Source organism: Vitis riparia, chromosome 2 (genome assembly GCF_004353265.1).
Source record: "Vitis riparia cultivar Riparia Gloire de Montpellier isolate 1030 chromosome 2, EGFV_Vit.rip_1.0, whole genome shotgun sequence".
Classification (NCBI taxonomy): Eukaryota; Viridiplantae; Streptophyta; class Magnoliopsida; order Vitales; family Vitaceae; genus Vitis; species Vitis riparia.
Genome location: NC_048432.1, coordinates 15,777,796 through 15,890,848, shown reverse-complemented (window position 1 = coordinate 15,890,848; position 113,053 = coordinate 15,777,796). Strand labels below are relative to the sequence as shown.

General features: G+C 33.4%; 14 protein-coding genes across 24 annotated transcripts; 7 read left to right on the top strand and 7 right to left on the bottom strand.

The window, feature by feature from the left end:
• The first annotated feature begins 14,278 nt into the window (after positions 1-14,278).
• On the top strand, positions 14,279-15,238 carry LOC117926665 (thaumatin-like protein 1). Its single transcript, XM_034845864.1, has one exon. It carries the CDS (start codon positions 14,356-14,358, stop codon positions 15,034-15,036), a length of 681 nt encoding a protein of 226 aa, XP_034701755.1. The 5' UTR covers positions 14,279-14,355; the 3' UTR covers positions 15,037-15,238.
• Positions 15,239-17,354: 2,116 nt separating this feature from the next.
• On the top strand, positions 17,355-18,428 carry LOC117933657 (protein P21-like). The gene has a single exon (XM_034855138.1). It carries the CDS (start codon positions 17,385-17,387, stop codon positions 18,126-18,128), a length of 744 nt encoding a protein of 247 aa, XP_034711029.1. The 5' UTR covers positions 17,355-17,384; the 3' UTR covers positions 18,129-18,428.
• Positions 18,429-22,728: 4,300 nt separating this feature from the next.
• On the top strand, positions 22,729-23,889 carry LOC117933652 (protein P21-like). Its single transcript, XM_034855129.1, has one exon. It carries the CDS (start codon positions 22,744-22,746, stop codon positions 23,530-23,532), a length of 789 nt encoding a protein of 262 aa, XP_034711020.1. The 5' UTR covers positions 22,729-22,743; the 3' UTR covers positions 23,533-23,889.
• Positions 23,890-26,068: 2,179 nt separating this feature from the next.
• Positions 26,069-28,727, top strand: LOC117927289 (elicitor-responsive protein 3). The gene is made up of 5 exons (XM_034846762.1): positions 26,069-26,228; positions 27,385-27,450; positions 27,553-27,679; positions 28,043-28,157; positions 28,438-28,727. Exons 1-5 carry the CDS (start codon positions 26,162-26,164, stop codon positions 28,504-28,506), a joined length of 444 nt encoding a protein of 147 aa, XP_034702653.1. The 5' UTR covers positions 26,069-26,161; the 3' UTR covers positions 28,507-28,727.
• Positions 28,728-29,896: 1,169 nt separating this feature from the next.
• On the bottom strand, positions 29,897-31,823 carry LOC117930692 (probable (S)-N-methylcoclaurine 3'-hydroxylase isozyme 2). The gene is made up of 2 exons (XM_034851333.1): positions 30,948-31,823; positions 29,897-30,650 (listed from the first exon to the last, which is right to left on the bottom strand). The coding sequence occupies exons 1-2, from the start codon at positions 31,821-31,823 to the stop codon at positions 30,027-30,029; spliced, it is 1,500 nt and encodes a 499-aa protein (XP_034707224.1). The 3' UTR covers positions 29,897-30,026.
• Positions 31,824-33,698: 1,875 nt separating this feature from the next.
• Positions 33,699-34,845, bottom strand: LOC117908039 ((S)-N-methylcoclaurine 3'-hydroxylase isozyme 1-like). 2 transcript variants are annotated; one of them, XM_034821702.1, is made up of 2 exons: positions 34,679-34,845; positions 33,699-34,446 (listed from the first exon to the last, which is right to left on the bottom strand). In XM_034821702.1, the coding sequence occupies exons 1-2, from the start codon at positions 34,715-34,717 to the stop codon at positions 33,841-33,843; spliced, it is 645 nt and encodes a 214-aa protein (XP_034677593.1). In that variant the 5' UTR covers positions 34,718-34,845; the 3' UTR covers positions 33,699-33,840. The 2 variants fall into 2 exon arrangements, with proteins under 2 accessions (XP_034677593.1, XP_034677594.1); XM_034821703.1 differs by having other exon boundaries at positions 34,769-34,844.
• An 88-nt stretch (positions 34,846-34,933) lies between these two features.
• LOC117930683 (corytuberine synthase-like) lies at positions 34,934-36,147 on the bottom strand. The gene is made up of 2 exons (XM_034851321.1): positions 35,948-36,147; positions 34,934-35,321 (listed from the first exon to the last, which is right to left on the bottom strand). The coding sequence occupies exons 1-2, from the start codon at positions 36,145-36,147 to the stop codon at positions 34,934-34,936; spliced, it is 588 nt and encodes a 195-aa protein (XP_034707212.1).
• A 15,427-nt stretch (positions 36,148-51,574) lies between these two features.
• On the top strand, positions 51,575-55,374 carry LOC117931123 (F-box protein PP2-A12). The gene is made up of 3 exons (XM_034852019.1): positions 51,575-52,171; positions 52,379-52,497; positions 53,923-55,374. The coding sequence occupies exons 1-3, from the start codon at positions 51,860-51,862 to the stop codon at positions 54,341-54,343; spliced, it is 852 nt and encodes a 283-aa protein (XP_034707910.1). The 5' UTR covers positions 51,575-51,859; the 3' UTR covers positions 54,344-55,374.
• Positions 55,375-55,770: 396 nt separating this feature from the next.
• Positions 55,771-67,985, bottom strand: LOC117931089 (probable transcriptional regulator SLK2). 7 transcript variants are annotated; one of them, XM_034851972.1, is made up of 11 exons: positions 67,873-67,930; positions 66,105-66,239; positions 65,280-65,941; positions 64,900-65,031; positions 63,692-63,740; positions 60,473-60,687; positions 60,283-60,351; positions 59,671-59,771; positions 57,624-57,717; positions 57,459-57,528; positions 55,771-56,811 (listed from the first exon to the last, which is right to left on the bottom strand). In XM_034851972.1, exons 2-11 carry the CDS (start codon positions 66,235-66,237, stop codon positions 56,006-56,008), a joined length of 2,331 nt encoding a protein of 776 aa, XP_034707863.1. In that variant the 5' UTR covers positions 66,238-66,239; positions 67,873-67,930; the 3' UTR covers positions 55,771-56,005. The 7 variants fall into 7 exon arrangements, with proteins under 7 accessions (XP_034707863.1, XP_034707855.1, XP_034707878.1 ...); XM_034851964.1 differs by lacking the exon at positions 67,873-67,930 and adding an exon at positions 67,346-67,862; XM_034851987.1 differs by lacking the exon at positions 66,105-66,239 and having other exon boundaries at positions 67,873-67,985.
• A 1,644-nt stretch (positions 67,986-69,629) lies between these two features.
• On the bottom strand, positions 69,630-74,971 carry LOC117926822 (ribosomal RNA processing protein 36 homolog). The gene is made up of 10 exons (XM_034846117.1): positions 74,858-74,971; positions 74,514-74,595; positions 74,291-74,421; positions 74,119-74,185; positions 73,557-73,609; positions 72,662-72,716; positions 72,481-72,555; positions 72,230-72,347; positions 70,595-70,641; positions 69,630-70,046 (listed from the first exon to the last, which is right to left on the bottom strand). Exons 2-10 carry the CDS (start codon positions 74,574-74,576, stop codon positions 69,945-69,947), a joined length of 711 nt encoding a protein of 236 aa, XP_034702008.1. The 5' UTR covers positions 74,577-74,595; positions 74,858-74,971; the 3' UTR covers positions 69,630-69,944.
• A 4,038-nt stretch (positions 74,972-79,009) lies between these two features.
• On the top strand, positions 79,010-84,010 carry LOC117904296 (lysophospholipid acyltransferase 1-like). Its single transcript, XM_034816828.1, has 8 exons — positions 79,010-79,421; positions 79,989-80,044; positions 80,965-81,185; positions 81,274-81,682; positions 82,576-82,661; positions 83,084-83,147; positions 83,227-83,339; positions 83,439-84,010. The coding sequence occupies exons 1-8, from the start codon at positions 79,120-79,122 to the stop codon at positions 83,577-83,579; spliced, it is 1,392 nt and encodes a 463-aa protein (XP_034672719.1). The 5' UTR covers positions 79,010-79,119; the 3' UTR covers positions 83,580-84,010.
• Positions 84,011-92,695: 8,685 nt separating this feature from the next.
• Positions 92,696-94,792, bottom strand: LOC117904800 (protein DETOXIFICATION 49-like). The gene has a single exon (XM_034817565.1). The coding sequence runs from the start codon at positions 94,620-94,622 to the stop codon at positions 93,030-93,032; it is 1,593 nt and encodes a 530-aa protein (XP_034673456.1). The 5' UTR covers positions 94,623-94,792; the 3' UTR covers positions 92,696-93,029.
• Positions 94,793-95,263: 471 nt separating this feature from the next.
• On the bottom strand, positions 95,264-98,975 carry LOC117904808. Of its 4 annotated transcripts, XR_004649628.1 has the most exons (4): positions 98,771-98,975; positions 97,544-97,868; positions 97,334-97,455; positions 95,264-95,532 (listed from the first exon to the last, which is right to left on the bottom strand). XR_004649628.1 is itself a non-coding variant. In XM_034817585.1 (3 exons), exons 1-3 carry the CDS (start codon positions 98,808-98,810, stop codon positions 95,454-95,456), a joined length of 444 nt encoding a protein of 147 aa, XP_034673476.1. In that variant the 5' UTR covers positions 98,811-98,975; the 3' UTR covers positions 95,264-95,453. The 4 variants fall into 4 exon arrangements, 3 of the variants coding, with proteins under 3 accessions (XP_034673476.1, XP_034673484.1, XP_034673467.1); XM_034817585.1 differs by lacking the exon at positions 97,334-97,455; XM_034817593.1 differs by lacking the exon at positions 95,264-95,532 and having other exon boundaries at positions 96,910-97,455.
• A 2,999-nt stretch (positions 98,976-101,974) lies between these two features.
• LOC117906876 (ethylene-responsive transcription factor ERF026) lies at positions 101,975-103,061 on the top strand. Its single transcript, XM_034820139.1, has one exon. It carries the CDS (start codon positions 102,142-102,144, stop codon positions 102,700-102,702), a length of 561 nt encoding a protein of 186 aa, XP_034676030.1. The 5' UTR covers positions 101,975-102,141; the 3' UTR covers positions 102,703-103,061.
• The last annotated feature ends 9,992 nt before the right edge of the window (positions 103,062-113,053 follow it).

The following is a 113,053-nucleotide window of genomic DNA, read 5'->3' as shown; positions in this document are numbered from 1 at the left end:
CAGTGATAGTGTCATAGTGCTCTAGCCCAAAAAATTTTAAAAATTAAAATAAATAAGAAAATTCTATGGTACCACTTCGGTGCTGTACCGAAAAAATATTATTGGCCATTGGATGAAGGTGGTTCAATCCGGATCGTCCGATTGATTTATGCATTAATAATTAAAAAAAAAAACTACAGGTTCCCGGTCTCACCTTGTTTTCTCGCTGTCTTGTCCAAAAGCTTGTAATCAAAGTGCTGAAGCTGTTGGAGCCACGTTTCAGCATGAGAGAATGAATGTAAACTGAGGGTCTACTGATTTTGTAGCTTTTAGAGTCACATTTCAGCATGAGAACCAATGTAAACTGATGAGCCTACTGATTTTCTAGGTTTTAGAGAGGTGAGCTTCAGAAAAATGTTTGAGTGTGTGGAGAGGGAGTTTTATGGTGAAAAGATAGTTTACAGAGAGAGTGAGTTGAGTGGAGATTTTGGAGGAGAAATCAGAGAAAACAAGAAAAGAAAGGAGCAGATTAGGGAAAATAACTCAGTTTAACGCCAAAACGGTTCGAATCGGCGATTCCGCGAGTATACTGAGGATTGATCTCGGAAGGAATAGCTCTCATTTCTAAATAAATAACATAATCAAACTTTGGCGGTTTGCTGTTGAATCCGAGTATCTGAAACCAATCGGATTGAATCATTGGTTCTGATTCTTTCCGTAGACACGATAGGCATTCGTATCGTTGTCTTTCACCTGAACTCGACACAGGAGACCGGGTGAGCTAGAGGGATTTTATTCAAACAATCCAATTATCCTAAAGTGCAAGAACATGCATATGAAGATGATCAACTTTAATTTCAATAAATTGTGGACTCGTGAAGAACACTAAATTGCATGTCGTTAACCTTGCCTGTCAGTAATTACCCAAAGGAATTAATTTTTTGTGCTCCCTTTGTTCCTATGGAAATTATGCCTTGGCAAAAATGTAAAATATAAAATTGTTTACAGTGGACCATTGTTTTAACAATCACATGTGTTTGCTCATATTGATCTTTTAGTTCTCCTTCCAAACCCAAGTACTTTCAATACTTTGCATTTTTACTTGTAATTGCACAACATTAATTTTTTGTTTTTTGTTTTTTTATTCCCTTTTTGTGTTTAAGCATGAAAGTTGTATTGCATTGTTTTTTCCCCTTTCTAATGCAGAATATCGCATCGATTTTGGATATGAGAATGTTAACTTTTGCCATAAATCAGGGTTTGATTCCTTCCATCCATGGATAAATAAGAGATCACTTATCCTATATATGAATGAGTAAACACCACATGGAATTATTTTTTGATCTATTTGTAATCTAAAATATTTGAAGTGATGTGTTGAATAATTAATGTATTTTTAAATGCTCATCACCTGTAATTTGAGTAATGAATGATTAATGAAAGTCTATCTAAAAACAACCTCTAAGGTCAAATCCTATAGTCTCTGGAGAAGTATGCTCTCAGAACTGATATGCTCATTGAAAATCAAGTATAGCTAGAACTTATTTTGGATGGCTATGCTTACATCTATGATATAAAAGACGTTCTTCATTTGTATTAAATACTAATTTATTAGCATGCCATACTTTTTATATCACTGCATTATTCTCATAGAAAGACTCCATTTTGTTACAAATATTTTCAAACTCATCGCTGTAAAATTCAGAACTTAATTTCTTATCAGTATGCTCACTATGTTGTAGATTAGACAATTGCTTAGTGTAAGAGGAGCATGTCTTATTTTGAACAGTCCTACTGCATCTTGACTTAGAAAGCCAAATATGTAAGATTTCATATTTGTCACTTAATTATTTGAGTGCAATACATAGTTTAAATTAGTTGTAAATTAAATTCATAATGTTATATTTTAAACAAGAGCAAACAATCATTTGAGGAGAATGATCCTCCTTCAAACCCAAAACGTCCTATGGTTTCATGGCTTTATTATTTGTATATATATAGTTAATTCATTTTGGATATTTATTCATATGTTGAAAATATAATCATTTTAGGTGATTTTTTATGCAATCAAGAACAAGTGCCTACTCACAAGAAAATGAGATAACAAGGAATTGATAATAAATCATGATGTAAGAAAAGAAATGGATATTTGCATAATATATTTTTTAGTCAACTTTTATACTCTATATGATAACTAACTAATTTAATAATAAAAAGAGATTGGGAAAAAGTGGCAATCCTTTTCAAATGAAGAAAAAAAAAAGTTTTTAGAGAAGTCGAAAAAATGCCCTAATGAATATATAAAACAAAAGGGTAGAAGTTCAAAAAATGCATCAAATGGAAGAAATTTGAAATTTATTTTTTAAAATGTTGATAATATTTTCTTTTAATTTTAAATATATATGCATATATACGCAGTGATGAAAAAATTGGAAAATATTATCGAAATATCGATGATATTTCAGATATCAAAGGTGGCCGAAATGAAATTGACCACCGATGATCGATTGAGGGATTTTTCAGCAAGAAATTGAAAATATCAGCGATATATTATCAATATTTCGATAAAAAACCGACATTTCATCAAAAAAATTGAAAGTGAGAAGCACGCGCATGTGGAAGAAATTTTCCTCAAAATATCAGCCATTTTTTTTCCAGTGTTTTTATTTTATTTTTTAATTATCAATTTTTAATTTATCTTTCATTTTAAATTTATATTATCATTTTATTTTATATTATCCTTTTATTTTTAACTACTTTTCATATTTATCTCATTAATCATAATTTTAAAAATGATCGCTTCACTCTTAATTTTTTTTTATATTTATCCTTTCAATTTTATTTAATTTTAAATATTTGTATTTTAAAATATTAAAAATATAATTTTACCAATATATATATATATATATATATATAAAATTTTACCCCAAAAAAAATTGCTACATTATAAAAAATTTAAGGAAGTTCTAATATTTTATAAATTAAAATTAATTTGATAAGATAAATTATTAATAATTTTAATTGTTTAAATAAATTAATGTTAATAGAAAAAGTTGTTACCACATATTTTTAATAAAATTTTAGAAATTAAATCTCAAATAGAATATTTTATATAAATTAATTTAATTTTTCATTTAAAATGTAATAAAATATATTTTAATAAAAGTATTTAAAAATTTTTTAAATAAATGAATATAAATATATTAAAAGAATTTAAGCTAATTTTTCATAAAAATTTGATAAATATTATCTTTAATCGTACTTATGTCAATTATACTTACAAAATAACTTTAATACGTGTATTATTTTTTATTTTATCATTTTTTTGAAAGTTTTCTAAGCATTTCCATTAATTTTGAATCATTTATGTTCAATGATATTTATGTAAAAATATCCACCAATATTTCTCCAATATTTCTGATATATTCGTAAAATTCAAGTATCGATATATCTATATTTACCGATATTTTAAACCTTGTGTAAATGTATGACTTGCAGTCGCATCTTCATACTTGTAGTTCACCTTATCAGGTGTATAAAGTATTTCAATACTTGCAACCTAATCAGAAGACGGTTATACAAGAAATAGGGTTTGAATGTATTTTAGGATTGCAATGTACTAAACTTGATCATAGTTTATGTCATTGGTTGGTAGAGAATTTTGACACTCTTTCATGCACATTAAGTGTGCATAACACTTCCATTAAAATATCCCCAATGGATGTTGAGTAATTTTGGGCTTGAAGGCTAAGGGATGAAGGTAGATATAGAGAGATGAACAAGTAAATGGATTGATTTATACAACATGTATTGTGATGAGAAGGGAAAATTGTCATTGTTAATGTTAGAAAACCAAATACAACAAGAAAAGGATTGTGGAGATGAATTTAAAATTCGTTTTGTATCATTTGTTTTGGATGCCTTGTTATGCCTAACGATGAAAGTTTGTGTCAAATGTTCCTTCATCCATTTCCTTAAAGACATTGCATCAATAAAGAAGATAAATTGGGCCGAAATAGTATTATTTTTCTTTGTACGAGGCATAAACGAGTTTAAATCCAAGAAATGAAACAGTGGGATTTCCATATGTTTATTTTTTCTAATGATAATACACTTTTAACAAATTTGAGATATTATAATATTTTTAATAATAATAATAAAGTTTGTGATATATTCAACTCAATAATTATTTTGGAATTTATTTCTTGCAAATATTCTACCTAGACCACATTTCCACAAAAAAGGGTATGAATTTATGTTGTAATGCATATGACCCTTGTATAAATGAGTGAGGAGATTATGAGGTTTCTAGGATGAAACGTCAAATCAAAAACCTTGGAGGTTATGATGATCCAAAGGTAAGATACATTTACTAACCCAAAAGCTTATTTGTTTATGTGATGTTGCAGTTATAATAAAGTTTATGGATAAATTATACGCAATGATATGGATTATAAAATATGGGCAAAGTGTTGAAATGAAGCAAAATAATGGTGCAGAAAATAAAAATGATGAAAAAATGAAGGTAGATCATAAAGATGATGATATGAGAAATGTAGAAGGTGGTGATAAACAAGATGTAAAGGTAGTTTGTGTCAAGCGTTCCTTTCTCCATTTCCTTGAAGACATTGCATCAATAAAGAAGATAAATTGGGCCGAAATAGTATTCTTCTTCTTTGTACGAGGCATAAACAAGTTTAAATCCAAGAAACGAAACAATGGGATTTTCATATGTTTATTCTTTCTAATAGTAATACACTTTTAACAAATTTGAGATATTATGATATTTTTAATAATAATAATAAAGTTTGTGATATATTCAACTCAATAATTATTTTGGAATTTATTTCTTGCAAATATTCTACCTAGACCACATTTCCACAAAGAAGGGTATGAATTTACGTTGTAATGCATATGGCCCTTGTATAAATGAGTGGGGAGATTATGAGGTTTTTAGGATGAAACGTCAAATCAAAAAACTTGGAGGTTATGATGATCCAAAGGTAAGATACATTTACTAACTCAAAAGCTTATTTTTTTTTATGTGATGTTGTAGTTATAATAAAGTTTATGGATAAATTATACGCTATGATATGGATTATAAAAAATGGGCAAAGTGTTGATATGAAGCAAAATAATGGTGCAAAAAATGAAAATGATGAAAAAATGAAGGTAGATCATAAAGATGATGATATGAGAAATGTAGAAGGTGTTGATAAACAATATGTAAAGGTTCATGAACAACAAGAAGAAGGGTAGAAGGTACTCTCTTATACCATATTTATATACATTCATCTCAAACTTTTTTTTTTGTCATGGTATTTGACATTTTTATTTGGTACTAGGTTGAAAAAAAAAATTTCATGGGTATCAAGAAAGCTTTTGAGAAGTTGAAATTTTTTTTTATGCAAACAAATGTTTCTCATATGGATGAAAGTTGTAAAGAACCAACTTTTAGCGAATTTGAAGAAAAATATATGGAATTGAAACATTTGTTTTTTCCTATGAGCAATGTTGTGGTAGAAGAGAGATTGAATGAGAATGACTCATGTGGTGGCATGGAGTTACATGTTTCTCCCATCTCAAACAATCGATGTAAAGATGAAAAGATATTTGCATTATATAAAGACCTAGTTTTTTACAAAGTTCTATATATACTAATGTCCAAATACATGATAGGTTAATGTTGATGTTCCATATGTTGAAAAACAAGAAGAACAACTAAGTTCAATGGTGGTGTTCCCAAGTCAATTGAAGAAAAAACAAACAACAATGGAACGCAAACCTAGTAAATTCAAGGTGTCACCGTACATTCATCAATCCAATAAGATGAGAAAGTCTAAGAGATTCCAAAGCAGAGTTGTTGGATCAAAAAGGTAGTAGAGGTAAAATGTTACTTCATTGATGTTTTTTTTTTTAAATACTTAAAAATATAGTGAACAATAGTTAATGCTTGTTAAAGATGTTTTCAATATAGACAATCTCCATGTCCATTTTGTCGAATGTGGAGGGTTCACAGTCCTTAAGTACACTTGAGTCTCTAATTGTTGCTTGTATGTTTGATGTTTCATTGGATAAAAAGTGTGTAAACTAATTATTTTGAATATACTTTATGTATGTCATGTTTTAAAAGTTATACTTATTATTTGCAGTGAACTTCTTGTTAATTTTCAATATGAGCATGCAAATTGAGAAGACTTCATGACTTTAGGGCCTAGACAAGAATTACTAGATGTAGTGAGTAATACAAGGATAAACCCACTTCTTATTAATTTTATTACATAATTAAGATTGTTAACTTTTTTGTATTTGCATGCAACCTCAGCACTTTTGAGAAGAAATTCAAAGGAATACGATCGACGAGATACTCCTTGCCCACCATATTTGTGGTATGTTCATCCATTATATTTCTTATTAAAGAAAAAAATGAAACCTAATAAATATTGTTATATATATTTTTTTTTTTTGCATAGCAAATGATCTTGCATAGTGGTAGAAAATTGTCATATTCTACCAAGATATTCACACATATTATCAAACACATGGATGAAATGAAGGATTGTGATAATGTACATATATGAAGTTGTATTCATATCATAGTTATAAATAATTATCAATACTAAAATGTGTGTTTTATTTAGATATACATCCCGATGCATGATACATGTCCAAATCATTAGTATTTGTGTGTTATAAATCTTGATCAATGCAATATTCATATTTTGGATTCATTGCCATCAAGAGAAAGGGATGACATGCAAACTACATGAGTGAGAACAGCGGTATGTCTTATATTTTAATCAATTTTATTACTTTTTAGTGTTAGTTGTTAACTAGCATGTTTTATTTTGTTAAAAAATATAACGATATGAATTAAGTTGAAGAGTATGCACATTTTTTAATCTCAATGGGCATGACAAGAATTTATCAAGTTTTCTCATTGAAAGACTTACATGGATACATGTGCAAGACAATGGGTAAGCAAACATAGCTATTTTGTCAAATATAATATGTACAAGATAATATTTTTATTTACTAACTAGATAGATTTTGTCTCATTTTTTTATGTTAGGTGAGATTGTGGAGTCTACGTCATTAATCATATGCGAAGATTTGAGTACATGGAATCAAGTTCAACCCCTCTCCATTGGGAGTCTACACTTACAAAGCACAAATTGGCAATTGAATTAGTATTTGATGATGAAAATAGTGAGAAAGCCATAATACAAGATAAAGTTCACAATTATGCAAAAAGCAAGAGAAGAAGAGTATAGAATACAATCAAGAGTTGATTTTTTGTATTGTAGTACTACTCATTGGTTTTGATTTTGATATGAAGAACTCAATCCCGAAATTTCGAATGTAAAGTGGTTCATGGTGACCTACATTGAAAATATTTACAATTATACATAATATTTTGAAAGAAAATCCACATGACTAAATACTAAATGCTTAGGAACTTCATTCAATATATAGATAAACGATATGTGGTGTACATAAGTTGTAATATGACTCTTACTTGGTTTGTGAAGTAATTTGGTGGATGTAACCTAAGCCATGAATCATATAAGCTTGTTTGTAGACCATTCTGAAATGTGTCAAGTGTTGTCTATAATATGATTTGATTTTTCAATTACTCTCATAAATAATATTTTGCACATCATAATAAAACTTACTAAAAAAAATGTTAAACTTACATTTGAGAAAATTCATTTGTCTCATGTCTTGATCTACCTTCTATGTTGTGATTTAGTAATGAAGGCATATCCCCCCTGTATTAACATAAAGAAATCATTTTTTTTCTTTCAACCAATTTAACCAAATAAAAATAACTATAAAGTGAATAATTAATGAATTTAGTGAATGTGTGTTTGACCATACCATTTCTTCAATTGAATCTTCAATGTGGATGAATGCATTGTGAGTGCTAATGAACTCTGGGCATTTTTGAACAATACGTCTTACTTTCTTACATTTCCCACAATGCCTTGGTTTCTTAATTTTTTTCTTTTTTAAGGTACTCGGATTACCTTTGGTTTTCATAATGTTAAGATCTCGAGCATGGTGCTTTGTAGCTTTCAAATCTTCCCATTCACCTTCTTCCTCTGAATTTTTACAAAGTTCTTCCACTTGACAAGTGAGTCTTTGAATTTCACATATAGCCTCTTTAAAATATTTTTTCGACTGAGATGCAAAATAAGACATCTATGAGCACATAAAACTGAGTGCACCATATCATATGATGTTAGTTTCATCACCTTAACTTTCATTGTCATGATGAACTTGGACTATATCTTTGCTAACTTAGACCATTTTTTCATAATACAACTCTCAAGTATTTCTTCAAGGTGTTCTATCTTCATCATAACAATCATGTGGGGATATGGAAAACCAACTGACTCAAACACAATACAAGTACATTTCATAGATTGATCACCATTACCATAACATACTTTCCAGAACTTGTCAAGGCTTCTAAACTTGGTCAATGTATGGACATGATAACCTCCATGATTTTATGTACTGACAAGGAAAAACAGTTTCTCATTCTTTATCTCATCCTTAACTTTGAGAAAATATTGTCTTGTGAAACAATCTTTGCATGTTTCTCAAGTGCATAGAGTTTGGTTGTTAGAAGGTGTGTCTCAAACTTTGCATTTGCCTCATTATGACGAATATGTGAGAGTCCTCTATCAAAATGTTTCACAAACTCAAATAGCTTTAAACGAGTTTTAAGGAAATGATTCAAGTATGCATTAATTCACACCTTTGTGTGCTTCTCACACCTGCAGAAAAATGTCCCCTTACATAAGCCTCTACCCATCTAGAAAGCTTAGCATATATATCTGTCACTCACTTATGTTCATGAAGATTAAACATTTCCAACATGTCATTCCATGCACATTCAAATTCTTCAACGGTGTCTTCCATGAACATGCACTTAGAAAAATGATTAGTAAAATCTTTGACATGGACATTAGTAAATGCATTGCGCTGAATATGTCAAGCACATAATCAATTATAAGAGTCTAGAAATATCCTCTTAATGGCTTTACGCATTGGTTTATCCCCATCAGTAATAACAGAAAAAGACTTCTTATTATTCATTGCATCCAGAAAAGTCTGAAGACCCATGTGTAAGTGCTAACACTCTCATCTACCAATAATGCGCATCCAAACACTATAGTTTGATGGTGATGATTAATGTTAACTAGTATGACCAACGGTTTTTTTTAAGCATTAGTCTAATAAGTTGTATCAAATGCTAACACATCTCCAAAACAGGTTTGCTAGATGGTTGTCTTCATTAACATTGTACTTGTAATAAAATGATGGATCCATTTCAGACTTTCCACACAAGTAAGCCAAAGCACCCTCTATATCACCATCTCTCATTTGAACTCTATGATCAGTATCAACATGGTTATATAGATTTTTTTTTTTTTTTTTTTTTTTTTTGTGAAGCCAACATTGTTATATCCACTTGATTGTGGTACCATGTAATCCATAATTTGGCTAGTTCTCATGCCAACACCTTGCATTACATTCAATTGAGCATAATCTGCGTTTTGCATGACCCTATAGGATCGAAAGAATTGAATATTTTTTTGTTCCACCAAAATATGATTATGATCGGCCATAAACTCCTTCACAATTCACTTGTTAATTTGTTTGTTAAACCCAATTCAAAATGTTGCCTTACAACCAACTCTGGTTATTACATTAGGTTCTCGTTTTTTATTTTCATTCTCCAAACACACTCTTTGTCAATATCCTTTTTTTGAGCAAACCCACTTACAATCGGATACCCAGCAATAGTCTATACCGCTCGTGCGCTATGTAAAGGTTGACGATAGCTTGAACAGCGCGATGGAAGCCTCTCCTGGGGTCTTTCAGTGGATCAAAGCTCTTCTGGGCCTAGCCCGCTTTCTTAATTTGAATGAAAAACGGATGGATTACACTCCAATAATATTATAAAAGATTTGAAATGACACTTGATCTTGGGTTGTTTTTAGGTACCCACTATTTATCTAACAAAAAATTTAGATAAGTTAATGAAACTTGAACAAAAATAGGTATAATTCTAATAGATATCATATTTGACTATTTTTCATATTAGTTGGTGGAGAGAGAATGGAAGAACAGGTGATCATATTTTTTTTTATTTACTTTTTATAATATTTTTAAAGTTATTTTTTTTTTCATTTCTTCATATTTTCCCTTTTAGAAAAAATCATGTTAAAATGACTTTATTGGTACACAACCAACAATGTCCTTTTCAACTAGCTTCCTCTGAGCTAATGACAAACGTACCTACAACAAAGTGCGTTTGAATGGGCTTTTTTAGGCATGTTCCTTAGAAACTTAAGTTAAATTTTTGGAAAAGACAAATAATAATTTTTTTTAGGGGTTTTTTTTTTTCCTACCTAAATTTGATATCTGGTGATTTTTTTTATTTTGACAGAGTTGTACATAATGTTTTATATGTTTCTTTAATGTTTTAAATGTTCATAATCAGTGTTGTGAATAATGATTTTTGCTTAAAATGAGACATTTATGCTTGTAAAGATACCTAATGTAATGGTTTGAAATATTTATTACTTTTGTAGTGAATAATAAATATTTATTATTTCATTTTATTTTAAAAAAACAATTATTAAATAATTTTATAAACAAAAAAATGTTTTCAAATGACATCGTCAAATGGGCTATTAGTATTCATCATTTTTAATTCAACCTCTTGCGTTGTATGGAAACTCAGAAAATCTAAAGGTCTGTTTAGTTGCTGCTTTTTAAAACTGTTATGGAAAACAGTTTTTGAGAATAGTTTTTAAGAATAGTTTGTGTTTTCCAAAAAAAAATTGTGTTTGGGAACTGAATCTGTAAAACAGTTTTTGTTCTCAAAAAAAAAAAACATGATTGGTTAAGTTAATAAAAAAGTTTTTTAGAATAAGTAAAACAAAAAACATATTTGAAAGTTATTTTTTTAATTAATAAAGTGTTTTCTTCCATTAACTTGATCTTATAAATATATAAATTAATTTTCATATGCACAATTCATTTAAATTAAAAAAATTATTCTATTTTGAAATTTTTACATCAATTATAATTTTCTTAAACAAATGATGATTTTGTAACTATGTATAAGTATATTAATTTCAACAATTTAAGAAAGAAGAAAAGGTTTGCGGGTGGGGATGTAGTAGTTGGATGGAGCTCATTTTTGTGGAAACATAAAAAACAGTTAGAAAAAGATAAAAAGAAGAAAGAGAAAACACAAAAAATAATTTATTCTTTGAATAGTGAAAAAATAATGAAAACATATTTTTATTGTTTTAAAAAAAGTGGTTTTTGAGAACACGAAAAACACAATAAATAAAAACATACCCCTTCTCCAAACAAATTTTTTATGTTTTTTGTTTTTAATAATAGAAAATAGTTTTTGAAAATATGAACCAAACATGCCCTACAGTATTATCATAAAATTTTTGACGAAAACGACCATTTCAAACCTTTTATAATATTATTATATTTTCTTGTTACTGTGGGTAGTATCAAACGGAAAATGGAAGAAAAGGAGGGGTGGCGTTTGTACATCAAAGCTTTAATTGCCATGAGTTATATTCGAATCCCGTAGGATATAAAAAATAAAAATAAAAAAATGATTTTCTAGATTTGTTTTACTATAAAAAATATAAAAAAATAAAATAAAATAAAATATTATATTTTTTAAATTTATTTAATATTAATATATAAAAGTTAAAATAAATAAAATAAATTTAAAATAGTATATAAAAATAATATGTTGATTTTATTTTATTTTTTTATTTTTCTATCTGTCCTCTGTATTTTCTTTCCACAAATTTTCATGAACTAAACACGAAACAACACCTTGGTTTGCGGAGAAAATCCGTCGGCTAGAGGTTCACTGTAAGTCAAAACTTAGGTTTCGTTGAAAAATGACACTTTGGCAGCCCACGAAGTTGCTGTGCTAAGGCAAACATTGGAAAAGTCTAAAGAGACCCTATCCACCATAACAACCCCCAAACGTCATATCTTTTTATCATCTAATACTTGGATTCTAGAAAAGTCCACTTTATCTCTTAAAATTCTAATAATTTTATTAATTATCACTTCTTTCAAGGGTATTTTTACAAGCCTACTCTACCATCATCTTAGGTGCTTGCAAAATGTAAGAAAAAAAATATATAAAAAAAATATTATGTCAATAAATTATTTTAATTATATGAGTTGGTAATTAATTTTAATTATTTTTATTTTTTATTTTTTTATAATATAGTCAAATATATAATAGAAAAAATCAATTTTATTATTATTATTATTATTATTATTTCTTTTCTTCATTGATTTGCTTCTGACGAACGGCATAGATAATTTAAAACAACGGACAAGGGTCATCCAAAAAATTGAACATGATAGGTTGTCCAAATGCAAGTTTACAGGTTCCACGTCATGTTTCTAAGTCCTAGGTTCTAACAGCACTTCCGCATTCTGCAGGGCCATGATTAATGCCGTTCTCTTCGGGTCATTCCTATGTGTGTGGTCCTGTGGACGCGTGATGAATTAGAATCTAAGCACGAAAGATGCCATGTTCCACTCAAGTCGCGTTTTCTCATGGAAGGATTGTCTTGATTTCATTATGCGTGTATTCTCCTGACTGTGGCTTCGTTGCAAGATGACATTTTGGCAGCCAACGACTCAGGCACACACGGGAAAAGTCTAAAGAGACGTTGTCCGCCCTAACAGTCCACAAACCTCTTACCTTTTTATCATCTAATACTCGGATTCTAGAAAAGTCTACTGTATCTCTTAAGGCATGTTTGGTTCTGTTTTCAAAAACTCTTTTCTGTTCTTGAAAACAAAAAACACAAAAAAATTATTTGGGGAAAAGAGTGTGTTTTTATTTTTTATATTTTCTATGTTTTCAAAAACTACTTTTTGGAAAAGAATAAAAAGATGTTTTCATTATTTTTTTATTAGTCAAATAATATATTTTTTTTCGTATTTTCTCTTTCTTCTTTTTGTGTTTCCACAAATGTGAATTCCACCTAACCACCACACCCTCCATCCGCAAATCCTTTCTTCTTTCTTAAATTATTGAAATTAATATACTTATACATGGTGACAAAGTAAAAAAAAATTATAACTAATATAAAAATTTCAAAATTGAATAATTTTTTTTTAATTTAAATGAATCATACATATGAAAATTATTTATATATGTATAATATCAAGCTAATAGAAGAAAACACTTTACTAATTAAAAAAAATAACTTTCAAACAAATTTTTTGTTTTATTTATTCTAAAAAACTTTTTATTAGCTCAACCAAACATGTTTTTTTTTTTTAGAATAAAAACTGTTTTCCAAAATTCAGTTCTCAAACACAATTTTTTTTTTCTGAAAATACAAAAAACTATTTTTTAGAACAATTTTGAAAAACAGCAACCAAACTTACCCAAATTCTAATAATTTTATTTATTATTCTAATCATTCTAGAAAATTCCATCATTGAAAAATGCAAGAAAAAAATAAAATAAAATAATAAATTTAGGATGAATAAATTATTTTTATATATTATTTTAAACTTATTTTATTTATTTTAATTTTTCAATCTAAAAATTTAAAAATATAAAAATTGTATGAGCTTGTAATTAAATTTATTTTTTTAATTTTTTATAATATAGTCACACATATATAAAAAAAATCAATTTTATTAACATTTTTTTTCTTTTCTTCATTGATTTGCTTCGGACGCCATTCCATCTAGAATGGCATAGATAATTTAAAGCAACAGATAAGGGTCATCCAAAAAATTGAACATGATAGGTTGTTCAAATGCAAGTTTACCGGTTCCACGGATTCTTCTAATTTCTAAGTTCTGACAGCTTGACTTCACTTCCGCATTCTGCATGGGAGATATTAATGCCGTTCTCTTCGGGTCATTCCTATGTGTGTGGACGCGTGATGAAAAGATGCATGCTCCATTCAAGTCGCGTTTTCTCATGGAAGGATTGTCTTGATTTTATTATGCGTGTATTCTCCTCACTGTGGCCTTTTCTCAGTTCTACCATGGCCACTTGGCTTGCCAAGCCAAGTCTAGAGTAAAGCCATGAATGGGCAATTCCGTTTCTTTCATCATCTTTTTATCTGTAATCAATCATCCAATCAAGTCCAACAAAATGCTGAAATTTCTATTCGAATTAACCCACTTCTCACGTAATCTCCCAAACCATAGCCACCCTTCATCTATAAAAGCCCCTCCATGCATCCATCTCCAAGACACCGCATTAGCCCAAACCCATAAGAATTCTAAATACTTCGATTCTGATCATCTGATTCATTCAACATCAAAATGCGCTTCAACACCACCCTCCCAATTCTCATCCCTCTCCTCCTCACCCTCCTCTTTACCTCCACCCATGCAGCCACCTTCGACATCCTCAACAAATGCACCTACACCGTCTGGGCAGCCGCCTCCCCTGGCGGCGGACGGAGACTTGACTCCGGCCAGTCCTGGACAATCACCGTCAAGCCCGGCACCACCAATGCTCGCATCTGGGGCCGAACCTCATGCACCTTCGACGCCAATGGGCGTGGCAAATGCAAAACTGGTGACTGCAATGGCCTCCTCAATTGCCAGGGCTACGGTTCACCCCCAAACACCCTCGCCGAATTCGCTCTAAACCAGCCCAATAACCTTGACTACATCGACATCTCCCTTGTCGATGGCTTCAACATCCCCATGGGCTTCAGCCCCACCACCAGCGCCTGCCGCGGCATCCAGTGCTCCGCTAACATCAATGGGCAATGCCCCAGTGAGTTGAAGGCCCCCGATGGATGCAACAACCCGTGTACAGTGTTCAAGACCAATAATTACTGTTGCACTAATGGACCTGGAAGCTGTGGTCCGACCACATACTCCAAATTCTTCAAGGACAGGTGCCCAGATGCTTATAGCTATCCTCAGGATGATAAAACCAGCTTGTTCACCTGTCCTTCTGGTGTCAACTACAAGGTCACGTTTTGCCCTTGAAAGTTGGAACTCATTTTCCTTCACTTTCTTGGTGAATGAAAAGAGTACAAGACACCCAGGAAAGTTCTAGTTTTCAGCCTAAAGAATAATAAATTTGTGCACGTAATGATAGTATTGTGCGCATGTGATGTGATAATCAGTCTGTAATGTGATTCCAGTGAAAAATAAATGAAGAAGCCTAGTTACTCATTTTCACCTTGGATGAAACTTGTCAACCTATTTAACTTCTTTAACAAAAACATAGTTTTTGGGTTCAACCTCCATAATACAAAATCCTTCATTATTTTTTGGCCTCATTTATTTATTTATTTATTTATTTATTATAAAAATAACTCTTTCTTTTAAAATACACATGTAAATACTTGAAATAGTTAAGAACATTTATGTTAAAAATTGATTACTCTTCAAACAAAAACATGGAAGAGGTTAAATTCATAAATATGAGGACGATTTCATCCCTTTTAACTAATTAATTCTTAAATGAATTACATAATGTATTACTTGTTTAATAATTTGATAATATTTGAATTTATATTTTTAATATGATTATTATTCATATCAGGTTTAGATTAACTTATATAATAGAAAGCTTAGGCTTTAACACTATACTAATATAACCATCTTACACAAATTGCCACCCCATTTGTTGTTGGGACTGGTTGGAGGAACACACCTAACCCAGCCCACCAAATTTGCAACTGGATGGCTTGAAATTTATGCCCATGATGTCGGCCCAATTTATATTAATGAGCCCAAACCCATCAGCATACACTTTATGAAGGACACGAAATCCAAATAGGTTGATATGAAACGAACCCCTATAAAGAAAAAGCCAGCAAATCCCAAACTGAAATTCAGAATTGAATATGTGAGAATCTTTCAATTTCCAACAACACCCGACAGCGGCCCATACTGATATAGGCTGTCTTCAAGCAGAATAATTTTTTTTTTTACTACTGGATCTGAAATAAGTAGTGGATGCCTGAACAGGCCCAATAGATTCCTTCGACACCCGACAATAATCTACGAATCAAACAGGTTTCTAATTTGAGTACAGATCTAATAAAATAATTAATAATTCTTTTTTCTTTTCTGTAAAATAAAAAAGGAATTTTGAGCTTGAAAATTTTTTCATATTAAATCTAAGCAGTCAATAATATTTCAAAGAAATGTTTTTTTTTTTTTAATAATAAAGATTAATTTACTAGTTTAGGGATAATAAATAAACTATATTTATTGAAGCCCGATCCAAGCTTCAGTGACAAGGGTGATAAAACAATACTTTTATAAATCTAAAGAGTAATCATGAATACCTCTAAAATCATAATAAAATCAATTTAAAATTATTAATTAGATTTTATATTTTTAAAAAGAGTTAAATTTCTTATAAATTAATAAAGCTTAGTTTCAAGGACAAGTGTTAGGAGATGTGTGATAAAAAAAATTAAAAAAAAACCCAAGTGGGAATAAGATTTTTAATATTTTTTAAATGTTTTCATAAAATTATTATGAAAATCGTAATTATTGGATCTTTGATAGTCGTATTTGAGAGACTAAATTAAATCTTTTATAATATTCAATTATTATTATTTGAATGATTTATCCATTTTATTTAAAAGTAGTATATTGTTACACCCTAATAATAATTATAAAAATTAAATAATATTTTTAATAATTGAGAAATTATTTTCAAATTTATAATAATTTATGAAGTTTTAATTGAAAAAAAACATTTTTAATTAGATTTATCCGATTTGAAAGTAAATTTTAAGAGAATTTCTAAATTTTGTATTTGAATTGGAAGTTATTAAACTTCTCACCAATTAACATAAATTTAAAAGTAATTTTTTAACTATCATGTTTTATAAATCTTTGTGTAAAAGTTTTCCAATCAAACCTTTTGACTTTAGACCTGCGTGGGATTGAAAGATGTCCCACACACACCACGCGGCATCAAACTACTTGATATTAATCTTGATCTTATCCTCGCCAAATAGGAGGCTATGATTCCATATTTCCATTACACTCTGTCACGGACCACGGCCACCTTCCCAAATCCCCAGATCAACAAAAACCAGCACTCCATGCCTCGGTACCTGGGCACAAAAAGTCAAAGCAGCCGCCTCCATAAAATAAGTGGGAAACTGATCGACACATGGCATCCTGGCCTGGACTGCAGAGCAGAGGATCATCCCCAAACTTTTATCCTCACGAGGAGCCGCCTGTACTTTAATGAGACGTGCCTTTATTTGCACCAAGCCAAAACGCAGCGTTTCCTCTATATAAACCCCCTGGTCTCATTGATGAGGCACAAGCCAAAATACACCACACCTGACATCTATACTCCTATGTTCAGCTCCAAGCTTCCCAGTATGAGCGATTTGCGCATCCTCTTTATCTTCTTCCTCTGCTTCATCTCCTCCATCCATGCAGCCACCTTCCAAATCACCAACCAGTGTTCTTACACCGTCTGGGCAGCTGCCTCTCCCGGTGGTGGCCGCCGCCTGGACCGCGGCCAAAGCTGGACCCTCAACGTGCCCGCTGGCACCAAAATGGCCCGAATCTGGGGTCGAACCAACTGCCACTTCGATGCCAGTGGTCGTGGCCGGTGCGATACCGGTGACTGTGGCGGCGTCCTGAACTGTCAAGGCTGGGGTTCTCCACCAAACACACTAGCAGAATACGCCTTGAACCAATTTGGTAACAAGGATTTTTTCGATATATCCCTCGTTGACGGGTTCAACATCCCTATGGACTTCAGCCCCACCAGCGGCGGGTGCCGTGGAATCAAGTGCACGGCGAATATCAACGGGCAATGCCCGCAGGCGTTGAAAGCTCCGGGAGGGTGCAATAACCCGTGTACCGTGTTCAAGACTCCGCAGTACTGCTGCAACAATATTAAATGTGGACCGACAGATTATTCGAGATTTTTCAAGACCAGGTGCCCAGATGCGTACAGTTATCCTCAGGATGATCCCACAAGCACATTTACATGCCCTGGTGGAACCAACTATAGGGTTGTGTTCTGCCCTAGAGGCTCTTCCAACAATATTTTTCCTCTGGAGATGTATGGAAGTGATAGTGAGGAGTAAAGGGTCTTCAAAATCCGAGTGAAATAAAGCATGTGTGTCAACCCTCCTCAATTATCTATCAGTACTAGTAGGTTGTCCAGCATAATGTTACAGTTCTATGAACTTGTAGCTTTCTTTTCATCTGTAGCTTTCATGATCTCCATGAGATGGAAGGTGAAAAGACAATAACGGAAAATTAGTCGTATATCCTGTTTAGTGTCGTGTTTGTTTGTCTTGAATGAAAATAGGCGATGTGGGATAACGTTGTTTGACTTAATGATTGCCTGGTTCAACCTACTTACAGGTGGACCATTCCAGTAAGACGAGTTTGGCTGAATATTGAGGGCCCACAGAAAGAAAATTTGGAAAAATTAAATGAACACGTTCACCAAACATATATCTTTCCTCCACTACTTTTTTCTCATCGGATTCTGACAGCTCCACTTAGTCGCACAAAAAATCGCAAAATCCCTATTATGAAGCTCCATACTAGGGAATACCTTATACCATTTATTGCACCTTGTGATGATCATGTAAAACCATGGAATCTAGAACCCTGAACCCTGCCATCTACACCAATATTTCACGAAATCTAATCATCCTATCAAGGAGTTTGGGACTGCAAATTTGTAACCATGGTGAGATGTGACCCAGTCCAACTTAGTTGAATGGGCCGCATTTGGGTCGCAGTCTCATGCTTGAAGTTAAGGCCTCCTAGGGCCCAACTTATACATGGTATCAACTAATCCTCCTATCTTTTATTTATTTATTATTTTTTTCTCCCATAATTTTTTTTTAAAAAAATAGAAAATCATGTATGGATACACTTCTTATTTTTCACTTTTAAAATTAGAAAATAATAAAAACTTTTATATAAAATATAATGGCCCTTACATAAAAATATAAACAAACCTTGTCACCTTGATTTTTTTTTTTTTTAATATTTTTTAAAATCATTATCTTTTTAGGATAAGTCAAGAGCTCTTACATTTTATATATGGATTAATATCATTTTTTATTTTAAAAATAAAAAATAAAAAGTGTATATGATATCAAGTATCACATTTCCTTGATTAAGATATATTCTTTATAAAGACTTTCTTATTTTATTTATATTTCCTCCTTATATTTCTATATTATGATATGTTTTTTTTTAATTATTATTACTATGTATATGTATGTTTAATAATTAAACAATTGGCTTTTTATATGAAATATTGTTATATAATAAAAAAAATATTAATTCTTTCTCATTATTTTCTCTTATTAGAATATTGGGTAGGTTACGAAATCACTTAATTTTCTTACATTTTTTTGTCTTCTTTTTATTTGAATTTTTTTTTATAATTTTTATAAATAAGTGTTTTTCTTACTCCATAGGTTCTATTTACTAATATACAAAACTCCAAGTGTAATCTATGTCAACTTTCTCTGTTGGCATGATGTGTTGACTTTGACTTTTGATTTCTTTTAATGTAATAAAAGTGTTCATAGACTAATCGTCCAATATTATTATTATGTGATTGAGGGGGTGTCTCCATAATTTTATATTGTAAAGTAGATAAAGCTAAAGGGAATTATCGTAAATATGCATTATTTAAAAAATATAAATAAAAAGAAAATCAAATAAAAAAATATTTTTTTATGAAGAGTACATTTTAAAGAAAATAATTCTTATTTTATGTATTGGGATAATACCTATCTCACATTATTTAAAAATACTTTTACGTGTATTTTAGTCTTAAATAACATTATTTTGGATTTAAAGTATATTTGTTAGTAAAATAATATACGATCCTCATGTGAATTATGTTGGTATGAGTGACAATCCTTACACTTATAATTGTTTCGGTAAAATGAAAATTATTATTTTTAAATTCACTTAAAAGATAACTTTTTTGGGTTGTACTTTGATCATATTTTGTAAAGAGAGCATGTTTACCTAAATCGCCTTTTGAAGTCGTTGGATTAAAATATTCCTTAGCTTTAGCTCTCAGTCATTATTTTATAATTAGTAGCTATCATTTTCTCATTTAATATTGATTAATCATCACCTCAGTTTTTCAAAACACGTGCCACGTAACCAAAGAATTTATGGAAGCAACCGCGTATGATGGGTCGGCTCATTGAAGCAACCGCGTCCAACGTTTTCGGATTCGGATCCGAACCATAGTCCGGTTCGGTTCAATTCACAGCAGGTTGACTTCCACTTTTTTATACTGTTGAGATATTATAAATGCTTTCCTTATATCATTTTTTCCTTATATCATTTAGTGTTGAGATATTAGGAATGTTTAGATATTAGGAAAGTTGAGATATTAGGAAAATTGAAATATTAAGATATTAGTTGTTATTTCCTTATATTATTCTTTCTCATTCTTAGAATGGTAATTACCCTCTATATATACTCTGTACATTAACGAATGAAATAATAAATGAAAAAAACTACAATTTATCAATTTGAAGACATACGTGCTATAAATCTTATGTCGCACGTAATGATTGTATTGTGCGCATGTGATGTGATAATCAGTCCATAATGTGATTCTGATGAAAAATAAATGAAGAAGCCTAGTTACTCATTTTCACCTTGGATGAAACTTGTCAACCTATTTAACTTCTTTAACAAAAACATAGTTTTTGGGTTCAACCTCCATAATACAAAACCCTTCATTATTTTTTTGGCCTCATTTTGATAAAAATGGTCTCTTTTTTTTATTTATAAAAATAACTCTTTCTTTTAAAACACACATGTAAATACTTGAAATAATTAAAGCCATTTATGTCAAAAATTAATTACTCTTCAAACAAAAACATGGGAAAGGTTAAATTCATAAATATGGGGACTATTTCATCCCTTTTAACTAATTAATTCTTAAATGTATTACTTGTTTAATAATTTGATAATATTTGAATTTATATTTTTAATATGATTATTATTCATATCGGGATTAGATTAACTTATATAATAGAAAGCTTAGGCTTTACACTATACTAATATAACCATCTTACACAAATTGCCACCCCATTTGTTGTTGGGACTGGTTGGAGGAACACACCTAACCCATCCAGCCCACCAAATTTGCAACTGGATGGCTTGAAATTTAGGCCCATGATGTCGGCCCAATTTATATTAATGAGCCCAAACCCATCAGTATACACTTTATGAAGGACATGAAATCCAAATAGGCTGATATGAAACGAACCCCTATAAAGAAAAAGCCAGCAAATCCCAAACTGAAATTCAGAATTGAATATGTGAGAACCTTTCAATTTCCAACAACACCCGACAGCGGCCCATACTGATATAGGCTGTCTTCAAGCAGAATAATTTTTTTTTTTACTACTAGATCTGAAATAAGTAGTGGAAGCCTGAACAGGCCCAATAGATTCCTTCGACACCCGACAATAATCTACGAATCAAACAGGTTTCTAATTTGAGTACAGATCTAATAAACTAATTAATAATTCTTTTTTCTTTTCTGTAAAATAAAAAAGGACTTTTGAGCTTGAAATTTTTTTCAGATTAAATCTAAGCGGTCAATAATATTTCAAAGAAATGTTTTTTTTTTTAATAATAAAGATTAATTTACTAGTTTAGGGATCATAAATAAACTATATTTATTGAAGCCCGATCCAAGCTTCAGGGACAAGGGTGATAAAACAATACTTTTATAAATCTAAAGAGTAATCATGAATACCTCTAAAATCATAATAAAATCAATTTAAAATTATTATTTAGATTTTGTATTTTTAAAAAGAGTTAAATTTCTTATAAATTAATAAAGCTTGGTTTCAAGGACAAGTGTTAGGAGACCATGTGTGATAAATTAATAAAAAAATTCCAAGTGGAATAAGATTTTTAATATTCTTTTAAATGTTATCATAAAATTATTATGAAAATCGTAATTATTGGATCTTTGATAGTCGTAGATATAATTAAATCTTTTATAATATTCAATCATTATTATTTGAATGATTTATCCATTTTATTTAAGAGTCGTATAGTGTTACACCCTAATAATAATTATAAAAATTATTTAATATTTTTAATAATTGAGAAATTATTTTTAAATTTATAATAATTTGTGAAGTTTTAATTGAAAAAAAAAGCATTTTTAATTAGATTTATCCGATTTGAAAGTAAATTTTAAGAGAATTTCTAAATTTTGTATTTGAATTGGAAGTTGCCTATTTTAAAAACAAATTTTTATTAAACTTCTCACCAATTAACATAAATTTAAAAGTAATTTTTTAACTATCATGTTTTATAAATCTTTGTGTAAAAGTTTTCCAATCAAACTTTGACTTTAGACCTGAGTGGGATACACACCACGCGGCATCAAACTACTTAATATTAATCTTGATCTTATCCCCGCCACATAGGAGGCTATGATTCCATATTTCCATTACACTCTGTCATGGACCACGGCCACCTTCCCAAACCCCCAGATCAACAAAAACCAGCACTCCATGCCTCGGTACCGGGGCACAAAAAGTCAAAGTAGCCACCTCCATAAAATAAGTGGGAAACTGATCGACACATGGCATCCTCACGAGAAAAGTAGAGACGGGCCTTTATTTGCACCAAGCCAAAACGCAGCGTTTCCTCTATATAAACCCCCTAGTCTCATTGATGAGGCACAAGCCAAAATACACCACACCTGACATCTATACTCCTATGTTCAGCTCCAAGCTTCCCAGTATGAGCGACTTGCGCATCCTCTTTATCTTCTTCCTCTGCTTCATCTCCTCCATCCATGCAGCCACCTTCCAAATCACCAACCAGTGTTCTTACACCGTCTGGGCAGCTGCCTCTCCCGGTGGTGGCCGCCGCCTGGACCGCGGCCAAAGCTGGACCCTCAACGTGCCCGCTGGCACCAAAATGGCCCGAATCTGGGGTCGAACCAACTGCCACTTCGATGCCAGTGGTCGTGGCAGGTGCGATACCGGTGACTGTGGCGGCGTCCTGAACTGTCAAGGCTGGGGTTCTCCACCAAACACACTGGCAGAATACGCCTTGAACCAGTTTGGCAACAAGGATTTTTTCGATATATCTCTCGTTGATGGGTTCAACATCCCTATGGACTTCAGCCCCACCAGCGGCGGGTGCCGTGGAATCAAGTGCACGGCGAATATCAACGGGCAATGCCCGCAGGCGTTGAAAGCTTCGGGAGGGTGCAATAACCCGTGTACCGTGTTCAAGACTCCGCAGTACTGCTGCAACAATATTAAATGTGGACCGACAGATTATTCGAGATTTTTCAAGACCAGGTGCCCAGATGCGTACAGTTATCCTCAGGATGATCCCACAAGCACATTTACATGCCCTGGTGGAGCCAACTATAGAGTTGTGTTCTGCCCCACAGGCTCTTCCAACAATATTTTTCCTCTGGAGATGTATGGAAGTGATAGTGAGGAGTAAAGGGTCTTCAAAATCCGAGTGAAATAAGGCATGTGTGTGAGCCCTCCTCAATTATCTCAGTACTACTAGGTTTTCCAGCATAATGTTACAGTTCTATGGACTAGTAGCTTTCTTTTCATCTGTAGCTTTCATGATCTCCATGAGATGGAAGGTGAAAAGACAATAAAGGAAAAAAAAGTGGTGTAAAGATGACTGTTTAGTGTCGTGTTTGTTGGTCTTGAATGAAAATAGGCGACGTGGGATAACGTTGTTTGTTAATGAGTGCCTGGTTCAACCTATTTACAGGTGGACCATTCCAGTAAGACGAGTTTGGCTGAATATTGAGGGCCCACAGAAAGAAAATTTGGAAAAATTAAATGAACACGTTCAAAACACATCGATTAATTAATGTTTAGTCGGTGCAACTTTTTACCCAACCTTTTTAATTGGAAAAGTCTTCTTATCCATATATCTTTCCTCCACTACTTTTTTGAATTGAAAAAGTCTTCTTATCCATATATCTTTCCTCCCCTACTTTTTTTCTCATCGGATTCTTACAACTCTTTCGTTTTTTTTATTTTTTTTAAATAATTTATTTTCTGAGATGTCATGACTTATTATAAATTTTTTATTAAATAAAAAAATTAAAATAGATAATTTTTTTAAATAAAAAATAATATATTGATTTTTATTTTATTTTTTAATACTTAATTAAAATAAAACATTATAAAATAAATAATTTAATATTTAATATTATTAAGTATTAAAATTCTATTTAGAATTAAGTAAAAAAACAAATATCAGCACAAAAAATGGCAAAATCCCTATTATGAAACCCCATACTAAGGAATACCGTATACCATTTATTGCACCTTGTGATGATCACGTAAAACCATGGAATCTAGAACCCTGAACCCTGCCATCTACACCAATATTTCACAAAATCTAATCATCCTATCAAGGAGTTTAGAACTGCAAATTTGTAACCATGGTGAGATGTGGCCCAATCCAACTTTGCTGAATGGGCCGCATTTGGGTCGCAGGCTCATGGTTGGAGTTAAGGCCTCCTAGGGCCCAACTTATACATTTTATCAACTAATTCTCCTATCTTTTATTTATTTATTATTTTTTTCCCATAATTTTTTATAAAAAAAATAGAAAATCATGTATGGATACACTTCTTATTTTTCACTTTTAAAATTAGAAAATAATAAAAACTTTTATATAAAATATAATGACCCTTACATTAAAATATAAACAAACCTTGTCACCTTTATTTTTTTTTTTAATATTTTTTAAAACCGTTATCTTTTTAGGATAAGTCAAGAGCTCTGACATTTTATATATGGATTAATATCATTTTTTATTTTAAAAATAAAAGTGTATATGATATCAAGTATCACATTTCCTTAGTTAAGATATATTCTTTATAAAGACTTTCTTATTTTATTTATATTTCCTCCTTATATTTCTATATTATGATATGTTTTTTTAATTATTATTACTATGTATATGTATGTTTAATAATTAAACAATTGGCTTTTATATGAAATATTGTTATATAATAAAAAAATATTAATTCTTTCTCATTATTTTCTCTTATTAGAATATTGGGTAGATTACGATATCACTTAATTTTCTTACATTTTTTTTGTCTTCTTTTTATTTGAATTTTTTTATAATTCTTATAAATAAGTGTTTTTCTTACTCCATAACGTCTATTTACTAGTATACAAAACTCCAAGTGTAATTTTTAGCCTGATGTGTTGACTTTGACTTTTGATTTCTTTTAATGTAATAAAAGTGCTCATAGACTAATTGTCCAATATTATTATTGCGTGATTGAAAAGGTGTCTCCATAATTTTATTTGCAAAGTAGATAAAGCTAATGGGAAATGACGTAAACATGCACTATTTAAAAAATATAAATAAAAAAATAAAATATAAAAATCATTTTTATGAAAAATATATTTTTTTAAAAATAATTCTCGTTGGGATAATACCTACCTCATATTACCTTAAAATACTTTTATGTGTATTTTGGTCTTAAATAACATTATTTTGGATTTAAAGTACATTTATTAGTAAAATAATATACCATCCTCATGTGAAATCCTTGTACTTATAATCGTTTTAATGGGTAAAATGAAAATTACCTTTTTTTTAAATACACTTGAAAAATAACTTTTTTTGGGTTGTACTTTGATTCTTTGATCATATTTTGTAAAGATCGCATGTTTACCTAAATCGCCTTTTGAAGTCGTTGGATTAAAATATTCCTTAGCTTTAGCTCTCAGTCATTATTTTATAATTAGTAGCTATCATTTTCTCATTTAATATTGATTAATCATCACCTCAGTTTTTCAAAACACGTGCCACGTAACCAAAGAATTTATGGAAGCAACCGCGTATGATGGGTCGGCTCATTGAAGCAACCGCGTCCAACGTTTTCGGATTCGGATCCGAACCATAGTCCGGTTCGGTTCAATTCACAGCGGGTTGACTTCCACTTTTTCATACGTGCTATAAATCTTATGTCATGATCATCTTTCCCACACTTCAAACTTTTTCCAGGAAAACAGATTCGGGGGGGAGAAAAGGTTAGAATTTTGGTTTGCATTTGGAATCTGTTGCAATTCTCAATCAGAAAATGCCTCAAGGAACGCTTGAAGTCCTGCTTGTCAGTGCCAAGGGTCTCGAGAACACTGATTTTCTCTGTAAGTTTCTGCTGAAGTTTCACAGATTTTCTCGTTTTCTTTCTTCTTCTACTGGTTCACGTTGAGATTAATGTCGATGTATGTGAATTTATGTTGGTTTTTGGTCTTATGGATGTGGTGCTTTTCATATTGTTGTATGATCTTCTGATCAGGATCTAGGTTTTGACTCTGAGAGAGAGTTTTTGGCACTAGGATTTGATCTGGGTCTCGTACACAGATTTTAGCTTTTTGAGAACTGTTACTCTTTTATCATTTTTTTGAGGCAGGACCACGTTTGGCTGCTGAGAAAGCAGAGGATGGAAGGGAAAACTTTTTTTCAATTAATGAAAAATCCTTTTTTTTTTTTTTTTTGAAAGCGTTTCATTCTTGTTCTCCATTTCCCCACCAACCAAATAGATGGTTTTAAGTTCTTTTTTGTTCTTGTAAGCAGTAAGTCGGATAGAGGTTCCAGAAATCCCATTAATTCTTAGGGTCTTTGCAATTTGATTTGACTTTAATGATCTATCTTCTATATCTTCATGGATGGTGGCTATAGTTTTAACAGATCTTGATTTGTGCAATATTTATTTCTCAGCTTAGTATCATTCTTATTGGGATCTAAGTTGTAATTTTTTATTTTTTTTTCAGTTTAAATTCTGCTTCACACACTTCTTGTTGAATTGGTGGTTTTTGATCTTCTTCACAGAGAAGCTGGATTAAGAATTCACATTTAAGGTTAATTTATTAGATCAATTTGGTTGGGTTCAGGTCATACAATTTTTGTTTTCAATCATATCTATCAAGAGAATTATTAATTAAAGAAAAAGAAGTTTATTATCTCCTCGGAAATTTATTATCATCTCTGTTTGTATTCTTGTCTTGCTTAGATTTCTTTGAGTTAAATAAGCTACATTCATACTTAAAATATGAGATTTCCTTTGGATAGTTGAGAATTGACAAAGCCAAGTGTGTTTTTCTGATATAGAAAGTGGATTTTGGTAATATTTGTTTCTGTTTTCATCCTGTCCATTCATTTGAATCAGTCTTATCTGTCGAGTATGAAATTTTGGACTTATACTGAAGCAAATTGTTTCAATTGATCGCTCATGTGTTCTTTAGGCCATCTATTCTGTATCTCTGTGTTTCCTGATTGATGGTATTTAATTCTTTTGGGCAGGTGACATGGATCCTTATGTCGTTCTCACTTGCCGCACTCAGGAGCAGAAAAGCAGTGTTGCATCAGGTGTGCTCACTAATCCATTTGATTTGTAAGCAGAAAATATGCATAACAAAACATAAAAGATCTGTACCAGTTCTATATTCGTATTGGAAACTGTGGATGCAGGAAAAGGGTCTGACCCAGAATGGAATGAACATTTTGTATTCACCATATCTGAAGGCATCTCAGAACTCACGATTAAAATAATGGACAGTGATAGTGGTAGTGGTGATGATTTTGTGGGAGAAGCAAGGTGAGTACTAGTTCCTACCTATGAATATTTCCAGCCAGTAAAGTTCAATGTCCTATTTTTCATTTTGATAATGCTAAACTAAGAATTTACACAGTCTGTTTCTGCCTTGTCTAGTACCACCAATTCTAATTCAGTGCTACTTCTGTTAACCAAACATGGTTAGTGAAAATATGTATTTTGAAGATTCAGTTCTAGCTTCTAGGCATTGAGCAAAAACTTGTACAAATACTGCTAAGAGAAAGCAGGATGGCTTATTTTAATTCTCATGTAAAACACGATGGGACTGGTGAACCTGGTAAGTATTTATTTGTAGGCAGTGCCAAGGAAGCTTAATTTGATGCTTGCTTTGTTACACCCTTGCAGCATTCCACTAGAGGCACTCTTCACGGAAGGAAGCCTGGAGCCAGCACCGTACAATGTTGTTAAAGACCAGGAATATTGTGGAGAGATTAGAGTTGGCCTCACTTTCACTCAGAAGGTGATTTTCTATCTTTGTTAATTTGCATGAATTCATATGCATTAGCAGCGAAAAAGAAATGTGAAACCCTCCTAGAAACTTGTCTTTCATGACAAGGTAGCAGCAGCTCGATGAGTTGCCCTTGATTTGAGGCATTATCTCTAAATCTCACTGTGACATTCATAATCTCCACTATAATATATCGGATGAAGCTTCTTCCTTTTTTCCCCCCTTTGATAGAGTTGAGAAGGCACTACAAAAGTGCTGCTAAACTGACAATTTTTTACTTTCCTTGCCATAGGGAGAATGTGATGGGGAGTCCTGTGCGCCGGAGGGAAGCTATGGCGGATGGAAAGAGTCTTCTTATTGAGTATGAGGCAGTGCTTCTGAACTTGTGGTATTATGTGGTCTGAGGATGGAAATAATTAGACCATTTGGTTCAATATATTTCTGATGTTGAGACAGGTGGTTGAGGAATTTCAGTTTGATGTTAGTGTGTTGACTCATGAAATGTTCATCTAGTTTCATCTGTTACAATCAAGTGTTCTCCCATACTAGAAATTTTGAATTAAATGGTAGTGTTAACAACAACATAGTTTTGATGGATAATCAAATGGCGGTGATCAGCTGTTTGCGGACAAGTGTGCCTAGCAGTAAAGAACTTGGTTATATTACTGATTGGAATAATGGAAAGTACTGGCTTTGCTCAAGATCAAAGCCTGAGTGGAGAAGTGGAAGATTGAGGCTGAGACTGGCTTATTTAGTCAAATCTGTGGTGGTGGTAGGTTGTACACAGCTTGGGTCGTTGGGGCATGAGTGCTAAGCAACAGCTCCTAACCCAACACTTCCACCAAATAAAACATAATTTCATACCTACGGCTTTGTTTGGAATGGGGGAAAAAAGGGAAAAAAAAAAAAAAGACTTAAAATCAATAAATTTACTTTTATACATTATTTTAAATTTATTTAATCTATTTTAATTCTTTTATTTAAAAATATATGACTTTCCAATTAATTTTAATTATATTAATTTTAAAAGATTAATTAGTTGATGGGAATCTCAATTGGTAGAGGTACCAATCAACCGAAGACCTACTCCTTACCATGGTCGATTGTGTGGGTTGCCTAACGCTTACTTTAACGTGGAATAAGCTTTTGGAATTCAATTATATGGTGGGTAATCATTCAAATCTTTTGAAAAGGAACTTTTATTCAATTGACTGAGTGCATTCACACCTAAATTTGCATAATCTATTTTAGTGCCCATTCACATCAGCTATTCTGTGAATTATACTCTGGTTTAAGTTAGAGGTTGTATTCTTGAGAGACTACATTCTTATACTTTGAGAGAAAGGGGATTGATTTAGTGTGAAAGGATGCTTAGATGCTTGTAAAGAATTTTTGAAAGTTTGAATTCAAGTATACAAAGATTGAATGGATTTAGTTGAAAAACCTTTGTGAAATAAACATAGGCAATTCTTGAACCATAAAAAAAAATGGGCCAATACCCCATGCACCTCTAGAATTGTATTAGCCTAGACTTGTAATTCATATTAGATTTAGGCCTCTTATTTAAGATTTAATTGACTCCCCAACAATTCTATGCACAGTTAGTTGTCATGCTATTAAGAGATTGTTGTTTGCCTTTATCCTTTCTGGTAAGTGTAAATAGAAAAACAAAAGGAAAAGGGAAGTAATTTGTTAACTTTCAACCCTTGGGGAGAGGACCACTGGAAGCTCAATATCAGCATCAATGACTGTTTCCAAAATTCTCTCTCTTTCCCTTCTCTCTATTCTTCAAATGTCTCTCTGTTATTTGATACAACAGTACATAATATACTGAAAGGTTATACAGACTGTAAAATCTAAGCAGCAAATGCAGTACATGAATTAGGCACAAACTTGTGGCCATTTTCTAACTTTAGGAATGAGAAGTAGAGGATGTTCCTTCTGTATATTGGCACCAAACTTTTCCCTCATGTCTATCTCTTTAGGATCACCCCCATTCGGAAGAGACCAATCAAAGAAATGAATCCAGGAAACCAGAACCGGGGGAATCAGCTTTACAGCCATGGGAAGTCCAGGGCAGATTCTCCTTCCTGCGCCGAAGGGTATGAATTCAAAATTAGTCCCTTGAAAATCCACAATGGAGTTCAGGAAGCGCTCTGGTTTGAATACTAAAGGGTCTTCCCAACTCATGGGGTCTCTTCCAATGGCCCAGGCGTTTACCAGTACTTGAGCATCTTTTGGAATCGTATAGTTCATCACTTTGCATGCTTCGAGTGCACGGTGAGGAAGGAGAAATGGTCCAGGTGGATGCAGCCTCAGGGTTTCCTTGAGGCAAGCTTGAAGGTACGGTAGCTTCCGTAGATCGGAATCTTTCAGTGTGTTTTTGCTGATCTCTGTGGTGAGTTCTTCACGGATTTTCTTCATGGAGTCTGGACTTCTTATCAACTCTGCCATTGCCCACTCAGTGGTCACACTAGTAGATTCTGTACCAGCAATAAGTAGCTCCTGCCAAACATCATCTGATCTGAGCTTGAATAGAAAATCGGAACCAATTGGGCGACAATTCCTTTTCAAGTTAAGCAACGATTAAGTACAAAATGAAATGATGTTATAATGACTCAATTAATTTAATTTCTTTGCCAAAATCAAATAATCACGATCATAGTCTCTTTACTTATGAAGTGTTACCACCACATGAATAACATAATTAACCTCTTATAAAAGATTTATTATGGCAGTTCAATTATATCTATAAGTGCAAGAGTGGAGAGAGTGTGAGAGAGAGAGAGAGAGAGATCAAACCCCAAGTAAAAAGTTAATCCGATCATCTGTAAAACCATCGTTGATTAGAGCATCGAGAAAATCATGTTGGCTCCCTTTTCTTTCTCTTCTTTCTTTAACGATAGGCTGCCATAGACTAAACAACTCCACAAAGGAATCCCTGGATTTCTTCTGCAACCTCTGAAGATCTAACCCACGTAGAATTGGATAATAATCAGCTAAATTTGGAGTAGACATCACGTCCACGGTTTTCTTGACACATCCTAGCATCCTCGCAACTGCAGTCTCATCCTCCAAACTGACTAGATCTTTTGATAATAGAGCATTACTTATCATATTCAGTGCAGTAACAAAGGCTAGTTCTTTAAGTTTCACCACCCTACCCTCCATTGAGCTCAAGAATCCAACCACCTCCATCAGTTTTTTCTCTCGTAAACATGCTTGTGACTCGATGGCTTTGCCCGAGAAAAGTTGAGTTCGGCACATTGTACGCAAGTACTTCCATCTGTCATCACACTCAAGCGACCATACTATTGAGTTATTATAGAATTCTGAGCTCTTTTCTGGCATCACTCCCGGAACATATCGGGCACAGAAAATACGGTCATAAGAGCTGAGAATTTCTTTGGCGGCTGCCGCCGATGATCCCACGATCAGAGTTTGAGTTCCGAGTCGTAGTGAGAAGAGAGGACCATAGGATCGTGCAAAGTCGGCCATAGCTATATGACGCTGTTTCCCTATCTGGTGAACGTTGCCTATGATTGGCCATGGATATGGACCCGGTGGAAGTGATGGAGACTTTGATTTGAGATGCTTGAGGATGAGAAAGATGAGAGGCAGGAGAAGAAGGATCAAAGGAAAGAGATTGGTTCCTTCAGTTAAAGCTGCTTCATCCATTGATTTGATGAAACAAAGCTGGTTTTTGCCGTGCAAAAATTGTTTGTGCAGGAGCCTTCTTATAATGGAAGATGGAGTTAAAGGAGAATTCAGCCATTTACAATCCTATAATAGATTATAGATCTGTCGAATTCAACTGGTCCACACACTTTAAATTGTAGTTGCGGATATTGCTGATAAAAATCCTTGTAATGAAAGAGGGGCTAATAAAGAATCAATCATCCAGATCTCCTGTCAATGACGGTGTCATTTGAAAAGGCCCCTCTTTGATTTTTAGTGCTTGAATGGATTGAAAATCAATGCCATTCGTTGGCGTTTTAAAATTATTGTATTTCTATTATACCTCAAAATGATAGTAAGAAGATTTTTATGCAATGATAGGGATGACAACTATAATAAAAACCTCCCCTTCCTCCACTCAAGTAGTCTCTTCAATCCTATTGACTCTTAAGACTCACCAATTACTTTAAAATTTGGAGTAGGTTTTTTCAAAATAAATTTACGAAAATGTCCACTAAAAATATAAAAATCGAGTTCTACACTGATCAGTTCAGATATCCTATAATTTCGAGATGGGTCGACATTTAAATTTCACTTATAATTTTTGGTTTTTAATTTTCTGATATTTCTATATATCATAGCCATAACTGAAGTGTTGGATTCAATGCAATGATAGAACAGAAGAACCAACCTAATCTAATACATAAACAAATGGATTTAAAGGCGAGGAACCATTTTATCTACTTTGAAACTGATAATTCTTTAGTGCATTGTATAATAGGATTGTCTGTATTTGATTGTACATGAAATTGCAACTGGTGAATAGAGTATTGCTGCTGTAGGTCCTGCTTTCCTGCTATAAGGCCTTGATAGTATTTTATCCCTCGTTTTCTCCCTGGGATATTTGGCTGCTTCATAAGGAGACCAATCATACACCAGGAAAAAAAAAGGTCATATATTGGTGGGTAATGTGGGATGAATTATACTTAGGGGAATGTCTTGATTTCCATATCTCCAGAGAGCAATCTCTTAACTAGGTAGTAACATCCGATTAAACGATAATATGGGATTGTTGTTTGTTGCCTTGTCTGCTATGAAGACTGCATATTGAACAATTAATCATGGAGAGGAACTGTTGGAAGAAGTGAGTTGGTTAAGCTTGGATTTGTTAGGCTTACATCAGTGGGTGTCTAGGAAACTTGAGTACGGGAAATAGTACTGGAAAGCCTCCTTTACTGTAGTTTTACCGTACAACAATGGAGTGTATTCATTCTTATACAACAAATTTATATTCCTTCATTGCTATAGATATCTATAACTCTCCAATATCAATAGGTGTGGAGAATACAGAAATCAGTTTCCATCTGTCCCTTTCTTGACTCCATGCTGTAGGTTTGGGCAGAGAATGTTGTGTTTTAGAAATGATTCTCCCAATTCTTTTCCAACAGATTTCTGGGAAAAACATATCAATGATGTAGCTTGAAAAACATAGGCATGGTGTGCAATTTGTGCTCTCTGCTGAAAAAGCAAATCAATAGTGTAGTATAAGAAAATATAGCATCACTAAGTTGGCTTTTGCTTTTGATGATTATTTTTTGTCGAAGAAAAAGCAAAGGAAAAGCAAGCCCTTCTATATTCCCTTGGCATGCATAAACTGAATCATCCTGCACTTAATTCATGGAAAGAACAAGAGATCACAGGGTATGCGCAACTGTAACAATCTCTTGGGAATTTGCAAACTTATTGGAAGATTGAAAAATAAAATAAAGAGGTTAATAAGCATAAGCTCTTTCTCTTGATTCTCTCATTAAATGCCTTATGCTTCATGAAAATTGAGCAACTTAGTATCTGGATAGAAATCAATAATATTCCATTCGCTGCAAACATGAGTAAGCGAAGGCCATGTAGCTACAAACCATAATAGACTGAAATGTGATACAAAAGATTACATCTTTGCAACAGATCACAAGTTACATAGCCACACGCAGTACAAGAAGTTGGAAGAAACGTCTCTTGGTCATTTTCTGCCTTTAGGAATGAGAAGTAGAGGCTGTTCCTTCCGTATATTGGCACTACACTTTTCACTTATGTCTATATCTTTAGGATCACCCCCATTCGGAAGAGACCAATCGAAGAAATGAATCCAGGAAGCCAGAACCAAGGGAATCAGTTTTACCGCCATGGGAAGTCCAGGGCAGATTCTCCTTCCTGAACTAAAGGGTATAAATTCAAAATTATTCCCTTGAAAATCCACAGTTGAGTTCAAGAAACGCTCTGGTTTGAATACTAAAGGGTCTTCCCAACTCATGGGGTCTCTTCCAATGGCCCAGGCGTTTACTAGTACTTGAGCATCTTTTGGAATGGTATAGTTCATTACTTTGCATGATTCGACAGCGCGGTGAGGAAGGAGAAAAGGTCCAGGCGGGTGCAGCCTCAGGGTTTCCTTGAGGCAAGCTTGAAGGTATGGTAGCTTCCGTAGATCGGAATCTTTCAGCATGTTTTGGTTGATCTCTGTGGTGAGTTCTCCACGGATTTTCTTCAAGGATTCTGGACTTCCTATCAACTCTACCATTGTCCACTCAACCGTTACACTACTAGAGTCTGTACCAGCAACGAGTAGCTCCTGCCAAACATCATCAAACATCTGGGTGAAGTCAATATGATCTCAGCTTAAATCGAAAATGAATTTATATGAATAACACTGGAAACAAGTGGGGAGATGATTCTTTTCATGTTGAAGAAATAATTAGTACAAAATGAAATGACATCTACCATAATGATTTAGCATTGTTTACCAAAATCAAATGATCATCTTAACTATAAAGTGTTAATACCACATGAAAAACATAACTAACCTCTTCCACAAGTAATTTAGTATTGAATAGTTCAATCATATCTGTGTGTGCACAAGTGTGGCGAGAGAGAGAGAGGCAGAGAATTCAAACCACAAGTAAAATGTTGATCTGATCATCTGTAAAACCATCGCTTATCAGAGTATCAAGAAATTAATCTTGTTGGCTAGTAGCATGGCCCCCTTTTCTTTCTCTTCTTTCTTTAATGATAGGCTTCAGTATACTACAAAACTTCACAAAGGAAATGATGGACCTCTTCTACGGTCTTTGAAGATCCAACCCTCTAAGAATTGGATAGTAGTCAGATAAATTTGGAGTAGACGTTACCTCCAAGTTTGTTTTGAAAATTTCTCCCATCATTGCTAACGCTTTCTCATCCTCGAAAGTAACAAGATCTTTTGACAATAAAGCATTACTTATTATATTCAATGCAGCAACAAAGCCTACATCTTTAAGTTTCACCACCTTACCCTCCATTGTACTCAAAAACATAACCACCTTCATCAGCTTTTTCTCTCGCAAGCATGCTTGTGACTCTATTGCTTTGCCTGAGAAAAGTTGAGTTCGACACATTGTGCGCAAATACTTCCATCTGTCATCACACTCGGGAGACCACCCTACTGTGAACCCGTTCAAACCATTTATCCTGCATGGGATCACTCGAGGAACACATCGGGCACATAAAATGCGGTCATAGGAGTTGAGAATTTCTCTGGCAGCGGCAGCTAATGATCCCACGACCAAAGTTTGAGTTCCTAGTCTTAGTGAGAAGAGTGGAACATGTTAAGATATGGGCTCACACATATTTAACAATGGTATATGACTAAGCTATTCGCCTTTGATATTTATTTTATATCGGTTTTCCACAGTATGGGTCACCTTATGTGTAGAGCCCAAAGTCATCACGGGTCTTAGATGATGGTCCTAAGACTCGTGAAGCCCAATAATCAAAGGGTATGGTCCCTAAGGCAAGAGGGTATAAATCCATAGGGTGTGTCTATTCATTTAGATGACATCAGTTTTGGAATAAGAACAAACATCAATTTTGGAATAAATATAGACTTGTCTCTCTTCGGTTCTCATCGTCTGAGAGAATCCAGAAAGAGGTGGTGTCCTCCACAGTCTTAGAAGATCCATATCTTGTTCAAATGGAAACAAAATGGACTCAGGTATAATTCACTCAAAATGAAGACATATTTTTTCATATGATTTGGCATGAGATTCCTGTGTAGATGTTCTTGGATTTATGTTGGTTTTGTAAACAGAACATACGATCGTGCAAAGTCGGCCATAGCAATATGGCGTTGTTTCCTTATCTGGTCAATGTTGCCTATGAGTGGCCATGGAAATGGACCCGATGGAAGTGATGGAGACTTTGCTTTGAGATGCTTGAGGATGAGAAAGATGAGAGGCAGGAGAGGAAGGATCGAAGGAAGGAGACTGGCTCCTTCGGTTAAAGCGGTTTGAGCCATTGATTTGATCATGAAACAAAGCTGGTTTTCGCCGTGCAAAATTGGTCAGTGAATTGGCCTTTTTATGAGTGAAGATGGGCCAGTGGAGAATTCAGCCATTTAATTAATAGTGAAACCAATAATTTAATGGATGATGCATTGGGATCATAAGATATTCTCATTCTTTCTAATTTGCATTTACATCATGATACTACTAAAATGACAAGAAAGGTTAAATAATTAAAGTGTGGGAGAATGTTGACTTTATTTAAACAAAAGAAATTTTTTATGAACTCTAGCCTTTAGCCTTTATGTCAATAACACCATAGGTAAAATAGTCCGAAAAGGACGATTTCATGCATAAAATTAAAAAAAAAAAAAAAATGAGACTCTCAATCCCTATTTACGGAAAGCTTATAAAATTTTAATTATTTTTAAATAAATATGTTAAAATTAATTTTTTTTTTTAATTTGGATTTTATTTTGTGATTTTTTTAAAAATATGTATATAAAAAATAAATTTTTTTCCTAAAATTATTCTTTCAATAGATAAATAGTAATTAAATAAAAATTCTATAATTATCCTTATCTGAATGATTGATTTTTTAATTTTTTTCATGGGATAAGTTATTTACGAAAGTGCACATCTTTTTAGTAAAAAAATTATATCCTTTAACAGCCTTTTCTTTTTTCATTTTTTCATTTTTTCATTTTTTCTTTTTTTCATTTTTTCATTTTTCTCCCCGGTTTAGATATTTTTGCGTCACTACAATTTTTCTTCTAAAACCTCTCTAATTTTTTTTTTTAATGTTCATTGTTTCATATTTATTAATTTTAATCATTTTTTTATCACATTAAATACAAATTGATAATGCATAGTAGATAATCAATAAGAACAAATTAAATATAACATATATAAATACAATAAACAAAATATTTAATTTTTTTAATTTTAGATTTATAATTTTTATGAATAAAATTTTTTATAAAGAGCAAAAAGATAATTATTATTTTTAATTGAAAAACAAGTACTTCAATTGAAAAAATAAATAAATTCTTGAGCCTCCATGCCCACGATGGGGCCTAGGCTAGGAACTAAATTTCCAGTCCAATTAAAATATGTCCACGCGCTTAAGTAGAATCGTGCCTATTATACACCAATTGTGTCCCATGTCATAAAATTATGGATTAAATAAAATTACTTCAAGAATAAAAATTGATTCTATTATTATTTATAATGATATTATTTTCCCCTTAAGTATAATACAATTTGAAGGTAACAATCAATTATGTCAATCACACAAATATCCCATTTGAACACAAAAATATATCTTTTATTCAATTTCATCTCTTTATTGCCATGTGAGTGTCAAAGCACCCTCTAACTTTCAATTTTTTGATTTTACTCTCCATTTTAACTTTCCCAAATCATTATCCCATTGTTGGTGTGACATTCCACATCGAATAGAAGAGAAAATTCATAATGTTATATAAGTATAGACTTCTCTTAATTTATAAATAAGTCATGAGAATCATTTGGGCTCAAAGCAGATAATATTTATGTGGTCATTACAAATGGTATTGGACAACAATATCTATAAGACCACGAATCCGACCCTGACGTCGGCTCAGGTCAGTTCCTATTGCATTTGCAGGTCTGCAAATAAGGTATTTTTAATATTATTGTTTGTTTGGTTATTGGGAAAGTTTAGGGAAAGAAAAGATGTATTTTTTCTGGGGAAGTACAGGAAAAATTATAATTTTTTATGCGTCCAGTATTGTATTTTTTATGTTCTTGGCATGTTTGGCTGTTGGAAAAGTGCAGGAAAAGATGAAATCAATGATACTAAGTGGAAAATAGAAATATAAAAGAAAATACCTTTTAGATAGTTTTTCGATTGGAAAATAGTTACTAGGATCTTCACCAAAGAAAATCAAACCACAAGTGCAGAAACTAACATTCCACATGCCCAGAAAATAAATACAATTAAATGTTTTCCATATAATCTCCAATAATATGAAACTCTGAAATCAATATTTCTAAGAGCAGTTACAGTTTGGATGATCGATTACTTACCTTAGCAGCTTCATCACCCTTGATGTATTTTTTTCCCTAATTGGTTATTGGGGGTGTTTAATAAACTAACTTGAAAGTTGAAATTAAAATTAGGTTAATTAACAAATTAATTTATTAACTTAAATATATATATATATATATATATATATTCATTTAATTTCCTTCTATTTTATTTCTCACATTTTCCTCTAAAAGAAAATACTCTCAAACCTTTATTTTGATCAACGGTTGTCTTAAGTTCGTTATTGTCATGATAGAAATCAACAATGTTTCATTCTCTGCGAACATTGAGTACGAGAAAGCCATACGCCTACGAACCAAAACAGGCTGAAATGTGATACAAAACATTACATCTTTGCAACAGATCACGAGTTACATAGCCGCACCCGGTACAAGAAGTTGGAAGAAACGTCTCTTGGTCATTTTCTGACTTTAGGAATGAGAAGTAGAGGCTGTTCCGTCTGTATATTGGTACCCTACTTTTCACTTATGTTTATCCCCGTAGGATCACCTCCATTCGGAAGAGACCAATCAAAGAAATGAATCCAGGAAGCCAGAACCAAGGGAATCAGTTTTACAGCCATGGGAAGTCCAGGGCAGATTCTCCTTCCTGAACTATGGGTACGAATTCAAAATTATTCCCTTGAAAATCCACAGTTGAGGGAAGGAGAAGAGGTCCAGGCGGGTGCAGCCTCAGGGTTTTCTTGAGGCAAGCTTGAAGGTATGGTAGCTTCTGAAGATCGGAATCTTTCAGCGTGTTTTGGTTGATCTCTGTGGGGATTTCTTCACGGATTTTCTTCATGGACTCTCCCATTGCCCACTCAGCGGTTACTCTACTAGTGTCCGTACCAGCGACGACTAGCTCCTGCCAAACATCATCAAGCATCTGGGTGAAGATATGATCGAAACAATTAGTACAAAATGCTCATCTTAACCATTGAGTGTTATTACCACGTGAAAAAACATAATTAACCTCCTCCACATAATTTTGTAATGGATGGTTCAATCATATATATGGACGTGTGTGCACAAGTGAGGAGAGAGAGGCAAAGAGATCAAACCCAATATGGCTTGTGAAGGAGCCTTCTTATAAATTATAATGGACGATGGGGTTTGGATTATAAATCTGCGGAGTTCAACTGGTCCACATGCTTTGGATTGTAGTAGCGGATATTGTAATGAAAGAAAGGCTGATAGAGAGTCAATCATCCAGATTTCCTATCAATAATGCTGCCTTTGCAAAAGTACTGTTTGTTTTTTAGTGCTTTAATGGATTGAAAATCAATACCTTCCATTGAAGTTTTGAAATTATTGTATTTCTATTATCCCTCAAAATGATGGTAAGAAGTATTTTCTTGATCAATGATAGGGATGACAAGTATAATAGAAGCTTCTTCTTCCTCCACTCAAGTATGTAGGGACCCCTCCCCTTGATGACACATGGTACAAATTTCCCAATGACATGTGGCACGCATTCTTATCCGGATTAAACCTATCCGGATCTTCCCAAGAGTACACGTGGCGCGTTTCTCCTATCCGGACTTCCTCAGGGATAAGCACACTACACTCACAAACATAACATCCGGACAACCGCCACAATGCATCCGGACGACCAACATATACTATCCGGATATGTTTGTCCGGATCATTGACCAAAGTAAGCAAGTTTGCACGTCATCACAACAGCCTGCCATGACCCACATTCCGCCACCTGCAGAGTGAAAGGACAGGAATGAAGTGATGGCAAGTCACTTTCCACGATCTCTGACAATCATGGCGCCTCCCACGATCTCTATCAGCTGCCCGTAGGGTGATGATGGTCCTGCCACCACCTAGTGGCATCATGACAGGCCAAAATATCTCCCTACCATTAAAAAGGGAAACAGAGCTTTTGGTACTATATATATGAACCTTCGCACAAAGAGGAAGGTAAGCTTGCTATACCTAGTAAAAGGTCAACTGATTATTCTCTCTAACCATGGCTGACAAAACCATCGGAGGGTGTGTCCGGACACCCTGTCCGGACGCCTTTTACAGGAACGACTGAACCAGGAATCTATATTGGCTGAGATCGTGCGTCCATCTATTTGGCAACTACGTGGATCACCAGGGACGCGAGACCTCAACAAAGTAGGCGGTATTTAATTTGACAAAGCAACCTGTTCGATCCTATTGACTCTTAAGACTCACCAATTACTTTAAAATTTGGGGTAGGTTTTTACAAAATAATCATGGGCAGGGAACTCTTGGAAGAAGTACTAGATCCCAAGTTCTCACGATTACGATTCTCTGTACATCAAAGCCAAGCACTATTATTTTTCTCCTACTTGGTGTAACATTGTTGTGAGATGCTTGTCGAAAAGTTTTCAAATTCTTAATTAGTATGAACTTCTTCTTCTAAAGAATATTGTATAGAATACTTATTAAGTTGATATATACTTTTAATCTTAGGTTTTCTTATAAAATAAGAAAAGTTCTTAAGAATATTTTTATAAATATTTTAAATTATAAAGGGAAAAAGTTATGAAATGGAGATGAAGTTTTAAAAACTATATAAAATGGATACGGATACAAAAAAAAAAAAGGAGACATCCAATGGAGTGAAAAGCTCGTGGTTTAGGGTATTGGTACATAAATATAAGTACAAATATATGAAATATTTCGAGAACCGAATGGTTTTATATGGTTTATATCTCATTCATGGATGTGGACATGAGGTTGAACCATTTTAAAACATCGTGAATTATTTTATCTTTGTATTCTTAAATTAATATTATTTGTATTAAATTTTCCACGACACTTCTAAAACTAATTAGGAACATAAAAGCTTTCTGAGAGCCTCTCAAAGATGCCAATCTTTGTAGACACTACTGTAAATACTTCCATGATGAAAGAAAGCTGGATTTACAGTACTGCAAGTCAACAGCATGTTAAATAGGCTTTTAATGGTGGTACCAGTAATGAAAATATCCCCCACTCGCATCTTGTTGGGCCTCATTGTAGATCAACTACCAGATTGTGAAAAGAAAATTATTACAAATAACCAATTGTACTAATTCACAGCCATCAAATATTAATTGTAAGGCGCACCAACTGTGAAATCAATACTAAAGATTCTCTCAACCCTAATCTCATGTGCATCTTGCTGGGCCTCATAATAGGGTAATATTGACCCTAATCTCATGTGCGTCTTGGGCCTTGTAATAGGTTCATGTTGACCCTAATCCCATGTGCGCCTTGGGCCTTGTAATAGGATCATGTTGACGCTAATCTCATGTGCGCCTTGGGCCTCGTACTAGGAGAATATTGACCCTAATCTCATGTGCATCTTGTTGGGCGTTCGTAATAAGAAAATATTGACGAAGGACAAACGAATGAAAAATGATAAAATAGGATCGGTTCTACTGATATACTGCCATGAAACTTTGCCAAGGTAATCGCCTACATTAGAAGAACAATACACACAAAGATCTGCCAGGGGGAAATGGAGTTGGTGGGTATTTGAATATGGGATGAATCTCGTACACTACAGGAAATTCATGTCTTGACCAGTTTAGCATGCATTACATTAATTTTTGAATTGGTTCATTAAGTGGAAAATGAAATCTTGTCGGCTTGAAGCCTGTATTAATTCTTTCTTTCCTTTCTTTGATGATAGGATACAACAGACTGTCAGACTACACAGCTTCCCATACAACTCCATGGACTTCTTCTGTATCCCTTCAACATCCAGTCCACCAAAACATTTGGATAAAAGTCAGAAACATTTGGAGTATAAACCAACTCCACTACTTCTCTTCAGTCCTTCCAGCTACCCCCCTCTTCCTCCAGACTGATAAGATCACTTGATAATAAAACGTTACCCATCCCATTTAACCCAGAACCAAATACTACCTCCTCAATTTTCACCACCTTTCCCTCCATCTGACCCAAAAGTCTCACCATGTCCGTCACTTTTTTCCGTCGTAAAAATGCTTGTGACTCTATTGCTTTACCTGAGAAATGCTTGAATGCCTAGGGCTTGGAAGCCTGTTGTCGAGGAATTAACATATCTGCCAGATAAGCTGCGATCCAAAGCACATCAGGTTTGGGGCATAAATTTGGCCCAACCCTCCCAAGAATTTCGAGCCAAAGCCCATCAGGTCCTGTATCTAGGGTTGGGCTTATAATGATTTTATAAACCCATGCCCGGGCTAAGCACTCACGAGCCTGTAAGATTTCCCTAAAAAATGTCGTTCAAAATGTGGGTAATGTCAACAGTACATAAAACAAAACTTGTCACGTTATTACAAATTAAATAATAAAAATTTGTTGATGTCTTGGGCCTAAGATAGGGCCTAGGCTAGGAACTAAATTTCTAGTCCAATCCAAAAATCTGTCTGGACCAGAATATGGGCAGCCCAAACCCACGCCAAGATGTCCACGCCAAGATGTCCACGCCATTGGCTGCTTTAATACTATTTGTAATAACATTATTTTCCCTCGAATTTAGTATAACTTCAAAGATAATAATTGAGTTTAGTATAACTTCAAAGGTAATAATTGGTTATATTATTCACACGATAAAAAGAATGAAGCCCACTAAATATTGGTTGTTTCTTATGTCATAAGATTACGAGATTAAACAAAATCACTCGTATAATTAGATAAAAATTAACTTTAAAAACATTTGTAATAACCCATTTGATTTCATGTAATTATTGTATGAATAAGTTTTTTAAGCTGTGAAATCTCAATCTTAAAGCAAGAATATGCACACATCAAAAGTTCTACCCTCGACATGTTACAATTAAGCTCATCATCCGATTTCATGGGCTTCAATCCTTCGTACAAGATCTTCAAGGACACGTCACACTCCTTTAATCAACTAGGCCCTATTCGATATGCATTGTTGGGCCATTGAGGAAGAGTTAAATATCAGAGTAATGGTTTAGAGGTGTCCACGTCCAACCTTGCACTCCGTCAATTTCCGAACAACGCAAGTATTGAGAAAGTAACACAATGTCATAGGTACATCATACATGTGACAGCGCAGCTTGTCACCACGCCCAAACAAGGAACCAAGGACAACCAGCTTCGCATGCCCTGTCTGCCTCTTAATTGCTAATCCCATCATCAAAAAACTAACAACAAGATTAGGTCCGGAAGTGGTTGTTTTTTCAAAGCCCTTTGAAAAAAAATAAAAAGCAAAAAAGCAAAAGTCTGAAATGCATGGAGGCAGGAATGTCTGGTAAATGCAGACCCATAGAAATGAAGATTAGTGGAGAGCGGTCATGTCATCTTTTTGTAATTTTGATTTTGACAATGACTTAGCCTGCCCCAATGCAAGAGAGAGGGGCGGTTTATTCCAAAAGAATTCTTTGGATTTCACTTAGGCTTCAAACAAGAAGATTTTAACACTATTAGGCTGGCAACCTATAATTGACCTTTTGGAATCCTGAATGCTGTTTCCTATTGAAGAAAAATGGGATCTGATGTTTCAATTTTTTCCTTTCTTTTTTTTTTTTTTCTTTTTTTTTTTTGTGGGTCATTTTGAAAGGAGAATGATTCGATATTTCTGGCCCCGGAAGGGAAAAATATCTTCTAGTGTGAAAGATATATGGACACCATCTCTGAAAGGATGGGCCACTCTCCCATGGCTGAGGTTCAACCTCTCATCAAAAGTCTTTGGCTTTATTTATGGGGTAAGGATTTTTTTCAGAGAAATGAAATAAAAGAGAAGAAAAGGTTAGGGTATATTTGGTAACTATTTTTTAAAATAGTTTTTAAAAATAATTTTTTTAGAATAATATTTTAAAATTATTGTATAATGTTTTATAAAAATAAAAATCTTTTTAGAAATCTAAAATATTTTTAAATATTTTTAATATTTTTAAAAATAAAATTTACATTTAATGTTTTATTTTTAATTATTTTATATATTGATATAATTATTTTTTTAAATAATTCTAAAAAAAAGTGAAAACAACTTATAACTAAAAGGTATTTTTTTAAAATACTATATTTTATTTTCTTAAAAATAGAAAGCAGAAAACAGTTTTTTGTTTATCAAACATCTGGTTTTTTTATTTTATTAAATAGAAAATTATTCTAAAAAATAGTAGGTGTAAAAGTTTCAAATGTATAAATTTTTACTTTATTTTATTTCTTGTTTTTATACCAAATAAAAATACAAAATTTGAGTTTTTTTTTCTATTTTAAAAAATTCAATCAAAATGAAAAAAAAAATTAGTGTTGATCCGGATAAAGTTCTTACTTTCTATTTTTAAAATTAAAAAATAATTGTAATCTTTAGATTATTAAAAAATAATGACTTAAAAATTTATCTTAAAAAATTGAAATATTAAAAAAAAATTACAACCTCAAATTTTAACATTTTTCAAATTAATTTTTAAAGATATAAATTAAATTTAAACATCATTTTTTTCTTTTTTTTTGCATGAAATGATCTTCTTTTTATATAGAATTTTCTAATATTAAAAATCAAAAGCAAAAAATGTATCTAAAACTTTAAATTTGACTCATAATTGAGTTTTTATTTTCAAAAGTAAAAAAAAAATAGCAATAATGTTTATTTAAAATAATAACATGTTTAGATAAAATTATTTTATTCAAAAATATATATATTAAATTCAAAATAAACTAAAATAAAACAACATGATAGTCAATCCAAAAAAACAACTAGAAAACATTATCTTTTGTGTTCAACAATCAACCAAAAATATTAATTAATAATAAAATTTTAGGTAAACATGTTTAGTCCAAAGATGCATGTGAGATATTTTAATAAAAATCCAGATATGAAATAATTGGGAGTGGGAGGCTTGTCTTGCTCAGCCTACAGCTTTTCTTTTCGATAATAACGCATCGATGCAACGCTGGCCCATGCATTGATTCTGTCATTTCTATGACAAATGTACACCACGACCGAAAGCGCTTCTATAGAAAGCACAAGATTAATATTTTAAATTAATTAATTAATTAATTAATTAACAATATCCAACACCTATACGCACCCCCCTTTTCACTTTTTGTAGCATTATCACACGACGATTATTTATTGATACTAAATGATAATAAAGCTAAATACCATAAATTATTTGGCTAATATTTTTATCTCTCAATGGTCCACGTGTGGATGAAATCGGAGATGGCTTATTCCAAAGAATTGTTTCCTATAAATCTCGATTCCCACGTGGATATTAGAAATATTAAGATTCCAAAGTTTTGTTGGTTTCGATTACCGAATATTTCTTTAATAGGTATGTTGGTTTGTAAATGAATAAAAATAAAAAACAAAGATTCGAGTTCTATTGATTTAAATACAGAAATATTTCTTTTGAGTATAATTGGATTTGAATTAAATTCGTTTAACAAATAGATAATTTTTTTGTCAATCTACATAAGATAAATTTGACTCAAATTAATCAATTCAATAATTTTATTGATTAATTTAATTATAACTTTAAGTTATTTGATTTATTTTAAATTAGATTTTAAATAAATAAAAAAAGTTAGTTAACTCATAAATATATTTAATTAAAACATTAATCATATAGACTTATATAAGACATATCCAAGTTAATTATTAAAATGAGTTACTTGAATATTAAATATATTAAATGAGTTATACGATTTGGGTTTATGTTTTTTGACATTATTATTATTGGTATTGAGTTTTGATTGAACTATCTAGTAGACTAATTAGGTTTTAACACGATACAAACATGATTCATCGATACTGATGTTATCGCTATTTTTAAAACATAATTTATATATAAATACTAGAAAATAAGGATTTGAATTTTGTAAAACATATAAATATCTTTTTTAAAGAGTAAGTCGATTCATGTATGAGTGCTAAAAAAATTCAGAGTGTGGGTTTTACTAATTTAAACACGTAAATATCTCTAATTTTTACCCATAAATATTAATGTATTGAAAGATACCCTTAAAAGATATATTTATGCTTTTCAATTGGAATTTGAATTTTGTAAAACATATAAATATCTTTTTTAAAGAGTAAGTCGATTCATGTACGAGTGCTAAAAATTTCGTCATGTGGGTTTTACTAATTTAAACACATAAATATCTCTATTTTTTACCCATAAATATTCATGTATTGAAAGAAACCCTTAAAAGATATATTTATGCTTTACAATTGGCCTAGAGATATTTATGTATTGAAAGAAACCCTTAAAAGAGATATTTGTACATACAAACAAAGAAAATTTGGATACTTATTTTTTAATATTTATGTACAAATCAATCGTATTTTAGAAACTATTTTTTTTAAAGAAGCCATCCAATTACATCATTACTTTTCTAATGTATCTTACCATTTTATTATGATAATAAAATGTTAAAGTTATATTTTTAAAAAGAAATTATAAAATTTATTTTTTTTAATAATTAAACTTTTTAACCATTTTGAAATATAAATAATTTCCTCATTCCACTTATTAAACTTTGTGATGATACAATATTTACCATATATACATAGTTTGGCAAAAGGAAAAGTAGCAAAATTCTATTATAGGAAAATATTTCCAAAAATGGAAAAAGAAATAAAATAAAATAATACAAAAAAATATTTCACCTAAAATATAAGAAAATTGGAAAAAAAATTAATTTACATACCATCTTAGTTTTTTTGCTATCAATAATCTATCCAATAATTATGAGTCTATGCATGGAAATCCCCCCTTTCCTATTAATTATTATTATTTTTTCTCTACTTGATAGCACTCATTAGAAAAGTAATGATTACAAATATGGGTCCAAATCTTGTCTTGAAAATAAGTGAGTGAAAACCTTAGCCAATGATGGTGGGCACATTATGGAATGTGCACACATAAAATGAGACACTTTCTTTATTTGTCCACATCATATAAAAATTAAAATACATAAATATATTTTTATAAATGAAAGTATGTACATAAATGTATTTGATTATAATTAATAACCATTAACCACCAAACTATAAACCCCATTTAAAGAATTATTATGAGCCAATCATTTGTACAAATTCTGCCCCAATCATAACGCTAGGGCAATGCCTAGTCATCTTGAGTTTCTTGAATATTACATATTGTACCACTTAGATGTATTAATGTACAACCCATCATGAAGGGTATCCATTTCTAATCTCAATCTAGGCGTACACGTCAATCCATGTTATTTAATTAATCTTATATTTCAAACAAAAAAATATTGTAAAATTAATATGTGGAAATTCTTAACCTTAGGATTATGTAAAAAAATTCAAATGAAACGTGATGAAAAATATCATTTTACAGCTAATCGATAATGATAGAATCGACGAACTGTTAAAACATGTAGACAAGGATTGAACTCTGATTATAACGTCATTAGTTTTAATAGTAAAAGTAAAATTAAAAGATCGACAAGATATAAAATGACAAAAAGAAAGTTTTTACCTTAATAAATTTAAATACCAATTTGTGATATACAATAAGAATAGATTCGAGATAAAGATAAACAAATTAAGTTTGAGTATTACTTGTGTCATCCCGTTTTACTTTATTTATATGTGTAATTAAATAAAAGTTATTTTAATTTTTTTTTATTAATTCATAAAAATATCATAAAAATAAAATATAAAATTTTATAATATTTATTTATTTTACTTATTTTTAATGTAATTAAATTTTAAATTTTTTTAAAAATTAAATAATACAACTAGATACCTAATGTGAAATTTCCGTACCCATCACATTCTACTTATTTATTTATTTTTATAAAAAAAATTATTTAATTAAAACCATAGACAGCATCTACTACGCTGTTCACAAACCACATTCAATTGGCCATTAAATTAATCCAAAAGTTTTTAATGTTCCAAGTTTTTTTCCCTTGCTTTCCGAATACGTAGCCCTAAATCCAAGACAGTCGTAATCAGACAAATAAAAAACCGGGGCGGCTAAGATGATAAACTTCATCAGTCAACTTAGTAAATAATTAATCTTAATTAAGGTTCAGTCACAATTATTAAGGAAAAAAAAAGTAAATAATTTGAAAGGGCAACAGCCGCCCACGTGGCAGACGTCCAGGCCACGGTGTATTAATCCAAAACCTAGATGTATTAATGTACAACCCATCATGGGTATCCATTTCTAATCTCAATCTAGGCGTACACGTCAATCCATGTTATTTAATTAATCTTATATTTCAAACAAAAAAAATATTGTAAAATTAATATGTGGAAATTCTTAACCTTAGGATTATGTAAAAAAATTCAAATGAAATGTAATGAAAAATACCATTTTACAACTAATCGATAATGATAGAATTGACGAACTATTAAAACAGGTAGACAATGATTGAATTTTAATTATATAATATCATTACTTTTAATAATAAAAATAAAATTGAAAGACCAACAAGTTATAAAATGACAGGGAGAAAGTTTTTACGTTAATAAGTAATTCAAATACCAATTTGTTATATACAATAAGAGTAGACTTGAGATAAAAATAAACGAATTAGGTTCAAGTGTTACTTATGTTACCCCATTTTACCTTGTTTATATGTTTAATTAAATAAAAATTATTTTAATTTATTTTTTCTTAATTCAAAAAAATATCATAAAAATAAAGTATAAAATTTTATAATATTTATTTATTTTACTTATTTTTAATGTAATTAAATTTTAATTTTTTTAAAAAAATTAAATTTTAATTTTTTTAAAAAAATTAAATAATACAACTAGATACCTAATGCGAAAATCCCGTACCCATCACATTCTACTTATTTATTTATTTTTATAAAATAAAAAAATTATTTAAGTAAAACCATAGAAAACATCTACTACGATGTTCACAAACCACATTCAACTGGCCATTAAATTAATCCAAAAGTTTTTAATGTTCCAAGCTTTTTTCCCTTGCTTTCCGAATACGTAGCCCTAAATCCAAGACAGTCGCAATCAGACAAATAAAAAACCGGGGCGGCTAAGATGATAAACTTCATCAGTCAACTTTAGTAAATAATTAATCTTAATTAAGGTTCAGTCACAATTATCAAGGAAAAAAAAAAAGTAAATAGTTTGAAAGGGCAACAGCCGCCCACGTGGCAGACGTCCAGGCCACGGTGTACAGTGACATGTCATGCTAACTAGGGGCACCACGAGGAGATGGCTGGAGTGCTGGAGACAGTTCAGAACCCTGACCACTCATTTTTCTTCTTTGGAGGTGAGAATCGAGGAATAGACTTGGGAAGCTTCCTCTTCTATTATTATGGATATGGGTGTCTTAATTAAGTTGGTCTTAGTATTTGCTTAGTGGAGTCTGGTGAAACCGAGGAAAATGAGGAGAAAACTATGGGAGAAAGCGAGGGGAAAAAGTGAAGTGTTTGTGGGAAGTCAAGGATGGAATCTGATAAAATAAATAAATAAATTATTTTTATTATCACTTTATTGCAAAAAAATTGACTTGCTTGAAGGCATCTTTGCATGGGATTGGGGCCTCCTTTATTAATGTCATTGTCTTGGTAAACCCAATAAATAAAATGCATTAATTAAAGTTGAAGCATCTGCAAGATGCTAACAGGCTCTGTCTGGAACACATTAAAGGGTGGAAAAGTATTTGAAAAAAAGAAAATAAATAAATACATAGAAAATAATCCAAAATCTCATTTTTTTTTTCCTTTTTTCGAAGGAAAAAAAAGTAACAGAAAATGAAAAAAAAATGATAGGAATTGAAATTTAGGGATGTTAAGATTTTTAGGAATAAAATTTTATTTGAGAATTCAAATTGAAAAATAGTTTTATTTTTTGACTTATTCAATTTATGAAATTATTGTATATTTGTATATAATATACAAGTTTTTTGAAGTATTTTCTATATTTTTAATTTCTACTTCGAATGTAGAAAATAAATTAAACACTTCAAAATTTGTTTTAAAAAATAGTATATTTTGAACAATTTCTTTTATATTTTCAAGAATATTTATCAAATAAAATAGTATATGTTTCTAAATTTATTTTTTTATTTTTTATTTATCTTGTATCCACTTATTTCTTTCAAAAATTTCAAAATCCAATTGGAGTTAAAAGGAGTGGAAAATGAAAAATAACAAGGTGGGATAAAAGATTTTTGTTATTATTGTTTATATCTTATTTTTATAAAGAGAAAAATATATATATATTTGTATTGTTGCAAGAAATTGAAATTGAAATTGACATTATTTCTTATTGATAATTTTAGACCTTAATTATATTTAAACAAAGTCAACAAAGATTCATTCAAAGTCCAAAGTGTCAGTTAAAATTATAAAAGGAAGATAAGATTTCAATAAAAAATTGTAAATTCTATGTATAAATAAACATTCATGTGGGTGTGCACCCATATGATCCAAATAAACAAATTGTGAAAAGAAATAATGAATTTAAATTAAAAATATAAATATATTAATGTTTCGATTCCATATCCATCAAACAAAATGTTTTTACTCAAACGTGTTTTTAACCAAAGTATTTTTTTAAAAAGTTTTTTAGGAGAATTACATGTTAAGAGTCTATTTCACAGTAATTATAAGAAGGGTTTTTAGTTTTAAAAGTTTTTATTTTTTATTTTTTTTTAAAATAGATGTTTCAGTGAAATTTAGAAAACATTTTTAAAAATCTTAAAAATCATTCGTAATATTAAAAAATCACTTGTAGTATTTTATAGATAAATACTTTACAAGTGATTCTCTTAAAAACACTTTGAGATAAAATACTTGGAGTAAAATTATTGTCAAATACTCCCTAAAGTTTGTTTGACAATGATAGTAAGAAATGCTTTTAGTTTAATAAGTGTTTTTTTTTTAAAATTAGATGTTAGACAAAATTTAATAAATACTTTTAAAAATCTAAACAACCACTTATATCATTTTCTAAAAACACTTTAAGAGAAAATATTAATATAAAATACTTCAAGTGAAACTATCAAAACAACCTGAGTTTCTTTAGGAAACACTATAAGTAATTTTGCAATAAAATTTTCAAAATTTTAAAAGTTTTTTTCCTTTTTTTAATTATCCATTTGGTTTTTTAAATAAAACCTTATAAATCTGATAAAATATTTGTACATAGAATGAAATGGAATGATACTTTAGAGTGTGTTTAATAATAATTTTAAAAAAATATTTCTATTACTTATAATACTTTAAAATTTTTATTTTGAAGTATTACAAATATTAAAAACAATTCCTATAATCAATGTCAAAAGTTTAAGAAAGTAAAGCAGGTGGGGTGTTTTAGGGTTTATGTAAAATTTCTAAAATTTAGGTTGAGGTATGAAGAATGAAGAGGGGCAAGCTTATATAAAGAAATAAACCTCCAAATCCAAGCCAAACCCACAGGTTTGTATTGATGAGACTATTCCGCACTCCCAAATTCCAAAACAAGGAACACATTGCACAGTGTCGACCACAATTATTTTAATATACTCCACCTTCGTAGCCCATCAAAATCAATACCTCCCCCACTTTCTCTCTCATATTTTCCCAGGAAACAAACAAACTTTGCACCCTTTTCCCACATAAATCAAATGCAACCCACCTTCCCCCTCTCCCTTCCTCTTCATCTTCGTCTTCCAATCGCTCAAAAGCTTGATTCTAGGCTCTAGAGATTTTTGGGTTTTCGACATCTTCATGGGTACTGGTGTCTCCCTTCTTGCTTGTGAAAATGAAGGGTGTCCTTCTCGACCCAGGCTTGGAGATTTGCCTGAGGACTGTGTGGCTTTGGTACTGTCGTACTTGGATCCACCAGAAATTTGCAAATTGGCCAAGCTGAATCGGGCGTTTCGCGGGGCTTCTCGAGCTGATCTCGTTTGGGAGCCCAAGTTGCCCTCCAATTATTGTTTGGTTATCGAGAAAGTGTTTAAGGATTTTCCCAAAAATTTGTGTAAGAAAGAGATTTATGCCAGATTGTGTCAGCCTAACCCCTTTGATGGAGGCACAAAGGTACAAGTTCTTTTTCCTTTTATTTTCTCTTGTTGGGCTCTCAGAAAATATAAGGAAAAAAAAAAAAAAAAGGAATATCATTATCCTTGGATTTTTAAGTATTTGGGATTTCCTTTTATTTTCCTGGGTTTTCCCGGCAACCGAAGTGGGATGTGTTGTTTCCTATTTGATGATGACGAATTTGAGAATTTGGGTTTTCTTTTGCAGAAGGCTTGGCTGGATAAGAGAACAGGCGGTGTGTGTTTGTCAATCTCTTCAAAGGGATTAGCAATCACCGGAATCGATGATCGGAGATACTGGACCTACATTCCAACTGAAGAATCCAGGTGAGATTGATGGATTTCATTACGAATTCCTTGGAATAGAAATTTTTTATTGATTCGTTGAATTCCATTTCGTAAATGATTTTATCTGTTTGGATGCTAGTTTCTTTGATCTGCATAATAGTTGTTCTTCAACGTTGTTTGAACTTGTTATAAACCATTGCCAGATTCTATATCTTAGTTTTGGGTTCATTGACATGTTTAATATATCATTGATCCTGTTGAAGTGATTTCAAGAAATCAAAGAACACCTGCAATTGGGAAGGTTAAAAAATTTGGAATCTTGATGTTCATTTGTTTGTACTTGGATATCGAAAAAAATATCTTTCAGGTTTCTCACTTAAGAAAATAGACTTTTAGTTAGTTCCCATTGTGTACAGCCTGTAATCAACAAAAATAAATGAATTCAAGCAGTATCATTGATGTATGAAAACAAATAATAGATAAGAAAATAAAATGATGAGCAATTATTAAAAGAAGTAAATAATCTTTGGCACATTAATCAAGATGGAGCTTTTGAGTGGCTTGCATGTCTATGATGTCTATGTTTGATTTTGTCGATTGGTTAGGCTGCCAGTAAGGGGAGGGAGTACTTTTTCCTATCTCTTCTTGATGTTTATCTTTTTTTTGCTTTGAAGCGCACTTGAATACTTCCCGTGTACTTTGTGTGGCCTTTTTTGGCACTTATTAATTTATTGCTCTTTCGCCTATTCAAGAAAAACAAAGAGTGGCTTGCATTTGTTGATGATCATGCCATATGAACAACTTTAGCTTATGTCAAGTGTTGTGGAGAAGATTAGGGTTCATAATCAGTGTTGCTGCCTAATGCATTTAAGAAAGACTTGCAATAATTGATTGAAGATTGAAAAGAACAAAGCAGAAAAAGTGTATGGAAGAAAAGTTGTTGGTGTTTTAGCGTATGGTGATGGGAGTCCTAGATTCTGTTAATTGTTAAATAGAGATTAGAGGGCGACATAGCATTATTGGAAAGTTCGATTTGAAATGCAAATGTTTTTGGTTGAGAACATGTGAAAGCATATTAATAAATAAGAGGGCAATTTTATTCTTATGGCAATAGAAAGAGAACGGAAATTTTGAATCTTGAGAACCTTCTAATTTTCTTAATTTGTATTTAGTTTGCAAGACCTAAGTGTTCTAACTGCATGTTGGAATCAACCTACTAGGTGGATTTGAATTGTGATTTAGAAAGTTCTTGTTGATATCTGCCCATAAAGGAGCTTTAAATATGCAGTGTTTTGATGTTTGTTGAAATTATGCTTTCTGTTGCACATGTTCTTTTTCTCTATCAGTGGACTTGCTGTTGCAAGCATAGATCTTTCTTACCACTGCATTACAAGAAAAAATTTACTCCTGTTCACCTAGTGAAATGGGAGTACTTGAATTGATTTCTTCTCTCTGGGCATGTAGGTTCAACACTGTTGCATATGTTCAGCAAATCTGGTGGCTTGAGGTTGATGGGGAGGTCGATTTCCCATTTCCAGCAGGAACTTATAGCATATTCTTCAGGCTGCAGTTGGGGCGGGCTTCCAAGAGGCTTGGCCGTAGGATCTGTAACCCCGAGCACGTACATGGTTGGGACATAAAGCCAGTGCGTTTCCAGCTATGGACTTCAGATGGTCAACATGCCACATCTCAGTGTTTCTTGGATGAACCTGGAAGGTGGATTCAGTACCATGCAGCAGACTTTGTTGTTGATAACTCTAATGCACCAACAAAGATTAAATTCTCAATGACCCAGATCGATTGCACACACACCAAAGGTGGTCTTTGTGTAGACTCTGTTCTGATATACCCAAGAGAATTTAGGGAAAGGTTAAAGCATTTTTGAATCACACTTAACCTCTGTAGGTAGGAAGTTTTATGTTATAGAGGTAGGGCATTTCTAAAAGAAAACAGAATCAAATACTAGTTGGTTCTTTCTGGCCTTGAAATCATTTGTATGCACCAAAGGCTATTTGTAAATCTATATTTCTCTTAAGTAGCACCATCCTAGTTGTGTGTATTCCTTTTTCTCTCCATTGTCAATAGTTTCTTGTGAGGGACTTTGGGGAAGGGAGGCCAGTTGATATAAATTGAAGGAATCTGATTCTTTTCTTTTTAGGTTTTTTCTCCATGGTGCGAAGCAACAAAGTGCACCATCGGTTTTTTTAATTTTTTTTTTTCACAAATGTTGGCTTACCTCTCCCTAAAACTTGGTGCTTACCAAGTACGGCTCTAGGTGGATTATACATGTGAACCCACAATGCTACCCGGCTTTAGAGAGAAGAATAGGGAGAGAGCAGTAATATGCATGGGAAGCTGAGTGTTGGGAGCGGTCTAGGGAAATTGGTTGGTGGATTCTTCTTTTTAGGACAGTTTCGAGATTAGGAGCTCAAAGGAGATCTTTCTCTAGAAATTTCAAGCGTGCACAATTGAGAGAAAGGAGGATGATAGTTTGGTGTGGAATGCCGCCTGGCAAATTCTCCATCAAATCCTTCTACCTTCTACTCCAGGAAGAATTCATGGGTTACTTTGGAGGTGAGATTTTTTGCTTGGGAAGCTTCTTGGAAGAATTTTCAATACCAATCAGCTTAAAAGGAGGGAAAGGATTATGCCCAATAAATGTTATTTGTGTAAAAGAAATGGAGAATCTGGCATATTATCTGCTCCTTCGTTATCCTAAGCAAATGTATGCTATGACAGCTAATTTCTCTTTGTTTGATCTTTGATGTGACTTTAGGTTATGCATTCAATTAAGTTGGCATAGAAATCTTTTGGGTTAAGAAACGAAAAGGGTTTGGAGGGTCATTCCATTGTATGTGGTAGACTGTGTGGAAGGAGAGAAATTATAAATGTTAGTTCAAAGGAGAGTTTTTGTTTCTTTATCTTGCCTATTTCTTTGGGAATACACATTGGGTGTATTTTATTGAACCTTCTTGTAGGTGCAGGGAAAAAAAATACACACAATAATAGGCATCATTAGTATTATAAAATGCCGAATTGCCATTGGAATAGTGTTCGAGATGGAAATAGTTGTAATACTGGCTTCAAAAGATGATTCCGACAAACAAATGCATCGAAGTAGTAACTTGTAACTTGGTGGTCATGGTCGTACAATTTCTTCAGCAGCCCATTGCCTTGTTGAAATCACAAGCATCGCCCTGGTTCTGCAGCGTTTTGTTGCATCTACAAACAAAACCGATTCATGCTTCTGGGAAATACTGTGATTTTTTGATACACCTACAATAAATTCCTGGGCCTAAAATAAAATCAAAATTACAAGTGAAACTTCAAAGGTTGTATTGCTCATCAATATACCATTTATATTCCTGACATTGTTACATTTGCTTCTACAAGCCTACCAACAACTATTAGTCTATTATAACTAGAGCAGTATACCACCCTGAGACCCCATCAAAACTTCTTTAAGAAGATCCTGTACAAACTGTGTTGAGCCACCAGCCCAATATCGTAGACCACCCAAAAAACTAAAACCTCCAAAATGAACTACTTATGCCTTCCAGCCATATTCCATGCTCTCCTGGTCAGCATTGAAGACATCATTCTCATAGAGCCCGTGGGCCACATCCTGGACCGCTTCAGGCACTGGCAAATCTGGTTCCCTCTTTACGAGGCCATTGTTCTCACTAGTCCCAGAAGACTTGCTGCTTGACGCAGCTTTAAAGCTTTTGTCCCTCCCGACAAAACTGCCCAACACATTTGCTGGGGAGGCCACAGCTGCAGTGCTGTCTCTACAACCTAGCTCATTCCGAACGACACTAGTTCCCCTGGCCTTTTTAGGTAAGCCACCAATTGTACTTGTATTAATGCCGCATAAGACTTCTTCCTCACCCCCATTTGAATTGTGCAACCCTTTTGCTCTGTTGTTGTTCATCATCTCCTGAAGTAACTTCTGGATCATGCAATGCTGCGTATTTTGACTGCCTTGAGAAGAATGGACACTCGAGGAGGAATTAACTGGTGGGGGGATCTGGATGAGTCCAGGACTTGAGGATTTAGGGCGCTGAACAGGTAAAGAAGATGCACCTGGGATAGAACTGTTGAACAAACAAGGTTCCCGTTTCACTGTGCTTGAATTTGAGTTCAAGGAGCTTTGTCGCATCATTTTCTGGTACCGAGTGGTCAGTGCAAGTGCTCCCTCTTCTGAGCCTGTCATAAGCCCACTGGAGATATCCCTCAAATTAGAAGCCCTGTTGCTCAGGGAATCTTGACCACTCTCTGGCTGCTCCCCGTGATGCAGTTGTTTTTTCTTAATCTTGACTGTGGTTGCTTCCCGAGGATAATTTTTCAAGCTCTCTGAAAATGAGCATTGGCAACAGATATAACTTGTAAGAATCAATAACGCAATAACTTCACTGAATAACAAGGTCGATAGGCAAATTTTAATTAATTAATGAATTTAATTTTGTTCCTTGGTGTTGTACAATGTTATGCTCCATTTATATGCGGTAACACAAAGGGTAATAAATGAGAACACGCATGGTTGCCAAGCTACTCTAGGATTTAAATATTTTCCCCATTTTTTGTCTTCTTGAACACAAAAATGGTGCACCAGTTTCAAGTGATAGGAAGATCCAAGTGGATGTTATAGTCACCAACTTCATGTCCACAGCAATAAAACACAGATAGGATTATTCTTTTATGTGATTTTAGGAAGAAAAAAACACAAAACAAAATGTAGAAACCACATGTTACAAGATGGCATCAGGAGACAGGGAAGCGGTGAACCACATTCACAAAGCTATATAAACTAAAAAGCTATAATTTTCCTCTGATGCCAGCCAAATCACATCTAGAAAGTAAACAAGCAAAAAGTTGCATTACAAGAAGCCTGAAGTTGTATTTAATAAAAAGGCCCTTGAAGATGGGAAATTTAAGGGCAACCCTGAAGGCTAGATGAAATGAAAAGATATTTCCTAGTATTAACAAGCAGAATAAGTTACCGATTGGCCCAATGTTGCTATCCCTCACAAAAATCATCAAGTCTTTCATACTATCAACGACCTCAGCTATCTGTTAAGATTTACAATTGAAAAGTATAAAAACACAAAAGAGATATATATGAGAAAATGCTCCAGATTCAAACAAAAGGAACTGCTCAGGTTTACCTGCAAGCATCGAACATATCTTTTTGAAAATCCCAACTCATCTACCAACTGCAACTCCAAATTTCTTGCAAGTTGATGCCCAGCTCTCAGAAACCTACAACAAAATACTTGGTAAAAGTCCAGATCAAGTTTTAACTGTATTAATATGGTCTTGCCTTTTTCTCCTTAAGATAAAGTATGATATTAGCAAACTCTGACCCAATGTCACCAGCCCAGCCATACATTTTAGACAAGTCTTCCACTAAAAACTTGTATAATCCAAATTCAAACTAATTATAAATTCTGACTTTAAGAAGATTTCCTGCCATGATCTGTTGGCATAACCTTGTCTTTTCATGAGAACCAGGTGATCCAGTGACCACATAGAGACCCATAGACAAGGGAATCAAAGGAAAAAATTCAAGCAGATTGCATAGAGGGTTTATTCGTACATGTGGGAACATTTCAGACTACCTATGAAAATGAAATTATTCTATGGTATTTCACATGGCATTTTAAACGAGTCCTTCTGTTTTTTATACAGCATTTGTAATGAGGATTTTGCAATATGCGTAAGATCATTGTAAGATTTCTTGAAATAGCATATGCTTTTCTATGTTCTGTCTTTTGGGGAAAATCCCTTTTTCATGGCTTTTGTTTAACCAAAAATATCCCCTTGACAGCCTTTGAACATGGTTTGGCAGCTCCTCTATCCAAGCAGCGGCTCCTTTCAAACAGCCATGAGGAATAAAATACGTTGCTATCCTGTGATATAAGTTTGTTGGACCATGTAGCAGCAAAGTGCACCCAAAGTTGTTACCAATTTTAATTTGGGTAAATTGCAAAATTCGCCCCTGTACCATGGTTCAATTTAGTTCCTAAACCTTTTTTTGAAGTAATGTCACCCTCAAACTATTCCCAAATGTTAAATAGATCCATCTATTCAGGATTTCCATAAGACTGGATGGAGAAGTACACATGCTAGTCATCTCGGCACCACATGCAATTTAAGCATAATTATAGTTTTATATTTAATAGATTTTGTTTGGTAAAAAGAAAAAATAAAATAAAAAACCGTAAAGCTGAAGGTTGAGGAGACACCATCACTAGAAGCCCTAAACAAACTACTTACAACTCTACCTACAAACAAGGAAATCACAGAAATCATATTGACACAGGATATTGGTCTCTAGGTTTGAAATCAAGTCATGAATTTATCAATATATGCAAAGGTACTGAAATTTCTGGGTTTTTTGTTACACTGAGTTTGAACAATTGTTATTAACTCCATATGTGGGTGGGTTTTTTTGTTATACTGTGTTTGAACAATTGTTATTAACTCATATGTGGGTTTGGATTTTAGAATGAGCTGGTTAATTTGTATGTAAAAAGTTGATTGTATGACTGATATTGGAAGAATTCCATCTAATTTTACTGTCAATAATTTTTAGGGTTTATCATTAAATTAGGTTTTCAAAATAGAGTTTTTCATTGGATTAATTAGTAAATGGTATTATTTTTGGAGTTTTAATAGGCCCTAGGCACCATTCAATCTTCAATTTTTTGTGGTTTGTTCCAACCTTCAATCTTCAATCCTTACTCTTTTTCCTTCCTCTTTTCACTAAACAGAACCTATCATGCAGTGCCCAGATAACAAGCATGTGTGCTTCTCCATCCATAGTAACAGAAATCCCTGACATAAGAATCTATTTGACACATTGGGGAAAATTCAAGGTTGACATTGCTTCAAAAAAGGTTTAGGAACCACATTGAAACAGGGTGAAAGCAGAGGGGTGAATTTTCTAATTTATCCCTTTAACTTTTAGATGCTTATTCCTGGTTTATGACAGCAGCCATTAACATGAAGGAAGCTGAAGCCTCTATAACATTTCCTCCACTAAAGGCCCTCAAATGAAATTAAAAACAGTTATTAGAGAGTTACCCATGGCTGAACGCAATTACAAATATAACATATGCATGTATGAGGTAGCAAGCCGATTTAATATAACCTTAGGAAATCATGTTTTAAGAAAATAAAACAAACATGGGGGTGTTAAACAAAACTCACCTATTGCAATTTACTAGCAAATCTTGTGCACAAAACCCATCAGATTTACTTCCATTCATTGTGGTTTGATATTTCTGGGCAGCATGAACTAACTGATTAACCTGCAAATGAGAGCACATGTTTAAGGAATGTAAGTTACAACTTACAATAGGGTTGCAGCCAGTAGCAAGATATGTTAAATTCAAGGACTTCCATAACAAAATGGTTATACCAAGTACCTTCAGTAACCTTTCCAGGACTGAGGAACAATTAATCAAAAAGTAGCAGTGAATTATCTATTTAAAATTAATACATTGCTTCTTGGTTGAAACCTGATCCTAATGCACACACTAATTTCCATCTTCTGGTTTCAATCTGGTCCAGAAAATAGGAACGATGATTGTAATGCTCAACCAAAAATGACAAATTGATTAAAGGTTCTTCCATTAATATCAAGAAGAATGGTAGCTGGAAAGGTCAAAATAATGATATTCCAATCAATTTGGAAAGGAAGCACAGAATTTAGCAACTGAAGAACTTCTGAAAATATAAATTTGAGGAGCTAGTACTTTGACCTTTGTGGAACTGGACTATGTCACAAAGACAAGTAGGAGAAAATCATCTGATCAATACCTGAGGTGCAACCAACTGACGAGGCAAAAGTTCTTCATGACGCCTTGTGCAAAACTCCCAAGACAGTATCTAAGGTAATAAAGGGTTAACAAGATAAGTAAGATATCATTGTAAGCAAAAGTCACCAATAAATACCGGACATTTAATAATATAACCTACCAGTTTTATATGCAACAGCAGTTTAACTAACCTTCAAATCATGAGTGAAAATAATGCGAAGTTGACCCTCACGAACAACGCGAAGTTGCTCATAGACACTCTCCTGAACTGCTTTTCCATATTCTAACATCATTAATCCAGAAGAGAATCTACTTTCATGAGGCAAATCTACGAACAAAAGCTCATCGATAACACCACTCTCAAAGTTTATTTTAATAAGCCGAGGAAGCACTTCAAAAATTGCCTCTGCATAGAAGAAATAGATAAAGAAAGACGTTATATACTCGCAGATTAAAGAGAATTTCAATGATCATAACAACTCTAGCTAAAATGGAACGTAAAAAGTTAAGATCAATGAGTCAGCCAACACAGAGTGACTGTATGGTTATTAAGGTGTACCACAAATGAAGCACATACATACAGATCAAAGTACATATGGGTAAGACCTGTTATTTTACACCTACAAATAAACATTGTTATAGGACCTGAATAGGAAAATTTTAGTAGTCCAGAAAAATCAAAATACAGAAGGCAAATGTTGCCTGCCTGTCCAAACCACAATTAGTAATGCTTCTGGTCAAAGAAGTGGCCAGAATTAGATATCAATCTCAGTTTATTGATCATTACAGCTGGACTAGTTAACCAAGCTGGGAAACCCTGGAGTGGTTACCTGCTGGAAGTACCTAGAAGATGAATGCTAGCACCCTAGCTATTAGAGGGTGCAGCATGGGCATGTGAGATAACAGCTTGTGCCCCACATGGCCTAATGCATGTTGGTGGTGGCATGCCTAAACATAGACAAGGTGATGTTGCTTGGAAAACATATTCATGGCAGAGGTAGCGGCTGTAAATGATGTGCGTTGTTGGGAACTTGGCAGCATCATCCTTGAGGGATCAAAGCAGGTTGAGTGGCACAAATCACAGCAAGGTTGTGTGTGGTAGGCAGCAGGGGGTGATGCAAGGGCACACAACATTACCAGCACACATTGCATGACTTGCTGGCATGACGTCTAGAAATGGCATAGCACACTCACATAGGTTGACATGGTGAGTGTTCGGTGTTGGTGCTTTGATAGGTTCCCTAAGTTGCTAGAGACCTAAGAAGAATTTTCCAAGTAATGGGGTATTTTTTTAAATTCTCTCATTAGAGAAAATACATTATACCTACAGAAGCACCCTTGATATCTCGTCCAAATAGGTTGAAAATGGTCGAAATGCTCTTTAGGGATGGAGTGATAGTCTCAATTGGGGTAACGTAAGGATGTGGGCTATAGCATGGCACAGGCACACCTGAGACTGTAGTTTTAAAAGATGCTCTTAAAGCACGCCTAGGCCTAAGGCACAACCACTACTTAGTTATAGCACCTCCCTTGCTAAGGGATGTGCCTTGTTGGAAAGGTATGCCTCATCAACATTCTTTTCCCTTTTAAACAATTTTATCATTGAAATTTCTAATCGCATATTGAAATTTACTACTTTTTTGTTGAATGCTTTTTTGAATATTTGGAATCTTAAATTTTTTAACAATTGGATTAGATTTTGGATCATATTTTATAAAATTGATATGCATCCTATGTCATGTTTCTCTTGGCTCCGGTGCTCGTCTTATGTTGCACCTTGTGCCCAAGTTCTAGTAGACTTTTGTGCCTTAGGTGTGTCTTACACCTTTTAAAACTATGCTTAAGACACAAAGACTTTCCACAAACAAGTGCAAGGCTCCATGAGGACTTTCACACACCCAAGTGCACAATAGCTTAGGTAAGGGATAGGGGCATGAAACATAGCAGATGTGCATTGTGTAGCTAAGACAAGACAGGTTGTTAGCAACTTGATGCATGGATTGAACATGGGCAATGCTATATGCATGAAGCTTGGGCACAACCAAAGTCATGAGACACTAAAACACAAGATGAAAGGCTCTCACGCTAAGCAAGTGTTGGCTTGACAAGGCACACATGAGTACGTGAGTGCACGCATGCAAACCCAAGGAGGAGAAGCATGCAAGACATTTGGGACTGGTTAGTTGAGATGTGAGGATACTTACTAAGATGTCTAGTGCATGGAGATGTTACCCCTGTTCATAAACAAACATAGGGTAACTATTCCATGGAGAAGTGACTCCCTATTCATCAGCAGACATGGAGGTGTGTTGCAGAGACGCATGGGCCTCTTGGTAGTACCTGATGGAGGGTCAAAGTGTGTGGGACACCTAGCAACACCTGAGGAGAAGTTGTGAACAAGGAGGAACTACCAAGACATGGCAAAACATGGGCTGGGTCTCTAAAATGTGAGTTACTTAAAAGTAACTAATGTCCTCTGGTTGCTTATAAATATCCTATTGTACATGTAACAAAGAGAGAGAAAGAGCGAGAGAGAGAGAGAGAGAGAGATAAAGTTTTTGCATAGGCTTATTGTTTACTTGTCAGCCTTGGTTTCTTGTATTGTGTGAGGAATAATACATGTTGGGAAGTGATTTCCTGCCAGTTGCTTATGTTCATTGTGTGTATTGGCTAATATGAGTCTTAGCACCATCACAAGAAAAAAAAATTTGTGGCAATGAATTCTTCTGACAATGAACCTCTCTCACACCAAGACAAGTACATGAAATGTCTTTTCATTAAAGAGAATAATAGCAATAACAACCACACAATTTAATAAGGTGATAACTTCTAGAGTGAAGATACTGGACAAAAACATGTGACTCAGAAATCAGTCTTCATGTTAAAACTTCAGTTTTCCTCTTCCAAGAGCAGTTCAAAAGTTAAGGGTTGATTTATAGTGAAGCACTGTAGCTGATACCAGGATCAGCATCCACTGGAGGCAAGACACCTCAACCAAGATTTCCAGCTTGAACTTCCATTTTTCTCTTAACAGGACCAGAACTTACAATAAGAAAATAATATACTGCAAATATGAATGCCGGAGGCTAACAACATAGTTTCAGTGGATAAATTGAACGTTTGTACATACACTTCTTGTTGGATGCAGTACATCTACCAGACAAGGGAGTCAAGCCCTTTAATTATGGCAATCAATAATATTCTCTCAAATAAATTTGAAAACAAAATAGCTGAAAGTGCAAGTAACAACAAAATTTGGATATCATTAATCAATAAAACCAGACACAATGCCGAACATCAATGAAAAAGAAATAGCACTAATGATGGCTAAGAATACTAGAACTAGAAGGCAAAAGATAAAGAAATCTCCATTTTTGGAGAAAAACAATCTGGACCACTGATTTGCTTACCAAATCCCCTCCCTGATCTAGAACCACAAATGTCACACTGCCATGTATCCTGAAAGTAACAAAAAGAGCAACACAGTTTGAACATTTTGAGGTAACAACACCAGTATTGGCCTACTGTAAATAGGTAGGATTGTCATGTGGGAAATGAAAAATGGAACTCACAGATAAGATGATAAGATGTAACATATGAAGGAAATAATAACTTGCATAGAAACAAGTTTCAAATGGAATGAGAAGACTGATTGTATTTAAAATCTAAAACTTCAAAATTAGGAAAAAAAAAAAAGGATAAGAAAACTTTGTCATTCAAAAGAAATCATTGGTGGAAAATGGATGCTGTCAGTTATAGTGTGCATTCTTGTGTATCATCAACGTTATTGCTAGGACAAGAGAAGAGCTTATAAACTTTATTGCAAGACCAAGATAAGAGCCAATGCACATTCACACCTAATTTATACATGCATAAGAATATATAACACTATAACTTAAGCGAATCGCTAATATAACCATAAGAGAAAAAAGAATCTAAAGAAAATTATCTTTCAACATAATTATCTTCAACTTAAACCACTAAATATCTTTCAATAAAATTATTTTTCAAATGCCATGTTATATTTATTTCTACAAAAAAAGAAAGAAAACTTACAGTAAAACCTGGGAAGATATGAGCATGCTAGAAAGGAAGTTCTGAAAGATAAAAGTGCTAGAAAGAAAACAGTAAGAAGTACAATAATTTGTATATGTTACATCAAAGTTACAATGTAAAGGATATTTATGAACTGGTTAGAATAAAGTAATAAATACAAGGATGCGCATATATCATGTTATGTGCATGAAAGTGACAGCATATGCCATCAGGTTTGGTGAAGTCTGGACTCCAATGGGGATCCCACATAGAACTGGTTCAAGTCTTTCTATGAGCTCCAATATGGTCCTCGACCCCCTACTGCAGATCTAACAATTAACTAGACACACAATCAATCATAAAGGAAAAGAAATAATAAAAATGAGACACAGAAAGGCAAGCATGTACAAAAGAACAGCATTTTAGCTTGTGCAAAAATGGATCCTTATAAGGTCATAGGTTATGATAGATTTCTACAACTAAGTAGGCATGAGAACTGACCAATGTGCTGTAAATGCGTACAAAGCCATACATCTTTCATTAGTACCAAAAAGAAAAATGTGTCAGTGGCATGAGAACTGACCATAGCTGACTGAGGAAAAACACCTTCGGCATGATGTCCAACATTATCATACAAAGATAAACACCACCTTTTCTTGGCACAAGGAGAATAATACTCCGCTACAAATTTCCTCCAGTAGGAAATGGCATTGTCCTATAGAAGAAAAAAAATAACATTTAAACCATATCTAAGGACAAATCAAGGAATAGACTACTGAAACAAAAGCAGAAGCATGAAGAATAGAAATAAACTTCTGATGCCAGGAAATCTCCACAAATAAACAGCCAAGGAAAAAGAAGAAACCGTCATTTGAAAATGACAAATAATGATAATAATAACAACAATAACCATGAAATCATAACCATCATTTGAAGACTATGTTGATTAAACCAACAACTCACAGGTGGTCGATGCCGCTGATGATACATGTACTGCATTAGTCGGCGAGAACATATACCAGAATCAGAGGGGCGCATGGCAGATACTTCATGTGTACCCTGCTGCTGCAGCTGGTTCCTCATTTGTTGCTGCTGTTGTTGCATGTCAACGCCTTGCAACTGTTGAATAGACTGCAAAATCTTTTGATGCTGCTGATTTCGCATTTTATGCTGCTGAATCCAGGCTTGTAGGTGCGGATTATGACCTTGCAATTGCAAAGAGTCCTTCCTCTGCAGCAGTTGTTGAATTATCTGCTGGTGCAGAAAATCTTCTTCCTGGACTTCTAGTCTGGGTTTTTTAGGCATCTGGGTAGAATTATCAGGCTCCTGTTTTATGCCAGTAAGAAGTGAAAGGTAATGTGTTTGAGATGGTGGCTGAGATGTAGCATTAACAACTCCTAGTTGCTGTTGCTGCTGCTGCTGCCTTTTCCACACTTGTCTGCAATTTTTGTCTAGAGGAGATGTCTGTTCCATTGCGGAGGAATCATCAATACCAGAAGAGCCTGAAATGCTTAGATTATGTGATGAGAATGACATAGGAGATGAGGGTAAGCTAAGGTAGGACTCCATGTTGGTGCTAGCGCTTCTCCACGATTGGGGACCTCCAGAAAGTAACAAGTTGGCATCTGTGGACAAAGAATCTATTATCAAAGAACTTGCCCAAACACTCAGACTTGAGTTCATTGTGTTATTTGGGTCCATGTTCCTGGAAACCAAAACCACATTCAAAACTGCATGTGTAGGAATGGAATTAGACAAGTTACCAAACAATGCAACTCAAAGACTGACCATCTTTTTGGAAGAAGCTGTTAGAGATGGTGGACCTTGGAATGCCTCCAGCCACCCACTCAGGTCCCACCAGAGGTGCTGCCAATTGGCTATTGGAATCTAAGTAGGTCTCCAAGTAGGCATCCAGAGCCATCCCTAGCAGCATTTTAGATGATAAAAACAAGCGTCAATTGAATTAACAGACGAACCTCAGATGAATTTGTGAATAAACAACTCATAGTGGAACAACCTCAGATGAATTTGTGAATAAAGAACTCATAGTGGAACAGCACCAAATCAAACAACCGCCTAAAATCTATTTGCACAGTGGCAGCAAAGAGAGGAAAAAAAATTATGCATCACTTTCTTACCAATCTAAGCATCAGTAGAGAAACGAACAAATAAACTAGGACTCGATCACAATCAACTCATGTTAGAAGGTCAAGCTAAAATTTTCCAAATTTTCTGGCCTCTGCCTGTTTTGGCAGAAAATAGATCCAAAAATTTTCTCTACGACTCAATTCATTTTGCGAATAATTTTACAGTAAAACTTAGGAAAAACCTATTCTCTTGAGTTAGTTTTTCTCTTTAGACCTGAATTTTTCATTTTCCTTCAGAAATGTTTGCTTTAAAAACATATTCCATCAAAACAAATAGACAAGAATCTCCACAACTATTAGCGTGCAGAAGATATGTGAATAACAAGAAAGACTTGCAGAAACTATATATATATACCCAAACCTCCAAAAGGGAAAAAGAAAAACCAACCAAAAAGTAATACAACTCAAAATGAAAAATCAAACAAATAGTAATCATATATATATATATATATATATATAAACCTACAAAAGGGAAAAGGAAGAGGAAAAAAAAATCACCAAAAAAAAAAAGGGGAAAGAAAAATCAAACAAACAGTAATCCTATGTGTGTGTGTATACACTGCAACAGCAGCCAACAAAGGCCAATAAAAGCTGAATTTTACAGGATTCCTTCTTATTGAATCCATATTTTCAGTAAATTTAAAGGAATTCATCGTTTAATAACTAATCCTAAACATCGTTACATCCGCCTAGGTCTAACCACGTAAACCAAACTAAAAGCAACAAAAGAACACATGTCAAATCAATCACGAAACCACATGAATCACATGAGTCAAAACTCCACGCAACAACTTAACCTGACCTGTTTGGCTGCCAAGAAAATAAAAAACAGACGAACAAACAGAAATTCTAAACTTCCGGCTTGGAAAATAAAAAACTCGCCTCGTCCCAGTCAAACAGTTCCATTTGGTCAGAAATTAGAATCAAAGACCCGAAACGTCAGTTCCAGTGCTTTTTCTCACATTTTCTCAGCAACTAAACACACCGCTAAACACACCGTCAAAGAAAAACAATGGTATTCTTTCTCACTGTCTAAAACAACTACAGGTAAATATTTTAAAAGATCAGACTCAAACATAGCACCGGATTAACCCCAACCTCCGTTTTTTCTCGAGAAAATTGCGGATAAAAAAAACAAAATTTACGAATTTTCATTTCATGCCCCTTATTTTCGGAAAATGAAGGGTGACGACAACCTCAATGAAGTTTCCAACTCTTAATTTCTCTACTTTTTTTTCTCACATTTTCTCGGCAACCAAACAAGAAAACTTTTAAACATAGGACAAAGAAAAGAAACTGCACGTCAGTATTCTCGATGTCCGAGAACTACCACAAAGGGAAAAAAAATGAAGATATAAAAAAAAATAGAAGGATCAGAAAAGGTGGAAAAGAATGAGAAAAATGCTAACCCTAGGAGTGAAGCGAACAAAGGTGGTGTGGATTTGTACGGAACCGCCATTGCGGGGATGTTCGGTGAGGTTTATATAGGAAGTTCGCGGGAAGAAGTAGAGTGAGCGAGACAGTGACCGGCTGCACCGGTTGCTGGTAATGCTCAAGCATGGAGGTCCGCTGAGTGTTTTGGACACGCGTCAATGTGGGGTCAGCCACGTACTCCTGTTGAGATTCGAGCGTGGCAGATGATCTTGTCTCCCTCTCTTATATCCATTTGCCCTAAGATTTTGTGGATTATTACTATATTACCACTGCCCCGCCCTTGAGTTCAAAGGTGACGTCAGGGGTTGGTAGAGTTTTCTCAAAGCTGGCCTAAGCAAAGAAGGACAGAGCCACAGTGCGTAGAGCTGAGTGCATGGTATCGGAGCCTGGAGGACAGCCCTCAATGCCCTTTGAACTTTGTGGGCAGCGGGAAATGAGTCAGGCTAAGCCTCTGAGGCACCCTGGTCATCCTGAACCTTCCAGTTAAGGCATTAAGGCAACAGCCTCAGTTTTGGGGCTAGGGGTTACCCTTAAGTTTTAGGACTGGTAAGTTGTGCCAGTCTAAAAGTTTCACGGTCAAGCCCTACACGTTTTAAGTCCTTTCAATTCAAGTACCTGGTAGTGAAATCTGCGGTTGGTGTACTTTCATAGTTATCAAATAAGGCCAAGAGTTCAAATTTGTCATATCGGGGATCACCAGAAAATTTGATTAACAATATTTTAGTTTCACGGAAAAGCTTATTTAATATTAAGAACGAAAAACAGAAACTTACTAAACAAATAAACTTGTACTCGATCCCCAATAATTTTGTTTGCAAAGTCAAAAAATAGTTAAGACTGCCTCTGATTTCAATCAGATAGGGGTGTGAGAAATAAGAGCCCTCTCTTCTACTACTGATATAAATTGAATAGTGAGCACAATGGAGGGAAGGGGATGGGGCCGCACCTTCCCAATGTACCGAATGTGGGTTTGGTACTTTCCTGACTGAACCGTATCAGACGTATTTTAAAACAATAATAATAATAATTAGTGAGAGTATTTGCCAGAGTCCAACGCAACAGCACTTTGGGGTCGGGGTTTGCAGATCATCCATGTGTAGAGGAAAATTGCTGTGTCTGAGACATATGATGCACCAAATTTTACATCATATCCAAATTCTATCCAGATTGATTAAGTAGCTCCATTCGAAGATGAAATCTAATAGATTGTACTTCGAGTTTTGATTTAAACCAGCTTTTTCGGTGATTAAAATATCCATTTTTGCCTCTTTGTTCTTTCCAAACTATGGTTGGAAATGACCCTTCTGAATATGTGTTTTATTTTTGAAAACTTAAAAAAAAAAATTATGATTTTTAATTGGTATAAAAAAAAAAAGAATATTTAGAAAAAATAATTTAAAAATAAACCTAGAAAGCATTTTATGGTTGCAAAATACCCTCCCTACTTTCGCCCCCAAATTCACTGCACTCCCACGAATATGCTTAAAGCAACATCCGCCTATCATCCTATCCGCCAGTGTCCTGAAATTATTGATATCACCCTGTGTTTCTATACACATGTTAAAAAAAAAAAAAGGTCAAATATATATGTATTTTGCAACCAAATATTACCTTTTGCCACCTACCTAAATATTATCTTTAACATGAAATTTAAATTATTTTTAAAGGGTTTTCATTTTCTGTTCTTTGGTATGGGAACACATTTCAACTATGGTTTTGATTAATCAAAACATGAAAGGAGAAAAAAGATATCTCAATATGATAAGATAGGGTACAACCAATCATGTATATTGAATTGGAGACTGACAAGAAATTCAAAGCAAAATTTGAGGGAATACATAGTTCCTTTTGTTTCTCTTCCCGTGACAGACACAGCGCAACTGTTAGACCTACAACTCCACGGAGGGAGATGCCATAAAGCAATGAAAATCAGCTCCCTGCTCACGCTGAAATATTTTTCCCACTACCATCTTTCCCACCTTAACTAAAGATGGAAAAACAAGAAACATGCAGCTCTCCAAAAACACAGGAGAAACCGTCAGTTTTGTTATTCAATGTTACCTGATCGACGATACGGCATGTATCTATGGTCCTTTGAAGCATTCCTTCTTCTTCTTTTCTCAATGAAGGATTCGAGCTTGCCAGAAGCCTTATAGAACAAGCATATCAAGGAATTTGTTAGTGATCAGAAATAAACAAAAATATGTGTTCGCTACCAAAAATACAAATTACTTGCTGTTTATGGAGGAAAAAAAACTGAATAACACGTTTCAATAACTATTCTCGAAAATCCCCCCACCCAAAAAAAAAGTAAAAAAAATATTTGCTTTCTGAATTTTCAAAAATGCAAATACATTCAACACTAGAAAAAGATTAAAAGGAAAAAAAAAAATCATTTTTTGTAAATGTCAACTATAGAAAATGCTCATTTTCTCTATTTTTGGGGAAGAGATGGTCAAAATACCAATATCATTTTCCCTACCAAACAGGATGTAAGTATCAAATCAGTTATCATATATCATATTTTTTCAGCAAATGTGAAATGCTTATTTTTTCTATTTTTGAGAAAGAAAAAGTCAAAAAACCAATATTATTTTCCCTACTAAAGAGGACCAAAGTAACAAACTAGTTATCATATATCATATATCATATATCATATATCATATTTTTTATATTATGAAAAATAGAAAAATATACCTTGAGACTGTTATATTTTTCAATATTCCTTTGCTTCCGGATTTCAGCTGCAAAAAGAATAAATAAATCAAACCCAGTTAGTCTATGTATGACTTGTCTGTAGTGCTCACATGTTCACTCTTATTTCATTCAGGCACTGTTTAGATAGCCTGGAAAGTTTTTCTTGATATTGCAAGCAAAGCAACAAAAACATGAGAGCCCATGTGGGAATCAAACTGCCGATATAGCTTGAAAGTGCATTCTTATTTTGTCAAGACTCAGGTACCATGTAGATGACATCTCAGAAGAACTCATAGGATATCGGATGGGTATCTCTTGGAAAAGCAAAGGGGGGAGTTTCTCTTGTAAAATCTCTTCCACAAGTCCTAAACTTTTCTACTGAATTATATGAATAAAATGCTCTCTCTTACTAAAATATATACATACAACTGATAGATAAATATATAGATAGAAAGATAGAAGAAGCGTGTTCTGATGCATCTTGAAAGGGAAATCGATTGCTTTTCTGTGAAAGCTAAAAATTATAGTTTCTGGAAGCATAAGTTTTGTTTTTTTCCACCACCACACTATCATCACACTTCTGCTAACATCACCTCCAAGGCCCCAACACTACCATCAGCGCCACTTCCACAATGCTCACATCCATTCTCAACTTTGTTTATACATTTCAACTTATCAAAGATGATTTTAGCTTATCTGCTCCACACTAAATTCTATAAGTATTTTGAGGTCAGCCTTGGCCTTAAAATAAGGAGCTAGTAAGCTACAAATGCTAGACATACTTAGAAACTATTGGTTACAGTCATAGTGTTGAGCTCCACCCAAACTCAACTCTACCAGCCATAGTTGTGAAAGGCGCGCCTAGGCTCCGGGCAGCGCGACGCCCCTTCACAAAGGCGCCGCTTAGGCGCGATGCGGTCCACAGGTGAGCCTCGCTCCCCTACCTCCTTCTCCTTCTTATCCTTCTTCTTCTTCTTCTTCTCTTTCTCTTCTTCTCCGGCATAGGGTTGCAGAGGGCAAAGAGAAGCCCTAATTTCTTTTTTTCCTTTTTGGGACCAAAACAACGTCGTTTGGACCCTTTTTATTTTAAAAATCACAGGCCAAAACGACGTTGTTTTGGCCCTATTTTCCCTTCCAACCCCCTTTTCTAGTTGTTTTCAACCCGACAACTCTCCCAAATTTTGCCCTAGCCTCAGTCGTGCAATGGAGAAGACGAAGAAGAGGAGGAAAAATAGAGGAAAAATAGAGGAAAAATATATGTAAATTAGGGTGCGCCTCACTTCACTAAAGCCCGCGCCTTGCGCCTTGAGCCTTTTAAAACTATGCTGCCAGCTTGCTTTTTTATCTCAAGGGTTAATGGTTTTTGCTTATACAGGATACCATCACTTGGAGAGGCAACAGCAATATCATCCTTCAGGGGGAGGGGATTTTTCATCTCAAGGGTTGATGGCTTTTGCTTATACAGGATACCATCACTTGGAGAGGTGACGGCAATATCATCGTTTAGGGGGAGGGGGAGTGTTTGGGGTGTGTGGGGGATGAAGGAGCAAGAGGAAAGGGAACATTATCATACTTTTTGTAATCAAAACACAGGGATAGAGAGAGAATAAGGGGGGGGAGAGATGCAAACATTACATTTCTTGATATAAAATGGCCGTTTCCCTTGCTTTGTAGCTTCTCTCTCTTTCTTCTTGTGTTCAGCCAGAATTTTGGAGTCAGTGTGTTTTACTGACCCAGACTTCAGTTGTTTGTCCTGACAAGACATATAATGAAGAAATTAATAAAATGCACCAATTCTTCTAGAAACAGACTGATGGGAGTATTAACTTGTTCAGATAAATGACCCATTGGTCCTACAATTTCTTTCCAATATGGCAAGCACTTACAATCCAAGAAATCTGATTCTTTAATTCTTCAATGACTTTTGGGTCATTTGCCTTCTTTAACTCCTTCTTTAGCCCCTATAGAAAACAATTGCAATTGGAAAACCCCCCCAAAAAAAATTGAATCAACCTAAAAGTTGAATAAATTGAAATAGAAGCCCCATTTTCAGTGAATTCAAAATACCTCTCTTTCAGCAGGAAGTTCAGTCTCATATAAAAAGTTATACCTCTTCCTGAACCTACAACATCCAAGAGCACATTTAACTCCCAAAAAAGAAAAGGAAAAAACACGAGAATGATCAAACCACCATAATGAAAATTCACACTAAAATTAACAGTTCAAGACATAACTGGCAGTCTTTGAAACTCATAAGCTCTAACTGCAATTTTGACTTTGAAATACCAGAATAAGAGATTGCCAAATGGTGAAAGACAAAAGTCAGACTCTTTTTTTTTTCTTTTGGAAATTTTAAAATACCATTAAGCTAAAGGTCAGCATTAATTCCATGAATGAAGTCATGAAACAGTGACTTGAATCAGTCACAAGTTCATTGCAAAAAGTTCTCCAAGCATGCTAGTACAGCTCTCAACTTACCCTGTTAGCAGTACCAGCTTACAATAATTCCAACATTATCACCATAGTAATATCCAAATTATATCCTACCTTCAAGGTATTGCATGAAAAATACACCAAACTTCTTTATTCCTGTACATAAAAATAATGAAAAAACAAATTTTTGGTGAGAATGCATATTCCAAAAGCATTTTTTTCTTTCTTCCTTTTTGGTTTGCCAGTCAGAATTAGCATTCATCACCCCACGTGTTCTCATTCACTCTTAACAACTTTGACTTACTAGTTACCTAATGATCTTTCTAAAAATTTTGCATGGTAAGGCACCTCAAAAACAAGTATGTGATAGGTATGGAAAGAAACATAAGCACAAAATAGTGAATTGAAAACCAAAGGAATGACCATATTCAACAATTTAAAAAACACATTGCACACACATATTTCACAAACACACAAACATTTTTTTTATCAGATATAAACACACATAAAAATGTGTACAGAAACTTACCCATCTGCATCAAGTGTGCCACATAAAGATTCAAAACGGGGGTCACGTACTACCTGAATGCCAAAAAAGGAGAAACTACTGTTTCAATTGCTATATGTCAAGTATCCAAACTTTTATCATGCAATATCAGTTAAAACCACTAAATAGAGCAATTCACAATTTAGTATTCTAACAAAAATCAAAATTTATTATGATTTCCAACTCATACAACAGGTCCACCAAGTTCATATCATTGCCTCTTAGTGATGGGAATGGAAGACCCTTATGACAAATCAAACATTTCCCGAGACTGCTGATATTTTCATCAACAAACTCTAAGCTTCAATGCACTAGAGACCCTGCACTTCACATCCATGTGTAGTTTCTTTGTCACTATCAATAAATTTATGCTTACTTACAGGAATGATGCACTTCACTACCCTTATGTCTTTCCAGACTTAACAAAGTAAAGAAAAAGAGACTACCGATTGATATTCATGCAACAATGTAACCAGCAACAAATGGAATCTTCGGCACATACAAACAATTTGTATTTCAAAATAACAGATATAATCAGGCTCACCCTTTTAGGAACTTGAATTGTCTCTCTAAATCTACTAACTGGCTTCTTGCTGCTAACCTCCATTGGTCTTCTCAGTTCATGTCACAAACACGGTAAATCAAATGAATTAACGAAACAACAAACAAACTAGACACGAGTAACACCAAAACAAACAAATTAGGAAGAAATATACCTATTCTTGTTCGGCCGCCCACCCTTCTTCTCAGATTTTGGCATTCGGTACACGGAGTGTGACCCATCGGAGCGAGCTTTCTGTAATTCTTCAAATGTAACATCTGCAAGCTCACGCTCTATCTCCTCCTCCTAACCAAAAACAATCACGCTCAATTTCAGAACTGTCCCGGTTGAGCAATACATGTATCTAATACTTCAAATCGTTTTGATAAGTTACAAACCTCTTCTGAAGAAGAGGAATCCGCTTGTTCGAGATGATCGACAGTGGCTTTTGCATTCTTCATTTCAGTTTATAAAGTAGCCTTAAGAAGGACAATTGCATCAGTTGTTAAGCAGAGGAAATTAGGGGCTTCTCGAAACTTGGACTAATAAATCAACCAAAACACCACAAGTCTAGTTCAATCAAATCACGAATTAAACAAACCAGCAAAAGTTATTCGGATAGCTATAGTTGTTTGGTTGCAAAGAAAGAGATATCTAATAGAAGGAAAAAGAAATCGGGGTTCCTCAACAACAAAACAGAGAGTAAGAGTAAAAATATGAGACTGAAGAGAAAATAGGCTACCTCTGTCGTCTGCCGATGGAAAATCTAAGTCGGCGGCTCCGTCTGATCTCACCGCCCAATCTCCCTTCGCTTCTGTGCTTTCTCGTCGTCGCGAGGTTCCGCCTCCGCGTTAATGGGCTTAATTCAGCAAAGAGCTCTTAGGGGGCTCTTTTTCAAGTCCACGGATTATTGGGCTTGGGCCGCTTTGATCATTTCAGGCTAAACCATCTACAATGATCTTGAGTTTTCAAGTCTAATAACATAAATCTAAGGAAAATACGTAAAACCAAACTCATATATTCGTGCACTCGCATTTTTTTGTGTGTCTCTACTCGAAACGGTGAGACTTGCTTTTCATTCGTGAAAATTTGATCTTTTTTAAAAAAAAAGTTAGACTCGTCACGTATTTTAGTTTATTTAAAATAATAATAATAATAATAATAATAATAATAACTCATTTTTTTCAACAAAAAGGAAAAAAAACATGTTTACAAAAACTAAATATAAATTAATGAGTCAAGTTGAAGGTATGGTATAAAACTATAATACCCTTTTAAGTCATTTTATACTTACATTATAACAATTAAATAATTAATCACATATATCAAAATTAAGTATACAAATCAAAACACAATAAAATTATGATAAAAGAGTATTAAAATAATTTATTACAAATTTTTAAAATTGGTAATAGAAATAATTTTACTTTTACTAAAAAAATAATAAAATTTTACAATTTTATTGTAAAAGTATTTCAATTTGATTTTATTTACAAAATAATTAATTTTTTAACAAACTTTCTTTATGAAAATATTTCAATCCAATTTTATTAAGAAAATAATGTATACAGCTTTAATATGTAAAAATGATTCTCATCTTATTCTTATCAAAAAAAATATTTAAGATTTATAAAAATTAATTTTAATCCCATTATTAATTAAGAAAAAATAATGTATTTAAAAATATTTTTTTGAGAATTTTATTTAAAAAATATGCAATTTTATTTAAAAATCAATTTTATGGACAATTTTTATTAAATAAATAAATTTCCGAACAACTTTAAAACATTTTTTTTTAATTTTATTAAAAACAAATTTTCGAATTTTATAAAAATCATTTTTTGAATTTTTATTAAAAAAAAAAAACCTTTTCTATTAAAAAAATATTTTTTAAACTATCGTTTTTATTTAAAAACATAATTATTAAATTGTAACCTATTAGAATAAGATATAATAGTTTAATGATAGACTCTATAACAACATATACTAATTCAAGTTTTATTTTATTTGATAGGCTATCGTACTCTCAAAACTTAATAAAATTTCCTTCCATATTTTTTTATAAGAAACAATGCAAGTGTTGATCCATTCCATCCCATTTTTTAGCATTTTTTTTTATCGTCTTATTATAATCATTTATTTATTTGTCAGAATTTGTATTTTTTGTAATTTACAAATGTTCTTGATGAGATGGGCGTTTAACTCGATGTCATCAATGAGATAGGCGTCCAACTCGTTGGATTTTTCGAAACTATTTTATTCTTAAAAATACAATCTTAAGTTTTGACATTCGATAGCACGTTTTGATAATTTGTTGATGGGATATAGCTTTTAAGATTTTTTTTTTTTCAAAAGGTTTTCACTTGTATTTTTTAAAAATAATTATACACACGCAAAAACCGAAAAATTCGATAATTTGGTAATGGAAGCAATTCAATTTTATTGTTTATTTTCATAAAATTATAGAAAAGTGTATTATGAATTATAAAAAGAAAGAAATACTAAATATTCTAAAACCAAGGAAAATAAATATTTCATAAATTAAAAAATCAAATATTATTAATATTTAATTGTTCTTTATTTATTTAAAATAAATTTTATTTTATAAATCACGATACTCAAATATTGTTAATATTTTATTATTCTTGATTTATAGAAATATTAATTCAAGTGGATTTTTATTGTTCTGCATCCTGTTATTTGTCTTCTACTTGTATCATTTTTTAATTTCTTGATAAAATTAAAACACCAAAAATAAAAATATTTGTTGAAAATATGAAAAATAAGTTAAAACACTAAAGACAAAAAAAAAATTATAAAATATTTGAAAACGTGGAAAATAGGTTTAAAATATTTTCTAAATAAATATTTATTTTTAAAAAAAATCATAAATTTGTTTTTTTCAAAGTGTTTTTAAAAAATTGTGATATGTTTGATGGCATTTTCAAAAACAATCTTTAAAAACAGTTGTTTGGTGCCCAGACCAATCCTATATTTTCTAAACGAACTTACATGGTGGGCAAACCAAACTTTGAATTTAAAAAATATTATAAAATTGTTTTTAAAAAATTGTGATATGTTTGATGGCATTTTCAAAAACAATCTTTAAAACAGTTGTTTGGTGCCCAGACCAATCCTAGATTTTCTAAACGAACTTACATGGTGGGCAAACCAAACTTTGAAACCATGGCTGTTTACCATCGTTGGAAGCTTATTTTTCAAAATTGTTTGTAAGCACACAGACTATTTGACTACTTGTTCTTAAAATCATTTTTTTAATAAATAAAAGCATAAAAAAACCTTGTTTTGATAAATAAATTTTATTTATTTTTTAAAATATTTTTTTTTTTGGTCCATACAAAAATTGTAAATTCAATCTATGTAATACCAATTAAATTTAACTCAAAATTTATTAAAAATAAAAATAGTTATTAATTACAAATAACTTTTAAAATAAATCATTTTAAATCAAATTATTACACGTTATAAACAATAGTTTTATCAATTAGATTAAGGGTTATTTAATTAAAATGTTCTCTCAAAACCTATTTTTTGAAATTTAATTTCTCATTTTTATTTTTTTTGATATCATTTGAATAAATATATCCTCATTATATTCTTATAAAAATAACAATTTATTTTAAAACCTATATATAAATACTTGAAATAGAAAATGATATTTATGTAAAAAATAATTTACTTTTTAAAAAAAAACATGGGATGATTAGATTTCCGGGTAAAGGATCATTTCATAATTTTTAATCAAATATTTATTAGATTAATAAGCGTATTGGAAAAAGGTATTTTACAATTCTATCCCTATTTTATTTACTAAAAACGATTTATACGTGCATTATATAGGTCATTATCTACCTTTGGAGTTGTTTTTTTTAATCAATCACTTCCATTGTTTTTCACGACCCATGGATTCATTTTCCACTAGAAACATCAATAGAAATAATTGCACCCTGGTAACGCCGTACAAGAAGATTATTATTATCGTGACATTATGCTAAAAATTGACATTGAAGGCCCATTTTCATCTAGGAAAATGTTAAAAACCATTTATTACATAAACCTCGTTATTATCTTTTGTATTCAATCGGAAATATAATGCTTTCATGCCACACTGGAAAAACGCCGCTGACACTTCAACATCGAATTAAATGCGATATTTTTACTATTTGATTTTCATTTAATACACACCACTGCCCCCGGGCGATGTGTCCCCATTGATTTGTCTTGGGTAATTGATTTATAAATATTTAATTGTACAATTTTAAGTGGTGTTTTTTTTTTATTTGAATAAAAAATAAAAATATTTATTTATTTTTGTTGATTTTAATAATTTATTTTTAATTGAATATAAAAAATTAAATATTTTATTTTTTTTGTAAATAATTTTTTAAAGAGTTTTGATTTATTTATTTGGTCAACATCACTTAACCTTAAGACACACTCATACACCCACCTTTTAGAGAGATCTCATCTACATCTTATTCATTTCTTCTCTACAACTTCACTTGAATTTATGTCTGAAAAAAAAAAGAAAAAAACAAAATGCTTATATAATAAAACAGAATATTTGGAAAGAGGAGAGGAAAAAAAATGGATTTGGTTTCCCACCGTTGAGCTGGACCTAACATATTCAGCATTCATGTCCCTTTCGATATTCTCAAGGTCCAGGAAAACGAAAAAACTACTTCCCAAACATCAGGCCCACGCGCGATCACCGAGATTGGCTGTTTGATTCCCAGATACTACCCTTCTGCCAATCACAGTTTCAGGTACGGCACCTCACGTGACCAGTGCAAACACAGGGGTATAATCGTAATTTTAATATATAAGGGTCTTAGTCCAAATATAAAACAAACCCTGTTTTTATCCTCCTCAGGCTCGTTTTCTTCTTCCTCTTCTTCTTCTTCTTCTTCTTCTGCTGCTTCAGAGAGGCTTCGGCGAGTCAGATAACTCAGTGAGTCAGATAACTCAATCTCGGGCTCTGCCATGGACTTCGACATGGAATCCATGGCGTCGGCCATCGGAGTGAGCGTCCCGGTGCTCCGATTTCTCCTCTGCTTCGTTGCCACCATTCCGGCGAGCTTCCTCGTGCGATTCATCCCCGGCGCATTTACTAGGCACGTGTACTCCGCGTTCACCGGAGCTTCCCTCTCCTACCTCTCTTTCGGCTTCTCTTCCAATCTCCACTTCCTCGTTCCCATGCTTCTTGGCTACGCGGCTATGCTTCTCTGTCGCCGTCGATGCGGTGCCATCACCTTTTTCTTGGGATTCGGCTACCTCATTGGCTGGTGCGTGCTTGTTCTTCATCTATTCAGCTCTTGATCTGTTTTTAATTCATAATTTTTTGAGGTTTGTTTAACTCCATTGATCTATGAGATGAATTGTAATGAGGAATTATTGGATTTTTAGAAGTTCTTTGTTTGCTTCGTCAGAATATTTTCATTGAGAAATTAAATTTTCAAGTGTAGGAGGGATCCATTTATTTCTCTTCCCATATAGATCGTTAGCAGCACTTATGTAATGTGGAAGACAGAGTGTTAGGAAACCAACTGAAGAAACCTTCAAAATTTCTTAGGTTTTTTTGGTTTCTGTTATGCAATTTGTGAGAATGTTCTAACCTCTAACATTATACATAGATTCACATCTCATAAATGCAAGGAATTCTTCATTGTTCTTGATGAAATTGAAGAATAATATAGTTTCGCTTAATTTTTTTTCTACATGATTTTTTTGTTAGATACTGTAGGATGCATGCAAATTTTAGCCACCTGGATCTAAAATATTTGGAATTTTTGACAATCATTTTTTTTAATAGATGGTGTTTAGAGTTCTTATCTATTCTACTCTGTGTGTAGCCATGTATACTACATGAGTGGGGATGCATGGAAGGAAGGGGGTATTGATGCTACTGGTGAGCATAATTTCATGCCTTTTACATGCCTTATGTTTCTGGTTTTAGCAGTTGAATAAAACAATAATTTGGCACTGTGTGCGAAAAATTACCTGAATTGAGTGATTACAAGTGCCCCTTTGCTTTAATGGATTTGATAAATAAGGGGGGAATTTAAGCAAATGAGCTTTATAGAAATATTCTAATATATATTGGACTTTGATTTGCAATTCTATCAATGTTTCATTGTGAAAAAAAAAAAAATATTGAGTCATAAAATGGAGAGAGAAGTAAAACAAGAAATCCTTGGTTGGTATCAGGAAAGGTTTCATAATATTATTTTTTAAGGTGGTATTGGTGAGGGACAATATATCCAAGAGACTAGCTTTGCAGTCTTATTTTTATGTTATGTTTGGTTCTCGGAAAATATTAAGGGAAAAAAAAAATGATATGGAAAATGGTTTTCTTTTGTTTGGTTTCACCATGAAAAATACGAAAGAAAATCAAATATAATTAAAATTAGTTAGAAATGTATTCGTTTTTAAATTATTCAATCTTTATATAATGGAAAATAAGTAAAATGAGTTTGAAGAAGTATATGAAAATAATTTAATTGACTTTAAATCCATTTTTTATTTTTCTTCACTTTCTCTTTCCTTCTAGTTTTCCTCTTTATTTTCTTTCCCTTACAATTTCCCCCAAATTTTCTGGGAACCAAACACAATTGTAGGTTTTTTGTTTGAAATCCTTGCATGCAGACATGCAAATATTGGTTTCTGTGGATAAGTCCTTGAAATGATCCACACATAAAAACTTTGATAAATTGTGGATTATGTTACGATGTATAGGAGCTTTGAGGGTTTTAACCTTGGGTCTCTTTATATGCAATAAATTATAATGATGAATTACTAATGTTGGATCAATTTTGTGCTGATGTATAGGAGCTCTTATGGTTTTAACATTGAAAGTCATTTCATGTGCAATGAATTATAATGATGGATTATTAAAAGAAGACGGTTTGCGTGAGGCACAGAAGAAAAACCGATTGCTTAAGTTACCATCATTGATCGAGTACTTTGGTTATTGTCTCTGCTGTGGAAGTCACTTTGCTGGACCAGTTTATGAAATAAAGGATTATCTTGAATGGACAGAAAGAAAAGGGGTAGGTTTAATGCTCTCTCACACTGTTTCTGTGTTATATATGTTATTGAACCTTTTTTTTTATCCCAAAAATATATAATCTTTGGCAGATTTGGGCCAAATCAGAGAAAGGACCACCACCATCACCTTATGGGGCAACGATTCGAGCTCTTATCCAAGCTGCCTTTTGCATGGGCTTGTATGTGTATCTAGTACCCCATTTTCCCTTGACCATATTTACTGATCCTGTATATCAAGAATGGGGCTTCTGGAAACGGTTGGGATACCAATATATGTGTGGCTTTACAGCACGCTGGAAATACTATTTCATCTGGTCAATCTCTGAGGCGGCTGTCATTATTTCTGGCCTGGGATTCAGTGGGTGGACAGAATCTTCCCCACCAAAACCAAAATGGGACCGTGCAAAGAATGTCGACATTTTAGGTGTTGAGTTGGCAAAGAGTGCAGTAACACTGCCACTTGTTTGGAACATACAAGTCAGCACCTGGCTACGTTATTGTGAGTTTCTTTCCCCTCTAAATGTTTCTTGCCTTTTGTTTGCTTGATTATGAAGCATAGGCTATGTGCCTTTGAGAACTTGCTTGCAATGTGCAAGTTAAAGATCCTGAAAGAGAAGATGCTTGAAGAGAGTTTGAAAAACACAAAGGCACTTAGAAGTGCTTGAATATTTTCAAGACTTGCCCTCTCAGCCAAATGAGGGTATTGTCCATCTATGAGCACCTTTCCAGAACCTTCTTCAAATTACTAAGCTTTATATATACATTTTCACTACACAAAGAAAAATCTAGATTGTCTCACATAGTTTCAGAGACTTCAACCCAACTCTGGAGAACTTAGGCTACTTCGGAAGCTTCTAGAATGTTCTGACCATCTGAAGGAGGCTTTTACTTGTGATCGGTACATGTTTATTGCCCATTTTCTTGAAATGATGCATATGTTTTCATGAAATTCTGGAGTTCTATGAATAGAAGTTTAAACCATAACTTGTAAAAAAAGACAACAGTTCAAAATAAACTTAATGGTGGGATGTTTTGGAGCATCTTGGAAAAGTGGAATTTACCATGCTGCACAACTTAGAGGTGATCTATCATCACAGATACTGTTGTAAATTTGCCAATTCTTACACAAATTGACAAGTACCATTGACATGCTTAATGCATTTATGCTATGAAAAAAAATTATAGAAACTAATTCTCGTGTTTACTGGTCTTCAATTTTTTTTTCTTATTGAAGTTTTCAATATTTTTAGTGGTTGTGCTGAGTGATGGACATTGGTTTTTCTTGTATTTGCTTATTAATATTTCTTGTACATATCATTGTACAGGATATTGAAGCAAGAGATTACTTTTAAGTTGATAATCATATTCATTATCTAATGTTCTGTATTGCAGATGTTTATGAGAGGCTCATTCAAAATGGGAAGAAACCTGGTTTCTTCCAGTTGCTGGCTACACAGACTGTCAGTGCTGTTTGGCATGTGAGTATGATTTTCGCCTAATGATGAGCAGAAATTCTAATTGTTTGTCTCAATGAGTCAGTACTCCGAGCTCTGACCGGATATTGGTTGCTTCGATACATTACCAATTGCTATGTTTGCATTTAATGGTGGTATAAAACCTTTTCCTAGAAGTTGTTGTGCTCACATGCCTGTGATCTTAACTGTTCTCCTCCCATATGATCATTCTCATCTTGTTTACTCTTATGCAGGGATGATATCTTGGCTGCCCATATTATGCTGCATTATAACTGCTAATAATTCTATCTTACACAGATTTCTATTATTTCTAGTGGGTTCCATATGAGGTTTACATATGGGCATGTGAAAATTCTCCCTGTTTTAAAAATCTACATCTCCACCATCTAATTTCTTCCTTTTTATCTTTTTAAACCAAATCACAGGGATTATATCCTGGATACATCATATTCTTTGTTCAGTCTGCACTGATGATAGCAGGTTCAAGAGGTACTATCATCTCACTGACTATGATTTATTCAGATGGTTAAAGCATTTCTCTGATTCCCTTTCATTTGTTTATGAGCAGTCCTTTACAGATGGCAGCAAGCAACAAGCAATGCTTTGTTTAAGAAGATGGTTGTGTTTATAAACTTTGCTTATACATTGTTGGTTCTGAACTACTCATGTGTTGGTTTCATGGTCGGTCCATCTCTCTCTTTTCTTTTCTTAATATCCATTTCTGCAAACTAAAATTTTTTGATTTTAAGTTCCTAATGCTTCTATGCTTGTGTAACACAGGTATTAAGCCTGCACGAAACACTGGCCTCTTATGGAAGTGTGTACTACATTGGAACCATTCTTCCCATAGTATTGGTCCTCCTTGGCTACATAATTAAACCGGCAAAGCCAGTCAGATCTAAGGCTCGGAAAGAACAGTGAGGTAGAAACCAGATCATCTGTTTCTCTAGAGGACCTGGAGTGCAACCGATGAAATGTTGGAGCACTACTTTCTGCAGTTATATTTATACATTGTAATATCTGTGGAATTGCTGAGCCTATTTACATTTTCACTCAATCTTGATCTTTTGTCATTGCTTAATTTCTCTTTAGTGGACCTCCTTTGTTGGCCATGCGGTAGAAAAGCATCAGTTGCTAGAGACCTCTTATCCAAAATATTTATAAATATGATTGAAAACAAAAGGAAACAGGAACAGAGCCCTTGGTTGGATGGCACTGTTAGGCTCCTGACCATTGAAGGATAAGGTAGCCCTGTTACCCTGTGGAGTTCAGATTTTGATCCCTTCAGCAGTTGAATGTGTGGCTTTAACTCTAGCCCCAAATATCATATCCACTTGGAATGTTTTCTTTTTCGCTACTCTCTGCAACTCTTATCCCAACCACCTTATTATCTAGCCATTCACAGTTTTTGTTGCATACGGGTTTGTCTTGTTTGTGCTCATGTCTGCATATAGTTCAATATTTACCTGCATATCGTTCCAACAGGATGGATGAAGTTTCTTCTGTCTGGTTGGCATTAGATGACGAGATCCAATTCAACACGATTTAGATCCTGCATGTTTTTGGTGGTTTCGGTTGGGTATATTGGTGGTGTTTATGTCAAATTCGCATTAACCATAACTCGTTTAATAAATATGTTGTTTTTAGGTTTGTATTTATAACATAAATTTGACTTGAATCAGCTCATTTAATAACGGTGTTAATTAACTTAGTTATAATCGTAATATATTTTAACTGCTATTTGACTTATTTAAAATTTGATTTAGAAATAAATAAATTAATCGAATCATATTTTTAGGTTGTGAGAAGTTAATCATATTGATTCAAATAAGATTTGATATTTTTGGTTGATTTTGGATCAAGAAATTAATCATATTAGTTTAAATAAGATCTAATTTTACACGATTATCAAATGGATTGTACATCTTGTTATCTACTTAATAATGAGGTTGTGTTTGGATTTATTTTTTTAACTCTATTATTATTCATGTCATTTTTGGGTTAATCAATTCAGTGGAGTAAGGTGCAAAAGGTGCGGCCCATATGGCCTACCAACTAGAATTGTCACCCCTACACAAGCGGAACACATGTCCATATGGTGCAGCCCAGTGCTACCTTGGGCTTACTTTGGAAATCCACCCAAGTCCAAGCCTAAAAACATAATGAAAAAAATATTATAGTATTATATGAGTGCGTTGACAATCATTTTAAGAAATGTTTTTAATATTTTTAATGCTTAAAAATAATTTTTTTAAGTGTTATAAAAGTTAAAAATAATTTCTAAAATCACTATATCAAACGGATTCTAATATAAATTATAATGTCCATACTGATTACGTAATTAATCAGGCTCGACATTAATCATTTTAGGGCTGGAGATGGACCGGGTCAGGCTTGAATTTTATGGAGTGGGCCTTTAACGGTTTGTAAACTTGGGCCTAGTACCCCTCGCCTGCAGTTCCAAAAATGTGATGCTTACAGGCTACAGCCTATTGATGGCAACAGGGCATCCGAAACGCGGCGTTTTAAGTTTTAACAACATGCATCATAATCAGACAGCGCATGACGTAGGCATCCAAATATAGACACCAGAATGTGGATCCTACGCGCTTTCTGCGCTTTCCATACACGAGAGGGCTGAATTTCATGAGTGGACTCAGTCCCATCTTTGAAATATTTTATTTTTGGTGAGAATTTTCAAAAAAAAAAAAAAAAAAAAACAGTCTCTTTGCACCTAAGGAAAAGAGGAAAGTAGGTGGCACCAGGTCTCATATTCCAAACAGCGGGCCGCTAAATTTTCCTATTTATTATTCATAGCGGATTAAATTTGAAATCTAGACAAATTGTATGTCTGGTGGGTAGTGAGAATGGAATCAGCCACCCTGATTTCAATCCACATATTCATCATTTATCAGTTGTTATGATTCAAACTAGCGTAAGTTTTTGCAGTGGTCCAATAATCAAAAGAACATCAATTGTGGATGGGGAAGAAGAAAGCAGAATCTCAGTGCAGTGTCTTATTCTTATTTGGCCATTTTGAATTAAAATAAATATATAAATTATTATATTCCCACTTTCAAAATTAAAGTCTAGTATGAGTCATGACCTCCTTTTTAAATGAATAAGCCTTCAACTTCAAGCCAATAAAATTTATTTTATTTTAGTTAGATGGGTCTCTTTTAGGATGGATGCATGTACAATCTTTAAAATGTGCCAATTGGTTAGCCGACATGAAATTAAATTGGCCATAATTTTGGCCAAGTATATATATTAAAAATAAATAAAAATTCTAAAACAACTTGTCTTTTTTTTTCATTTGTTGGACCGAATAAATTTTAAAAATTAAAAATTAAATTTCAATCATTGAATTCATATTGGTTACATTGCAATTTCAAATATATCCAACTTGTTTTTCAACTACTTCAATCATTGTGCCTGTTGTGGTATTTGATAAAAATTTGAAATTTGCTTTTTTAAAGAAAATGTGGTTTTAGATTATGCTAATTTTTTTATTTAAAATTTATTTTTTAGTTTTTAATTTCAGTTGGTAAGCTTGTTAGATAACACTAACATAGTTTTTATATTTTGAAAATTTGTATTTACTATATTTACCCTTATCTATATTAAGTAATAATCTAATAAGGGAAAAGTAAGGAAAGAAATTCTTTATAATTATGATAAAAAATATAAAAATTTAATTTTAACTTTATCAACTCTTAAAATTAATTTATTAAATTATATTAACCTACCAAGTATGATTTTTCAAACCCCACCTAACTTAATTTCTTTTAGCAAAGGCGGTGATACGCTTCACATGTTTTGGTAATACCCCATTACATATTTAAGTTGTTTGCAAATGATTCTCCATTGATGGAAATAATACTTTAAGGCGGTTTGCATGGCTCATTTATCGCGAGTAGACAGCTCGCCATTCTACCTGCATAGCTAATTTTTTAGCATAAGCGGTGACATGATTCACATGTTTTGGGAATAGCCCATTACAAATTTAAGTTGCTTGTAAATGATTATAGCCACCGTTCAATCGGAATAATACTTTAAGACGACATGTATGACTCATTTCGTGTGAGTAGGTGACTCGCCACTCTACTCGGCTAATTGTTTGGCATGGGCAATGACATGCTTTACATGTTTTGACAATACCCCATTACATATTTAAGTTGTTTGCAACCCACCATTTGCTCAAAATAATACTTTAAGACGACTTATATGACTCATTTATTGTGACGACTTGACTAGGACACATGCCTTTAGGAGATGGGATAAATTTTATGTTATTACTTTTGAAAATAAAAAATAGTAACAACTACTTAGAAACAACCACTTAGAAACTATTATTGATTTTTGGTTTTTTAGATTATTAAATTTTGTTTTTTATTTATAAAACAATTTCTAAATCACTTGGAATGCACAATCAACGTATTTTGTATATTAAAAATGTAATAATTTTTAAAAATTAAAGGATTAAAAAATATTTACTATCTAATTTAAAATTTTAAAAATAGAATAAATCTATTATACCTTTTTTTTTATTAGATTTTATACCTTTTAATATAAAAGTAGTAATTTTTAGAAAAGGGTGTATTCAAACAAAGCAGCATCCAAGTTCCCTATTCAGAGTTCGTATATTTTTCTGGTCAAACAAACACCAGTAAAGTTCATTGCAGACGCCACCCACCAGACGCCACCCACCTGCTCGATGTTGGGAGCCTCCTGCGAACAAGTCTGTCTCCCACATAGGACTCCATCGCCCCCACTGTTCTAAGTTATTCCAGCTAGCTAGCTAGCTAGCTATCTCTGCCTACCTTCCGCCCTTCCACAAATCCAGCAACGCCAGCTGGGTCTCACGACTATCATCCGTGATCCTTCCATCCATCATGTTAACCAAATCTGATTGGCCCTCCTCATCTCCTTTTCAACCCAGACGTACGTTTCAAGCATGGCGGTGCATGGTGGATTCCACGTCCCCGTATCTTTCGCTTCATTGTTTATATATTTATATGTGGTATCTGGACATTCAAAACATTTGTGGAAAAAGACGGACAGACAGAGGTGATAAAATTTGAATTCTTATATGAATAATTTAACTTGCAGTAGGGTTTACCTCCGTCCAAGTTGATTTTCGGAGAGGGCGACGGGACGTAGGAACATGCATGGATGAGCTCATCATGATCCTAATTAATATTTACCCTCATCATAATTAAGAAAATTAATTGGATTTAAAATAGGTTAATCTCTTAATTTTATTAGTCAGGTCTATGCCATGCTTGTCGTTTAATTAAAAAATAAATTATGTGAAAGTTGTAGCGCATGCACAAGGGCGATTTAATTTTATTTTGTCCAACTTGCACTCAATTAATATTATATATGTATTCTTCCTCAAATGTCAAGCATATAAATTGTTTTTGTTGATGTTAATGTTTCAAAGATAATAAAACTATGTCATGTCTTCTTGATTAATTATTTTGTAATATTAGTATATTTGGATATAAATATACATAATATTTTTGTACAGTATTTGTTGACTCAAATTCTATCTGGTTCGATTCGAAAAACTCGTGATGTGGCATATGTGATGTAGGTATAATTTTGAGATTTTTTTACGAGATGATTATACTTTCTCTAATCGCTCACAACTCCTTTATCTTGTATTAATCTTTTGATATGGTAGATTTTTTTTTTTACTTGTTATTTTTCTTATCCAAGATTTTTCACATAAATCTACATATTTTTATTTTTTATTTTATTTTATTTTATTACATATTCTCGTCATTGTGCATCATAATAAGATTTGCGTGATATGTTACGTATTGCAATCGAGAACAATAAAACAAAGAGCATGCCCCACACTAATTCCACCGCCTAAATACCAACCAAAACAATCAAAGTCAATTAAGCTCGGCCCTAATTTTCGGCATGAAAGCCAAAGGTGACCAAAAGTCATGCACTCGATATGCACTTCCCCTATATATAAATATATATTTCAATTCTATGATAAATTACTCCAAACTTGGCCATCCTCCTGAGTCCATTAAAATTAAAGTTGAAGGTGTCATAGCTAGCTAGACATTTGTCATCCTATTATAAAAATATTCCGCGGCGGCGATAAGCCTGCTCGGCATGTCCCAAACAAAACTATATAGTATATATATAGAAACCTTAATGTATGTCTTAAAATAAATAAATAAATAAAAATTGAAGTCATTTCCATAAAAAAATGTCACCCCTGTAGGCCGCAGCAAGAGTAGATGGATAACTTCGTTGCTCTTTTTATGGTATTTGTTGTGGCCTTGCAGGACACTTGCTAAAAACTATAGTCTAAAATCCCAACAAGCATTTTCTTTATACGTACGTTGGTATTCTCTGTCACATTTTTTGATTCTCTTTCGGCTTGGATTAAGCACTTTATTGTATAATGGAAGTTGGAGGCGTGACCACATGGGTTTACTCGCTGCTCTCGCCGGACCCACCAGTCGCCGCCCCTTTAGATATCCATTGGCAGCCGTTCGTGTGCTTTTGCTTCTTATCTTTCTGGGCCGCTTATTTTTAACTTTTCCTTTTGCGGCTTTTGTGCCTGATGATAAGGATTCACTGTTGTTGTTGCACGTAAAAACGTTTGCTTACTTCTTGTACGTTTCAAACGTTTTGTTTGGGCGGTTTTAGTCTCCAAAGCAGAGGAAATTCTTCTTATTCATCGTTGACTTTTATAATCAGTCACTATAGTCTACGTTATATTTGCTATATAATAAAACTTGTATATTCCGGATTTTTTGGATGTCAATGATACGGATTTTTTTACTATCTAATTTACTTTTTTTAATAATATAAATAATTTAAAATTTATATTTGTTTTAATATAATTAAAATAAAAATAAATAAATAAATAACACAAGATGAATATGAAAAAGAGAATCAAATAATAGGAGCAAGGGTTAGGATGGGGTGAGACCGCCATCCCATGGATCCTACCTACACAGGAGTTGTTTTATGATTGGGTGATGTGTTAAGTTGCACCTCAATTTTGGAATAAGATAATTTAAGCCATATTTATCATATATAATTCAAGGTTATTATTAAATAAATATGATATAAAAAATTGTTTAATAATTAGCTTTGAAATTGCCATGGTCTTTTTCGGTGTTGTGACACACCTCCACGTTTTTATTTGATTCAATATATTTCCATTTTGACTAGGTGCATCTAGATAGGATCAAATGACCCAATCCAAAAATAAAAAGGCTCATAAAAATGAATTGATAGGTAGCGAATTGGAATAAAAGCCAGACTCAAAACGTGTAAAATGTCCTTTTAGATGATTTAAGAAAAGAAAAAGAAAAGTAAAGCAATCTTTACTTAGCACTTAATATCCAAACATGTCTCGAACCCGTCCCGAGTCCCGAGTTTAAACCCATCTCATTAGGGAAGGGACATGGTGGGTTGGGTACCCGAAAAAAACCCGCCCGCCACCCCTGTAGGGGACTTCCCCTTGTGACCACGTGGCAAGCCACCTTGGAACGTGGCATCCTTCTATTTTTGTCCTGATGAACATAACCAGGCCCGAATATCCAATATGGATTAGAAGCATCAATGGCCAGTTACGCGGTGTTTCTCTTGAACTACGCAATGCATTCTGAGTAAGCTTCCTGACCGACTCCCACGAGTAATCATTCCCCCTTACGTCAGAAGCACGCTCGATGGGATGTCACCCTATCTCCGTAGGCTGTTTGCCACACATTGCACCATACTGCTTACAAACTGAGGTGATAGGTGAATCATTAGATCACTCCCTCTAACAATTCTTGTCAGCCGCCTAAATGGTGATAATTATTCTGTCATCAACTATGCTGTCATCATAATTACGAAAGTCAAGAAGTTATCTCAGCATATAGGTGACATTGTTCCAGACCCTATAAAAGTCCTCCTCCAACTCAAAATCAAAGTACGCGTACATACACACACAACGAAGACTCTTCTTAGCTTCTAAAAGGGGGCAACCTCTAAAATTTTCTTTAATCGTCTAACTTAAGTTTTGAAGAGCGTGTCCGAACATCTTTACGGGAAAAAAGGGAGAAGCATTACTTCCGACTGACCTAGGATTAACAACCCCTATGCTCAATTACTCACTCATGGTGAGATGGCCTCGTTTCCCACACGCCATTCAACAGGAAATCATGAGATAAAATAATAAGATTTTAATTTAGTCGGCTCCCTGGTCAAAATTCCGACTTCCCAAAATGATCACAAAATTTGAAAAGGGAGATAAGGGGAATTAAGCACATTCCCTTTTATGTAATTTCAAGCAGGGATTGACCGAAACAAAGATCTCAGGCTTTTGGTTTTCTTGTTCGTTCACACCACCTTTTTTTGATAAGACACTCAACATGAGGCCATTTAATGCCAGGTGTTGGCCTTTGATACACCCTCGCGTGTTTCTAAGATTCTTCCTACATGACTCCCCCACGACTCATTCAAATTGTTTTTTGCCTTTTTTTGGTTCTTTCTACTGTATTATTCCACACTTTTTATTTGTGTCAAATGGAAATATCATGTACATTTTGAATTGAGGCAATGGAGATTTCCCCATCCACACATCATATCTTGTATAAGGAAATTGGAAGGTGCTCAGTGTATTTATCTGGTCAAATCTATGAAATAGTAATGAAATATATATCTTAAAATATTATAGTTTGGTCTACATTTATATTATCACACTACTCCAATGTAAAAGCGGAGTTAGAAATGGGAGCAGAAGCAGGACCCATGGCTTTTAGCTTTTGGCTTTATACGGGAAAGAATTAATCATGTGAAAGGCATTAGAAATACAGAAAGGGGCGTAGGAGTGAAGTTGCGTTTGGGAATGGCATAGATCTGACTTGTTTTTGAAGAAGCCGACAAGCAACAGGCCAACCATCCCCCCTTCCGCTTTACTATTTGCCACGTGTCAGAACACCCCATATGTCGGCGCCTTTAATGGCTCTCATCTGTCCTTCATTTCCTGCTTTACCTTTTCAATGGATTATGTACCCTTTGAATACACCTTTTTCTTTCTACTTTTAGAAACCGAAATTTAATTTTTTTTTATTTTATAAATAATATTTCATTTTTGGTAACTAAAAATAAGACGTATTATTAAAACATCGTAGCCATCTTAAGGGTCAACTGTCAATATAATCCTCAATCAACGTGATTCTTGGCCCCTTCCTCGTATATTTGGGGCGAATGAGACTGTTATAAGACAAGCAATTTATAAATAAAATATTCAAGAGTAAAAAATTTTGCAAATCATGCTCGGATTGACTTTTGAGAAAATAATTTTTTTTAACTTAATAATAAGAGAGTTTATATAAAGAAATCATGACTTAAAAAAAAATAATATAATAAGTAAAAGTCACTACTTTTTGTAAAAAAATATGATTTTAACTCTAACTTTATTTCATTAAAATGATATATTATGAAATACGATTTCAAATTTCAATTTAAAAAATGAGAAATGAATTTTTTTTGGCGATACTAAACATGTGAGAAGAAAGAGAAATGAAAACAACGAAAACTTTGCCATACTATTATCCACAGTTTGAGGGAGAAAGTCCCCAATTTAAGGGCTTTTTGATGGTTCCCCTTATGTGAGCAGTCCAACGGATTAAACTGCCACCCAAAGTCCCAACGCAAGTAAAGCAGAGTGGTTCAAACAAAGGTTGCAAATGGATCCACAAGTTGCAGTGAGGGTGACCCAAGACGAATGTAGTATTGGTATGGCGATGGCCCCATGTCCTAAAACCGCCGGCTCAGTAACCAGTAACCACACGCATGGGTTTAACTTTGAAGAGAGTCCGAGAAAGAGAGAGATGGTCATATACGGAGCCGGCAGCTGCAAAGTGTGACCCGTGGGTGCGCCTAGGAGTCCAACCAACCGACATGGCGACATTTACGCAGTCCCCTTCACGCGGAGACTCCTCAGCCCCACGCGGTTGCCTCCTGCCCACCCATTCCTCCACTTGCCAATTCAACAAGTGCCGTTACTAGAAGAAAGAAATGTATTTATCTGAGTGGAAGTATTGCAAGTGCTTTTGAGTTTTGACCGGGACACAGACAAACAAAAGAATTAGAAGAAAGGGCCCTAACGATTAACAACTCTCTTACATTTCAATCTTATCCTATTTACAAATAATAAAAAATTGTGAACAACGGAAATGAACCAAAAAAATTTGTCCTAGCACAGACCGACTATTCTATGTTGATTGAATTTGAATAGTAGAGTACAAGGTCAGTGTACGGCAACTCCCCTGTTGAAATCCAATAAGGGGAATGGTCGTAGGCTTTAGCCATCACACGCAATGTGATGAGCCCAATTTTTTACACTAACGAATTCGTGGAGTCCTGGGTGGTTTCATCCTTCAATGTCACACTCTCTTCATCGTCATCAGAGCCGGTTCCAGTCAGCTCCTTGGCTCTCTGGGCTTGTTGGTCCCAATTGGTCTGAAACAGAACAAACAACATTGTCACTGCGCATGAGCCCTGCGCGGCCAGCAGACCCAGCCATAGGCCTTTGAAGTCGAACCCTACGAAGAAACCTAGCCATACTGCAACTGGCATGCCCACTAGATAGAAGCAGCCTAGGTTGATGTTGGCTCCCAATTTAGGCCGAGCTGTGCCTCTGAGGGCACCACAGCCTGTTGTTTGTGGGCAGTTTCCGAGCTCGCATAGTCCAATTATAGGTAGGACCATTGATGTTAAGGTGAGAATCTCGGGGTCTTGAGTGAACATGGTGGCCCATGTTTTCCTGACCGTCACAGCGAAAAACAGTGCCAGAAATCCCAATATGAAGCTAGAGGAGAGGCCAACTATTGCAGCCAATCGCGCTTTCTCGGGACGGTTAGCACCCAGTTCGTTTCCGACCCTTGTTGATAAGCTGAAGCTGAGAGAAGACGGGAAAATGTAGATGAGAGCTGTGGTTTGGATCAGAATGCCCATTGAAGCAACGGTTGCTCGAGGATTGAGTAACAGCCCACATAGCAAGATCATGATTTCGTACCACCACCATTCTAAACACACCGAAATGCAGCTGGGAACAGCTAAATTCAAGAGAGATTTCCAGTCTCTCAAGCATTCAGAGGAGACACCTCCCCAAGTTTTCTTGTAAACTCTCGATACTACAACGTAGGCTATCAGGGATCCTACGAGGTTGAGGTTTGTCCAAATTCCGCTTAGAGCAACGCCTTTGATTCCGAGATTAAGCACTGAAACGAGAAAGTAATTGATGGGGATGTGGAGAAGAATTGCGAGAGTTGCACAGTAGGTTAGGGGCAGTGTTATGGACTGGGTTCGAAGATAGATACGCAGAGGGTGGAGAAACGACTGTGCGACAAGGTCAGGAAGAGAATAAAGAATGTAGGATTGAGCTTCGGTGGCAATATCTTCATCTTGACCACAGAAGAGCAGAATTTCCTTCATGTTAAACCATAGAAAAGCTATGGGAATTGACGTTAAAAGAAGCAAAAGCACCGTTCTCTGCAAGGTGAGGCCAAGAAGCTTATATCTCTGAGCTCCAAAAGCTTGCCCACAAATTGGTTCCATTCCCATAGCAAGGCCAGAGAGAATAGAATATCCGGTGATGTTAGCGAATCCAATCGCGAGTGAACCGCCTGCTAGGGCAAGCTCCCCTAGGCGACCGAGGAAGAGCATGGAAATCATGGAACGGGAGTAGAGTAAAAGACCCGTTAATATCATGGGAAAAGCTATACTGGCTATGTGTCTGGCTTCTGTAAGCGCAAGAGAGAGGTGGGTTTTACTGGGGTTTTGTTCTTGTCCATGAGGCTGATCATCAATTGTTGGGGCCTTGGGGACCAAAGGAGTGAGCATGTGGGGTTCCTGTTCTACGGCAGACAACAACCCAGTTTGGTCTGAACGGAACTTATAAGCGACAGCAGATGAAGGTAACTGACACATGGGTGCTTGAGTTGAGACAGAGAGAGAGAGAGTGAAAGAGAGATAAAGAGAGGCTTTTGGGGGAGTTACCAAAGCGTGCGCGCCGGGATTTAAAGGGGGTTTTGGGATTTAAATGGAATTTGAAGTGATTACAAGGCCAAAAAGAGAAATTGTGTTTGACAGAGCATGAGCTTCCAAGTTCAACTGAAATTCTTCTCTTGTTTGGAAGCTTTTCAAGCGTCCATTTATGACCGACCTCATGGTCACTGTTGAGCCCCACCGAAAAATCCTACACCCTTCCTCCTCGATGCTGTTATCTTGGGAGCTATTCGCCCCACAATTTTTTATTCCTTCCTCGTTTTTTTAAGACATGAATAACGTTTTCAGCTAAGCATTGGTGCCTTCTCCATTGCGACCAAAATTAAAAGATTGGACGGTTGTAATACTGGCCCATTTTGATTGTGAGTGATTATGAGTGTTTGACCTACTGTTTCAGCACATATGGGTGATATTAGATATTAATCTACCCATTCCTCAGTTTCATCTAAAAGAATATAAATTTATTTTAATGCTTTAATGTTTCGTGACTTATATTGATCAATCTGGAAACCCAATTCACTAAATTTGGAAACTAAAAATGAGGGAGCCAATCAAAAGGCAACTTTTTCAAAACGGCATGACTTCTCATTTCCAAACCACCCAACAGTTGTAAGTTATTCATGCTGTTCATACATAATCCAAAACGAGGAATGCTTTACCATGGTAGCTCAATCCATGCTGCTTTTCATCAACATGCTGATTGATATTATATTAAGAATCGAATGAATACCGACATGAGGCCGAACTGCCAAGCTATGCAAATGGCAGTCTCGTAAACAACTCTTCCTTGTCTTCACTGCCGTCCTCATCTTCAACCTCATCAATCAGACAACTGCAGGGACAAAACAAAATTTTGAGAAAAAAATGGGGGGAGGAGATGGAGAGCAGTACAAATATAGCTAACTGCCATTAAACAGTTATAGGTGGTTTGTTTGTTCTATGTGAAGGAGGGAACCAACAGGCTCCATGTCACATGCATGTTTTTTCTATAGAACTTTTATGCTACTGACATTTTTATTAGAAGTTCAGCTTGTGAAGAAGTCTATGCATCCAAAAGATGATTATCTGTATGCTTTATAGGACGCACATGGTTGAACCGAATAGCAATATATTTTTTTTTTCAAGTAAAACTTGGGGTGCCGCAAGGCCCTGCAGTTCATGGCCAAGATACGTTTTAAGCAAAACCCTTATACTCAGTAATTATTCTTCATCTTTTGGTTGAGACTGGGAAATTGCTCTGTTCCTTTGGTCAATAAATTGAATCTTCCGTGATTAAGAGTTGATCCAACGAGGAGGGCCCCCTAATAGACTGGAAGAGCATAGCCAGACACACCGCCTTGGCCATGTATTTATACACGTATTGAGAAAAATCTAGGAGAAGTTTCAATGTTTGGACAAGCATAATCAGCATGTGAGTAATTTTACACGGACTGCAGGCTTAAAGGGACAAGTAAGAGCTCCAATCCAAAATTGACTATCTTCCTACATTTCTATCACGCTTCTGGATATGATAGGACTAAATGTGAAGACTAAACCTGGTGAAGCAAGAAATTTCTTCATTGATTCAAATACCAAAAAGACTAATTTTCCAAGAACTGTGATTTTTACTCAGTTCATGGAAACCGCCAATATGACCAATATGTAGTCATGTCAACAATCCATAGTGTAAGGAAGTTTCAGTCTTTGGCCAAGTTGGAGAGATAGATTTTCAGCTGTGAAGTTTGGAAGATGAAATTCCGGGTTCTAGAATGTGGGGTTATGTTTTTGTTTGTTAGATGAAATTCTGAGTTTTTGAGTGTGGGATTATATGTTTTTCTCTGCTAATTATTCTTGATTGAATTGGTGCCCCCCCAGAGACGGGGAAAGTGGTCGATTAGTTGGCAAGGCATTATGCCAATGGCATTCCCCATCTTCCATTCGGAAGAAAGGAAGAACAGCGGTATAAACAAAGGTAACACAATTACTCACAACTGAAGAGAATTCAAATCCCTCTCCTTTATGAGTTTTCATTTCTCAGGAAAAAGACCCTGTATGCATCCTAATTATTCAGGAAAGTTCATTCATATTCACTCATTTTTCAAACTGATATTCATATTTTTTTAATGAATAAAGATTCAACCACTTTATATGAATAGAGGAAAATTATGCAGCCAAAGGAAAGGAAAAACAGAACAAAAACAGTTGGTACAATCAGTAGAACCGGGGAACATTCAAAATTCAACCAGCGTTTTTTTGCACTAAAAAGAAGCTGCCTACTACAATGTTATCGTTGGTCAAATTATGTTGAAACATGAACTTAAATCTGCTATAGATCCACACCACCATTGACAATCTCCATGGCATTATGTGGAGGAGGCTCATCAGTCTCAGATTTTTTCCAGTACCAGTCTCTTCGGTTTGAATACACTTAGTTTCAAGCAACAAGTAGCATATAAGCATGGACATCATCACTACAAAGAAAAAGAAAATGAATAGACTAGACTAGACTTCAAGTGGCATAGCATTGCAGAGAAGATTTTAGCAAATCCCAAATGTAAAGATCATGTTAACCAAAACTTTAATACTCTGAGCAGCAGATGGGATTTCGATAGAAAAAATTTCATTGGCACCAACCGCCCTAGAGGCCACATGACCTTGCAAATCCTGCAATGGACACACAAATAAGAAGAACCACAGCAGCAGCAAACTCCTTGGAGAGTTCACCAGGTTTCCCACTTATTCCAAATTTAAAGGGAATATCGATCATAACGAAAATCTGCACACAAGCAGGACCATCAAAACGAACATAAAAAGGGCTAGTAAACTGAAAAAAGTTATAAACAACACAGAAGTAAATGATATACCTGACAAGTGAGCATTTGAGCTCCACCTTCAAGGAAGAGTTTCCTTCCTCTGCACAGACTGAAACAAGGGTAGTAGCAGCATTGGCCATGGCAGTGATCAGAGGATATGAGTGCAGTACTACTTCCAAAACCAAGTGTCCTGAAGCATAAAACATAAATTCATGCCTGTGAGTTGCTGCAAGGATGAGAATAGCCATTGTCAATTGGGGTCTATACTTTCTGGACTCGACTTCTCTTGATGCTTTACCAGCATGTAGATCATTGAACTCCATATGGACACTGGCAACACCACCAATTCTTATAAGTTTTCTATTGGCTTCATCATCTGTCCCACATTCAATGAAAGAGTTGAGTGCGTTAGAAAGAAACAATGAAACCAAACCAATTGTGATTATTAAGGTAGCCAAAACAGCACCTCCCAAGCTCAATAGCAGATGTAGATGAATATGTGTTATGATAGAAGTGTACACTGCAGAAATTTTGTTTGATTTACAGAAGAGACTGCAGAGGAAGCATGAATTAGGAAGAAAAAAAGTAGTCTTTGCTGGACCACAATCCCTTTTTAATTTAATTTGGACCATGTAACTTAGCATTTTCACAAGTTCCTCCTTTTATCACCCAAAATAAGGGTATAGCTCTACTTCAACAAAATGGAATGACCTATTCGAGAAATGATAAGTTGTACAAATCTTTTTGTATCTTACACAACTCACATACATTTTTTTCCCCAGAGAATATACAGCAGGATCAAGCTAAAAAAAAGTTCAAAACATAACTCCTCAGCAATATTTTGCTCTCCAAAAGTAGAGCACAATTGATAGCACAAAACAAAATATTGCAGTGACAAAAACTTCTAGACAAAAAATTTCCTTTAGGGCCTATGTATCTTCAAAGGAGCCCAAGAACAATACACCAGGAAAAATGCTATATTGTAAGAAACATTATTCATAAGTGTCCCAAATTCATCTAATCATTTTGAAGACTCATTGCTTATACAAGGTCTTGGATTCGGCTTTGACCATCTTGTCCTAAATTTAGATAATTATTAGGAAATTTTGCCATTTATTTGGATCAAATTTTTGATAATCTCATTTGAAAATTAATTGATGTTTAGTGAAGATAGGTGTGATCTGTGTCTAAGAACCAACAAGATCAGCCAGATACAGTGATGAAGTGAACAAGGCTAATATTTCAGTATCAAACTTTAGAATGATTTACTGCCATTACCGGCCATCTCCGCCGATGATTGTTGCCGCCCATCTACCATCCCTATTGCCTATTGCCGGTCATCTCTGTCACCGCCACTCCTCACTAATCACGGTACGTTGTCGCCCTCTTCTGTACCACCATCGAAGAACTGCTTGTTAAGGCTCTATGAAAAGGGGACCTTATTCCCATTTTCGTTCTCTCTCCAATTGTGATGACGCTGTGAATAGGGGGAGCGGAGAGAGATGATGGGCCTGAAGAAGAAGGGTCTTATAACTTAGAAATAGTTAAACTGATTTGGGCAGCCCATTCGGAAATAAGCCCGATATGGGTGGTGTAGGCTGTAAAGTTTGGGCTTATGTTATAACTAATTATTTGTGGGCCGGTTTAATGCATTTTAGGTCCATTTTCCGGAGGGTGGATTGAGTTTTGGGCTTAATTTTGAGTACTTTTTATGTGAACCATTTAGGCTTATTTTTGAAGAGATATTTTGAAATATACCACTTGAGAATTTGGTAGCTCTTTATGATTGCTTATAATTATTAAGAATTAATTGATTAAAAGGAATAAAATAATCCCTAAATTTATGAATCTAACCTCAAATTTGGGAAAAAAATTTAATATTTTTTAATTTTTAATTATATTAGAATGATGAATCGATTATTATTTTTAATTATTAAAATATATTTAATAATTGAAGTTTAAGTTTATGAATAATTATTTATATTAAATCAATAATTAATAATTTATTTTATAATTATTTAGCATTTAATATGATATGACTTATATTTTATGTGCTCTAATATAATTGTTTTGTTTGATAACCCTTCAAAACCTTTGTATCCTGCGGGAATCCAAACTGGGTCATGGGCTTTGCATAGGTTAAAAATTTCTACCCCGTCTGGTTTGGACGTATCGATAGTAGATTTGAACTGAATCAATCTTCTGACCCATTCAGCCCACTCAAATTCTAACAATACCATCAATTGGCTCCAGAAAAAAAGAAAGAAAGCTTTCAAGACATAATTTCATAAGGTTTAAAAATCAAAATAATCATCGACACGGCCCAAAATTAAAGTTAGGCTTATTGTAAACAATAATGTATTAACAATAGATGGACTGATCTTAAATATTTAGATTGATCACTTGCATGTATCCTACGACAACTTTCTTCTGTAAAATAATTAAAACCTGATGTTTGGGTTGATATGAGCAAAGTATGAATGAATTAAGGTAAGATTTGAGTTAGAAAAATACTTACTTTAAAATATAACTATTGGTGCGGGTTGAAGGTCCGGGTAATCCACGGAAACCTCAACCCGCATATTATTTTTAAATATATCATAGATTATTTTATTAAAATATAAAAACATAAAAAAATAAAATAAAAAATTGACTAGGAAAATCTGATATTTTTTATCAATCATATTTGATAATTAAGATATTTTGTCGTACTACTACCTGTCCTATCCTATCCTATCATTTAAATGAAAAGTGAAAATAACAAAGGAAACATTGTTCAAGACGAGTACACGCCTCCACATTAATTAGTTCCACACTTGCACCCCCCTTTCATCCACTAATGTCGACCTCAGCTCAGCACCTTCCAAATTGGGTACAACTTTTGTACACACCGAATTTCAGGGATATTTCCCCTTGGAATAATTGATGAGCATCAATGCTGGCTTTAATCAACTCAACGCGTCACATGAAAATTTTCCATCCCCAATTTTCCTATAACATATGATTCCATGCAGCTGTGGAGCGGAAAAGAAAGTTACGGATACATTTGATAGTTTCGCAAAAACCTCACATCAATCTTAAAAATGAAAGGCTGCTTTCATGGCCCGACCATTATAAAGTTCTCCAACCCATAAAGCCTTGGCAAACACTTTGGTTAAGGATTCTTAGATTTTACAAGTGATGATTCAATTCATGTGCACACCAAAAATGAGTCAAATATATATATGACGCTGACTCGTGGTACCAAGTGGGCTCTTGGCCATGTATGGAATAGGCCACGTTGTTGGTTCAACTCGTCCACCCACCTAGCCAAATACAAAGCTTTGACTGTAAACATCCATATCTGAAAAAACCTCCTTTTCTGGGTTTGTTTTTGTGGTTAGTTTCCTTTTGTGATTTGGATACAAGCTTCGAAACGCGGTCTTGAGCAAACATCAGGAACAGCAGGATGTGTATAAAGCAACATGGCAACATGTGGTTTGTGGCATATTTCGCTTACAATATTGTTGTTTTGGAATTAATATATATTGAAGTGCTGCAGTGCCTGTAACCCAACCTTTTCCTAATCAAATGCTCCTAGCTAATTTTAGGTATAAAACTAACGGACACAAGAAAATGAATTTATGGATTGGTCATATCGGAGTTTGTTTGTTCTCTGCTTAGCGTGTGTTCAAGGCCACCAAGCTGGAACTAATTTCCTTTTCTTCTCCTTTTCTTGGCAGCCAAACTGGGTCACAGAAAAAGTGTTTGAACATGACAAATTGGAATGGATGCTTACCTGACATGATGGAATGAAAAATTAAAACCAAAACGAACTTAGAGAAAGGTTCTAGTACTGGGACATATCTAGGCTTTTTAGCTAGGCACAAAGATCAGCAAAAAAGAAAAAAGAAAAAATCTTTGACCCTAAACCACCAACTCCCCCAAACTGCGTGAACTATTTAAATGATCAATGCCCATTATTTAATTTCGCAGCCAAATTATGGTGGAGCTTATGCTTAACCAGTACTACTGGTCTCATCTACCTTCCCCACACTGATTTTCCTGGTCTCGAATCTGATCACGTCCAATAAGAATAAAGTCTGGCTCTCACCAACCCTTTCCTCCAACCCCACCAGTTAATTTTCTCAAAATCTAGTACTTATCACGAACTCTAACGTACCAGCCAGGGTTTATGTAGCACTGGCCCATTGGATGAGTGTAATAGTGAATTTCCAAAGGAATTCAGTGGGAAGGGCTCGAGCTGATTGCACCATGGCTGCAGTGTAGACAACAGCTAATTGCTAGCTTGAGGGCTAATGGGGGCTAAAGCGTGTGCACTCACTATCGAATACCAGCCCAAAAACCCTTGGCAAATATCACATTCATTCCGCGAATTGCCCACGCTTTTACTTTTTATCAACCGATATTCTCCCTTAAATACATACCTTAACATAGCCCCTGAATTCTAGAGTCAATAGTGATAAATACTTCTATCCTTCATAAACCCCACACTCTATAATATATGGCTCATAGTCATGCTACATGACATGCGCCAAGTAGACTAGCCTTGTCCAGCCTATCTTCTCCAATCTCCATCCACACGTGCCAAAACCAAAAACCCAAAAAAGAAAAGAAAAAAAAATTCCAACTCCGGATACCACCACGATATGGCGTCCGCCTCCGCCGGGGGCTCAGCCAAACAGCCCTCCCCTGGGAGACACCCAATGTATAGGGGAATCAGGAGTCGGAGTGGCAAATGGGTGTCTGAGATCAGGGAGCCACGTAAGACTACGCGGATATGGCTTGGGACGTTTCCGACCGCTGAGATGGCCGCTGCTGCCTATGATGTTGCCGCCTTAGCCTTAAAAGGGACAGAGGCGGTTCTCAACTTCCCGGACTTTGTTCACTCGTACCCGGTTCCAGCATCAGGGTCACCATCAGATATTCGTAGTGCAGCAGCTGCTGCTGCTGCGTTGAAGAAAGCGCAGACAGACGATGGCTCTGCAGCACACAGCAGGCGTGAAGATGATGGGAGGTTCGATGTTCATACTAATACTAATGCTACGTCCGAGGGAGAATTTGTGGACGAGGAGGCATTATTTGATATGCCTAATTTGCTGGTGGATATGGCGGAGGGAATGCTGGTGACTCCGCCAAGAATAAACGTGCCATCCTCTCCCTACACGCCGGAGAATTATGATGGAGATAGTCTGTGGAGCTATTTTTAACAAAGCTCTCCTTAATCACCCAATCACAAAAAACTACCAAAAAGAAAAAAGAAAAAAATATGAAACACAAACCATAGAAATACAACTAGCTTGGAGCCGGCAGCATGTACTAATGCTATGTCAGTGAATCATGCATTGTGATTTTTGAAAGCAAAAGAAGGGGTAAAAACAAGAAAGAAGATGATAGCTAGGGTTTTGGTAGAGTTTCTTTTTTTCCCAACATGTTGGGTTTTGAAAACCTATGAGTGCATGAACAAGGTTGCAGCTAGCGTTGTAGAATTTTGCCATGTATGCTTAAGGGGTTTTTATTTTTTTTTCCCTATTTTTACTGAATGTAATGTACTCTTGATTTTCTCTTCTCTTGTTGAATGCAATCAGATTGGGTGTATGTGCCATGTGCCCTCCATAATACTTGGTAGCTGAGTTTCTGGTATCTCTTTAATTTCATCCGAGTGGATCATATAATGAATGAGAGAGATAGACCTGATATAGGAGCTTCTGCTATCTCTTTAATTTTTCCCTAGCTAGTGGATCATATAATAAGGTGAGAGAGACCAGCCATGGTAGAGGAGCTTCTGGTAGCTCTTTAATTTCTCCTCAGTGGATCATATAATAAAAAGGAGGAAGATCCTCTGTAGAACATATAATAAAAGAAGAGAGAAAGAGAGAGAGAGAGAGAGAGAGCGAGAGAGAGTGAGAGATTGCTTTAAGTAATTCTGGCTTTCTTTAATAGAGTAAACCAATTTAGTAGTGAGCCGATGAAGATTCTGAACTAAAAAACTTGAGCATTTTAAGCGAGGTAACAGGACTCATGATGCTTGTCCCCAACGACATTTTTGCTACGAGTAGTCTTGCTGAAATCTTGCATTCGTCCGGAATTTGAGACCTCTGAGTCAAATCTCCATGGGTCCCAGATGCTAAAACATTGTCAATGCCTATCGATGATAGATTGAATTCAAGAAAACAACTGGGTTCTGAAAATACATAAAATATTACTTGATTGTACAGTTCCAACTATTCATGTACTCCCTCTCCATTGTTAGGTGAAGACCTGGTGAAGCTGAGTCCTGTCTCCATGATTAGTCACCTTGGGCCTCATTTGCAACTTCTTTTACCATGTTCCATGATCATTTCTTTTTAGATACCCATTTGAAAATTCTGCCCGCCAAAGAGAAAATAAAAAAAAAAAGCTCTTTTGACACTGGTACTGTTTTAGCCAGAAGAGTTGAGTACTGCTTTTAGCAGTGAAAGTATTTTATAGGTTTTAGCAAAGGGAAGACAAATCGAAAAAAACTCTAAAAATTTACCATATATATTATTACACCCGAACTCCCCATGCAAAAGAGAATGTCACCCGCATTCATATAATTCGAATTAAATTCTGTGGTTGGTCTTGGTGTGAACTTTCGAAGAAGGAAAAAAGGAATTTGATGAGATCCAATATCATATATTTTCTCTAATGTGGGGTTTGAGTCCTTTCTACTACAATGTCCCCCCAAAAAAGTACACAATGGTGTGCAGTGACCAAAAGGCGAAGACCTATCTCCAAAGCCTACCTTGAATGATTCGTTGACACATCCACCGCCATTTTTTTTGTCAAAATTAATCAATTATACAATAGAAAAAGAGCCATAATCTGAGCATGTTATTGGATAATTGGCCCACATAACCTAAAGCTAGAAAGAAGTGAACCCTTTACGTTTCAAACCAATCTAGTTTTTAGTGTTGCCGTATCCTCTTATAGGAGATTTTACCTCATTTTTAAGGAGACAAGCATCTATTACCATATCTTGCGGGCCATATGACATGTACTTTTTATAGACAAAAAATCCACCCTCATATTCTACTATATGTACATAAAATTAACTAGATGCACGACCCAATCAAAGCTTATTCACACCATCAACCACCTTAGAATTGACCACATTGAAGCTCCATTCATGCCTCACAATGTAAATCTTCCTTCTATAATTTCCTTTTACTATAATATTTTTTGGGTCTAACCAAATAAGAACATTAAGATTTTTTCCTATACCACATTTCAACTACCTCTCATTGTCTACTTGAAAAGAGAATAGAGTTGAGGAAATATTAAAAAGAAAAAAATAAGGATATATTGTAATCAAAACTTGTTTTTATCTTCATTATTTTCTACATTCCTTGGTTTCTTTTTCTTTCCCTTATGTGTAGAAAAAGTTAAGGTTGGCTTAACTAAATAAACTACATTGTGATAGTTATTGGACCAAGTCTTTGTTCAAAAGTCTTTTAAATTTGTAGATTTAGACAAGGTTTGTTTTTTCACTTAATTCTAAATAGAACTTAAAATTAAATAGTGTTTAATTATATTATGTATTAAATTATTTGTTTATGTAATATGTTATTTTTATTAAGAATTAAAAAAAAATCAATATATTACTTTTTCTATTTAAAAAAAAAATCTAATATTTTAACTTTCTATATCCAAACAAAAATTTATAACAAGTCATAAAAGAGTAAAATAAAAAACAACTTAAAATCCTAAATTAAATTGCTTTAAGTAAAAAGTTGACATAACAAACATGAGTTTTTTTTTTTAATTAGTCTTAAAAGAAGTTGCTTTTAAAATTTAAAATTTAAAATATCTTTGAAGTTATTTGGTTTTTAATTTATCTTTTTTTGATATAATTTTCTCTTTATAGAAATGACCAAAATATTTTATTTTAATCTTAATGAAAAAATCACTTCTTTTTCCTTTCTCTTTTCCATGTTAACTTTGTTATACACTTATACTCAAAAATGAAAACAAGGAGCACTAAATTTTATAAAAATGAATATATTACAATTCTTCAAAATTTAATCTCATTAAACTAACAATCATCGATTTAATGAAAACCTTTAAGTCGAATTGTACTATTATTTTCAAATCATTAATTTTTAAATTTAAATAAATAGATTTAAAATTAATAAAAATAAATAAACAACCAAATTAGTTAATCACATTCAGATTTATTTGGAATTAAGTGAAATGAGAAAAAAACAAAACAAAAAACAAACAAACACCGGCCTCCTTCCACCATTACAATCTTGGGTAGACGTCCTTTCGTTTATTGGCATTACATTTTAATTAGATGGGTCCACAAAGTCAGTGCATGATCCTGGAAAGCTTGTAATCTTTTCCCACTTCTTCTCTGCAACCAACCAGATGAGAGCACTGTGAGAGAAAGAGAGAGGAAGACGGGAAGAAAACGAGTGGGTAGAATAGAGATGGGCAATGAGGGCATCGGAAAGGTGCTGAGGGCCTTTTATCATCCATGATGAAATCAGAAAGACAAGAGGTGTTGTGGGGCTGCGTCTGCAAAAAGAATCTTTGGAGGGAAATTAGCAGCCGCAATCTTGAATGACACTTTGACTGAGAGAATACAAACATGGCCGACACTGCCTCCTTTTCCTTTCACTGCTTCGATATTACAGGTTGGTGATAGCTCCGTCTCTTTCTCTCACTTCTTTTGCGTAGGCTACAGATTCACTGGTCGACCATGAACGAAAGGCCCCTTTACAAAGTCCAAAGGCTCAGCAACTGCATTTGGAACGTGCCCTTTTTCATTTTCCTTGAATTAGATGTTCTGAACACGGAAGATCGCTATCATCATCATGATGCCATTTGAATACTTTGGTTGTAGAACAAGTTACAGATCCATTTTCCTAATTATGTTTGAGCTTGAATCATTACGGCTAATCCTTTTTTTTGCCCACGGAATATTAATAATGAACGGTCAAGAGTCAAGACTATAATTTCAGTACCATTTTGTTGAATATAAAATGATATTATTTTTCCCAACTTTTTTTCGGCAGAAGACAATGTAGACTACTCCTAAAGTGGGTCCTAAAACGTTGAATTTGCATTTTCCAGATGTTCCTAGCTAGGGTGGTCCATGAAGAAACAAAAGAAAAAGAAAATGTTTAATTATAAATTATAATTTAGGGTGATTTGAAAGTTAGTTCTAGATCATGACTTTTAGCACGTATTTGATAAAATAATTTAATAACTTAATATGACTTAATTTAAGTCATTAAGAAAACTATATGTATTTAATAAAACAATCGTTTATAATTTAAAATTATTTTTATTCATACGTAAGAGTATATCTTAATATTATAATTCTACCTCCTTAATAATTTTTTATGATTATCTTATATATTTACAATACTTTAAATACAAATTATTTATAAATGTTTTTTTAATTAAAATTAATAAAAATAAATATGAGTTGAAATCGATAAAGATAAATATTAGTTCAAATTAATAATGATAAATATGTTAATTTAATAATTTAAAAAACATTTAAAATTAATTTTATTAAGTAAAAAATATAAGTAATAAGTTTTATGATAACAACTTACAAATAATTTCACTTAAAATCAACTTAAGTTATTAACTAATAAGTATTAAGTAATTGAGTAATATTCTAAATAACTTTTTTTTGTTGGGTTGGTAGATGTTTTTAATTATTATTTGAATATAATTAAAAAGGAAATATGTTTTTGTAGCTTTTTTTTTTATAATATGTCACATTAAAAAAATATAATTTTGAAAGATATTTTTAAAAAGTATTGCAAATTTCATTTTTATTTTTTAAAAGTGTTGCTTTAAAATTTAAATTTATTAACTATTTAATTGAAAAAAAAAAAATCATGCTCATCCTTGCCTATTGGTTCCAATTTCTCCTCGAATAATGTTATATTTTTGAAATATTTTTTCCACCCATATTTTTGTGGAATCAACTTGCCATGTTTCCATGTCTTTTAGACCTGTTGAATCATTCAAAAGAAATCATTTAAAATCAGGAAGAAGTGGATTTGACCAGTGCTGCTTTTTGGAGTCCAGAGAAGTGTCTTGTGCAATCTTTTCAATAAAAAAAGACACAATTATCATCAATCTTTCCCCCCTTTCCAAAAGAGGATGCCTACTAACAAACATTATCATACAAACCCACATTCATTTATTGGAAACCATCCACTTTAAGAACCCCATTAGCAACCCTAAGTAAAAGAAAATGTTTGTTTAAGGCAAGGTTTGATCATACTTACAGTGGAGGGGTGCATGTAATTTTGAATGGGTTGCTTCTCAAAAGTTCAAAACATCTCTGAAGAAGTAGGAACAAGCATCCAATGTGGCTGGCACGTGATTTTCTTTTTGTTAACCTCTGGTCCACCAAAGGGGTTTTCCCCAATGATCCAAATCATTGTGTTCTTTTGGTTTATTAACTATCTATATATATATAAGAGACTATTATTATTTTCTTTGTGGGTGCTAATCATCTGTAATCATCATTAAACTACTGTTTGGTTTAAGCATAATCACAAATTGATTACACTTAAACATGGGACTTTTTATCATTGTCCTTTTGAAATGTATACCTCACGCAAAATTGTTTTACTTGTAAGATTATTTTAAAGTTATAAATACCTTGATGGAAATTAAGTCAACAATAAAAATAAGGAACGAAATTAATTAATTGTATTAATTTCAATAAAAATGAAATAAGTTGTCGAATTTCCTTTTGAAATGCCCAAAATCTAAATTGATTGTTTTATTGATAAATTTTATGTCCCAAGTCGAAGTATAAAGATTGAACCACTTTGCTTACATAAATGTCTTAATCTTTGTTTTCATGAAAAATAAATAAATCAATTCATGAGAGAGAATTTTTTTGCATAAATCTATTCATTTCAATCATTTTTTAGAGGAGAGAGAGAAATTTTTATTATTATTATTATATATAGTGATAGTTTTAACTCCAAAAATCTATTCTTTGATTTCTCATTTTGTTGGATCGGGTCAAGTTAGCCCATTTGAACACTCAAACCCAATTCTAACATGTATTGTTTACAAATAAACATACTTTTACTATATTCAACCGACTTTCTGATTTTGATTCGAGGAAAGAGCATGTATTAAAAAAAGAGTGGAAGGATTTGTTCTTTGGAAGAACTTTTTTATATCATTCCAAAGAATCAGAATTTATTTTTTATTTTTTATCTTGAACTTCAGCTTTGAACTGTAGAGAATCACAGTTGTGATTTGATAATATCCTAAGTTGATGAAAAATATTTGAAAAATTCAATCCTTTCTTATAAAGCTTCTTTTCTAGGTAAACCTTTTGAGGGCTTATCTTCTTTTTTTTTCCAGGTGTTCTCACATTAAAAAGATGATGCCTGTTTTTATTGGTGGCGTCGGAAAACTCATTTTTGACATTTCAAAAATTATCCCCTCTAATTCAAAGAATTTGACTTTTTGATTTCAAAAGTTTGTCATCTCTAGAGCAAAATTTTCATCAAAGCTAATATAATTTTTGTTCTTCCCTTTTAGATTTAATTTGGTTTGATAAGGCTTAATTCTATCTGTCTTTCATGCTATACACACAAATTTTTCTTTAAAAAAATAATTACGACAAATCAAGTTTTTATTGATTTAAAGAATGATACGGGTATAATATCTATTTTATCCTCCAATTTTATTTTTTCTTAATTTTAATCAAAAGCTTTGAAGAAATTTGATATTAAATTACTTAAGGTTTTTGAGTTATGTTTTAATATAATTTAGAGTTTTGACTTGATTTCGGTCTTATATCTTCGTGTCATTTGAATATTGGCTTGATTTTGAAGCATTGTAGCTTGAATTTTGGGCCTTTTTGGGATTTGGGCTTTGACATTGCCTGAGATTTAGTGTGACTTGGGCTTAGGCTTGACTTGAATAATAATTGATTAAGGGCTTTAGCAACATGATCTCATTTCTACTACATGTTTTGAAGATACTGACAAGTCAAAAAAACAAAATATATGAAGAAATTGAAGCCTATGCCTCCTATCTTTTAACTTATCCCAAAAGCTTTAGAACTGGCGCTATTTATGGAGATTAAAAACTTTCTATTTAGATTGTTTCTAGTTCCTGAGATGTATAATTCTTTAATTAAATTTAATATTAATGGAGATTTGAAAGGCCATATTGGAAGTCTTAACTCTTTTAAATATTATTTTTTAACTATAATAATATTTAAGAAGATATGAAAGACCATATTTGGTAGTTTCTAATTTTTTTTTAATTAAAAATATTTAATAATTACTTTTTTATCTCTTTTTATTCATTCTAATAATTATCTTTTAATTATCAAAATATTTATTTATTTTAAATGGAAGACAACTTGTTGCATATGATTTTATTTTGTAGAAAACTTATATAGCATGATGACTATTAATTTGTGATATATTAAATTAATTATGTGCATTTGATATAATTTGATTTTTTTCATTATTCCACAATTAAATTAATTTGAATATATCCCTTTCAAAAAGTTATTCATTTTTTAAACTTGATTTTTTACGTCAAAAAAAATTTCTAATTTAGTCTTCTTTAATCGTGAAATTAGATGTGTCAAATTTTTTTAACACATTTGATATTTTTTCACAAGTTTGTTGAAAAATGTTTATAGTCTAATGCTAGTTTATTACTCCTTTGTTAAGAAGCTCTTCAAGTTTTTGAAAATTCGAAGCATAGGGTTGAAGGTTTGAAGAACAAATTTTAATATTTGAGGTTCAATTTCAAAACATCTTCAATATGAGATCAAACATTCACACTCGTGGTCAAGGTTATTTAACTCCACCTAAGGTCCAGGCCCAAGCCTAAATTAAGATAAACTCCAGGCCTAACTCCAACCAAGGTCCAAGGTTAAGCATTGGTCTAGCTATGGTCTAAGCCCAAGCCCAGGTATAATTACAGTCTAAGTTTGACCCTAAGTCAAGCCCAAGTCCAGCCTTAATCATGCCAAGGAATAGGTTCATCCAAACAAGGTTTAAGTCTAAACCTAAAAAGGTGTTTAGTAAAATTTAAGATTTATTTTTTAATGATTGAAGTTATTTTTAAGTTAAATTATTTTAAAGTTGTTGATTTGAAATTTACTATTTAATTTTCACTTGAAGTATTAAAATTGTTTGATAAAGTTCATTTAAATTTATTCTCAATTATCAAATTAACATATTTATCCCATAATTTTAACTAATATTTATTTTGATTAATCATAGTTAATAAATTAATTGTTAAACAGATTTTTGCATAAATATAACTTCTACCTTTTCTATTCAATAAAAATGTTTAAACCAAACTGGACTCATGTATATACACAACGGATATGAGTTTGGGCTCCTTAAACTCCCTCACACCTCTCCACAAGCCCTTGGGGCTAAGGGAGATGGGTTAGTATATAAACCCACTAAGTGCTTTATCACTTTCCAATGTGGGAAAACACCCCCACACACACAAGCACTCTACCAACAAAAATGGTTTAATGGTTTGATTTTTAAAGTTATTTTTCATTTTTCAATTAAATATAATTTCAAGAAAAAAATGGCAACTATTATAAAAAAAAAAAAAAACAAACCTAGAAAATAAAAACTAGAAAATATTTTGAAATCAAACACAACCTAGGAAGTTGTGTGATTTAAAAATAGTCTTCTGTTTTTAAAACAAAAAACTATTTTTAAAATTTTCTAATATCGTTCGACCATTGTTATATGAAAATAAATTTTAAAAACAAAGTAAAATAAAAAACAATTTTTAGATAATAAATAAAAGTTGTTTCCATCAATTTTTGAAAATAAAATGAAAATATGGTCTATTTGGTCATTTTTTAAAAAAAAATTATTTTTAAGTTAAAAAGTAAAAAATAGTTTTTAAAAACAAGTTTAAAAAAAAAAAACAAAAAACATGACGATATAGACCTTGGAAAATATTTTATGTTTTTGTCATAGCTCCCCAATAGCTAAATTCAAGAATTGAAAAAGAATGGAACAAGGCATTTGAATCCATATGCTTAGGAACCAAGCACATTCCAAAAATTGTATCTCTTTGTTTTTTACACTCTTTTTTTTTCCCCACCTTTCCTTCATGATTTTTAAAAATCAACAAAAGCATAGGAGAAGCATAACACTTTGGTAATGTGTAGGGCTTTAAATTGGTGGCCCAAGAGGAACCTTGTGTCACAGGCTAATCTCTATTGGGCTGAGGAAGAGTCCAAGGTTTAAGATCAAGTAGCTCCGTTTCTTGTGACTTTGGGCTGGCATTTTGTGGTACAGAATCAGCCCAGTATGAGCCCATGTCTAACCCACTTAGACAGTCACATCATACGAGTATACGACACGTCTGTGATCACGTATGTTTGACTACAACTTGGCTGAGTTAAACCTCATCCAAAATTGGCGTGTGAGTTTTCAAATAAAATAATTATAATTTATCCGATTTCCTATGAATTTTCAAATAAAATAATTAGTTTAGAACTTACAAAATATGACTCATGTTATAAAATAAAATATTAAAATTAGGAGGCTGCTAATCGACCATCTGATTTAAGATAAAGAACAATTTTTAGAAATTAAATAAAAACTATTTTCATAATTTTTTTTAAACAAAAGAAAATTATCAAAAAAATTTAAAATCATGAAAAATAAATAAATAAAATTCAACATTATATCATTCTATTTTCCTATCCACAATATAATATTTATACTAAAAATCTTAAAAGATGATATTTCTTTAAATTATATATATTTTTCAGAATTACTTTAATTTTTTAAAAAAATTTCATACTGACTCTATAATTTTTTTCTAGTATATAATTATATTTTTATAATGAACTTCAAATCAGTTACACTTTATATTGAATTTATTAATAAATTTAAATTATTTAATTTTTTTAAGAATAATTTTGAATTAAAAAAATCGATCTACTTAGTTGCAAATAAAATGAAAACAATATTATGTTAATAATTTAATACTAAATGTATGAAAATTTTGACTTATTTATATGTCAAAAAAAGTCAAAGGTTATTCATTATTCTTTTAAAAAAAGAAAGTTATTAAAAATTATTATTATTTGTTTTTAATAAAAAAATTATGAAAATATTAATATTTTTATATTTCTAACATATACTAAAATACTATAAAATGATTTTTTGTTTCTTGATTTTAAAAATCAATTTCAGAAAAACATTGTCAAATGAATTTTAAATATCCTAAATTCATAAATATATATTAATTTTATTAATTTCATACAAGTAATTATTAATAGACTCAAATTTGGATATTAAAGATACTCTAACAAATAAAACAAATAGATCAACTCGTTGATTTAATATAATTAAAAATTAAGATATATTGGATTTCTCTCTTATTCTTTTTACTTTTTTTTTTTCTATTTTAATAAAATAATATATATATATATATATATATAATTAAAAATAAATAATACATGGAATAATATCTGGACCTTCAATCATGTTAAGGATGATATTTTATTTTTTCAGGTCAACCTTATCCACA

Coding starts and splice junctions, on each gene's coding strand:
- LOC117926665 (XM_034845864.1), top strand. CDS start 14,356: ATGCGCTTCAACACCACCCTCCCAATTCTCATCCCTCTCCTCCTCACC.
- LOC117933657 (XM_034855138.1), top strand. CDS start 17,385: ATGTTCAGCTCCAAGCTTCCCAGTATGAGCGATTTGCGCATCCTCTTT.
- LOC117933652 (XM_034855129.1), top strand. CDS start 22,744: ATGAGGCACAAGCCAAAATACACCACACCTGACATCTATACTCCTATG.
- LOC117927289 (XM_034846762.1), top strand. CDS start 26,162: ATGCCTCAAGGAACGCTTGAAGTCCTGCTTGTCAGTGCCAAGGGTCTC. Junction 27,680..28,042: donor GATTTTGTGGGAGAAGCAAG/GTGAGTACTAGT, acceptor ACACCCTTGCAG/CATTCCACTAGAGGCACTCT. Junction 28,158..28,437: donor GCCTCACTTTCACTCAGAAG/GTGATTTTCTAT, acceptor TCCTTGCCATAG/GGAGAATGTGATGGGGAGTC.
- LOC117930692 (XM_034851333.1), bottom strand. CDS start 31,823: ATGGATGAAGCAGCTTTAACTGAAGGAACCAATCTCTTTCCTTTGATC. Junction 30,651..30,947: donor GGATTAACTTTTTACTTGGG/GTTTGATCTCTC, acceptor GATGTTTGGCAG/GAGCTACTTATTGCTGGTAC.
- LOC117908039 (XM_034821702.1), bottom strand. CDS start 34,717: ATGATTGAACTATTCAATACTAAATTACTTGTGGAAGAG. Junction 34,447..34,678: donor CTAAATTACTTGTGGAAGAG/GTTAGTTATGTT, acceptor GATGTTTGGCAG/GAGCTACTCGTTGCTGGTAC.
- LOC117930683 (XM_034851321.1), bottom strand. CDS start 36,147: ATGGCTCAAACCGCTTTAACCGAAGGAGCCAGTCTCCTTCCTTCGATC. Junction 35,322..35,947: donor ATGGCCGACTTTGCACGATC/GTATGTTCTGTT, acceptor GATCCCATGCAG/GATAAATGGTTTGAACGGGT.
- LOC117931123 (XM_034852019.1), top strand. CDS start 51,860: ATGGGTACTGGTGTCTCCCTTCTTGCTTGTGAAAATGAAGGGTGTCCT. Junction 52,172..52,378: donor CCTTTGATGGAGGCACAAAG/GTACAAGTTCTT, acceptor TTTCTTTTGCAG/AAGGCTTGGCTGGATAAGAG. Junction 52,498..53,922: donor ATTCCAACTGAAGAATCCAG/GTGAGATTGATG, acceptor CTGGGCATGTAG/GTTCAACACTGTTGCATATG.
- LOC117931089 (XM_034851956.1), bottom strand. CDS start 66,249: ATGCTGCTAGGGATGGCTCTGGATGCCTACTTGGAGACCTACTTAGAT. Junction 59,772..60,282: donor GTCAGTTGGTTGCACCTCAG/GTATTGATCAGA, acceptor TCTCATTTGCAG/GTTAATCAGTTAGTTCATGC. Junction 57,529..57,623: donor GATATGTTCGATGCTTGCAG/GTAAACCTGAGC, acceptor AAATCTTAACAG/ATAGCTGAGGTCGTTGATAG.
- LOC117926822 (XM_034846117.1), bottom strand. CDS start 74,576: ATGAAGAATGCAAAAGCCACTGTCGATCATCTCGAACAAGCGGATTCC. Junction 72,348..72,480: donor AGAATCAGATTTCTTGGATT/GTAAGTGCTTGC, acceptor ATGTCTTGTCAG/GACAAACAACTGAAGTCTGG. Junction 70,642..72,229: donor GCCATTTTATATCAAGAAAT/GTAATGTTTGCA, acceptor TTCTTTTTGCAG/CTGAAATCCGGAAGCAAAGG.
- LOC117904296 (XM_034816828.1), top strand. CDS start 79,120: ATGGACTTCGACATGGAATCCATGGCGTCGGCCATCGGAGTGAGCGTC. Junction 79,422..79,988: donor TTCGGCTACCTCATTGGCTG/GTGCGTGCTTGT, acceptor CTCTGTGTGTAG/CCATGTATACTACATGAGTG. Junction 83,340..83,438: donor ACTCATGTGTTGGTTTCATG/GTCGGTCCATCT, acceptor TGTGTAACACAG/GTATTAAGCCTGCACGAAAC.
- LOC117904800 (XM_034817565.1), bottom strand. CDS start 94,622: ATGTGTCAGTTACCTTCATCTGCTGTCGCTTATAAGTTCCGTTCAGAC.
- LOC117904808 (XM_034817576.1), bottom strand. CDS start 98,810: ATGGTAGATGGGCGGCAACAATCATCGGCGGAGATGGCCG. Junction 97,869..98,770: donor ATCATCGGCGGAGATGGCCG/GTAATGGCAGTA, acceptor AATGTGGGACAG/ATGATGAAGCCAATAGAAAA. Junction 97,344..97,543: donor CTCAAATGCTCACTTGTCAG/GTATATCATTTA, acceptor TGTCCATTGCAG/GATTTGCAAGGTCATGTGGC.
- LOC117906876 (XM_034820139.1), top strand. CDS start 102,142: ATGGCGTCCGCCTCCGCCGGGGGCTCAGCCAAACAGCCCTCCCCTGGG.